The 144179-nt window shown below is 46.2% G+C and overlaps 2 protein-coding genes, 3 long non-coding RNA genes and 2 other non-coding genes across 7 annotated transcripts in view; 4 read left to right on the top strand and 3 right to left on the bottom strand.

Annotated features, from left to right (window-relative positions):
* Nucleotides 1–4501, top strand: part of LOC135391438 (uncharacterized protein K02A2.6-like) — a 4715-nt gene extending 214 nt beyond the window's left edge. Inside the window, exons 2-3 of the mRNA XM_064621695.1 lie at nt 1762–3714; nt 4117–4501. Of these exons, the coding sequence (XP_064477765.1) occupies nt 1762–3714; nt 4117–4501 (2338 nt within the window). The remainder of the gene's footprint in view (nt 1–1761; nt 3715–4116) is intronic.
* A 15460-nt stretch (nt 4502–19961) lies between these two features.
* On the top strand, nt 19962–21337 carry LOC135392829 (uncharacterized). Its single transcript, XR_010422244.1, has 3 exons — nt 19962–20285; nt 20760–20850; nt 21270–21337. It is a non-coding gene; the product is annotated as an uncharacterized LOC135392829 (long non-coding RNA).
* A 21399-nt stretch (nt 21338–42736) lies between these two features.
* On the bottom strand, nt 42737–111232 carry LOC135392828 (Bardet-Biedl syndrome 2 protein homolog). The gene is made up of 17 exons (XM_064623530.1): nt 111027–111232; nt 110099–110329; nt 106707–106832; nt 93562–93624; nt 91885–92067; nt 90599–90685; nt 90411–90546; nt 63471–63568; nt 58874–58975; nt 58275–58331; nt 57945–58042; nt 57229–57336; nt 53734–53863; nt 52644–52772; nt 49821–49958; nt 49362–49474; nt 42737–43365 (listed from the first exon to the last, which is right to left on the bottom strand). The coding sequence occupies exons 1-17, from the start codon at nt 111162–111164 to the stop codon at nt 43104–43106; spliced, it is 2199 nt and encodes a 732-aa protein (XP_064479600.1). The 5' UTR covers nt 111165–111232; the 3' UTR covers nt 42737–43103.
* On the top strand, nt 69022–69185 carry LOC135393584 (U1 spliceosomal RNA). The gene has a single exon (XR_010422684.1). It is a non-coding gene; the product is annotated as a U1 spliceosomal RNA (small nuclear RNA).
* On the top strand, nt 89672–89835 carry LOC135393595 (U1 spliceosomal RNA). The gene has a single exon (XR_010422695.1). It is a non-coding gene; the product is annotated as a U1 spliceosomal RNA (small nuclear RNA).
* Nucleotides 111233–129980: 18748 nt separating the features above from the next.
* On the bottom strand, nt 129981–130796 carry LOC135392827 (uncharacterized). The gene is made up of 3 exons (XR_010422243.1): nt 130505–130796; nt 130217–130312; nt 129981–130093 (listed from the first exon to the last, which is right to left on the bottom strand). It is a non-coding gene; the product is annotated as an uncharacterized LOC135392827 (long non-coding RNA).
* A 4466-nt stretch (nt 130797–135262) lies between these two features.
* LOC135392826 (uncharacterized) overlaps nt 135263–144179 on the bottom strand; it is a 14053-nt gene continuing 5136 nt past the window's right edge. The window contains exons 2-3 of the long non-coding RNA XR_010422242.1: nt 135439–137996; nt 135263–135361 (exon numbers count right to left, since the gene is read on the bottom strand). This is a non-coding gene — a long non-coding RNA (uncharacterized LOC135392826). The remainder of the gene's footprint in view (nt 135362–135438; nt 137997–144179) is intronic.

Genomic DNA, 144179 nt, shown 5'->3' with positions numbered 1-144179 from the left:
CCATGCATTTGTCTCGCTGTGACGCGGACCTCAGTCGCCTGGATGGCATTCTCTGGATCAATTCCAGAACGCATGCTGAGAAAAAGAGCTCTTGCGAACGCTACGGAAAGGTCAATTAGTCTGACGCCACCTTGAGTAAATGAGGCCTGAGCGCTAGTCGCCATCACGTAGGTTTCCCAAAATAGGAGTCGACCAATCAGCTGTGACCGTAGCTATGACGAACCGCATGGGTAACACCTAGTAGCCAGATTAAAAGTATGCCTTTGAAATCGTCTGCGGCGATTGAGTGAAGGGGCATCCTGACTTGTCTCAGTATATATAGTGATGTGGGAGGCATTACTGCGCTAAAGTTGCGTATATCCTGCAGGTGTGTCGTCGTTCTTACGCCTAAGACAATATTCGACTGCAATGCAAGCAGGGGCAAGTGAAGCCAAAATCTCTAGTTATTTTTTTCCCTTAAAACCAAACCAAACCAAAGGGGCGCTAAAGTGCAAAAAGTTATCTTCGTGAAATGAAAGATGTCGTTACCTTGACAGTAAAGCAAAAGCAGTGTGGTTCATCCCTTGCGTCGTTCGTGATTCATGAATGAAAGAAAGCGCTATTTAATCTCTGCCTCTTTCTCAAGAACGTCGAAAATTGCGTAGCGGGCTCTCACTGGTGTCCTCGAACAATGTTGCCCAACTATCGCGGGAGGTCGTTTGAGGGGACCAATCCGAGGCCTTTCCCCACTGCAGCGTCTCTGGAGAAAAAGTGGGAGAGCGTAAATTGCGGTTCCTTTTGCTCGTAGATCACGAACGGCACAACGTATGAACCACGTTCTTTTTGTACCACTGTCAAGGTAACTGACTGTTTCAAGGAGAAAATACGAGAGACTATTTATTGGAGGCAGCCCGGTCCACAAGCATATTCGAAGGGTTTCGACCTACCCGCGCAAAAAATATGGCAAAGCGGACTGTTATACCGTACTCTTTCCACTGTTATTCCTAATCGAAAGAGTAATTCCCCTGCCGCACGAGCTGGAATAATGACTTTAAGTGTTTAAAGCCAATAATGTCACGCGCTCGGCACCACGCCACACGGAGTTTCTGTTTACGGAGATCGCAAGACCCATTCGCCGATTAATTGCCTACTCTCGCGAGTAACAATTTTATCCCCGCATAGAACCACTTTGTGCAGCGTGGGCAGAGCCGTAGCCATTCGGGAGGGGGGGGGGGGGAGGGGGGGAGGCAGCCGGCCTGGTCGCCCTCGCCAGAGAAGGCGCGAACGGCATGTCCTGGCAGGATGCTTGGACAGTATAATGCGGCAATGGAGAGAATTAGAATTTACGGCCTCGGCAGTGCAAATAAGCGTTTTGTTTTCTTTGTTTACAGAGCGTCTGACAGCAGGGAGGGAGGCGCGGGGGGTTACGTTTATCCTGCCCTGCGCGCAACCTCGCTACGCGACTGTAGTGAAGTACTGTAATCGGCGCAACTGAAAGAGGCGGTCTGGCAACAGGGCGTCTAAAAAAGAGGGAGAGGAGAAAAAGAACATGGCGGAGGCGGCCATGCTACAGAAACGTGCTACGAAGAAAATCCATGTAATCCGCGTAATTGTAATGCTTTATTGAGTTACTAAATAAACAGAAGGTAATGTCCAAAGAAGTCACCACAACTGGCGACGAGGATTTCACACCCAGGGCAAGAGAAGACAGCACAATGCAGCCATTTGTCACACCCATCGCTGTATTCGACCACATGGTGAGCCCTCATCCATTGCCCAAAGATGGGAGAAGTGGTTGAATCGCCTAGAAAACTTCATTGTGGCGTCGAACGTCAAAGACAAGAAACAGCAAAAAGCAGTGCTACTGCACTTCGCGGGAGAGCAAGTTTTCGACATTTACGAGGCGCTTGGTGGCACCGCCGAAGACGACTTTGAGAAGACAAAGAAACTCCTCACAGATCACTTCAAGCCTAAGAAGAACATAGTCTTCGAGCAACGTGTCTTTCGGCAAGCGGTACAACAGCAAGGAGAAACTATCTCTGAGTACTTCGTTCGACTCAAGAAGCTAGCATCAACCTGTGAGTTCGCGAACGAGGACCAAGCGTTGCTGGCGCAAATGATAGAAGGCATCACGTCCACTAAGTTGAGAAGACAAGCGCTAAGAGACCCCAGTATCACCCTAGAAAAATTAAAAGAACTTGGGCAAGCACACGAGCAAGCAGAACTGCAAGCCGACAAGATGGAAGGAACTCCAGAAAACACACAAAAAGTAAACGCGGTGAAAGGAAAGCACTACAAACTCAAAAAGAAACAACCCAGTGGCAACAAAAGTGGAAAAAAATGTTGGGGATGCGGAGGCACATGGCCCCACAAGGATGGAAAAACGTCTTGTCCAGCGTGGGAAGTAACATGTACAAACTGTCAGAAATTACATCACTTCGCGAAACACTGCCGAAACAACACTGGAAAGGGGAAGCCATCCGTGAAAACAATAACGTCAAAAGAACAAGAAGACAGCTCCGATGACAACTCGATATACAATGTAAGGACAGCGAACAAAACCTTACCAAAGGTCAGAGTCAACATTGGACCTGTGAGCACGCAAGCACTCATTGACACTGGCTCGTCGGTGAACCTTGTGGACGCCGAGACCTTCCAAAAGATCCAGTTAAAAAGCGACCTGGAACTTACTCCAACCAGCACACAGTACTTTGCCTATGGGAGCCACGCCAAGTTGCCCATCATAGGAAAATTCAAAACAGAGATTCACGTTGGAGACAAGAGACAGCCGGCAGAAGTGGCAGTGGTGAACAAAGTGGCTGAAAACATCATTGGTTACGAGACTGCAGATGCTTTAGGTATCATAAAAATAACCTTCAACATAAATGCAGAGCAGACACTAGACCCACAAGAAGAATTCCCTCAACTATTTCAAGGGATGGGAAAGCTCAAAGATCTGCAAGTTCATCTGCATGTAGACCCCTCGGTTATACCAGTTGCCCAACCACACACAAGGATACCGCTTCACATTAGAAAAGCTGTGGAGGAGAAACTGAAAGAACTAGAAGACGGTGACATCATCGAGAGAGTGTCTGGGCCAACACCTTGGATGTCCCCCCTAGTAATTGTGCCTAAGCCAGGGAAGGAGGAGATAAGACTGTGCTTGGACATGCGTGAACCAAACAAGGCCATCAAACGTGAACGACATGTAATGCCCACAATAGATGACATCATCTGCACCGTGAGCGGAGCAAAGATGTTCTCCAAACTTGACTTGAGAGATGGGTATCATCAGCTGGAACTAGCAGAGGATTCCCGACACATAACCACATTTTCTGCCCACTGTGGAATATACCGTTACAAGCGGTTAAATTTTGGCATATCCTCTGCCGCTGAGGTTTTCCAAGAAGTGATCCGGCAAGTCATCAATGGTGTAGAGGGAGTTATAAACGCAAGTGACGATATTATTGTGTCAGGAAAGACAATAGAGGAACATAATCAACGACTCCATCTAGTGCTCCAGCGACTGTCAAAAGCAGGACTAGTGCTAAATGCCAAGAAATGTGTGTTCAGAAGGACCTCCCTGAAATTCTTTTTACTGCTCTTTACATCAGAAGGCATAAAACCAGATCCAGAAAAGGTGAAATCAATATGCAGACTTTCTCAGCCAAAGGATGTGCGTGAGATCCGAAGCTTCTTGGGAATGGTAACATACTGTGCCCGATTCCTCCCAAGGTTAGCACAAGTAGTGGAGCCACTGCGACAACTCACCAAAAAAGGGGTGGAATTTTCTGGACAGCAAGACACAGCGATGCTTTCAATTAAGCTAAAAAGCTGATGTCCGAAGAACGAAAGCTAGCCTACTTTGACCCCTCACACAAGACAGAGCTCACTGTGGATGCAGGACCGAAAGGAGTGGGAGCTATTTTGAGTCAAGTAACAAGAAAAAAACAAATCTCGGGTGATTGCCTACCACAGTAGACCACTCTCTCCAGTCGAACAAAGATATTCACAAATAGAGAGAGAGCTTCTAGCCATCCTGTCAGCCATCACACACTTTCATCTGTATCTGTATGGTGCTCCGTTCTCAGTACAGACAGACCATAAACCACTTGTGAGTATCCTTCAAAACTCAAGGTGCATGGTATCAGCTAGAATGGAAAGAATGCTGCTGAAGCTACAACAATACACATTCCAAGTGCGACACATTGTAGGGTCAAGCAACCCTGCTGACTTCTTATCACGAAACGTGGTGGAAGACAAGGAACTGAAAGAAACTGCAGTGGAGGAGTATGTCAACCACATAGCCCAGCAAGCATGTCCAAAAGCTCTAACTCTGGAACTGATAGAAGAAGCAACAAAGAACGATGCAATCCTGAGCAAACTGTCAGAAGTATTACAGACCAAACCTTGCAGTAACAGCTCATGGACACAAGAAATAAGTCCATTCAAGGCCATCGCAAATGAACTCTCAGTGACAGCGAAAGGAGCTATACTCAGGAAATCGACTGGTCATCCCTGAATCCCTGCAGAAAAAAGTAATTCAACTAGCCCATCGAGGACACATGGGGATTCGCAAAACAAAGCAGCTTCTCCGTGAGAAGGTGTGGTTTAAAGGAATCGATAGAGCAGTAGAAAATGCTGTGAAGACCTGCATACCCTGCCAAGCCGTCGTGCAAGAAAACATACGTACACCTATAATAATGACTAAACTGCCTGAAGGACCGTGGCAAAATCTTGCGTTAGATTTTGCAGGACCATTTCCCGATGGACAGTACCTGTTAGTGCTCGTCGATGAATACTCAAGATTTCCTGTAATACGGACTCTAAAGTCTTTGGACACTGACAGAGTAACCAAAGCTCTACGAGACATTTTTACCCTTTTCGATATGCCTGTCAAGGTGAAAACAGATAACGGACCCCCCTTCTCAGGATACAAATTCAAATACTTCATGGCAGACTTGGGGATCCACCACCACTTAATTACTCCCTTGTGGCCGGAGGCAAATGGGGAAGTGGAGAGACTCATGCGTACCATAAACAAGACTGCCCGAGCAGCCAACACTGAAGGAAGAGATTGGAAAATCGAACTCGAGCACTTCCTACTTAAAAGGCGGAATCAACCCAATGTATTCTCTAGGGGCATTGCTTTGGGAAGTTCATCTCGAAAACTACTGCAGTAATGGAGCAGTACGCCGAGCTGGTAATACATGGGCAAATTGTGCACGTCCTGACATATTTTTTATCTGAATACAGCAAATAGGCGAATTTAGACGATTTTTTGTTTCTGTGAATGCGAATACATGGAGTCCTATGGGAGCAGCAGAAATTACTTCCTCTGACCTTTCAGCGACGAAATAAACGCCTGAAAAATATGTCAGGACGTGCATCTGTGTCCCCTGCTGACAGTACAAGCTAAGTTGCAACGTTAACATTCGTATTATTCAAGATGAATGGGACAAATGTGTGGACATTTGTCGTCTGCTAGCATAGGCTGCATTGTGCTGCCCCCAGTGGGCTTCCGCTCCGGGAGAGGGGATACATCGAGATGGGAGGTGCGAGAGCGAGAGGGAAGGCAAACGGCTACGTGGCTACGTGCTACGTGCACTGCGTGAGGTTGTTGTTTCAACCTGCCTTGGCGACGGGCCAGAACGGCGCGTGTCTTATCATGGTGAATGACTTTGCCTGCTCTATCCGGCGTCAGCGTCGTGCATCGATATTCCTCACGCATGGCCTGTTACTGCGACCTCGGCTGCAATCAGTAGGACATAAATTGGCGTAATCGTGGCGTAATGCACGATACAAATAGGTGTTGAAGAGAAGGTACGACTTGTACTTTCTGTGTGTCAGTTGCGTGATGTTTTCGGGAGTGCGCTTGTTTTATTACAGTGGTTCACGACCCAGTGTATGCTTCAGCCCAAATATGGAGCGATATATTTTTCAGTATTCATACCTGAATCTGGCATGGTCAAGATGTGCTGACATGTCATGCAACCAACACAAGTCGATGCGCGGGTGATGAGGTGTCGAGGATGTAACTGAGCGGCCGCTACGGGAAGGATCGCCGTGAAATGTGGCTTGAGAACGAGAAGACGTGCCTTGATTTTGAACAAGTGTGTCGGAAAGACGCGTGAATTGTGTACCATTATTATTGTGTAGCATTCCACTCATGAGGACTTTTCGAACGCCGTGTGCGGCTGTGTTATATACAACAGCAGGTTCTGTTCGTCATAAATCAGACCATCTGTTTATGGAATTTTATCGTGCATGTGCTTCTCTTCGTTCCTAAGTCCACTTCTATGTACTCTGGGTCGTACTCTGGGTCTGGGTCATTCCTAAGTGTCGGTGCGATCTGTACTAGTTGTCAGAGGACAAAATTAAAGCCAATCAAATGGACTGTTCATCTGCATAGACAAGTGTTATTCATTTCTGCTTAGTTGCACCACGTACACGCAGGTGAGCGCAAATAACATGCATGCGGGTGACCGTAAGTACAAGAGGTACAAAAAAATCCAGCTAAAGTTGTTGACACTGGGCATATAAGGCGACGGTTGATCTTGCTTGCGCCTTGCTCGTTATGGATGTCCGTTGAGTTTTTCCGGGTCTAGCTACAGGATTTGTGTGAGACCAACCACACGGCTTCATCCACAGTTATTCGCGTGCTTGCACCGATGGTGCAGCACATCATATTTTCGGCCGTGAACTTATGTTGAATTGTGCGATTATGATACGTGAAATAACAGACGCAGGCAAGTCATGGGGATATTCCTGCCGTCACCCTATCTCCATGGTATGATTTGCACAACATTTCGATTGGGGGATGGGTGAGGGCGGATATATTTATTGCAAAAAGAATGAAAGGGAAGCGCCAGCCACGCACAGTCCGATTGCTCCGGCAATGCGCTCACCAACAGGAGCGTATGAAGTTGTGCATGCATTAGATTCATAGGTGGGGAAGTTACTTTTATTTTGTAGTGCACTACCGTTACTCACTACTTTTTCGAAAAGTAACGCGTTAGGTTATTCGTTACTGTTGCGGTAGTAGGTAACGCGTTACTAACGCCGTTACTTCTGATAAGTAATGCCGTTACTTTTGCATTACTTCACCAGCTGTCCTTATAATATGTACCATTTTTGGTTGAGTCACATAAGTGCATTCCGCAAATCAATACAAGCAATGTTGGGCACAAACAAGGGTCACGCATGAACACAACTTATATGTACGATTTATTGCAACGCAGAAGTAGTTGATGTTCAAAATTTTCATCGGTGAGCTTCGCCCGTTGGGCTGAGAGGACGCCTAATGACCAGTGAGTGCTCCTTGTCAAGGTTGATAGAGACGGTGACCTTTTATCTCATACAGTACAAATCCAAACAGCCAATTCCTTGGTACTTTGTTACTTGTTCAGAGGGTAGAGGCTATTTTTCTGCCGCTTTTGCCCCATTCGTCCGAAAAATACCAGAGGGAGTGAAAAACAGAGGTGGTAAACAAAGGTGACACCTCAACCAGCGTAGGTCAACAACCCTTCTTTTTTGTTCTTCGTGGGTGTAGATGTGACCTTCTTGTCATTGTTGAAGATGAATAGAAAAAATCGGGGATTTTCCCGGATTCTGCAGGCACGGTCCTCGCTCAAGCTTTCAAGTTCCCGAACACGCAGTAACGCATAACGCCGTTACGCGTTAGTAGTTAAAAATGTAATGACGTTACGTTACTCATTACTTTTCTCCCAAATGTAATGCGTTACCATATTTCACTACTCGAATGGAACGCGTTACCGGTAACGCACTACTTTGTAACGCGTTACTCCCCACCTATGATTAGATTGCATTGCATGCAGACTGAGTCAGACGTGTACAAGGTACTCGAAAATGTATTTAAGTAAATACAATAAATACTAACGTTAGATTGTAATTAAGATAGAGTATAAGTACACGAAAATCGAAGTAATTAAGATAGAGTAAAATACTTCGAATGGTATTTGAAATACAATTAAGATACTATTTATCCTTGAACGCAAAAAGTCACTGGTCAATGCGGCAAGTCGCTGCTATGTGACATGAATCACCTAAACCCCGCGCAATACCCTAGCCGCCGCTGTGTGATAGAACTCGTTTAAAGACAAGTCCCAAAAAGATGACAAAGAGGTACCACATAACTCCACTAAGTATATGTGACCAAAACAAAGCAAACTTCTAGCAGGTCCCTGCCCGGCGAGGTCAGAATTCGGCGTCAGGGCACACATAATTGAACCCTCACCCGCCAAGGATTAGTACACACAGGGCAAGATCTCTAAATGGAGGCTTCCAGGAAGGGCCAATGTCCGGGTCAAGCCCTAGGGACTCAGGAAATTTCCACTGAACAAGCAAGATAATGAAAGACGAGACACAGAAAGTTTCAGAGGGAGATCCAAAATATGTAATTAGGTTATTGAGTACAAAATACCATGAAATCCATTTTAAATAGCGTACAAATACACAAAACAAAACGTATCAAGTAGAGTGCCAAAATACCGCTAATTGTATTTAAAAGACAGTATTTTAAGTACAGTACACCAAATACGTATAGGTCTAGACTGACTGTATACACACACGATATCTACACTCGCTGCACGCGAATAACATTATTATGCAGCTTGCCAGGATGATGAAGTTGCCACGGAATTAAAAAAGTTCGTCCAGTTCGCTTGTGTCCACTGCTTTATCCCGTAGTTCCATGTGTCTCGTGACTCGTGGATCAACTAGCTCAGGAATCATATATCCTACATAAAAGTTCTTAATGTTAGGCAATATTTTTTGCCAGAACGCAAGGTTCCTCTCGATGGTTACAACTTGCAGGTCCGTCGGCGACCACACTGCGAGTTTGCAGTAGCTCCTCTTCGCAATGTTTAGCTGAGCTTGTATTTGATAGAAGTACTTGTGTGATTCTGGAAGATATAAGCTGCCGTCTTTCGATATTTTTACGCCGATGGAATGGTTGCGAGCGGTTTCTGCGATGGTCATGTAATTCTGTGCTGTTGCAGGGCATTTTATTTCGAGGATTCCGTCGTTGTCGATAAGGCAGTCAGGAGCGGTGCATACGTAAGGTATATCAGGGTCGACGAAAAGGCCACATCTTTTCACTTCAACGTTCGGGTATCTGGCTTGGAATGCTGATGCTGCGTCTTCCTCGTGGTCGATGCCGTACTGACAATCTTTGCTGCGGAACGACTTGGGATACATTATGGCCTTCACTAAAGAAGAGTGCTTGAATGTTTTTCTATGTGGGCGACATATACTATGTATTGAGGTTGATGGTATCCTCATCTTTCTTTGTGAGTGCCATAGATCAGACTTGTTCTGTTCTAGTGTAGACTTCTGCAGACTGTCAGCTTCCTGGCTGGTCATCTGTATGCCACGCACAAAGTCTTTGGCTTTCTCAATAAAAATTGTCCTGTCCACATCTGGCTTTTGAGATTGTCCTCCATAGTCCTTGTCCCCAACGGTGCTTGCGAATTTGGGTGTTCTCGATATTGGAGCCCTGTCGAACCGCAACGCTCTTTTGCATTTTCGTTCGTTGCGCTTTTGTCTTGATGTTATTAGTTTCTTCAGAGCGGATGATGGACTTTTCGCGACGAACTTGCGCAGATAGAAGTCGTGCCATATCGCACCTCTCATGTTGTATGCAAGAGCTGCGACGCGACATCTGTTACCGTAACTTTTACCCTTTGCATAGTCAACGCGTTTGCCACCGACTGTACGCGCCACCATGCTCATGTAGGTCTCAGCGGCATTACTTGTTGCGTCGAGGAGCAGCATATCGGATCTGTCTGCGAATACGTCTACTGCTTTCTGGATTTCAGTCATCATGTTGGATCTCAGAAGAAGATTGCCCTTTTCCGTTCTGCTTTCAAGTTCCACAGCATCGCTTCTCTTGACGGAGCAGTGCTCGCTTGGACAGCCGCTGTGGATACCAAATACGTGGTATGGGCCGTTCTTCAGTTGATGGCGCAGGCTACTGACCGCAGCAGGCGATACTGCAGTGTTCTCTTGTGCATGACGTCTTATTGTGGATCTGGCAAGACCTTTTAGGGCTTTGATGTTAGCAGTAGACAATAGCTTCCTGGCGTCTTTGCCTTCAGCTGTGGCGAATGTTTTAGTATCCTTTGCTAGGTTATACAGCCGTTTGGTATAGTTTTTTACCATGTGATTGACGCATTCTACCTTTCTCACTGAACGGCCGTACGGAACCTGTTCCTGGACTGCAACGAAAACACTGCTATTTCCGTCTCCAATCAATGTAGTGTACCTAAGGCCATACATTTCTTCACTTTCTTTGAATCCCTGGACAATAATGTCTCGCTCCATGGACGTTGAAGACGATTTCCAGTTGCAAGAACACGAGTGGGGTAGAGGCTCCTTATGCTCCGACTCAGCACGTCGACAAGTTGTGCAGAACTTGTTGCGTACTCCGATGTAGAGAATCTTGCGCGTGTAACGACCGACAATGACAGCCACCCCGCTATTCGCATTGTACCCATGGCCGAAGGATCGCTTGCTCCATACTCCATCTACAATGACTGGGATGTTCCAAAAGCCGTCGGGATCGCGACACTCTTTCCGTTGTTTGGCAAGCTCAACCTCTTCGGCCGCGGCTCTCTTCATAGAGTCTAATGTCGCTGATTGAAGGTTTTCCCCAACTTTGTTCTCACATTTCTGGTAGAGCTTATGCGAAAGGAATGGGAGGCCGACTGACGCTGTTAGCTCTTGCGCCTGCGTGTACCCGATCCCGATGGAAAGGCACCCTCTAACAAAATCAAGATTTATGCTGTCGTTTGTGACGGTCATTTTTTCCGTCCGCACGAAGTGAGTGAAACTGCACAGAGGTGACTTCGAACAACGATACTCCAGAGTGGCGATAAGTCCAACTCTGACTTCTTTGTATAACTGTATCTCACCACAAAATAGACAGTTTTGCTGGTGGGTCAAGGCTACATCTCCGTATTCTTTCAGCATCAGTGGCAGATCAACAACCAAGGCTGCTCTCTTGGTTCCCTTCGTTCTTTCAATCTCAATGTGGCTGGTGTTCGCCTTATGTGTTGATGTGGATGTGCGAACACCTTCCGGGGTATCGACTTTTCCGGACGTCGATGCCTCGTCCTGCTGCTGACTGTGTTGCCGTACGTTAGTAGTGCCAGATAGGGAGGGTGAAAGGACCCGGCCGCCTGCACCTCTCCCCTGCATCTCAGATTGCTCTGAGCTCATGGGGCCACTTCTGTCGTCAGGGCCGGTTTGAGGATCGACAGGCATCCCCTGTCCTGGTTTCGCGGAGCCGCCTTCATCCGATGATGTAGAAGCGGGTGCTGCATCCTGACCAGGTTCACTGCATGGGACGAAAGCACAAAAGAATCAGCAAAGGATGCACGACTAGAACATCTTTTAAAAATGACTATGACCTGCGGTTTGTGATATACGCAATGGAGTACACTCTAAGATTCTGAACACCCTTCTCGGTGCACAAGGGTGTAATTTGGGTGTAAATAGTTTTGGACACCCCTGTTACATCCTTCTGGACAAAACAAAAGCTTGCATGGGGGTGTTATGTGGGCGTAATTGTTACAGAGCCTGATTCGAGGGTGTAACTATGGCTACTGACCTGGAGCTGGTTTGAAAATCAAACAAAATAATGATCTTGAAAAATAGTGGTCAACAAAAGTTGCGGGCTTAAGCTCGACGGATTTAGCAAAATAAACAGGGTTATTCGTTTTCGGGTTTTATGATTTTTTTAATTCGGGAAGGAAACATTGGGTGCTACTACTGCGACAGGTTAGGGAAAATTCGGGGGGTATGCTGTTTGATGTGTCACCGGGGAATTTTCCCGTGAAACAAAAGACATATGAAACGAGCCACTGCTGCGACATTTTGACGAGAAATCAGACCTCAAACAACAACAGCTTTATGTTCCAGCTCTGAGCTGCACTAAACCTCGTCTTTGACTCCTGCAGGAGGGATCATAAAAGGAGCACAAATAGGTTGTCACAAATAGCTCTCCGCTGATATTAGGATTCACTTCTCCGACGGCTTACAGAGACGGACAAGTTGAAGGACCGCAAGGACCTCGAGTAGATATGGGGTTTTACCCGAATACTTGAAAACTAGTTCGGTTGGGGGAGGGGGGACTGTTGTGAAAAACCCGGTTTAACCAGAAAACGAAGAGTCCTAAAAATAAACACATAAACGATAAAAAAAAACAGAAAAGAAGTTGTTCTTGCAGAAATTGGTTCTTATAATGTAACAGTTCCGGAAAACATGGTCTCAGCCGCAGGGTGCAAGTAAGATGGTCTCGTGAGTTGTGCCAGCCAGTATTGGCGGAAAACCGTCCTGGACTCATGGTGTTCTCAGGCTTTGGTCAGGTGTTGACCAACTTCTGTGGCTGAGTGGCCTAACGCGCTAGCGCCCCAGCCCGCTATGTGGAGACTGCCGGGTAGTGGCTCCGACTCTAGGGTCGTCTGCTGTTACTTTTCTTGGTGTTCTTCTGACAAATGTGGACACAAAAGTCGGCCCAGGACGCACTATCCCCCTATGGCGTGACGAGGCCCACTAACGCGAGATGAAGATTGTAACACCTACCTCAGCTCCTCCCGCTTTCAGGCGTACTGCATGCGACAACTTGTCTGAAATCACAATCTCGAAGTTCCTGATTTATGAAATCATTAGTTGAGGCAATATCGCGTACCTTGAGTGATATACAGTGAACTCTCGTTATTATGACCATGGTCGTTCCCGAAAATTTTGGTCATAATGCGGAATTGTCATATTAAAGGGGGAGATTTGCAGAGGTTTCACTGCATTGTTCCCCAGGAGTATGGTCGTAAAGCGCGTATGTCAGATTATCGGGGGTCATATTAACGAGGGTTCACTGTAGTGGCATACAGCCTAGCATTTTTCAAAATAATCTTGGTACAACACTTTGGATGGCCACAATTCAGACACGGGCTGCTGAACCACGAACCGACGATTTCAGACAAGTATGTCGCATGCAAAATGTGGCACGCACTGATAATCGCACAAATGACAAGAAATTTGGCAACACCCCGTTCTTTCTTTTTACGTACATGTACGTTTTCGGTATTCTAAATTTATTTTCGCGATATTTATTTAAAACCCAAATTCCATTCCAATAATTTAAAAGGATTTCAGGCTACCTGCCGTCGAGCTAGACCGGGTCAACAGAAAGCATTTTCTCAGGGAGCTTGTCAAAGCAAGGCCAGAAAAGCAAGTTTGGGGGCCGGTGTACCTTGGGCGCCCAGCTGGTTGAACTTTGCCAAGCGAAATAATTTTGGTTTCCAGGTCTCCTGTTCCATTCCTACTGACATGGCTCTATCTGCTTAGGGCACACTTCTCTCCACAGACACTATTTTCACGTGATGCCACTCCAGGGCAAACGACAAGCACTTCCGGGTGTACCTCATCGATACTTCCTGTCGATAAATTTAATGCGATTCTGCCGCATTAAATCCACGAATTTCCTGCATAATCTCATGACCAGGGATCGGAACCGGAACTGAACCCGAACGGAAAACCGGAAGAAACCGTTATTTTCTGACTAACCAGAACCGAACCGAAACCGAACAATTTTTTTGCATGTCCTGAACCGAACCGGAACTGAACCGAAAAAAAATTCATACGGTTACCGGTTCGGGAATCGGTTCAGAGGTGAAATAATTGTACTAGTGACCGACCTTTTTTTGTTTGTTTGTTTATTTTTTTGTACGATGCCAGATGCGAGTACAAGTTCGTGACTGTAGCGCCAGTTTTTTACCGCAGCAAAATAAGGCGCTGACCGGGTTCTGCCAAAAAGATTCCAGCACTTCGCTTTTCGTTTTCAGGAGACGACCACGAGAGTACAATACAGTAAAATATCAGGTAAATAATAAATGCGTTTATTACTTGTCTTCTGTCTTCACATGCTTTCCTGAAAGCTTTTTCACCTGAAACAGTTATCTCACACCTTTGTCTTGCAACCGTGTCGGTGAGCGTAAGCTCGCTTTCATGTAGCAAAATATACTGCCCATGAAACGAGTAAACCGGGACCGAAAAGGTAACGGTACTATATCCCTGTAAATGTCCCGACCGCTGACCGATTTTTTTTTGTCTGTGTGTGTGTGTGTTGTGGGGGGGTCTCCCTAAGCAAACCCGAACCGAACCGATATACCTGAACCGGCTCAAGCTGATAATTTCGGTTCAGCGGAGCTAAACCCGACAACAACAACAATAAATGAAGAAGTGATGATGACATGGGATGTTTCCCCGTGGTAGCCACAGGACACTACCCCATTTCACAGTGGTTAATATGAGAGGATGAATTATGGTGAGAATGAAGCAACGACAGGTCGGAGTTCTGTTTAGAGCTCTTCAAGGAGTCCAGTGGCCTGCATGAAAACAAAAAGGGAGCGAAGAGCCCGGCACTGATGTTCAGGGGAGCTCCATGGGCCAAGTACTTTGGACAAGCTGAATGGTCTATGGTCGAGGAGTTCAAGTTGGCGTCGAAGTACCCGGCGTTCACACGTGTACCGCTCACAGTCCTCGATGATATGGGGGATCGTAGCTGGGGTGCGGCAAGCTAGGCACAGCGCCGTGTTACTGTAACCCAGCTTAGCACGGAACGCAGGGGTGAAGGCGACGTTGAGTCGTAGACGCCGCAGGAGTGTCGTAAAGCTGCGAGGGAAGCCACCTGGCATCCTAAATGATAATGACGGGTCCACTGCATGGAGGAGCGACCATTGAGTGATGTCATGCAGCCATTGCTGGCGGGCCAAGGGTGACACCAACGCAGACAAGTAGGAGCGCCTATCCCCGTTGGAGAGGATAATGGGCAGGGCTCTGGAGATACGGTGGGCCGCAGCAGCCGCCAAATCTGCCTCTTCGTTGCCCTGAATGCCGGTGTGGCCGGGGACCCACTGTAGCGTCACCCGGTGTCCCTGTTCGCCGAGAACCCTGAGCGCCGTCAGGATACTAACAACCACCGCACCCCGAACCGCACCAATATCCCAAGCAGAACAATGTACAGGGTGTATGCTATAAAAGGTGAGTGACATTTTCGCGCGTGACACTATATCTATTTGAGAGACGGACTTGTGCTGCCATACAGTGAATGACTTATGCCAGAGAAACCTACGAAAAAATTGTGGTTGCCATTCACAGCGTAATAAAGTAAACACGGCCACGGAAACTTTCGTCTTCATGTGTTTCCTATGCGCAATACCGATGGATGGAGGTGAAAGTTTGCATGGTCATATTTATTTTGTTACACAATGCTAGGTAACCACAATCGTTTCGTAGGTTCCTCTAGCATAAATGATTCACTTTGAGGCAGAGAAAGTCTTTTCGTGATAGAGGTATAGCATCAAGGAGGTATCACTTTTTGCACGAAAATGTGACTGACCTTTTATCGCATACACCCTGTAACATGAAAAACGGTTAGGAGCAACTAATATTTATTCGAACAAGAACTTTCGTGCAAGAGACTGCACTTCTTCAGGTTACACAACTAGGTTCAGGTTGTGTAACCTGAAGAAGTGCAGTCTCTTGCACGAAAGTTCTTGTTCGAATAAATATTAGTTGCTCCTAACCGTTTTTCATGTTACGTGTGTGATTCCCTCTTCGCGGGCTCCTTGACAGTGTTTTATTTTTTTCCCCTTTTCGACATACACGCTGTACTAAAAGTCGAGTGCAACAGGGGTGGACGGTATGTGTCTTATCAATGGTCTTTAGTTTCGAGAGTCTGTTCAGGGCCTTTCACCTACCCATCCACCCCTATTGCACTCGACTTTCAGTACATTGTGCTGCTTGGGATGCCTTAACCCGAACCCGAACCCGACCGAAAACAATACCGGTTCTGATCCCTGCTCATAACAAGGACCTCTGTGCCTGCCTAACCCCTCCAGGGGTGTACTGCAATACTCTTCCAGAACTAACATTACCATACTGACCAAAACTAACCTTATTTAGGTTGCTCTGGCATGATCGCTTAGCTAGGCCTAACCACCAACAAATACGCGACATTCATTCAATCAAAATCACTGTTGCTTGAGTGTACAGTTGACGAACAAGACAACATGATATTATCAGGAACGTTGCAATTAATAACCATTGCTCTCTGTGCAAAGTGGTTTCGTATCTCGCACACTGAGTAAACAGAGGATTTACAGGGGATTTGCGGCTGGCAAATTGTCTTCAGAAACTCAATGAAAAGTCATGTAATTTGCACTAGAGCAGTCTGTTCATGCGCGCGGAAACACGTAAAAATGACGATTCGTCGACGCGGTTTTTTCCTCACAATATTTTTCGCTGAAGGTCCCGATGCGTAAAACACAGGTCCCGCACGCGTGCGAAGTAAAATTTAAAAGGATGTTTACCGAATTAGTGAGTGTATGCAAATGAGTCGCTCTCTACTCAGATCATGGCCGATGTCCCAAGGATCTTTACCAAAAAGATGTTTCTTCGATGACGCCACCTGTTCATGAATTATTCATCTGAAGGATTTTCGTGAGCTACAGTATACAGGGTGTCCCAGGAAACGTGTCATATAATTATAATTAAAAAACTACGCCACCTAGAATCATGCGGTCAAGGGCATTTGTTGTTACTAGGTTTTTGCCACCTCCTGATGTGCATGTTATGTAACCCAAGCTTAATTATGTAAATTTTTGCGAACTCAACTCTGAAATTTGCCAAGTAAAGGTTACTTTTTTACCCCACCAATGTGAAGAGCATGCCGAATTTACTGAAATTAATGATAATTGACAGGAATATTGAGGAGCTATAGTACCGGAAGAAATAGCCGAAAATCATGCTCTACGGATCCTGCACAGGATAGCGCGCGACAAATCGTTCAGCGAATTCATTGTCAGCCCGACGAAAGGAGGTTGGAAACCCAGCCCACACCGGGGTAGCACCCCGATTCGTCCAAATGTTTATTTCGTCCAAGTACTCACAACGTCCAAGTACTCAGTACGTCCGAAAAAAATTGGACGTAGTGGGCATTGGACGAACTGAACCAAAGGGGGAAACTTGCCCAACCCGTCCAAATAACCGTACCGTCCAAACGCTTGTTTCGTCCGAAAAGGGAGAGGGATCTCCGAATGGCGAGTGAACAATTGCTTCGTTTTTCGATTGAAGGTAGGATTTAAACATTCACACCGAAAGATGCTATGCATTACACCAAGTAATGCGCAGCCTGCTCTGTTTATCTATTTTTCTTTTTTTCATTCCAACAACTGACGTTGAAGGTAAGATTTAAACATTCCCATTGAAAGATGTTATACACCGAGTAAAACGAGAAGAAACGCTCAGCCTGCTCCGTTTATTCGTTTTTTTTTTGTTTCTTTTTTCAATTGAACACCTAACTTATTAGTTAGCATGGTTCAGCAAGTGGAACATGCGCTGCAGGTATGCATTGATCACGTGAGCAAACTGCTCTGTTAGGTCGCTGAAGGGTGCTTTGTTTCCCAACATCATTTGACCCGAGCTGTATCTTCCGTACGCCCATGGGAAGGAAGAGCGAGCCTCTTGTGTCGCCGCGTTGTTCTCGGCGAAATTGCGTCGTCTACTGTTTGGCGAAGCCCCGTTCAGCAGCTGCCGAATGCGTGCCTGCAAATGGCGGTAAGAAGCATGAATACAAAGAGAGCAAGCGAGGAAGTATATATGCTATATTCTATTAATTATAATGATGTTGTTCCCTCATTATTCGAATTTGTTGCTTACCTGGTTGTACTTACATGGTGTATGGTTGACTGAAATTCGACGAGGAACTTCGAAAACATCATGTGGGGGTTGGCTCTTGAATTTCATGCGCAGCGAGTTATGCGTCCTTCGGCGTGATTGTTTGTGCGGAGATCGTCCTCATCCACAAAATAATTCCAGAGATGAACATTGGTAAGCCACTGTTACTCGAAGTAGTCTACGTAAAGGCAAAGTGCCGCCAAGTTTCCTTTCAGATCCCTAGATGTTTCCAAGAAAGATCACTGACATTGGGAAACGCGGTACGTAGCGAGAACACAGTTATAGAAAACAACACATCGTTAACTGGACGGTCACTGTAGGTCAGCGGTCCTGTGAACGGGTTTGTGTTTTCTGTGATTCCCCGTTTGATCGATAATCCATTTGCTTTCATGAATACAGTCACCTGCCATTCACCCAGTGTCAAAATGGCCTGAGCTTTCATGACTGCAGCCAGGCAGTCGCCTGCCGAAAGGAGCAGAGCCTTTGGGAATGGTAACATCTCATTACGGCCCGAGTCTCATTACGGCCGAAGTCTCATTACGGCCGAAAGTCTCATTACGGCCGAAAATCCTTTAATCCCCAAGCGTCTCGTTACGGCCAAGGTCTCAATACGGCCGAAGGTAGTCTCATTACGGCCGAAGATGTCTCATAACGGCCAAAAAGAAAAAAGAAGCATCCACCATAGTAGCTCTGTATATACTGTGTTTTATGCTTCCCAAAATGTGTCCGAGGCGGTGTGCCCCCACGGCTTGTGTCACACACAATGGTTCATGCACACAATATTGCGACAGTGTTTCATGCATCCCTCGTGAAAAATGTTTTTATTGTCATATGTGTCACACGATATTTGTATGTGTTACGCCATTTTCTCTCAGAATTCAAGCAACATCCTACTCGTTGGTTCTGTGAGCAAACTGTGTGTGTGTGTGTTCTGAAAAGTACTCCACAAGGGAGCCCACTGGGAGCTCCAGGAGTCACATGACCTATGACCATGATCTTCTCCCCCACTAGCTGCCTTCTACAATTTACGTCCACCTGAAATTTACAAAAAAGTACATAAGCCACTGAACAAAATGACATATGCTCTTGTTTGATGATGACTATAAGACATATGCTGTCAAGCAGACTTTTTTTTTCATATATTCGAAACATATTCAAGAATTATGGACAACAATGGCAATTACGTCATAATAATGCAGCTGCATAGCCAGGAAACTATTTCAGGAGGTGTTTTATGAGGCTTGACATGGGGTGGAGGAGTCCCCCTCGTCAGTGCTTTATCCAGACCCCCCCTAACTTTTTTGCCTGTGCACCCCCTACAGGGGGTGCCCTTGCGATTTCAGCTTCAGATACGTCTGTAATGATATGTTAAGCTGTAATGACGTAACTATTCCAACAATTTTTCCAACACCCTTCTCGTGCTTGGGATTCTGGATAAACCACTACCCCTTGTTCATTTTCGTGGGGCACTACATTAGAGCTTATGCCACTGCACAATGTTAAAAGTGTGTGTCACTCTGGGCATTCGGAATTCCTCTAAGCTACAATATGTAAATTCAGAATATCCGAAGGGTAAACATCAGATGTTACCGGCAGGCTTCATGCTGAAACGCGTGTACGCAAAACACTTCCGCCGTGGTGGGCGACGCCGTTAGTGTAATCATACACGCAAGACAATTGCGGGCACATGGAGTAGTGGCAGCAACCTGAAAACGATACATTTTCTTGTTACATATGAGTAATCAAAAATATACATTCCCACATGTTTCGTTTTGTCGTTTGTAGGAAACGCTAGTAAGGGAACAGCACTTGGTTGGTCACATGCAAGCCATAATGCGAGAGGTGCCGATATTTCGATTACGCGATCAAAAATTAAAAGTCTAGAACCATGCACACTTCCCCATGCAACTACTTCCCCAGCATCGTGAGACATGACACCCATGACATGACACCATGTATTCACGTATAGTGTAATGATATGCAGGAATGAAAAAGATGCCAACATACCTGTAATCCAGTGTCCCATAAGTTTGATTCGATTTTTTGGCAGCTACCATGAAGAGCAAATGCACGATTCACAAGTTTCGTTTCGCCATTTTCATTGTTGATTTCGCAAACGTCGAGCAATCCCACGTGACCTCCTTTGGATCAGTGAAAAGTGAAAATTACTCGCGTCATGAACATATATGTTCATCTCAGCGCAAATCACGTTTTGCATGCTATAGAAGGAGGGGGGATCAATACTCTTCCTTTCGTGTTTTGATATCTTGTTGTTTTGCTACTCTCACTTCGGAGTTCGGATGGTGTCTAGCAACGTTGGGTACCTCGTTTCTTGTGTGTGTGAGCGAGTGGTTGCTGTTTACGATGTGTTCATATATCGCTTTGTAGTGCTGTAATGTGCAAATTAGCGGACTTTATAGCGGCTCTCTATTTTCCGTCGTTGTCTTTCGAGCAGCGCCTGTTGTTCCGGTAAAAATCGAGTTGAATGAATCGCCACAGCCCCAACGTATATCGCGCAGTGTTGACCAAGTCAAGCAGGAATTCTGGTGAGTAATGCTTTCGTAGATTGCCTGTCTTAGTAGTGTGCTGTCCACACATAGTTGGATTCTCATAAGAGTAATTTAAATTAATCAAAACAGCTGAAGTGCCTGTAATAGATGTAACTCGGTATCCGTTCGTAGGTTTGCGCCGTTTCTAGTTGGTTGCGCGTTTAGGAACAACAAATTTATTCGAAGACGATAAGATACCGATAATGCATCACCGTACAGCAGCATTTACTCGTATCATTGTGAGCCATATTTCATTTGTTAAAATTTGTCGTCGTATTTCTTCAAAAATAAAAGCGCAAGTCGGCGTACTTGAATTGATCTCCAAGAACTGCTTACGTCGAACGTCTGCAAATGTTGTACTTATGTGCCTTCGCGCACCATAGTAGGCACAAAGCATATCTGATTAGAATAAATACTTCAAGAGGAAGTCATTCAAATACATTGTTATTTATAGCTGGTTTTCCATTCCAGGCATGGTATGTGGCTGCACGAAGGATTCCGAAAAAGAAAAACAACAACATGGCTAATAGGATGTTGCTGCCCAGGGAGTCCTGGCGAAGAGGTGAGCTGTTGAGATCATCATAAGGTTCTGTTGTGAAGTGAGAAATTTTGTAGTAGTGCACGAATATTAATTCGTGCACTACTTTTATAAAAAAGAAACCAGAAATGGAAAGTTATGCATGCATCATTTCATGAATTGTAATGTATTACTATTTGATATTCACATGTTTCCATTAAGGGAATGAACTACCGAACCTATATTCATATCATAGTCATGCTCTGTGTTTACCTGGAAGTCACATTTTTAAGGCTTGTCATTCTTTTGTCTAAATGAATATTTATGTTAACCTTGCATGAAATAGCAGACACGTATCAACACATGTGCAGCTTGTGCACATTAAAACGAGCCATGTAGAGACAAATGCTTGTTTTTTTTTTTAATATTCTAGCCTATTCATGGTTGCTCATCGCTTCTTGCAGGTTTACTCATTCCAGAAGCAAGAATTGTATCATTGTAAGGCGAATGGAAATAAACTGACATCGACTGAGATAGGTGCTCTGTCATGGCCAATGACTGTAGGATGGCTCCAAAAGCGTCACAACAAAGCCAATATTCATCTAGCTCTCTACAAGTAGCTAACTCCACATAGTAGCCTGCTTCACAGCCTACACTACCTTGAGGGAGTACACATTACACAATATGTTGCATTGTGCTGTGGTATGATAACATACCGTTTGTCTCGCAATATGTGTATATAAATATGATAAGGGCCCTAAGGGCACAGTGCATGCCTTATACCCTGCTGAATATATATCCATACCTGGCTGCGACATTGCATATCAATGCAGGTTACAATACACATTTTGACATTTGGCCGTTATGAGACATCTTGGGCCGTAATGAGACTGCCTTCGGCCGTATTGAGACTTTGGCCGTAATGAGACACTTGGGGATTAAAGGATTATCGGCCGTATTGAGACTTTCGGCCGTATTGAGACATCGGCCGTAATGAGACTTCGGCCGTAATGAGATACAATCTTGGGAATTCCCCCATTTGGACGAAACGGGCTATTGGACGGTACGGGTATTGGACGCGCTGGGCAAGTTTCTCCTCGCCTGTTCATTTCGTCCAAGTGTTCAGTACGTCCGATTTTTTTCGGGCGAATTAAATATTTGGACGTTGTGAGCACTTGGACGAAATAAACGTTTGGACGAAATGGGGCGTAACCCACACCGGCACGGCAGAGAGAGATAACACAGACAGCTTGAGAGAACTGATGTTCTGAGGCTGGAACAATCTCTTTGTACTCCTCCGGTGTCTAAACACTCGGCTCAGCGAACACAAGAGAAATGCGGAGTCGTTGTCTGGGAATTCCGAACCTGTCGCCCATCTTAGACTTTGTAATAATTGTTCCCCGGCCTTCGACGAGACAAGTGTCCTAGATTATGTTCGGGACCCTGTGGCCAGACTGTTAAAGGAGTACAAAGAGATTGTCACGAGGGGAAATTGTGTAAGTGTGGCGTCGGTTGCTCCCTCGCCACCAATTCGGAAGTTGTTGGGTACGTAGGTGTTGCTGTTATTAAAGGGTTTGCTGTGTTCGAGAACGTGTCGTGTCGTCCCTCCTCTGTCCTTTTCTCGGGTTCCAAATTTTTTCACCTAACAAATGCCGTTGACCGCATGAATCTAGGTGGCGTAGTTTTTTAATTATAATCAAATGACACGTTTTCTGGGACACCCTGTATATATGAGGAGTTTTGCGAGAATATGTCACAAAATTTTTTATGTCCGGCATAGTATAACATTGAAACCACTGTCGTCGCTTTTATCAACGTAGCAGCTATGTTTACGATATTCATTTTTGCTCTGAAGGATGTGGCACAAAAATACACCGTAGCATTTAGAATGGAAATAAATTCAGATACAAAAATAACATAATGTATAGCGAAATGAAATATGGGAACCAGTGCATCATTTGTTATCTCATACAGTACAGATTTGTATAGATTTGTACGCTTGCCCATGGCACTCCTATTTCTTGTCATAAAGCGGTTTGCTGAAGACGCTCTCTTGTCCACAGGTCCCCCCAAAAGAGCTCTTTTACTGCAAGAGCACCCTATCCAACCGAGTTTTTACGATACTCGAAACACGATACATTGGAAACAGCCGCCAGGGAACACGATACAGTTTTCCCTTGATGCTGCGGGGTACAGCTCTGTCTGAGACCACATTTTCATTTTTTTTTTTTTTCGGAACTGGTATACGACTTTGGCAAACACGATGCAGTATTCAGCTGGCAATGGCAGACCGTTTCTTTAGTGTGAACGAGCGCTGCTCTCATCACCGCGTTTTCGACCAACATTCACGCGCACAAGTGTTGTCTTTTTCTGTCCTTCGAAGAGAAATTAATGCGAAATCGATTGGGAGCAAGGGGATCAAAGTCCTCATGGCTTGGAGCAGCCAGAGTTGCAAAGTTGAAGAAAGATGGGCTGACAATGGTGGCAGCAGGGATGGGCAGTATTTAAATACATTGTAGCTAAAATACTATTTAAAATATAAATACACGTATGTCTATGCTGTATTGAAATACAGCCTAAAAAATGTATTTAGAATTATATTTAAATACCAATTTCCGGGTATTTATTCTTGTAAATACTCCTAAATACCGAATATACTGACTCTGTCCTAAAATCCCCCCGTGCACTTCTCCGAATAACTCACAACTCAACTAACTCACTAACTCACAACCACAACTCAAGAATATGAAGGTGGGACAGGGGAATGACGGTATAGCAGACGAACAAGTGGATGCAGCAGACTTGTGCCCGTTACCAAAAAATAGGAACTAAATACCGTTACCCGTTACTTCAGAAAAAAAGTAACTAAATACGTTACCCGTTACCAACATACAAACGTAACGAGTTCTCGTTACTCACAGGTAACGAGTTACTTTTTCGTTACCGCCGCATAGTTAAAGGAGCCAACAAACATGCCGTCACTTGCCTTCAACTCATTATTAATGAGAAATTGCACTTCACAAGAAGCTGATACTCGAAATTTACATCAGTAATCTTCGTTCTCTTTCGTGTGATGACATCTGCTGCCGAAGTGGGGGTGATCGGAGGTTATGAAAAGACACCGGTTTTCGTGCCACCGATCACCAACGGCTCCCAAAAACAGACGAGGGGCTGCGTCATAATTTAGGGCTCTCAGAAGCTTAGCAAAGACAAGAAAAGGCTAGAAGTCGAAACGCGTTTTTTATAGCCATAGCACAATTGGTACCCATCACTGGGAAGGAGTGATGGTCGGAGATTACGGAAACAAGAGAAAAGACAAGGGCCTTCGTTTAAGACGATTCAGCACGTCAACAACACATCCAACGAGGGACTGCAATAATACTTTGAGTCACACGTGGTCGTGTGGGTCACGCAGGTCCACGCATTGCGCCACACGGAGTGCCGAAATGTGCTCCCCCGCGCTGAAGAAAAGGAACGAGTAACGTCAGTAACGAGTTACCAATTTTTGTAACTGATTCCGTTACTATTACCACTTTTTAAAAAGTAACTGAATCGTTACTTCGTTACCAAAAAAAGTAACCGTTACCAAGTAACGAGTTACTTGTAACGAGTTAGGCACAACTCTGGGATGCAGCTTATTTCCCAAGTTTAGAAGTTGAAGTCCCGCCGCCTGCTACGTCACATGTCTAATTTGGTTCAAATCACGTTTCCTCGCCAACACACGGTTTTCTGTCGCAGTTCGAACATATTGTTCAATATTCATATTCGCACATATTGTTTACATATTGTTCTGAAAGTTCAATTTTTAGGTGCGTGAAAAATATAAATACCAAAACTCCGTACCTGTCTGAGGTGGGAACGAGCCTCTTCCTTTTACTTGCTTCGGCGATGTTTCGCGCCCTCTTGGTCCGCTTGCGCTTCTTGGAGAGACGAGGTTTAGCTTTCGGCATGATGACACTTCGTATGGCTAACCAAGAACTCACTTTGGACTGACATACCGAATCCATATATATTGTCGCCCGAGGAAGGGTCAACCAGAAAGGGAAAACGTGGGAAGGCCAAAGCAAGACATTGAAGGGGATTACTGGAGCGGCTCCCCAGAGCCCGACCTTGGGTATTGGCGCCTGGGTTCGGGTGGGAACGGGGGCGGCGCCTCAGTGCTTCTGCCACAGCCTTGCCTGTGTAACTGATTACCACAACGCTTGACCGCCATATTCGTCAGGGAGCGTGGGAGACATGGGTGGCCTTCACGATTTCGTCAAACCGACGAAAAAATAAATAAATAAAAGACCTTGTTCTAACAATCTCAAGTCTTTCATCGGCCGTCTTTGTACCTGTCCCAACGTAACCCCCTTTGTGTCGTCAGATACCCTCTGAATCGCAGCTAGCTCCAATGTACAGCTGTATGCAGGTTGTCATCTTTCTATATTATTTTATGGAAGAACATTTTTAATTCAAAATGTTTCGAAAAGACGCTGATAAAGAAGTTGATAAGGAACCTTCGTTAATCAATGATTAGACAGGATCGTACTCTCGGTGGTTGGATTTCTGCTGTGCCGTCCGCATTGTGTAAAATATATTGTTGTGTGTGTATTGTGTGTATATATATACACATATATATATGGTTCTGGAAGGAAAAAGACGCGGACAACGTATTTTAGGAAAGTTAGGAACACTAGTTTATTTGTTGGCGAGGGGGCAGAAATTAAAAGTTAAATGAAAAAGGGTCAACGTTTCGACTTTGGCGCTGTCCTCGTCAGGAGAAAAGATGAGCAGAACATAATACATACACACACACACACATATATATATATATATAGTTGTGGAAGGAAAAAGACGCGGACAACAGATTTTAGGGAAGTTAGAAACACTAGTTCATTTAATGGGCAGAAATTAAAAGTTGAATGAAAGAAAGGGGTCGACGTTTCGACAGTGGCACTGTCTTCGTCAGGGCAAAAGATGGGCAGGCGGTTACAGATTGCTTAAATAGGTTTGGAATGTGACGTCATCATCGGTACAAGGCACGGGAACCGGAGAAAAGGTCCCCGGAGAAAACGCCCCTGGAGAAAACGTCCCCAGCAGAAAGGTCCCCGGAGAAAATGTCCCCTCAGGAGTCTCTCCCGTGGAGTTATACTTTATCGCTCGTAACTCGAATCAGTGACCATTAGAGCGCGAATTTTCACGTCATTTTTGTATTGTTGACATGGGACTGATTTGAAGAGCTCCGCAGAGATGTAGCAAGTGATTAAAGAAGAAACAGAGAGAGAAGAAAAAAAGAGCAGAGTGGCTAACTTTCAGCTACCGAGCATCTAAAGAGTCTCTCGACACAATGTATATTTTCATGATTTTGATTTTAAAGTGCATTTTTATCTTTGGAGTCTTATAATTTTTCGATGCCTTATTTTATTTATTACTATTTACTACTTTACTTTTTTATTATTTATTTCAGCGTTATCTCTCGGGTCGGACATATGTTCACTTCTGGCTGTTAGCTCTATCCGCTGATCCAGATCCCAACGGCAGGACACTGCCCCGTCAGGTGTGTTGGCCATAGGGTTGTTGGGCTGGGCCAGAGGGCGCTCTTGATTACGGCAGTCAGCGCCACTTGTGGCGATAGTGCTAAGTTTTCCAAAGTAGCGTGTTCTCTGATCGCGCACATGGTATGTGCTGTGTCAAAATGGCCAAGCTGTGTTGCGATTTTTACAAGGCAAAAGAGACCGGGGATTGTTTCCCCGTCAAGTCGTAAGAAGGAAAACCGTCAATAGGGGCGCGTTTTTGGCGCATGGCAGAATATTATCGGACACGCTCGAAATACGACTAAAATGCCGGTGCTCCCCAGGTGCCGTAGATCTACTAGCTCTGAGCGAAACCTGACTGAAGAATAAAGCATGAATGCATACAGTTGGATATCTCTGGTTTCAAATTTTTTACTCGGGTTTACGAAGAAGGTGTGAGAGCCGGTGGAGAAATGATTTATAAAATGAACGGAGCGAGCAGTATGCATACTTGTCAGTAGCCAGTAGTTGGGTCTTTTTATGAGCGTTACATTCCCTCTTTGCTTACTCGAAACCATGCTACCACTTATCACATATCCGTGACTGTTTTGAAAGAGAAGAATATGGGATTCAGATCAGAACAGTCATCAGAACAAAAATTTAAATGTCTTTGTGGCTGAGATTATTGGCTTTGAGGCACTAACTTAATGGTGGCGTCGCTCATGATCTCAGTTGTCTCGCGACGTAAACACCCAATTATTATTATTATTATTACTAACTTAATGAGAAACATGTCTTTTACAATGCAATACAACTTTCATAATCCAATGACCAATTGCAATGACTCCCGGTGGATCCTGCACAGGTCTGATCATTTTGGGGGTTACATGCGCTCGTGACATCTCATACTTCCCCTATGCTTGCCATGCACTCGCTGCCTAGGAGTTTGTTCCATCTATAGCCGTAGAATATGTAAGTAAGAATTTAAAAAAAAATGGATGCGTAATCCATGTTACTCATGATTCTCACATAGTACTACGCAGCCCCAGACATAGGTATAAGCACGGGTCTACGTCTACGACAGAATGGCGTACACGCAGACCAGCTGATGGACAAAATTCATTACATAAAAAAAAAAAAGAACTGAGCGTGGAGCACGAAGCAGATACAAAAGACCGAACAGCTCAAGTTTATAAGCTTGCAGAATCACACAGCTATCAGCTTGAGTTTGAATGCAAAAAAATAATAGAAAGACAGGTACGCTCCGGTGTTCTTTGTGCAGTTCGTGCATTTTATAACAGTAACGTGGTCCAGGCTTTTATTTTTCCCGTTCCACGGGATGTACATTCTCAGATATTGCACGGAAGCCGGTGGAAGGTCGTGCACAGCGCATGTAAACACATTCGTCGCCCGACGAGTCTACTTTGAAACTTTGCTTCTCCGTACCACCAGGGGAGAAACGCGGCGCTAGTGTCGCGCTGCCAAACTCCAGGCCAACGTCCCTATTGCCACAAAGAGCATCATCAGTCACCCTGAAATTAGTGGACCAGCTTTGACATGTGTCATCCGAAACCTATGACCAGGCCATATTATCGAAAGCAGAATATACATCTTTTTCCTATATTTGTATGAATAGCGTGTCCGCCCATTTCATCGAACGTCGTTTCATCGACGCCGTTTTATCGAACGCCATTTCATCGACGCCTGACCATAAGGTTAGGTCAGCAGAGCCTTTTACGTATTTCACACGTTGGGGAGACTAACCAAGGTTAGGTTAGGAGAGCCTTATACGTATTTCACACGTTGCCGCAAGAAAAACCGGCGGCCACTGATTCGATGAAACGGCGTTCGGTGAATCGGTGACCTTTTTTCCGGGGACGTTTTGTCCGGGGACCTTTTCGCTGGGGACGTTTTCTCCGGGGGCGTTTTTTCCGGGGACCTTTTCTCCGGGGACCTTTTTTCCTACACCCACAAGGCACGCCACAGGCGGTTGTCGGTGAGTCAGGTACGGGAATATTCCAGAAGGTCAAGTCCGGGTGGTGAGGTCATTCTCCTTTGGACCCTGTCCGTTTTGGGGGAAATTCCAGGGCAGGGCAAGTGCTGCTTCAGATTCAGATATATATATATATATACATATAAAGCTAATCAGAGCAGTTCAGAAAGAAAGCGACGACCTGAAACCTGGGGCTATCTTTGTGGTACTTGTACTGCTACTTTTGACGTAGCGTCTATTTGTAACAAGTAGCACAAAGCTAGTCTCAGATTTCCAGTTGTCGCTGCTTTGTGAACCGCTTTGTTCCGCTGTTCTTGGGACAGTCTGGTGTGCTTTGTGCAGGCCCCCACAGCTCCCCCTCTTCGCGGCTCTAAAAAAATGTTTGACGTCATAAACACGTGGTATTACTCCGTCAGGCATCATAGTTGATACCCATTGGCCGAAGGACATTGCGCGCTCCGCTATTGGTTGGCAACGTTTCAAAAGAGCATTCTTTCGCGGGCTGCCTGTCTGGCGGGCAGTTACGAGAAGGGAAGGGAGAGAAGTGGCAGCGGTGTCTCGCGTCTCAACGATGTCAGTTGACACCACGGTATGATGGCATTGTTCAAAGAGAAGTCCCAGATTTGTTTGTTTGTCAAAGTGACTCAGGGCGTGTTGTGATGTTTCCCCGACACAAGTATCCTACGTACGAACATTCTCTCGAGCTCAGAACTGGAATTGAGTGCTGAGCTGACGCCTGAGGAACACTTGTGAGCGCCGTCGCATTTTCAAATTCAGTCACAACGGAGACAGGATTCGGTGTCCGTGCGACAAGTATTGCCCGCTTCGTTGAAACCTTCGCACTGCAACCAACGAAAGGAGATGCTCACCGTGAAATCGTGTGAGCGTCGCTCACTTCTGGGACTAGAGTGTGTGTGTGTTTTTCGAGTTCGAACTTGGTCAACGAGCGCAACGATTTGGACTCTGTAGGCACGGTGAATATTCGTGTCAAACTATTGAATCAGTACGATGTTTCAAATAAATGTGTATTTTGTCAAAAATTTGCCTAGTTGTTCTGGAATACGGAATAACAAGCGTCGGGCATGAAAACCAGTAAAAGTAAAAGCCGATGGTAGCCAGTACTGGCCAGTACCGGGCTGAAAGGCGAGCCAAACTGAGAGACTCCTGATTGGCCGAAAGGTAGGCATCATAGTTCATTTTCATTGGTTGCATGTACAATGTTGCCTGAATTATCTCAAACTATTGGCTCTATGGGGAGCTGTGGGAGCCTGCTTTGTGTGCAAAAACAGAATTTGTATTCAGAATATACTTGTAACGCTTCATAACCTGTTCTGAATAAACGAAAACGATTTGGAAAGAAAGTGTCTTTTATGTTTTTTTTTTCCTTTGCCTTTGGTATATACGGAAGGACGGACATCCAGCAAATAATATTGCTCCCCCGCCTTCATGTAATTAACAATAATTCGTTAATAAACCTTGTAATTGGCAGCTTTTCAAAAGATCTGACACATCAGAAACCCTCATTTATTGCGCTCAAAATGGCAACTTAAATGCGCACACGCTCCAGTATGGCCGTATAAGGCGCATCGTTGACCCGCATAGAGCACTGCAAGGGCCGAATTTTCAGGCCCGTGCCCGGCCCAGTCCCAGCTGCTACGGCCCGTACTCGGCCCGAGCCTGACGTCTTCTATATATTTTCAGCCCGGGCCCGACCCGAGCCCGACTCCGCCGGCCCGGTTGTTTCCATGCTGAGGCCCGGTTCCAGCCCGCCCCTGCTCTATCTGTTCTCGAGGTTCGGAGGTGTACTAGATTTACTAAAGAGCACAGCGCAGCAAGGAAAAGGACGTAGCTAATTGGTGGAGAGCCAGGAGGTACACTCGAACGCAGCGGCGGCTGTGTTTCTCTGCCGGCAAGCCGCTCTGTGCTTGGTGCTGGCTTGCTTGGGAACGCAGCACGCAGCGTACGCGCGTGGGCGTAAGTACATTGCGGTTCAAAAGAGACTCTATGGCACATGCTTCGGTGTTAGTTCCTGTTTCTTGAACCCTCACGGCAACGAAATATATGTCAGAACACCTAACCTATCCGACCCTCGTGCCGGACCCTCACGAGAACGAAATATGTCTCAACACCTAACCTAACTGACACTCGTGCAGGACCCCACACCAATCGTCCTCAAATGTGTGTGAGTGCACGCGTGAAATCAAGAACAATTCACGAAATCAGCATGATCACATGTAAGAAAGTGATAGTTCTCAGATGCGAATACCTGATATCCTATAGCCAATGGGGAAAAAAAGTAATGTCAAAATTCAGGTGTCCAGTCTCGTGAAATAAGTTCGCGTACACGTCCGACCATGTCTGGCGTTGTCAAGCCCGTACCGGGCCCGAGCCCGGCCCGCATAAAAAACACCAAGCGCGGACCGGACCGGCCCACGGGCCGGGCTTTCGGGTAAGCCCGGGCCCGTGCAGTGCTCTAGACCCGCATCGGAGCATCTTATACCCCTGTCACACGGGCGTTTTGATCCTTCTCGAATCCGATCTGCATCGAACTTCCCGAGCACGCTCGAGTTTTGACGCTGCTACACGGCCACTTTCAATGCGCATTGAATGGTTGACCTGTGGCGCGAGAGGCGGCGCAACCGTCGCCGTCTGAATACGTATCCGATTAGCTGTTCCGGCTGTTGTCGCGCAGTGTCGATAATATAGGCAAATGAATAAACGGAACTCATTAATTTCGCGTTTCCTATATAACAGCGATATTAGTAGTAATTTATTGTATACCGATGTAAGCATCATTTGTAGCTTCGCGCGCATGTCCGTCTTAAGTTATGACAGTTCACCGGGGTCGAGGATGCAAATGGCGTCCGTCGAGCCGTCTTGAAATTCTCAATCCTGTTATGGGAACTGTCTTGAGTCAAGCAGGATCAAAGTTCGATCCTGCTTGGAAGCGGCCGTGTAGCACCATCCGATCTGCATTGGGTTCAAGCAGGTTCGGTCGAGCAGGATCGAAAATGCCCGTGTGACAGGGGTATTACACTATAATCAAGTTCCTGAAGCCTGGCTGCAATCGACTATGTCGCATTATTACAAACGAAAAAAAAAAAAAACAACGAAGAAACAGAGAACGCTACTCAGAAAGGTAATTAACGAACTGTGCTTACGTGCTCGCCCTGTGTCATGTCTTCCGCGGTGGCGTGTGCACCCCAAGTAAAAAAAATCGCTTAGTATTAGTTAATAATATAAAAATATGTATGGAATAAAAGAGGTCACCCTGTACATTGTTCCAAAATGCATTGTCGAAAGCAGAGGCTGTCCGCGGGAACAGGACAAATCTCTCGCAGGCGCCTGTTGTTCTTCCATTCTGACCTTTGTGGTTACATATGCGAAGTGGGCTTACTTTTTCCAACCTCTTCAACCTCGTTAATGAACCATTGATGCGTTTCATTAGTGCAAAAACAGTACGGAAGAACAAGATTACTTCGTGTTCACTCATTTTCCAGTGCACTTGAAAACGGTCACACATTCCGTGAACTTCGCATTCCATCGTCATTCCATTATTACGTGTATGCGTGAGTGTATGTGTCAATGTGTGTGTGTGCGTATTTTATTTTTTATTTATTTGTTTTGTGTTCCACTATTCTTAAACAGGCACGCACACTCAGAATGAGGTGAGGCGCATGGCACGTGAAATCATAGCGATAATGCGCCGCTGTGCAGCATGTACTGTGTGCCCAGCCATAGTCAGAATGTGGTGGTTGTTTGGTTCCCCGAATTCGCTATCTCCAACTCGTGGGCAGTTGAAGAGAAAGCCGGATACCAACATAGACAGGAGACATGGCTAGCGACTATGTCCCTTCCTACCTTTATCGCTGCTCACCAACTGGGACTGCAGCAGACAGGTAGAGAATCCTGGGCTTTCTCTGTAATACGCCACGCAAAGCTACTTGATAGATTTGTACCGCCTAATCCGCATGCTGTAAATGTACACAATGTTATCACCCAAATTGCGAAGAACGAAAAATCAGACACAAGTTGGTCGCTCGGTTTTGCTCAGTTCCGCCTTCCCAATTAGCGTCCCTCATTCTGTAAGCAAGTCCAAATGGATTATCACTTCAAGCCATTCGCGAAAGTGTCAGCAAATCTACGAAGCGATGACAAACCAGCCGAGACGATCGAAGCAGCTGAGCCACACGCCACATCTCAAACACGCGCCGCCGCTAAACACAATAAAGCATGGACAAATATAGCAGCAAACCATACGTGATTCATAGCTCAAGGTCAGGCCGAAGCCCGCGTGCTCTCGACGGCTCCGCCCTTACGAGAAGGAAACCGTCACTTACGTAAAGGAGAGCAAGGAGGGTAAAAAAAAAGCAAAGCATAAAAATTTCTCCCGCGCGCCATCTAGTGAAAGAAGAAGACGTCACCAAGCCGGAGCATTCCCCCTTAACTGTTGTGCTCGTCAACAACTCGTGACAAACGTCAGTTGTTTATCAATCAATCAATTATCAATTCAGCGTCAATTGTTTATCAGCTCCTCACGCGTCGTCCATAATACAGCAACTGTTTACAAGAAAACTTTCTTTCTCTTGTCTACATATCATAGCTTTCCAATAAAAGCTATACAAGAGTTGCCACCATGATTCATCCTTGTTATCACGATGATAGCGGCGCGCTCCCTGTCTCAACAATCGTTGAATCACGTGTTGTTGGCGAGCACAACAGTAAAATCCAACTCACTTCGCGTGCACATGCAACAGTAATCATACCGAAACTACCGCTGTGTGTCGCAAAGAGCGCAGTCGTCCACCCCTCTGAGGCAGTGAACTGGCCCGATTTCGCCAGCTTCCGCTTGCCGCTAGGGTGTCGTACCGAGCAGAGCCGTATATAGAGAGAGTTTGGCCATCTTTTGATCTTTTGCCGCTTCACGGGCGGAGCCTGTTTTGACGTCAGAGTCGGTGTTGCACCGCCCAAAAAGCCTGAATCCAAGCGAAATCCGCTTATCAGCCAGCAGGTAAGCGCCATCTTGATGCAGTTCACCGGCTGGTCGGCATGTACTTTTGTCGCGCTCAATGTAATCTACCAGAATCGCCAGCTTATGGCCCCACAGGCGCCTGTGAAATGGGGGCTTTGTTACCAAACTGAAAGGTTTCAAGGACGAAGGGGTCTCGAAGGACGCGGTACGCACGTGTCTTCCCCCTTGCATCGTGACCAACGCTTTGCATCAACATGGCGTCGGCGACCGGTTGATGACTGGACAACAATTGAGCGCGGCGAGGGAGGTCGTTCAGCCGTGACGTCGCATGACGCGGTTCAAGTTAGGCCTCTCCTAATGGCCAAACTCTCTCTATAAACGGCTCTGGTACCGAGGAGAAAATACACCGCTCACGTGTTCCGTAAACTGTTGTCGGGACCTGTACATGAGTCTGTGCCTGGCATTGCTAACAAAAACAGCATCATTGGTTTGCCACCACCTCCCAGTCTTCGAAAGGGGTACAAGCCTTACCCACGGAACAAACACACGCGGTGAGTGCGGGAATCAGAGCTATCTTATCAAAAATGAGGTCACCCAACGGCTTGTAACCCTCCCCCCCCCCCTCGTCTGGCGTGTCAATGTAACCTCCTTTCTTCGCAGCTTTGCGCTCAACTACGAGCAGTCAAAAGAGAGGCGGAGCCAAGGGCTCATTTCCACGGATTTTCGGAGAATTTATTTCGGCAATTGCCATTGCTTTACGAGTTGGATTATGTGCTCTACTGGGTAAAATGACCACGGGGAACCCATTTCCGCAAAAAAAATAATAAATAAAAAAATAAAACGTTAGGCTGCCTTCGGAAATTTCGGAGTTCAATTCAAGAAATTAACTTTCCGTCAATTGAAATGAAATAAAAATGTTACCAATATATGTGGCAAAAGTTATTGGCAGAAAAAAAATCCTCAACCGCATGTCTCTTCGGGGCTTACGTTTTTTACTATGAATTTATATCATGGTTGGTGGACTACCCTGTATGCTTCCATGGACGCAGAACGAACTTCCCACATGTGTGGAGTGAAGTATCGGCCCTGGAGAAGAACTTCCCGATTAGCATCATAAAGTAAAGTTGTTTTTCCGTACGTGGGCCGTACGGCGGATATGTATAACCCGTGTCGGAACCTGATTTGATACCTAAAGCACACGTGTGCGGTCCTCTTCTTGTGCGGAACGACTTTCAAAAACTCGCGGCCTCGTGCGCTTTCTCCAAGCAACGGGCCTAGCGGAGAGACCACTCTAGTGCACCTCTCACCTACAGTGTGCTTCCGTCCCATCAGTACCGGTCATCCTGCTTCTACATCACTTTGAAGTCCTCAACTCCCCTTTCTCCCCCCTTCTTTTCCTTTTTTTTTTTTGGCTATAGTCGTGACGATGCCCACTTGAGTGCGGCCAACAACGGCAAGCTACCTCGACACCCCCCCCCCCCCCCTCTATGCCATGCACAGGGGTGGCATCCAATGTATTGCTCCGTAGACGAAAGCGTGCTGGGCGAACGCAATGCATCCTGGACAGGTCCTGGTCGCACGTCACAGCAAACGTCAAGGCACACGTGACCTTAAAGATGGCGGCGCCCGTGATCGGCGGCCAAACCGTTTGTAAACAATGCGGTTGTTGTTTCTGGACGACGTTTTGAATGTTTTTCGATCACGGTAATTATTTTTATCCGATAATCTCGCAGTAAAACGCGCAATTTTACACATAAAGCCTCGTATTGTTGACAACTTCCAAAGATGTGATGACGACCGCGCCGAGCCGATGCGATGTACTTAAACTAAGGTGAAATGGGCTACCATGTTGCGGAAGAAGCACCGCATAGTTTACGCTGGCAAAATACGGTCATCTCTTGGTGTTATGACGGCGAAAATATGTCGGTAAGTGGCAAAACGACATGTAAACAAAGTCACATGACCTCAAAAGGACGTTTTCTATGACGTGCGACCAGGACAAGACGGCAGTTTTGCCAAAAGCACCCGCTTGAGGGTAGTTACAACAATGGCGGGTTTGTGTCACCCCTGTGGTACCATGGATCGAGAAGTTACTCGTCAAAAAGAACTCGTTACGAGTTAAGTTACAGTGTGAAAAATGTAACTAAGTTAATAACGAAGCCTGAAATATAACTCGCACTTACGGAGTTACTTAAAACAAGAACGAGTTACTCCCAAGTTACTTCGGACACAAAATAGCACTACACATGTGCAGCGCGCGTGAGCAGTTGAGTTAGAGATTGAGTTGCCTGCGAAGGAGTGCAAGACGCTTAGATCGTTTTCGTTTAGGTCCAACAATTCGAACGATTTGCATCTTACTCCCTGTGTGCGCACGATGGTTCATCTTCATTTCAATGGCAGCGGTTCTTACTTCCTCAATAGAATACTGTCATGGATTGAATATCACGCTTTATGACGTAAAATGTCATGAAGGAACCAGAGAAAAAGCAAGAAGATATGTTGACTTCAGCGAAAAGCGAATTAAAAGTAACTTGTAGCTTCTAGCTTAAGTGTCTTTGGCAAAGTTACTTGAAAAAGAAACGAGTTCCTCTGAAAGTTGCCACGGCGCAAAAAGCACCGAGTTGCGTTACAAGTTACCAAAAAAAGTAACTTAGTTGCAGTAACGAGTTACCTCGAACTCTGCTCTGTAACACCCTCTGTTTACAACTTGGTGGCGTCACGAGAAGGCCGGTTCGAGGTTATATTTTGCTGTAGTTGGCAAGAAGCGGGAAAAACGTGTCGGTTGATTGGCTGATAAAGCTGATAGAGCCCACCGCGTTTGCGCGGTGGCGTTACGTAATCAATGGCGTAGGGGGGCAAGTCGTCCATTATGATTCGAAGCAAGAACGTGGGGAATGAATACGGCTTTGTTGTTCCTGATGATGGCTGAAGCTGAGCTGGAGTGTAGAGGTAACTGAATGTCCCTATTTTCCAACACAGGACACCACCTGTAGGTGGCGACAAGGAAGTTGATGAATTCAGGAAGGGAATTGGCGGGGATAGGACACGGGGAGGCATCCCCTCCTAAGCCTTAATCCCTGCGTATAGCACGTATTTTACTCGTGCTTCTTGTGTCGCGTGCTTACCGTCCCCGACAGTGATTTATCCAGAATTCCAAGCATGTGAGAGTGTTGCAAAAATTGGGGGATAGCAAGGTCCATACTTTCTATAGGTAGAGCACAGGTAAAAAGTTAGGGGCTGTCGCCAAACATTTTCGGGGTGTTGGGGGTGTAAGGTACGTGGTCTGGACAAATTACTGGCCTTCGACTTCGCATACTTTATGGTCAAAACAGCCATTCTTTGGTAAGTTGCTCGTGCGCCAATAAAACTTAATCCACCATCATTATTATTCTGAGGTAACACAAATTTATGGGAAACAGCCTTCGTGTTCGTAGCGTCAGCACGAGCCTCATTATAGCCATCATAGGAAACGGTCGAAGGCAGTGTCTGAATGAACCCAGAGGTTCCCTTACAGTGACACTTATTTTCTTGCTCAAGTGTATCATCCTAGGTCCCTCTTTCTCATTCATTTTACTTTTAGAGCACGTTCAGCTCCTCGCTACGACCAATACAACAAGCCCCATCCAAAATAATAGCTGATCACTGTTGCAATATAAGAGCGGCTGTTAGTAGACCGCTACCGGAGGCGGTAAGCTACCGCATCTACCGCACCCTATCAATAGATAAGATTAGGATAAGTTTCCGAAACGTTAAGAGAAGTTAATGGCGACCTTATCAGCGGTCTACTACGAGCAATCGCATATTATCGGAGGAACCTCGCGGCGGACAGCTGGAAAAGGACCCTGGGGGCGCGGACATATGCTCACCGGACAAGAGCTCAGCGCTTTCCTTTTGCAACTGCTTTATTAATTGCATTCTTGGGCAGTAATAAAAATCATTGGGACAGGTCCATCAGTCTCATTCTTTAAGTTGACTCAGGAGGAAAATGGACTTCTGGCACATCTCGAGACTGACCAATGTTAGGTAAGGGGAGCCTTTTACGCATTCCACACTTTGGGGAGTGGGTCAGTTCATGTACAATATGCACCCGTCGAGACTGACCAAGCTTAGGTCAGAAGAGCACACATGATTTTGAGGATTTTTATGACCATGGAAATAAATGTTCCATTTTAAAAAGAGGCGGGCGGAGCGGTGAGCTTTTGTCCAGTGAGCCCTTTAACTGAAATGCTTTCAGTCGTCCAAGCACGTCGTTGGCACATTTTTAGCTTTCCGTATGGGGAGAATACTCTGCTCCATCATTCCGAGGCAGACGAGCAGACTAGGATAAGCGCGGACGCGCGACTGAAGGTGGGCCTTGACAGCGCTTCACTTTTCTTGTTATTTTCGTTTGTTCATTGATCATCCCTCTCATCTCGAAGCCAATCAAATCTTCCTTACCTCCCAAAGAGAAAATCTGACGTGGGGCTTTGAGATAAGTATTCGGACAGACCTACAAACACGACGACAACGAGAAGCCCTATGCTTACCGGTATAATGCACAACGCACAAAGAGGGCTTCCAATAATTAAATACCTACCGTTAACATAATATGGATTCCTGGAGCGGCGCGGGCCACGACCAACGCCTCCATCTGTTCGAAGGTGAACTGTTCGGTGTTGGTTACAGGGTACGACATGATTCGCTATATAGTTCTTGCCTCCTGCACTGACTTTGTGCTTTCAACTGGTTGAAACTGAAACCGGTGCGCCACGCAGGCCGTTAGCTATATAACTGCTCTGTGGTATTCCAGAACTTTCTGTTGCAAGAACAATAGCAGAAAGTGATGATATCTTTCTCCGACGGTACACGTCAGCCATTTTCCATTCTGTGACGGCTAAACTGCGCAGTTTCTCGAACGCCGCATGGTTGGAATCATAAACATGCTAAGGTGCATTCAACGTTGGAAATATTTGTGGGGCTGCCCTTATCAAATTAATTCGTGCAGTGGAACAAAACGGAACGCTCGAAATTATATCCCTCCATACAAGAGAGAGATAGGTTATCGCTATCCCGAAATATAGGTGCTGAAAAGACTCCAAAATAAAGTTTAAAATATTGCTGACAGAACAGACCGCACCTGAGCTGTAACTCGCAACATGAAACGCTTTTGCACAAAATCGCAAAGTAATTTTCATAGCTTCGGAGATATTGAAAGCCACCGGGTGGCGATATCGAAATGCCGGTAAAATTACATTAGCTCAAAATTCATTTGCGAGTGAACCAAGGAGCATCGTCTCGATTACGTATAGTCATGGTAGGTATATGGGTTTCCACTAAAGAGAGCAACTTTGTTTTGAGGGCAAACCAGTTATCTTCAACAGTGCGACTCACACATTCCACCGAGAATCTATCAAAAAAGTGGCGTAGTTCGTTCCGCATCGCATCAAAGTCACCTCTGGAATATAGGAGAATGCGTTTAACAGAGGTTGACCTATTGGTTCCCGGTATGGTCATCCTAGCGGTGATGATGCAGTGATCGCTAAGGACATCGTCTATCGACAGGTTATTAAGAATTTCGGGTGGTGACGTCAGCAGAAGGTCTAGAGTGTGAGGCGCAAATGGTGGATTCCTTGTTGGGGAAAGGATCATCTGTGTTCAGTTCAAGGTAAGGCACAGTTCGACGAAATTCTTATCATCGATGCTAGTACCGTGTGGTTCACTTGACGTCCAGTCAATGTTAGGATAGTTGAAATCCCCGAGTATGAGAAGGTGGTGACGTGGGAACGATTAATGAGCGAAGCGGTTTCGTTGTGGAAGATGGTGGCAAATTCACGCTTACCTTGGGGGGGGGGGGGGTGTTTAGAGGACTAGGCAAGGGCATCGACAAAGACATTTTCTAGCTGATCCACAGAAAGCAAAGGGTGGGCTCTGTCTCCACATGCTGTACGAAACGAACGCAAGTTTGTCAGTTTGTTAATTTCGCCGTTCTACATCCCGCTCTCGTTGAATATCCGTCATACGTGATGTATTTGGGCACGTGGTCGCTTCCTCTGCCATCAAGGTCCGTGTGCCAAACTAACTTCCGATAAATACCTCTTGAGCAGAAAGAGACTTCCAGAACGTCCGTAGAGAAAGACCTCCGCAAAAACGTATGTGATCCGTCATTTAGGATGCAGGATCTAGGCTCTCGATCAGCTCCATCGATATTTTCCCCCGACGATCAGTTTTGGTGCTCCCCCATGCAGGGTGGTGAGCGTTAATATCACCGACCACTAGATAAGGAGACTCTAAATCGTCCAACACAGTCTTCAGATCGGTCTTGGACACCTTAGCTGACGGCGGCACGTATAAGTTCACCACAGTGATGACAGTTTTATCCATTTTACACCGGATACAGTCTAAACAAGCCACTTTCGGCGTTGGAAGGGCGGCTGCATTGAAATCACGTGGAACAAGCTGAACCGTCTTTGAGATATCTGAATCCTCTTGCGTGACCAAACTATAACGGCTGAGTCTGAAGTAGTTCTTAACATAAGCTTCACTAATAGCCAACATGAGAATTTGATGCCGAAGCAGAAATCTGGCAGAAGATCTGGCAGCTTGTTGCGCAGACTGCGCGCGTTCCGCTGCATCAAGACAACATTGCTATGGATTTGCTCCATGACCGAGGAAAAGGCTGTCAATCTCTAGAAGAGCCTTGACTTCGGGCAACCGCGCAGCCTCAGGGCAACAAGCAACAACGGCCTTCATAGCAGTAAGAACTAAGGAGATGATGACACAGAAATCATTTGTAGACTGCGGGGGGATTGCCACTTCAGCCGTTGAGGTGCTGCTGGCAGGGACTCGTCGGTCTTCCTTGGACCTCGCACTGTGGCCGCGAAAGTTGCACGGAGGGGAGTGGTAGCATTAGGGATGCCATGCTGACTATCTAGCTGCTGCACGTGCCTACTCGGTTGAGGCTTAAATGCTTGTGGTTTGGGGCTTTTGACTACCAGGATGCTACCATGCAGGGGCTACCATGCAGGGGCTACCAGGATGCTTGTGGTTTTGAGACCTGCGGAGGTGCCCGTTGGGAACTCGCAGTAGTTTGTGGTCGACCATCACTCTTGGCCGCCTGGAGACCTGAAATTGAATCTCCGTCCGTTTGTGCACTACGTCATGCCTTCCTGATCCCAGGGGAAGGGGTGTTGGTAAAAACACGAGCCTGAAAGCTCCTTGTAGCTGTCCTCTTCCGGGGACATAAAGAATGCACAGCAGCATGCGGTCCCCCGCAGTTTGCACATTTCGGTTGGCGCCGCGCTGTACATTCCTTAAGTGTGTGCGACTGAGAGCAAAACTTGCACCGTAGGGGTCATCGACAGCTTCGAGCAAAATGACCGAACCTCTAGCAGGGATAGCACTGCACTGGACCTTCCACATACTCATGCACCTTATGCGTTGAAAAACCAAACTTAACTTCCTCAGGTATCCTTCTGTTGGACTTGAAGGCCAATATGACATTTCGAAGAGATATGTGCTGATCCGACCCATCTTCATGAAAGACATGATGCACTTGACGCCTAGCCGCTATGACACCATCCTCTCCCAGATAGAAAGCGAGTTCCTCGTCGGTATACTCCAGTGGGACGTCATATATTTTCCCCATCTTTTTAACGAATGAGGAGGGAATGGTGACCGTAACTGCCACCCCAGCCACTTCACAAAGGGTCATGAGATTAGACGCCGCCCCTTCCGTCTGGACGAAGATGCACATAGAGTCATCAGCGTTGACACGATGACGGAGAATTGATTCCTGAGCCGCAGAGGGAATAGTTTTCGCTACCACGTTGGGATTAACCTTCCAAAACGACTTTCCAGAATCAACTGCTTTAAACAATACAGGGATGCCTTGAGGCCTATTCTTCTTGTACGTCACCAGCGTGAAAGGGTCCCCCATATCTTGGTCCAGCGATTCATCGCCATTCATTGGGTCACTGGTCTGACTTACGTCATACACTTCTGTGCCTGATGTTCACGAAGCGATGTTCTGTGCCTGATGTTAGGGTGTTGAAGCGAAAGGAGTGTCCGTTCGCAAGGGGCGGAGGTCGACCGGTTTCTCCGTACCGGGAAGCGACTACGGCCTCGGAGAACTGCGTCGTGTGTTCCGGGGAGACCCGAACGGCGACCGAGGCCACCATCACCGTTCTTGGCCATCGGCCTGAAGGTGAGGGGTTATATCGCGTTTAGGATAGCTAGGTTACCTTAGGGCTAACGAAGAGCAGAACAATCCACGCCCGTGCTGCACAGGCGCGAGTTGGAACTAACTTTATCTCGAAAAATTATATATATAGATAGATACTGATGGAACGATGCGGCAGCACCAGAGGACACGTGTTTCGCCGTGTTTGCGGCTCGTCGGCCCTGGGTAGCTGCGCATCGTTCCCAATTGGCAAACCAGGGGTCACTCAGCGAGCGATATACACCTGGGAGGGTGACTGAGCACTCCTCAATGCCACAGTGCAAGCCAGTGAATTATAATGCAGGAAAAAAAGCCATTAAAGAAACAAATAAATGATACTAGACGTGTTTGAAATTCAAACTTACAGATTAACATGGCTTCTATGGCTGCACGCAGAGAAACAGATACTGATGCGCATCGTTCCCCGCGTTCACAGATACCCGCATCGTTCCATCAGTATCTGTTTCTCTGCGTGCAGCCATAGAAGCCATGTTAATCTGTAAGTTTGAATTTCAAACACGTCTAGTATCATTTATTTGTTTCTTTAATGGCTTTTTTTCCTGCATTATATATATATATATATATATGTTTTTGTTTGTTTTTAATCTGTTCGCATTTAGCTGGGACACCCTGAATAAGAAGACGCACTCCTCAAGATACTTCTAAAGGAATCGCCATGATAAATAACGGATAAATGCTATTGTTCCTTGCTGACTTGTTGTTATGACCCTTATTATTTCTGAAATTCCAGATAGCATCTTCCTCACCGTATTTCCCAAACTTCAATCAGCTTTCTAGACGTCTCTGTTTCTCTTGAGTCGAGTAAACTTGTCACAGATCTTTATAAGAAGCCGAATGACAAACGGCACTACTCATTTCAATAGCTATCACCCTAATATCCAAAAGCGAAACATTCCTTCCGGCCAAGTAACACGCCTGAAACGCATATGTTCCAATACACAGGATTTTGTTAACCATATAAAGGATATGTGTAATTACTTCAAAGAACGTCAATATCCCGACGAACTCATCAACAATGCCCTAGCTAGAGCCACCTCCCTAGACAGGGCAATATTGCTTTCTCGTGAACCGAATAAGGCATCAAACCACAATTTTTCATTACACCTTACACCTTTCTTGAAACGCCACCTAAACATACTCCATGCCTATGAAAGATATTTTGATAATGCTCCGGCTGTTACATTTCGGAGATGACGTAACGTACTCGACTTACTCACTTCCTCCCGCTGTAATCAACACAGTTCCGGTTGCAGTCCTTGCAACAATAACGCTGCCAAACTTGCTTATTTATTGCACCATCTACCTCCACCTCTAGCACTGTTAATGGCTTCAGCTTCCCTATAACTGCCGTCATGCATTCCCGTATCACATCCGCCCTGCCGTGTAGCCCGCCCGCAATAATGGCATCAGTGCTGCCCTCACAGTTTTTTTTTATTTAAGAAAGTGTATGTAACGGATAAAAACACTCTGAATATCTCATAATCTAATATCCCATAACCATTTCTGTTACCATTACTGTTCTAAGCGTACCCACAATGGTTCAGCGCTTATGTACCGAGCTTCCACCGTCGAGTCATTGGACTTCATGTGCGGTGTCATTGGTGAAGAAAGTCCTGCTCTTCATGACGAGGGGCGCTCTTCCCCTATGGCTATGGCCTTTATTAGAGCATGTACGTTGCGGTTCTGTACGGCTGCACGAGAGGTAGTGATAACACGTGATTTTGCTCTGCCCACGCGAAGCCTTGCTGCTCGCTGGATGATCTGGTTCACCTGACGTAGGCTGGACATGAGCTCTTCGTGACTGTTGCTGCGAATTTTGTAGTCGCTGATCAGTTGTCGGTTGCAGGACTGCAGTTCCTGGTACCATTTCCGCATGGAGTCACTGCCATGGTGAAAACTGGTATTTATCGAGCAGCACTCTGCAAAAATTCTCGTTGGTGTTTCTTTATGACATTTACAGGAACACAGGTCTTGGGAACAGGGAGTACCTACCACCGTATAAAAGCTGAATATTTGGTCACATCGAAAAAATGTACGACTGGCGTACCGGGGGGCCTGTTGATTATGATCGGACTCGAGGGTATAGGGTAAGGTAGGACAAGATGAGACACCGGGTAAGACGCGACATTTTGGGTTCCACGCCATAATGTAATGTAAGTTTAATGTCACTTAAATGTAATGTAGTTTAGAAACTGATAAGTCACTGTTACGTATAGTTACGCTTGTTCCTCAAATATTTCTTGTTTGCATATTGCCTGGTATTTTTCACCAAATTTTCCTGTTTCTTGGGATATTTCCAGCAAAGCAGAAGCGCACTCAAAAGCAAGCGACCAGCGACACATCAGACTGTCGGTGCCTTGTTTGCAAAGGACGGTGGAGGGAAAGGGTACTGGGTTCTGTGTGGTTTTATTGCACATCATGTGAGCGGTGTGCTCAAGGGGGCTGTGAATGTGCTTGGATTTCAAAAACTAATTTGTATATTTTATTACTAAGCGTGTCCCATCTTGCCCCACCTGATGTCTCGTTTTGCCCTGAGGGTTGGTGCAAGATGAGACGCTCTACATTTTTGAATATTTTGTTCCGTGTTTATTTTAGAACCGGCTGCATCCGTTCTAATTTACAGATAAGAAGCTTTAGACATCTCGGAATGTGCCTATAGCTAGTTTTCTTTTGAAAACGCGGAAAATTAAAATTCAAGATTAAATTGCGAATTTCTGTCTCATCTTGTCCCACATTCCCCTACATGGCTCGCGTGATATAAGTTTGAGGAATCCATTTTGAGGTTCACATGCACCGCCCACTAGCGTTTTGTTTCGATGCCAGAGCCTTCTCCCCCCAAAGGTGGAATACGCCGTAAATGAGTGGTACCAGCGAGGAGCTGCAAGCAGTGCCGTGTCGATGCTCGTGTCCCGTTGCAATTCTACCTTGTCGTCACAAATTGAGTTCTTTTAGGCAAGCGACTAACAGCTCCAGCGTATGTTGCTTGGAACTTTGGAAGACACCGGAGCACTGGATCCGCCACCGCTCAGCACGCTGGCATACACCTATCGTACAACGTCGTGATGGCGCACAGCCGTCAAAATCGCACTTGCTTTTAAAGTAACATGGTATCAAACGCGAAGAAGCACGGACGGGCAGAGGTCGTGTTTTACTAGCAACCAATCTTCGCGTTTGTTACCATGTTACTCAACCAACACGCACTAAATCTTCTCGCACTTATCCCTTTAAAGGTACACTCTTAAAAATGAACTTCACCGCATAGCACGCTCCTAGCCAACCATTATCTCGAATGATATCGTTATCTGCCCTGGGGGCTTAATCGCTTCATCGTCGTTACGGTCGTTACAAGCTAACGAATGGCGGGAAATTCAAAAGGGTGGGCACGTGACACATTGCGCGTGACGTGTACCACGGCCTTCACGTATCGCGCGAAGAGCGGCGTGCACGCGTTTTGTCACGTGCCCACCTTTTTAAATTTCCCGCAAGCCTTTTTGAATTTCCCGCCACTCGTTAGCTTGTAACGACCGTAACGACGATGAAGCGATTAAGCCCCCTGATTTGTTGAAAACGGGGGGCGTACGCCATTTCTGTGACACTTATGCTGTTCATAATTGTCACAGAAAAGGCGTACGCCCCCTGTTTTCAACAAATCAGGGCAGATAACGATATCATTCGAGATAATGGTTGGCTAGGAGCGTGCTATGCGGTGAAGTTCATTTTTAAGAGTGTACCGTAAAGCAACAGGCAGGCACAAGACACAAGTTTAACAGCTAGTTGCTTGTAAAGTTATACATGTGAGAGTCAGAGGAAACGCTGAATATTTTTAATTTGCTAGTAAAGTTGAGATAGAACGGCTCGGGACGACGTCCAGTGGGAAATAATCCCCAATTTGTCAAGCAACAGTGATCTATGTTCCCAACTGGCTTGCTGCTCTTGACGGCTACGTAGCCAACATATTTTCCTTTAGATTGGAGATGGGACGAATCCAATTTTTTTTAAATCCGAATCCGAATGCAGGGAAGGTTCTACGAATCCACGAATCTTACGAATCTCGAATCTTTCGAATGGTTTCTTTAAACAGAGTTTAAAACGCCAGGAAAAAAACACTTTTAGTGAAAAGTGTTTTGAAGCAGAATATGATGCCTAACAAATTAAATAATGCTTTAGTTTCAGGAGAAAATATACCTATGTAGTTCTTCTTAAACGTAATTATTTAACATGTTGTTCATCGGCTACAAGAAATGCATGACTTCTCGAGTCTGAATTATCTCCAGCAGGACATCTTGGCTTTTTCAAGACCTACGAGAGGATCCGTCGCAAGTTTTTTTGGCCGGGCATGTACAGGAACATCCATCGCTATGTGTCGTCATGCCAACTGTGTCAACAACGCAAGTCTACCGCCACATCCGTTGGTCGCCTACATCCTCTACCACCCCCACTCCATCCCTTCGAACGAGTCGGAGTTGACCTCTTCGGCCCCCTCCCCCTGTCCACTTCTGGAAACCGCTGGGTTGTAACGGCAATTGACCATTCCACCAGATACGTCGTTGCTTCCGCCCTGCCTTCCGCAACAGCTGCTGATATTGCCCAGTTTTTTATTCAACGTATCCTCCTCCAGCACGGCGCTCCCAGAGTCCTGTTGAGCGACAGAGGCTGCCAGTTTGTGGCTGAGATTGTCAAGGAGGTCCTCTCCAGCTGCTCTGTCACTCACCACTTTACGTCTCCTTACCATCCACAAACAAACGCAATGGAATTCTGCCTCATGGTTCAGGAACCAAGTCTTGGCGACCCCGGACAGATAGAAGGCGACGTTATTGAGCTTGCTGTTGTCATCCCACCTGTTGTGACGGCAGACGCGGTCGAATTCGTCGAGCCAATCATCAACATCCTGGCCGTCGATGCCGTTGAATGTGGGCGGGTCACGTTGCCGCAGTACTGGTGCGGGGTTAGTCGACGCGGTCGCTTGTCCTCCCGAGGCAGAACCGTTGCCGGCTGCGGATGGGGGTGTATTAGCCATAAGTACAATGCGACGGCTTCGGAGTTCCAGATTTACTGGCTTAGGAGGAAGGAAATCCAGCGCACCTCCACCAAATTGTTGCGGTTCGAAAAAACGAGCCTTTATTATGATGACGATGAGGATGGGAACGATGGGTCTGAAATCCTTCTCACACGTGACGTGAAAAACCTCCACGCGAGAATAGCGCTAAGTGTGCCGTAAAGCAGGAGACATGCAATCTAAGAAAGTTTATCTATTCGATAGCCTGAGCCTTCCGACTGCTCTGATGTCACAATTCTTTTTTCCCAGTTGAAAACTACGGCCACACTACATGTGCTGAAGTTCCCACTAACTTCTCATTGCTCGTCAAGCACAGCGGCAAAACTACATTGCATACGCATAATGCTGAGTATATAAAACGAAGAGAAGGCGGCTATCTAGCCGCCAAATTATTCTAGAGGACATAGATCAGTGTTGCTTGACGGGTTGGGGATTATTTTCCAATGACGTTGCCAAGATCCATTTTGCCACAGTTTCGCTAGAAATTAAAAATCTTAAAAGTGATCTGTCAGAGATACCAAAACTTGTTGCGTTGGGTTTACAAGCAATAAACTGCTAAATTACGCCACCGATGTGAATGCCTTTCTGCTGTTTTTCGGCACCTTTGAAAAAAAAATGTAAAAGAAACATCACTTTCTGACGGTTAAGTAGCGTCATGTACGTAAACGTTAAGTTCTGACGGTGAAGGTGGTCAAAAAAAAAAAAAAAATTAAGGTCGAAAAGATGTCACCAGATAGCGACGAATGAGAGTGAAGTGAAATAATATTACGAAGAAATACACAATGTGACGCATAGACTGCATCTCGGTAATACGCTGAAGACATTCATGTCTTCAGCGTATTAACCCAAACCGTACCAAACGCCATTGCGGAATATGTCTCATGAGACATATTCCGCAATGGCGTTTGGATTGAAGCAGCCAAACTTGCATACACTTATCGACAACGAAGCCTGTGCACTCTAAATCGTTTTACACCTTAAAGGGTGTAAATCAAAATGTTCACGGCGCACACCTTTTAAGGTGTATTTTAACACCCTCATGGCAATTGGGGTGTAAAGGGTGTAACGCTGAATAAAACTGCTGGGTTCGTGGCAATATGCTGGTAACTGTGTATTCACAATTACCAGCATATTGCATATAATCACATTGAGGTCCATATATCTATGCACATCAAGGTGATTAAATGTGTGTAAACATGCACAGCCGACAATCATGTATAGCATGGCAGCTGTGCATGGCAATGAAGCATGGCAGCTGTATATAGCTTTTCGTGAAATTGTATACCTTCTCATGAGCAGGCACCTCCCCCATGTGCATGTTAATTGCATTTATTAGTTTCTTCAAGGATTTGCAGTGTGGTACCCACAAATATCTAACCCCTGTAAAATGCATTACATTGTTCATTAACCGCGACTCATCAGGATGTTTGGTCCTCTCCTAGCTCTATGGTGTATGCGTTTCGAAGGGAAACACTAGCATTTTAAAGATGTTGCTAGAAAAAATCGAAATTTTAAGAACGTAACCCTTTCATTAGCAAGAAGACATACATCTTATCAAATGTATTTGTGGTCGCAACCCTTCATCAGAAATGCCACATCTACTGATGGTTCCAAGGAGATACTACTTCAACATGCGCCAGAAGCAATTCAGAGTTACATCCATGACCGTGATATTCACGCAGAATCTATAGTCTATGTGAAAAGTGCAGTTGGTAATGATAACGTATTTGCTGTTGGCTGTGTTGTTGCAAAAGAACCTTCCGAGGAGGACTTACCCGTGTTCGTTGAGATTGCAGGCATATATGTCATTAACTCTGATACCATTTTTCTCATACAAACATTAACTGCAGTTGAGTACGATGAGCGCTGTCATGTATTTGTTCTGTCTTGCAATGAGGAGCAACGTGTTTTAAGAAATTTAAGCACTATCTCAACAGATCTTCTAAATCTGCATATATTATCTGATGGTAGACGTGTTGTAAGTCCACGCCATGCACTTTTGTAACGTAATTTCCCGTTCCCTGTTGTTGTATATATTTACTTTTGTTCATGTGAACGAAAATAAACATACTCCCTTTATACACCCAGGCGACACACTTATGACCATATTTCACCTGAGGGTGTAGTACACCATTGCTACACCCTCAGGAACTTCCAAAACAAAGTTGTAAGGTGTGAAAGGGGTGTGATCTTTGTTAATACACCTATTTTACACCTTTAAAGGTGTGAAACGATTTAGAGTGTGTGAAGCTGCCTATGCTGTGCTGTGGTACCGTCAATTTCGCGTTGTGCGAGACACATAAGCTGTTTAAAGAAATTGCAATCGCAGCACAAGCATACCACAATCCTACCATAATCCTTTCTCTAATTTTAATTTCCCTTTGTGTAAACATGCATTTCCCACTAACCGACTTCTCTATAGCAAAACAAAGCCCCCCAAGGACGAAGGTTGTTTAGCCTGGACCGACAGGTTAACCGTTGGTACTTTCCCGTCGCCCACTTGCGACGTGAGGCTTTGCTTCAATCTAATCGGTGGATTCTCCACTTTTTTGACATGATCCAACCGTAAGCATCACAAATTTTAATTTGGTATCGTTGCGCTGTCGTTTACCGACCAGAGAAAGTATTCTAAGTGTGACGAACCTTGTCAGATATGACGAAATTAGCTAGGTCTTAGCTTAGGTTTTCACTTCTATCTCTATCTCGCTTTAGTCTAGCGATGTAGCCATTGCCATTGGCAGGCCATTACTACACTCATAAATATTGGGGAAGATAGAATGACTGGAAGGGTGCACACCCTTCCTTAATTTTTGTGCACTTACTAGTCTTGCATTAGACGGGCGTCTTCCGCTCTGACGACGAAGTTTCTGATTGCCGACGCAGTGTTGGCCATGTTGGCTGACAGTTGCATTCGCGTTGATTGGTATTCCTCCACCTGCATAATACGGGGAAGGTCAACAGACATCAAGTGGCGCTAAGAACATTCTCTCGATACATTCAGATACATATAGCATTTACGTTCGCTCAGAGGAGGGACCCACGAGTAATGCGTGTCGCTTAAAGGGACGGTTCCGTCAGGAAACCCACGTTATGAAACCATACCACTGTGCACGGCATCGGCCGACAATCCATGCGGCTATTTTTTTTTCGTCCCAAAAGTGCTTAGATATTAAACAAATGCGTATTAAAGATCAGCGTTTGATTGCTAGCGTTGCTTGATCAGCGTACTGTCTGATGCTCTGACACTCCCTAATGTTCCGCACACTTGTCATCAAGCTTACCTTGGCCATAAGGATCTCGAGAGTATTGCTTTCTTCGGGGAAATCCGCGCGGCTTTCCAAATCCTCCACGTTCAGGTACGACGCAAGAGACTGGATCACCTCTGCCGCGAGGTCCATCTGATCAGTAGTGATCACTGCCTATGGGTAGAAAGTGCCAAACATATATTTTGCTGTCGGGCCGTATTCTAAACGCATCTTTTCGCGTCGCACAACTTCTGTTGCGGAGTAAAACCAAATGTCGTTTCCATCAGCAGGAACGACATAGGTCGCTGCTGTTTCCAAAAGGTAGCTCGGACGATACAAGCGAGCACGTACTATGATTTAGAAGGTCGCAGCAATGTGGACTGGAGATACTTTTAATGTCTTTGGAGAAACATTATTCATTTTCCCGGGAACTTGAAGATTACGCTATGCTCGTCAGCTTTTCGCGCAGCCCCTCAGCATTTTTCCTTTCCCCTTGTGCATGTTGGAACGGTCTCAACGCTCTCAAATAAAGTACGGGAACAACTACACGTGAGGTCCACGTGGCTTCATCTTTTTCAGCGTTGTGTTGTGACCCGTCGGCGGATGCAGGCTTATTGCTGCTTTCTAATGTTGAATTCCAATGGCAGATTCGGAGCGCCTCCGGAGCAAGTTTTGTTGCTCTGCCGAGAGCAAGTCTGTTTGATTGTCAGATTGGGAACAGTTCTGGAGTATTCCAATGGCAGCTTTGGAGCGGCATTCGAGCCAAGGTCGCTCCAGGGAACAACCGAGACTGCTCCGCCAAAATAGGCAGATTCAACTGGAACACTACGTGACGTGCCACTTGTCGCTCGTGCTTCCTATTTCCTGTCTCTACTTCGCCAACATGGCCGCTTCGCAACGCGTCTTCGCCGTGACTACTATTTCGCGTCGTACGTTAGCGATTTTGTTTCATGAAGGAAGCGATAAGTCAGACATTACCAGGGCAACGTTAGGAGGACCTTGATGTTGCGAAACATGGCGTTATAATGGAACATGAGCATCTTCTTCTTTCTCTTCCTCCGTCTCTGCACTGTTAGAAAAAAAGGTATAAAGAAGGTATAATAATGGGCTATTGTACCTTTTTTATACCTTCTGTTGCAGATATATACCTTTCGAGGGTATAGAAAAGGGACAAAGTGCCGATTTATACCTCCAATCGTGCGCAGGGGTATAAAAGAGGTATGAAGCAGGGATAACAAAACATATTTATACCTCATTATCACGTGTTTATACCTTGTGTATAACATACAACCGAGGCTATACTTCCTAAGGTATAACTGCAGGCTGTTTGTACCTTCATCGTTTTTATACCTTTACTTGCACCACGTGTTGAATCACATAATTTTCTTTTGTTGAAGCGGTGTCATTTAAGATAAACAGTAATTTGTTTAAGAAACACAGACTTTGTTAGAGTTGCATCTACAATCTATAGGTTGAGTTGAGACTGCGTCATATGTGTACCTGAAATAATTAAATCTTGCCGTTCTCACCCGTATGGTTGTCCGCCAGGCGAAGGATGCTCTACAGTTTGCCAAGTCGCCAGCCGTATATCAGTATTTGCTGTCCTTTAGATGTCGATCAAAACTGCCAAACACGCGGAACGGGTATTCCTCTTTGAACCTTTTCTTTCTTATATTATTTTATTTTATTTTTATATGGGGAACTCTTATGGCGTACTCCAGCGTGGTAAAGAAAAAAAAAAGTACGCTTTTCTTCTCATCAAATGTTATTTCAACTCCCTGTATTAAAATTTTGTCGCAAACTGGATTGATGATGATGATGATGATTGAAAGAAAAAACTGGGATTAGAATATACCTTTGCAGAGGTACAGTTTATGTGAAGAAAATGTATAAATTCTATACCTCCCCTAGGGTATAAACTACATATACCTTTCCGGAGGGTATAAATTTATACCCTAAAAGGTACGAGTTATTGCACGGGCGATTTATACCCTAAAAGGTATAAATTTTTCTAACAGTGTGGCCGCCATCCACGAAGGGAGATTACCCAGGGTTAAACTCCAAGTTGTGCGGAAGTGTTCCAGTCGCAGATTCGGATCACTTGCTCTAGGCCAGATCAAGCCGCTCCACTGCGGAGCCTGCCCCTTGCTCCCACTCTGCCATTGGAATTCAACATAAGTCCACAGACGCTTTGTCTCGTGCTTTCTCCAACTGTGCTTCCTCTCATGCGCCCCAAGACACACTTGCTTAGCATAATATAAGCGTTACTCAAACGGCGCTCAATTGTATTTCATTTGAATAACAGGTTCTATACACTTCCAATGCGGAATATGAAAAGCTCCTTTCCTGCGAACGGAGGCTCGGGCATGCGCCACGTGACATGTATTCCAACGGCTCTGTACTTGAGCTTGAACGTGACGACGTAATTCGCGCGAAAGTGGATGTTGTTTCGCGGTATCCACCATTGTCAACAACGCAGTCATTAGCTAGTTTGACTGGAAATGATATATAATGAAAGAGCTGTCATATGGAAGCTCAGCAATAACTTCTAAGAAATGACGGGCTCACCATGCTTTAAGAACCCTCGTCGTAAACACCTTCAGATCTATCAAAACTCGCTGTTGCCGTAGCCTCCGTCATCGGACCGTAAGGAACAAGGAGTCTTGAACTTTGCGCGCTTATTAGAAACTACAGATTTGAAGGCGGACCGATATGAGTCATATATAGAGAGGTCCTATGTCCTAACTTGCTGTGCGTACAGCGCTTTGGCAGCGAACAGCAGCGAAAACTCGTAAAATCGGTTCAGTGGGGGTCACTTTGTGCCGTTTTCGTCGTTACAACCGTATGTTCAGTTGTTACCTCTCCGTTGAGTTCCATGGTGAAGCTAAATGGCATGGAGTTCCTGGCAGATAGTAGGTTCAGTTGAAGACGATCGTAGACTTGCACGTCTTCGGGTAAAAGAAAGTTCTGGTTGAACCACGTGGCTACCTGAAAGGACAGTGGCGCATGCACACAATGGGAACATGATGAGAAATTGATTTCTGAGGCTGGAACACCTATAGAAAGGACAAATACATACAAAGCTTCATGTGCCTAAGAAATTAATAATGATAATAATGTCCTTTCTAGGTGTTTCTGCCTCAGAACATCAATTCCCATCGCTTCTGATTCGAAGAGACAGGGAGGCGTACGCCTTTTTGTGTCAGTTCGAATATATGATAATAACCACAACGAAGGCTCAAGTTACACGCCAATATCAGTGGTCATGAGAGAGAGAGGAGGAGGAGTCCACTCTTTAAAATGAACTTCACCGCATAGCATGGTCCTAGCCAACCATCATCTCAAATTATACCGTACTCTGCCCTGATGTGTTGAAAATCGGAGGCGTACGCCTTTTTTGTGACACTTCTGCTGTTCATAATTGTCACAAAAAAGGCGTACGCCTTCCGTTTTCAACAAATCAGAGCAGATAACGGTATCCATTTGAGGTTACGGTTGGCTAGGAGCGTGCTATGCGGTGAAGTTCATTTCTAAGAGTCTGGAAAACTGGGGTTGGAGGAAGGTACAGTACACTCTTAAAAAAGACCTTCACCTCATAGCATGCTCCTAGCCAAACAATATCTCGAATGATATCGTTATCTGCCCTGATTTGTTAAAAACGGGAGGCGTACGCCTTTTTTTGACACCTATGCATCAGCCCCATCTCATCATCGTATCTCTATTTGTGTGTGTGTGTGTGTTGACACTTATGCGGTTCATAATTGTCACAAAAAAGGCGTACACCTCCCGTTTTCAACGAACCGGTGCTTAATCGCAGATAACGATATCATTTGAGATTATGGTTGGCTAGGAGCGTGCTATGCGGTGAAATTCATTTTTAAGAGTGTACGGCATGTCCTTAAGGAACCTTCAAACCTTTGTGTGACGAATGAATCCAAACAAAACTCACCCGTTGTGGCCGTTCGTTGAGCTTCAGTTCGACTCTACCAGTTACAGCATCGACTGGGATCTCTTCAGACGGAAGATACATGGAGAACCGAGGCAGCTGTCTTGAGACCTCAAACACATGAAAGTGGTGACTGTGGATAGAGACAAAATCTATCTCATATACTTGAATCGTATTACCATCTACAACGCTAAAGAAAACACAACGTTATCTGCTCCGTCGTTACGTTTAAAGCGTTACGTTGAACTTGGAACTCCAGCGGTCTATTGTGATGGTTTCTCACATGCCCCATGAATTCACTCACACAAAAGCGGCCCGCTACTTGGCCCGCTATGCTGCTGTCCGTTGCGCTACACTGGTGACGTCAGCAGTGGTGCGCGTGCTGCTTTTCTGTAGGCCACGTGCGCCATGCTTTTGACATGGGGGGGATATGTTTAGTGATGATAAAAAAGGAGGGGTTCACTTCCTTGAGAATGGGGGCATAAATCTGGGACAAACAGTGCACAACTACATTAGACTATTTATCCATCTACAGAGTGTTGCACGAGAGTGACCCCTAATTACTAAAAAAAAACTTTTACGTGACATGAAAGTTGGAAACCTTGTGCACGACACTTGCGAAGGTTTTTGCCACCCAAACAGGTGTTTTCTATGAGTGCACCCCGTTAAGTAGTCTAATTAGCTTAATTGAACTCAAGAATTTGCCAAGGAAAGGTAAATTTTTTGCGTTAAATACAGAGCCCATGGCCACAACACACCATTGCAATCACCAATACAGGATCTTTCACAATGTTTCCACAAAAATTTGACACTCGAAAACACATAGCAGCTGCCAGGAAAGCCGTCGCTCATCAAGGCGCGCTCCTCCAGGTTGCCCCGCATAAGTGAGGAGGAGGAAAGGACGACACAGAAAACAGCACAGGACATCCAAGGTCGGTGATTATCAGTAACTGGTGGCTGCGAACAGATAAGTTTGGGAAGACAAAATGTGTGATTGGAGTATTGGACTGGTCCCCGCCCTCTCTCTCTTTTTCTCATGTTGTTTCCATGTGCAGTGGGGGTGTCTTCGCGCCTACACTCTTAAAAATGAACTTCACCACATAGCACGCTCCTAGCCAACCATCAGCCCGAATGACAACGTTCTCGCCCCTGATTTGTTGAAAACGGGAGGAGGAGCCTATTTTGTGGCCATTATGCACGGCACAAAATAGGCTCCTCCTCCCGTTTTCAACAAATCAGGGGCGAGAACGTTGTCATTCGGGCTGATGGTTGGCTAGGAGCGTGCTATGTGGTGAAGTTCATTTTTAAGAGTGTAGCCGATAGTGGCCGGCTCTGATGAAATCCGAAAACGCGCTTGCAGAGGTGGCAAGTTTTCCGGTGTCAAAAAATTCGGGAATACCATATTTTCTGGTGTATAACGCGCGCGTTATACGGTAAAAAAGTGATACGAAGAGGTCCTGCGCGTTATCAAACGGTGCGCGTTATACGCGGAAATGTTTTCCTGCAGGGGTGACATACAAATTCTAGCCTCTTCCATGGTGTGCTCTGGCTTTCTCTTGCCAGTTGGCAAAACCGGCGAAAGAACGCTGGTCTTCACAAAAAGGTAATGAGCTGTTGAGGAGTCAATAATCCTGAATTCATTTTAGAAGGTTGGCGTGCTTGAGAAGGGACGCGAAACCGAAAGCGGAGAGGAGACTGAAGTATATGATGACACCGACTCTCTTGCATCGCAGTTTAACGGATTTGACTAAATGTGTTTCAAATAGAGCATATCCATATGTTATACATCCCGTTGGCTTATTGTGTATACTGGTGGCAGTACAGAAGCTTGTAGCAACATTGTGGTGCGCGTTATGTACCGGTGCGCGTTATACATATAACTTTTTTTTTCAAATTCAGCCCGTTTTCAAGGGCGCGCGTTATACACCGGAAAATACGGTACGTGTTCTTGAGCTTACTTCGCAACGGAAAGTGCTAAAAAAGAAGTTTGGGCCAGTGCTGTGCTAGTGGAAAGCATGTGATATCAAGGTACTATGTGATTAACTTTGTTTCGTCCGCGCGATCATAACAGAGAAAGGGCGCAGTCAAAAATCAGATCAGTCAGCAAAGCGGGGTGAGGGACTGGCGGAGCCTGTTTGACAATGTTACTTTTCTTCAGCACTCCCAGTTGCGAAGTTAGGTCAAGGACACGTACTTCATTGGTGGAATGGAAGAGCGTCCTTTTGCGCTTCACCGCGACCAGCCGCAAAAAAAAAGTGTAAACTGAAACCTATTAATTACAGCAGCAAAGGACCCTCTTCGGTGGCAGATTTTTCAGTAAAAGGTGTCCACTAGAGGTCCCAAAAGGGGTAGTTTAGTCTAGGCAATTGGTCTAGGTTACACCGCTGGCTTACATAGTGCTTCCGTCTGCTATACTTTTGACGTTACTGGGGATATCCACGAATGAAGTGTGTCTGTCTGTTTTGTTTCCTTTTTAGTAGATGCATCACCTATCCAAACTGTAAGACGCATCAGCAGTTATATTTACAAGGACAGGCAAAAGAAAACAGGAAACCTCGGGTGTCCAGTCCACGCTGCGCTATAGAACAATTCCAGGTTGACTTCACGCTTCCATACGAATGCACTCTGCGATAATAACTATTATTTGAACAATAATTCGCAACTCAGCAGCTACGTAAAGCTAAAACGATATACCAATCAGTAAGGTTTGTACATCAATCAGAGAACATTATACACAGAATTAGTATACTATATCAATGCACAGCGGCACATTGTCGATAAAAGAGATCAGGGATTTACAGAAAAAAGACCAAAATGTAGGTTGTTACACCTCTATACCCATATACCCTCAAGTCGTTATGGAATGCAAGGCAAGGTGTCCTAGACAACTATCTCATGAGGAAGGCTGTTCCAGTCATGCTAAAATGAAAAATGAATGTGTGAAACAGTTGGATTTGGACAGGTAGTGGATGAAAGTTTTGTTGCCCTTATTGCGTGTGCTTCCGCTAACGCAGTATGGACAGTATGTACTTAGCTGCACATTAGTCAACTTGTGAATTATCTCCCAAAAAAGTTTTGTGACGATAGGTTTTAAACCTTGTATACATTGAGGACAATCCGGATCTTTGGACCATTTAGACGAATCTTATCGCCTTTCTTTGGAAGATTTCGAGCTTATGTCAACTTGCTTGGGTTTTTGGGTACCACACTATACTGAAGCGTATACTCGTGATAACAGAACGTACCAGCGCCTTATTTGCAGTCAACTTTGTTGTACTACGAGACTGTCTTAACACCCTTCGTAAATAATTTAATCTTCTTCCCGCCTTTGTGACGACTTCGTCATTATGGGTGTTCGAATTCAAGTCATCGGTGATGGTCACGCCCATGTAAGTTTTGTAATGTGATGCGGTCAAACATTGCGACTTGTTTCATCCCCCAGTTAGCAATACAGGCAAAGCCAAAGAGGAAGAAATGCAAAAGCGAACACTGCTTTACCTATTCTTGTAACCCACAAAGGCCTTGAGGTGAATGTCCACAGCCAGGTCACGTGAAGGACGCAGAGGGATACGGATAGACGAGTGCACGTCTTCCTCTCTTGGAAGGCTGGCCATGATTTTCATGCATGTATTGGAACACAATTACCGTCACAGAGGTATATCACCGCAGGCGGAGAAAGTAGTCCACATGCGAGAAGGCGCGCGCCGATTCACATGTTTTGGTAAAGCGAATATTCTAGGCATTTACTTTAAAAGCATGTCAATGTGCTCCATGTACGTCGTCTCCGACCACTATTTTGGCCACATGATCAGCGTACAAGCAACAGTTCGAAGCATGCAAGCGCGCCAAAAACCGCTTCGCGTCCGTTGTCTGTGAGCGAAAGCTGCAGTTGAGCAGCATGCAGTTGTGCAAGAATTTTTGACCCGTAAAGCCCTCTCTGAATGTGGCTCCGATAAAATGTCAGCGTATCGTTTTGGCTAACACTCATGCTCTGAGATCGGAAGACGTCCGGTAGCGCGACTAGGGAAACTGTTAGAGGGACATCGCGTCGATGTCTATATTTTTATGAGACGTGAGGGCGCAGTTTGGAAACCACTGACATAGCGTATTCCTCTGAACGAGTGCCCCTTCGCCGCTCCGGAGAAAATGACCGCCTTCCCGTGTTCGGGGTACTTTTGTCCGCATCTGTACAAAAAAATTGTTCAGATACTTACAAGACGAGACTTTCCCCTTGAAATATCCCTTCTGCGAAAACGATCACCGCTCGAATGATGGTGTCGTTGTTCGTCTGCAGCGCGATTTCAACGTGAGGCTGTAAATAGAAACGCTTAATGAACATCGGCTCCAGTGGTTTGCCCAGAATTGCCCAGGGGAGGGGGCTCTGCAACGGGGTGCATTTACATGCTTAATTTTAACGACAGATTGTGCAATCTCACAAAATTTTAGGGGGTATCCTCTAGATTTTGGGGGTGTTATGGGGTGTAGGGGGTCTGGATAAATCACTGATCGGCACGGTTTTCTAAAACAGTGTGAATGCATCTCACCTTTACTTTTGACGATCCGGGGTTGATTGCAAGGGCTGTCCTTAATTGCGTGTTTGCCTGTATTCGTCACAGAGAAAGTCTTGTAAGGCAAGTTTCAAAACATCCGCGTCATAGTTCAGGAACATGCACCACCTCTGCAAAGTTGCGAATACGACAAATGGAAATGAAGTAAGGTTTCGGTATATTCACTGGATGATGTCTTCCGTCGTATAATGTCGCAGTAAGTGGTACATGTTGTCCTGTTATTCGCATAACCGACGATATAATACAGAGAACTGTTGTGCACACAGCGTGTACTTTAGACAAACAAACAAAGTAACAACAGGCCACAAATATGGACGACACAAACACGTAAACACCCAACGCCCAGAAATTAACGAATTCAGCGAACTTTCCCTAAGTTACTCGAATTCTAGTTTCTATTTATCCTTCCTAATTTTGAAAGAACGGGTACTGCATGCACACATGTGTCTGACAACGTTACATATCAATTAACCAATGCTCTTTGCTACCGCAAGGACTTCGTTCCACGTAGAATGGAGGAGGACGGTGCCTTAAGAGGACTGACACGGGCTGTGCAGGTGACAGCACGCTCTCACCGGAATATAGCCATATTGTTCCGCCGTCTTTTTGCCTGCTTTCTGGTGTGCGCTTCCAAGACGTGCGTTGGCTTCGTAGTTTTTCATCTCCAGCAAGAGATCCTGCAAAAATCGAGTAACATGGACCTCATGACAGCCAAGATGTTTCTTTTAGCATTAATCATACTGAAGGTGCACGGACTGAATGGAATCGTGAGGACAAAAGGACGTGCACGAGTAACCGCCTCGTACACGAGCCTTGTGCAGTAAATTTACCATAGGAAAAAGGGAGATGGCGCAGACAAGCTGGTATGCACTTACAGTGAAGGGCACCGAGAGACACGGTCGAACAAGGACGGAAAATATAAATAATATATATATATATATATAGAAGTTCAAAAAAGACGCGGAAACAGATTTTAGGGAAGTTACAAACACTAGTTTATTACATGGGGAGACGTTAAAAAGTAAAATGGGCAAGGGGTCGACGTTTCGGCAGTGGCACTGTCTTTGTCAGGAAGGTTGTCCTGACGAAGACAGTGCCACTGTCGAAACGTCGACCCCTTGCCCATTTTACTTTTTAACGTCTCCCCATGTAATAAACTAGTGTTTGTAACTTCCCTAAAATCTGTTTCCGCGTCTTTTTTGAACTTCTGTAAAACTTCGTGGCCGTTTGACAATCCTTTTACCTCACCCTGTATATATATATATATAATAAATATAAATATTCTTTTTGTTGCCCGTCCTTGTTTGACCGTGTCTCTCTGTGGCCTTCACCATGAGTTATACTATGTGTAGAAGGGATGGCTCTCAGTAACCGCTCGTTGTTGTGCGTTAGACTCCGTAGAGGAACAAGAGCCCGGGTCGAGCTGCTGCTGTATGAGAGCTGTTTATTGTACGCGTACCAAGTGCGGACTGCCCGCCAGGAAAGGTAAACAAGGCAGGGCACATGAGAAGCGAAAGCTTTCAACTCGCCGTGCGAAGACGCGGTGTGAAGATTAGTCAACCAGGTGGGCTCGAATGCCAGATACCTCACACTGGTAACGTGCCACCTAGTCTATGTCTTACGCGGTAAATAGAGCGTCTTCCGTTGTTGTGTAGAACCTAGCGACTGCGACATTTATTCTTGCGCACAGAAACTTTAGCAGGTCCTTTGCCTTCTGTGCAAGTCTTTGGTAACTTTATTTACCCGTTGCTTAGTTTCTAGCTCCCCCTACCCCAGTGTCGTTTAATTGTCCAGACAGCCTTTGACGAGAATATCTCGTCAAATCAAGCGTCGCTCCTGGTGGACTCTTGCTATGTAGCAGGAACTCGAGAAATCGTAAGTGTCATATCATTGTTCCTTTAAATTCTATATCGCAGTCTTAAAGGGACACTACAGTGCAAAAACTTATCCTCGTGAAATTATGAAAGATACCGTGACCTCGACATCAAGACAAAAGGAACGGGACTCATCGGTCGCGTTGTTCGTGATTTATGAACGAAGGAAACCGCAACGTATATGTGTTCCCTCTCCTTCTCAAGGAGAGCGACAGTGCCGAGAGGCCTCGGATTGGTCTCCTCAAACGAGCTCCCGCGGTGATTGGACAAATCGTACGCAGGGACCAATGCGACCCCGCTCCGCATTGTCGGCACTCTTAAGAAGACCGCTGTACCTTACAAGATTTCCTGTACGGTATAACATTCTTGCAAAATAATTGCACCTCTTAAAATGGTTTCTTTATGAGGTACCGCGTTTAGAGTGTAGGAACAACTACCGACAAGGGCTGCTTTATTACCAAGACCTTACTAGTGAAACATTCATCAGTCGTGCAATTTTCTTAAAGGTACCGTAAAGCTTAAAGGGTACAATCCCAGAATTTGTTTTCTATTGGACAGCCTGGGCTCTCAGTACTTTTAAAAGTACTGAGTCACTTTTACTTTACTTTACTTTTTTACTTTCAGTACCTTAAAAGTACTTTACAGTACTTTTACGTGACAATTTTCGTCCCGAATGCGCTTGCAGTTTTTAGAAAATTAAAGGTACTGTAAAGCAGTAGACAAGCATGATATGCCGGTGATGTGACTGGAGACTTTGTTGCTTCTAAATACCATATGCGGAACCATACGACCGACAACGCGCTATAAATATTTTTTAATTTGCCATGAAAGATGCGGCGTAGTGGAGTGGTGCGACGCCTGGTGTCAAACAACCCCCTGTACAGCGGGCAACACTGAAAATTGGTATTACACACCATGACATCGGAACTTCGTTATTTTAGTAACCATATTATTAGTTTTCCTGTTTACCTATGCATTCTGAAACCCGCGTTAACAGTTTAACCTGTTAACCCCTGTTTTTGCGAAGTAACCCAGTGCTGGCCGTTGTTCGATGGGGGCTCTCCCTACTTCTCTGCTGCGCCTGCGCGCTCCTTTTGTTCGCGGCCTCTTTCAAACGAACAAACTCTCTCTGTGAACCTCTGTGAACAAACAAGTCCCGACGCTGTCTGGCTTCTTGAACGTCTGACACATTTTTTTCAACGGCTCAGCATTTCATTTCAGTTCGCTTATCCGTTTATCCTCAGATGTGGATCGTTGTGTGGATTGCAGGGGCGGATTTTATGGTGGATTGTGGTGGATTGTTATGTCAGGCCCAGTGTTATACGCATGCAATGTGGTTGCCGCCGTATGTGTCAGAAGTACGGAATCATTTCGAATACCTAGTTCAGTGTTGCCCGTAATCTTTAATTGTAATTTTCTAATTGACTGCACCGTTGATTGGAATGAAACTTGCACAGTTTTTGTCCTGGTGGCTTGGACTACCGAATAGCCACACTAAATGCCATTTGATCGGTGCTGCTTTACAGTACCTTTAAATTTAAAAACTACGGGCGACACTGTGTCGAAGACCCCACTAACTGCGCATTGCTCGACAAACATATTGCATGTACATTGCGAGCGCATAACACTCGGTCTTTGAGCTACGCGTCGGCTAACAACAACTTTATTGCCAGATGATGAATGGGGAGTTTCATCGCCAGGGGCAACGTACGTCGGCTACGTACGGCGAGCCCTTTCATCAGCACCACCATTACCTCTATCACGTCGGCTACGTAGTCATATCACTAGCAGCAAGCAAGTCTGGACAATGCATCACTGTCTCTTGACAAATTTGTAATTATTTCTCACCAGACGTCGTCCCCACCCGTTTTGACGCAATTTTATGGCTAATGAAAAATATTTAGCTTCTTCTGTGACATAGACAGGGTGGCCCAGAAATTGCATGACGAACTAGCACTGGGAACGGGACAGAGAGAGTAGACGACAGGACAGGTGCTAGACTTCCAACAAAAGAGATTCAGGCTTCAGAGTGAGTCAGGCTTCTATCACTCTGCTTGATAATGAAGTCAAATTCCTAAAAACGTGGGACAAGAAAAAGGATGACGAGTGTGTGGATGACACATTAACCTTCTGAGGGTCATATTTAAAGTCATTAACCTTCTGAGTGTCATATTTAAAGACGGTACTATGTTGCCAATAAATTATTTTGTTGGAAGTCTAGCACCTGTCCTGTCGTCTCCTCTCTCTGTCCCCTTCCCAGTGCTAGTTCGTCATGCAAGATCAACACCAACACGCCCGGTTTTTCACCTTGATGGCCCAAAAAACGTGTCATTGAATTATAATTTTAAAAAAAATACTACGCCACCTAGAGTCATGCGGTCAACGACATTTATTTTTACTAGGGTTTTGCCACCTTCTTATGTGAATGTCATCTAACTTGAGTTTTATTATAGAGCGTGAAGAAAAACAATGTACAAGTTTCTCACGATGCAGAATCAAAAATAACAATGACGGTTAAGAGCAACAACTATTTACTATATACATTAAAAACAAGACTTTCGTGCAGTAGGCTGTACTTCTTCAGGTTTGAGGACCTGTTACAAATGGTGAAGCATATATATATATAAAAAGTCACATGGTACAAGCGAAAAGGGTAAGGGTGAAGAGAACTACAAACGCAATACAAATATAAACAAAAATAAAAACAAAACGCAATCAATAGGAGGTGGCTGGACAAGGTCAGACAGACATACGACGATAGTCTTAGTTGTACGTGGAGGAAACCAATGAACACCACATGAATAGGCACAGCAGCCAGGTGGTACAAAGAGCATCAGCATGCGTATGGGGAATTAGGGCTCAAGGGCGAAGGATTGAGGACACGCAGCACCTTTGTGGCTAAGAGCTTTGCTAAGAGCTATGGCTAAAAGCTGGCTAAGAGCTAAGACTCTGGGAAAGTAACGCGGAGTTCGTGGCTTACTGATTGTGTATCATCGTGTATGATGTGAAAAATGCAGACAATTGATAATACAATAAATAGACTCATAGTATAAAGGACTGTAATGGGCCGCCGTACACGTTGATGCCGTGCGGCTGTAACGTTGCAAATTTCGAAATTAAATAGAATGAAATTTCGAAATTCATTTCGAAATTTGCAACGTTACAGTCGCACGGCATCAACGTGTACGGCGGCCCATTACAGTCCTTTATACTATGAGTCTATTTATACCTTTAACATTACTGGAGCGCGCCATCATTATAACTGTTCGTCAACAATGTACGCTGTGTCGTGCAGTACCTGCTTCCTCTGGCTCAGCTCCCGAATGGTCTCCTGCTCAAATGCTGCGTCCAGGGCCTGCTGTCTAAGCTCCGTGGTAGTCGGTCCGTACCCTCGCACTGAAATATATTGATGCCTGAACATTCTCTCCGATGCTGTCGCATTGCATCAAACCAAAGCGCAACAGGCATCACGTTACCTACCCTTCAGCCAGCGCCAACACACTGGAAATCGGACTTGACTACATGAAATGCCGAAGGCCAGCCCATTGCACCGAATGATACCGTGATACTTACTTGAGGTGTGAGCAGGGCGTACGCCCGTCTCGCCCAAAATTTCACAGGAACGGGTACGCTCCAGTTTTAATCACATTACGAGAAGAACCTTCGGAGCAGTGGTTGGCTAGAAGGGTGCTACGCATTGAAGTTTTGTTTTCTGAGTGAACTATAGCTGCGATATTTCAAAGTAAATTCGAATACTTGATAGGGCGACCCCATACGATAGACCACAGACAATAGGACAATGTCTTCATTTGAGATTAGTGCTTGAGGCAACTCAGTATGCCGAGTGCCTTTGTAACCACGTGTAGAACCACATTGCCACCGTTTCATCGCATCAACAAGTCTGACGCGGAAGACCGAGCCGGAGGCTGTAATGGGGCATTTGTAGCAGCACAGCAAGGGAAGTCAAAGCTTGCCAAGCTCAATGAGGACTACGACATTGCATAGAGATAAGGGGAACATAAAGAGATCGGCAGGCCCGTGCAGAGGCACAGGCCAACTTTACAGTGTCCTGTGCCGACATTTCCATTATAGCAGGCTTGTACAGTAACTTAAGCAGAGTATTAAGTTAACCGGTATCTTAAATACTTTTGCGAGTATCGTGGTATCTTGCAAATGCCTCCAAAACTCAGTATTTAGTTACGTAACTAAAATACGTTTTTCAATAACTTGTATACTAATTGTCCATGTAACTTTGAAGATATTTCTCTGTGCGTGACACAGAGGTTGAGCGAAAGATTCTGTTCTGTGTTTCTTTTGTTGCCTTCGTGCTGTATACATGTGCTTCAGCGTCTGAGATATGCACGGAGTAGTTCCCGAAGTGTGGTCCGCGGAGCCCCCCGGGGGTCCCGAGAGTGTTCGCGGGAGTCCGCGATGATCGGAGACAGCCCGAATATCGTCTTGGCGAGTACTAGAAGGGAGCTCTGAGGAGGACGTTATCGATATGACGAAATATGATACTAAAGAAGGCAGAAATGGCTGTAATTCCGTATTGGGACAAATCGGATTTAAAACTTTTTTAAAGCGTTTGGAAGGTAAATGTTGCACAGAAGTGAAAGAAGGTCATATACGAAATCTAAAAAATATAAGAATTATATAATTGTGTGGCCTAGAACCTCTTTTATATGCACTTGAACAACACTAAAACCCTTCTAGCGCAGGAGAAACACGGCAATGCTAAGCCTTACAGATTCGGAAGTTGCCATCTTGCAACAGGTGGGTCGTTGAGTTGGAGTATTTCAGCTCACTTTAGTAAGGTCTGGTCAGTTTGGGTTTGACAAATTGGAGGGTCTGCGGGCGCCCCCCACCCCACCCCCGCCTCCACCCTAGGCACGCACTAGGCGGGCATGAGTCTGCGCCGCCGGTTTTACACTGGAAACCTCAGTAAACATGGTGGATCATTTTTAAGACACCGGCGATAAAATTTAATTTTTATACGTTTCGCACTATATACGACGCTCATTCTTGTTTAATTTCATACCTTATTTGCTCCTGTTTGAGGTCAAAACCTATCTTCTTTGCGTTAATCTTCTATCATTAAAAAAACCGAGTGGTCCCGATACGGAGCTACATCAGGCAGAAATATACTACCTTCTCATTTCTTGCATGGCGGTGCCTTTTTCGTTCTTTTGGTTTACCTTTTCTTTCTTCACGTCCCTCATTCATCATTAATCGTACTTAACGGGGGCCCTCGAATGGATTCTCAGTGGTTTGGGGGGTCCGACACCACGAGAAGTTTGGGAAACGCTGCACTAATGCACTGCACGGGCCTGAATTTGCTGGCCCAGCCCGTACCCGACGCCACAGGGGCCTACCCGGCCCGAGCCCGACCCGGTTGCCGAAAACTCAGCCCGGCCCGGCCAGTACCCGACGCAACGTAGACTTACCCGACCCAAACCCGACCCGGCTGCCGAAAGTCCCGATCGAAGCTCGGCTCGCAGCTGCATATGCGGATATGTAATGCGATCCGTCCAACAGGTTCTATCTACACTGCACACAGCAAACAACGTAAACTACATTTAGAACGCGCAAGCGCAGCCTTTGATGCGGTTTCTGCTGTACAGCTTGGGACAAAAGTTTACGAAACACGCGAGCGACGTACTTTTTCTTCGGTGCGACACCCTAGCGGGGCTGCCGGAAGAGGGCGAGTTCACTATTTCGGAGGGGTGGACGGATGTGCTGTTAGCGACACATAGTGGTAGTTCCAGTGTCGCACGAGTGTGCCTGAGAAGTACAAGTTACCGCTGTGTGTCGCCAACAGCGCACCCTTCCACCCCTCCGAAACAGCTTCCGGCAGCCGCTAAGGTGTCGCACCGAAGAAAAAGTACGTCGCTCGCGTGTTCCGTAAACTTTTGTCCCAACCTGTAGCAACACTTGGGCGTTGAGCCTAGCGCTCCAGTCTACGGTGCACGCCGCAGCGCGGGCGAGATCTTCAACATGGCGAAACGCTAGCGCTATGTTGTACTGCTTTAGTAGAAAGACGGATGGAGCATCCACGAATATGGTTGCTTTGTTCTAAAACGAATGTTGAGGATTAAATAATGCGAAAGAATGGCTCACAAAATCTCGGCCCGACTGAGGCCCCATACCATAACTCTCGGATTGAGCCCGAGCGCGGCTCGAGCCCGCAGTCAAAAACGACTTTGAAGCCCGATTTCGGCCCGCGGGCCGTGCCAGGCTCGTGCTTTCAGGCCAGCCCGGCCCTTCGCAGTGCTCTAATATGCACGTTCTCTTGGGAAGGGGTAGCGTACAGCGCCTCAGGTTTGGGAGCATATATGAGGCACTGTGTTGTCCTGAAGGGTATGCGGGTAAACCACCGTAGCGAGAGAGGGCAAGTAAAATATTAATAGCTCTTTACGAGGTTAAAGGAACGGTAAGGTGAAAAACGACAGTAAATCCTGTCGTTTCCGTAGAACGTTCGTTCGCATGTGTAGAGCGCCTGTTCAGTATTGGGGGTAATGTATTCAAAATAAAATATAGAAACTAAAAACCAGGGCAGGCTATCGGGTAGTAACTTTGAAAATCAGTTGTTGCTGCGAGCTAATAAAGCCATTGGTAATGCCATTTTCTACTTTGCGCTCTTCGTATTCCTTTGATAGCGAATTCCAACTATGACATCAACGTAAATGAACGTAGCGAGTTACTTTTTAGAGTGTTTAATATGCTATCTTAAAGGAGCAGTCTAAGACCGAGAGAAAAAAAAAATTTTGATCGTGATGGAATGTCCGATCACTAAATAACGTTTTCACGCAAGAAATATGAGCGTAGCAGAAAAATATCACGCGCAGCAGTCGATTGATTCTCACGAGTGCGGAGAGCTCTCTCCTACTCTTGTGGAAACGTGAGAAATGACGGGCACCTCCGTCACGATGTGACGTTGTACGTTGCGTCCACTCCTAAAGTGACCTCGGCTGCGATCTGACACCGACAATATACCTCTACCTGTTTGTAAACAAATGACGTCATAATGTTCGACAGCGCCACGAGTTTGGTAGAGTTTAACTACGTTCAATGCTAGTGACGAACAAGGTCGCACCCGAAAGCCACGGTCTTGAGGGGATTACGATGGTCTCTGAAAAGGACGCGACCTTCGGTCCTACTTTTCGTTCAATAGGAGGCAGCGAACAATTGCCCATTCGTGGAACCCAGCTCTCCCCTTCCGATCTGTTTTGGTTTCGGTGTGTCTACCAACGTCATGATGACGTTTCTCGGGTAGAGGTTTATTGTCAAGGTGACGGCGGGCTCCTTTCGCGCGCGTTCTTCTGTCAAGAGACGCGTGCGCATCAGAAACGGCTGCCTTTCGTTTTTCTTTTTTTTTTTTTTTTTACAGAACATGGCGTCGGAAACATTGGTCATCTGATCAGTCTGCCGCCAGTGAACTTTCTTCTATTCTTTTCGGTTGCACGGCGAAGACATGCAGTGCAACGAAATCGGGAACCCGCGTGTGGATTGAGGTCAGCACTCCTCCAAAAGGGAATGGGGACGTGCAGGTGCAGTGCCAGTGGAAGTTGCGATCGGTGAACTAGCTCTATAAGTTGTAAACAGTAAGAACACACTTTGTTTGTCTTGTTTTCCAGGAACGAATACGAGGTGAGCCGCGTCATGTTGCATCGCTTCGCGAACAGCACGAACCGCCACTCTGCGTATCGCCTCATGTGAGACGCTAGCACTTTTCGTTAGTTGGAGACGTATATAATCAGTGGCGTATCTAGAGCTACCTGCGCCCATGGCAACATGGTTAACATGATGTCCTTGGGGATGCGTTTTCGTGTGGTCCGCACTAGGTTTCACACTACAACCTCCCTAATGGCGGGTGCTTTAGATCATTTATGAATGCGCCAGGCTGAGTCCCCGACCTGGCACATTCACACCCGACCACATAATGGCGCCCCTGTTCACCTGGCGCCCATGGCACCTGTCCACACCTGCCACACCCTAGTTACGCCACTGTATATAATAAACAAAAAGAATGACTATAAGACACACGATCGCGTTACCATTATGAGCATAATGTTTTATTGTTCGTTTGCACCTCTGTTTTATGCCTCAAACCAACAGAACATAATGATCCGCTGTCAACAAGGGGCATGCCGTGTCCGAAGCAGACGAATTTTCCGTAGCGAATGGGAGCACGTTTAACGTTTGACGTCACAGTCAATGGGGAGTGGCTTGTGGCTGGAGCGCGCGAGCCTCCCGCCACGAAAGCGATTTTATAAATCGAATTGCGCTGTAACAAAACACTGTTCAGCCGAAATATTTTACGAGAATGATTTTTACACACTGCTTGACAAATTAAAAACGGTTTTCAGCCATTCAAATTTCCTTTCCATGCTCCTTTAAATACTTTTCAAGCTTGGGTATTTAGTACTCTACTGTGCTACTTTTTGTCGGGTACTCAGTAACTGAACCTTACAAGCTTGCCCACAGAAAGCCCAGGAAAAACGCCCAGACATGCACAACCAGTCCCGGATTCGAGCAGGGGTCACCTCCCGAAGTGAAAGGCGACCACTAAGCCGCGAAAGTAATAGGACACAAACATTGTGTCATAGTATTTTTTCATGGGCTGTCACTACCATCGACGCTGTCATAATGGGCGTTACATTATTAGGCTCTCGAAAACCCACGAATTTAAATAGGAAACAGATCAATTACAACAGGGGACATCTTTACGTGTAGCAGTCATTAAGAGTGTAGCATTGTAACTACTTAGTTATTCCCCTGTCGCTACACCAAACACCGTTTGCTTTGTATGCATTGCCTCCTTGGGGGCAGCTCGCGAAGCAAACACCAGCATACTTACCTGGTGTCGGGAAGCCTGTGATCATTCAGGCAGGCTCCCCGGGTGGAGGCCAAGGCATTGCACTGCGTTTTGGTTGAATCCCGCCACTTCCCCAAATCGGGGTAGCTGGGACATGCAATTTTTGGTAGTGGGGGCTTGCGTACGCGCTCGCCCCCGTTTTTCTCGAACTCAAAAACAGATTATAGGATCGTGTGCCTTGCACAATGTACTTGGTCGATAGCACGTGGGTGAATCTACCATGATCCAGTTGTTAAAGCAGCTATAAAACGATTTATTCGCGTCACTGTTTTACAGATGGCCCTGCTTTAGGTTCGCCCAGGTAACACTTTTCTCACTAGAGAAATTAACCGAAATACCGAAGTTATACGACGCTGATACACCTGGGGAGGCGAGCAGCATGAGGGAAACGTGCCACTTCTTCGCCGTGCACGATTGACATGATAAACATGACATGAACTCGACATGATACTCCCGTGATTTACCGACGATGCTTTCTGTGAGCCGTGCTCAAAACCCAACGTAATGCTACGTTACCAAACGAGCGAGTTTTACAGCGAGAATGGGAAAGCCAAGGGAGCGCGAGAACTCCCTGTCTCTCGTATTTGTATCCAGCAAGTCTTGTAAAACCGTAGATATTGATCAGTAATATTTCGCTAAATTCTCGTCAGGAGTATCTGAGAGGTCCCACAGTGACGCCAGATAACAATCGGTGAGAGAGGCGCGATTGTCACGTGGTCGAGGAGAGAGTGATTAGAAGACGTGCAGGGCCATGGTGCGGGGCGAAGCAGTAGCAGTTTATTATCACCGAATGTCCATAGCCTTCAACCACCCATAACCTCAGAATGCTGATATGCACCGAAAAAAATTGGAGGTTTTCATCCCTTTATGCTAATGGGAGGAGGTTGAGAACGTTCTCATAGCCACCGAAAGCCCATGAGCATTGTAGAGGAGGTGGTGTTCCTCTACATGAGTCCTGACCGGCGATGATGGAATGTCCCAGCTGGCGGATGTACATGGCCTCACGCTAGGACGGTGCAGGTAGAACTGGCTGGCAAGCGCAGTGGTGCGCGCCAGCAGAGGCACGTCTTCATCGTCTCCCGCAGGCCGCCACATCACTCCTCCCCTCAGACGCGGAGCGGTGTTGAGCTAGCGGTTGAGGTCCGCGTCGATACGTGAAGAGGAGAAAGAGGGCGGCACGTGGAACAGGGACGGCTGGACTTGCGTTTTGTGCTGAGTGGGCACAAGTAGCCGAGGAGAGTGCCGGGGAGGACCATCGCGAAGCACGGGGAGACCGGGAGTAGAACTCAGTGGCCTCCGTGCGGGTCCCCGGTGGAACGTTGGCCCAGTGCCTCCTGATCGCAATTGGATGGGCTGCCAGCATTGCCTATGGAAGTCTGGTGGGAAGGAGACGCGGGCAGGGTTCTTAGACCGCTAGGGTAGCAGATGCGGTGGTGCGGTCGACAGTGGCGTACCGCGACCGGTACAGGAGCGTGTGGCTCGGGAACGTGCCGCTGGTGAATGCCCGAGGAGGACTGTCGCGAAGCGTGAGGCGCAGTGAGAGTGACCATGGCGTGTTGAGAGTGGTGCGGTGCGGGAGCGGCGTCGTGATATGCCAGGTCGTTGAATGCTGAGCGAGGAGCGTCACCGCCTAGCGAGTCCTCGGAGGAACTGTACGACTACATCTCAATCAGTATGAGACTCGCCAGTCGCCACGGTCATTGCTCTACTGAATACATAACGTGGCTTCATTCGTAAATGGCTAAGGGTAATGGTTAGATTGTTTGGATGTTATTTCTAAGCGATCTGCCTGCCCCTGTGGCGGCATGTTGTTGGGTATCATGAGTCCTGGACTATCTTCGCAGGAAACCCTATGGAAAACGTCCAGACAAACACAATCGGTGTCCGGATTCGAACCTGGGTCACCTTCCAGTCTCGACGTGTACACTGGGAGAATAGGACCCTCCCACGGTACAGCTTTGTATAGATAGCACAGTGATAAATTCTCGTCTTGACTCCGGGGCCGACGTAGGTAATCCGTAAGGATGTGGTTCCCGATAAATGGCGCGAAAAAGGGTGTCAAGAAGTGAAATTGAGAGGCGCCTTTGGTCATGTCGGCAGAAGCTGAGCTAATGGAAGTTCCGTTAGGTTTAGAATCGGAAAGCGAATGCACTCAGCAGGTTCTCACGGTGTGCGCGGTAACAAACGAACTGTCTGCCGGTGTTGATGTACTGCTAACGCCGGAGGATTACGAAGAAATAAGGCGAGTCAAGCAGGCTCTTGCGGAGGTAGCCGAAGCTATGATGTCGGACTTCGTGGAAAGTGGAAAGGATCCTGAGGTCTTTAAGGATTGTAACGTGAAACAATGTCAGTTTGAGGAAGGGCCAGGTGAGGGAGAGCAGACTAATGACGCCCACATTGAACTAAATGTAGTGGAAGTAATCGCGGAAGACCAAATTGGGAGTAACGTAGAATCGCGCAAGTTTGCTTCTGAACAAAGAGCTGACGAGTCACTCAATGATTTGTGGGAACAGGCTAAGGAAGGGACCCAGGGCATGGTGGTAGCTGACGACCTGTTGTTTCATGAGGAGAAAACCGATTCAGGGTTGTGCAGGCAGCTAGTGTTGCCTGTAGGACGCCGAAAAGAGGTGCTCACCTTGGCGCATGACTCGCCCTGGGGAGGCCACTTTTCAATGAAAAAGACTAAGCAACGCGTGAAGAGCGCTTTTTATTAGCCGTCTGTTGTGACTGACAAAGAAATACTGCCAATCCTGCCACAGTTGCCAGGTCTTCTCCCGAAGCGACCGCGTTCCCATTACTCCGCTCACTCGACCGGAGAGGCCTTTTAAAGTCATATACATTGACTGCATCGGACCGCTGGATCCACCATCCACTCGCGGGCATAAGTATGCGCTGAGCGTTGTAGATCTATACTCCTGTCAGACGTACTAATTTAGTGTCACTTTCAGCGAGTACACTTGCAGTAAGTGTCATTCTTTACGAGTCACACGGCATCTTTTAGTGACACTAAATGCAAAGTACACTTACGATAAGTGAGTTCGCCAAACTCACTTCACTTTGCCTGCGACAATCAAGTACGTAGCCTCCACGGCAGGGATTGCGTAACAAAAAGCTTATTTTTGGAAAAGGAAAGAAACAACCCAATCGGAATTTATTTTTGGACAAATTTGTTAAGACAGCGCTGATTTGTATACGAAAGACGTAAGTATTTTTGGCATGATTTACCGGTACTCTCGTTCACAGGCTGCCCAGTAGAGTTCGTAATCCACTTCGCGGCAGCCATATTTGTTGACATTGCACGGTGGTTAAGTGTTACCGGCGAAATCGCGAAATACTCGCAGTGAAGCACTGAATAATGGAAGACAAAAAAGACAGGGCGTCGTGGTCTGAGATAGAAACCTATGCTATCAGAACATGGGAGGACCAAGCAAAACGCGAAAGTGTATGCTGACATCGTGGGCCAGTTGAACGCGCAAGACATAGTAAAGACCACCAAAGAGGTGAAGAAGAAGATTGAAGATTTTTCAAATAAATATACTTGTGTTGGTTCGCAACAATTATATTTATGACGTTCAATCGACTTCAACTGCGAAGAAAATCTTTATGAAACGTCTCTGGACGTTAGAAAAATGATTTTACCTAGAAAGTATGGCGCACTCCCCGATGTTAGGTAGGAGTTCAAGCTCGCTCATCGTCATCACCATGACTGTTTAGTGACACTTACTTATGCCGTGTAGCAGGAGCGTAGTGAAAGTGACATTACAGAACGGAGTGCACTTCAAATAAGTGACAAATAAGTACGTCTGACAGGGGTATTAGGCACGAGATGGCACAGCTAAGGCCACGTGCCAAGCCCTGATAGAGCTATTTGCGCGTTACGGGACACCTGAAGTGATCTGTCCTGATCAGGGCACAAATTTCACGAGTAAGCTCACCCAGGAATTGACAGCGAGAATGGGCGTAAAAGTGCTGTTTTCTACGCCCGACCATCCCCAAAGTAACGGCCTGGTCGAGCGATGGAATGGGACATTTAAAGCTATGCTAAAGCACGTAATCGACACGGAGGGCAGAGTATGGGACAGGTATGTACCATGCCTGCTATGGGCGTATGTACCATGCCTGCTAACGAAATCTCGCGAGCCTCTCCCTCTCCCTTCGAGTTGATGTTTGGTCGAGTGCCAAATGGCCCACTGTCCAACTTGAAGCAGACGTGGACGGGTGACTGGACCCCGCCCATTGGCTTAAACAAATCTGCTGGTAGATACCTGGCCCACTTGAGGGAACGTATGGCGTCCATGACTAAGGATGTTAGCGAACGAATATTGCTGTCAAACAAAGGGGGCACGTGTCCCGGTATAATCTAAGAGCTAGGACAAAAGGACAGGAGATGCTGTTTTGATATTGGAGACAGACAGCACGAGCAAGCTTAAATCCAAGTGGAAAGGGCCGGCGACAATAAACGACAAAAAGCATCCTGATTGTTATGTTGTAACTTTGGAAGATGGGACGGAACGCTGGATCCATGCTGATAATTTACGACCTTACGTAACTAGAGTAAATGCCGTTGGTGTAATCTTTGAGGATGGCGAAGAATTTGGTGATGTTAACACAGTCCCTCAACTGGCGGAATTGAGACGACAAAAAGGAGTTAGCATCTTCCCTAGCATATCTTCATCTTAGCATCATCTTAGCATATTGGCGGAGATTATCTCTAGATTCCAGGCCGTGTTTGATGACAAGCCGGGAATATGTAAAGTAGGCTGCCATCGTATTCAACTAATGGATGACGCGAAACTGAGTAAGTCATTCCCGTATAAGGTACCCGTGGCACTACAACAGGAAGTAGACCGGCAAATTGACGAACTTTTAAAATGGGGGCTTATCTATACCCAGTCGAGAGCGAGGTGGCACACCTCGTCGTGTGCGTTTCCATACGAGACGGCACCATGCGAATGTGTGTAGATTTCCGAAAACTAAATTCCGTAAGTCTGCCAGGCGAACCGGTCCACTCGTCACAATCCCATTCGTCTCCGGAAGACTGGTCACAGGATAATTGGTCGCACCGGCCCTCTGGTACGAAGTCCTTTTGTCACCGGAACACTTGTCAAGGAGAGCGGTTCGTCACCGGAACACTGGTTGCAAGGTTGACCCCGTTCCAAAGGGAATGCGTTTCACCGTGTTTTACCAAAGGGGATTAGTCCAGTGCCCGACCCGCACTTCCGCGAACCCGGATTCCGAAGACCGCTTGCACAACCAGTACTTGCTTGACCGTACAAATTGCACGTCTGTGCTAAGGGCACGGAGAGCATGGAAGTGACGAAAACTCTCGTGGGGCTCCGTTGTTGGGGCGCGGACAAAAGCTCACCGGACAGGGTCAGTTCAAGTAATATGCACCCGTCGAGACTGACCAACGTTAGGTCAGTAGAGCCTTTTACGTATGTCAGACGTTGGGGAGTGGGTCAGTTCATGTAGAATATGCACCCGTCGAGACTGACCAAGGTTAGGTCAAAAGAGCCTTTTACTATTTCGCACGTTGGGGAGTGGGTCAGTTCATGTAGAATATGCACCCGTCGAGACTGACCAAGGTTAGGTCAAAAGAGCCTTTTACTATTTCGCACGTTGGGGAGTGGGTCAGTTCATGTAGAATATGCACCCGTCGAGACTGACCAAGGTTAGGTCAGGAGAGCCTTTTACGTATTTCGCACGTTGGGGAGTGGGTCAGTTCATGTAGAATATGCACCCGTCGAGACTTACCAAGGTTAGGTCAGGAGAGCCTTTTACTATTTCACACGTTGGGGAGTGGGTCAGTTCATGTAGAATATGCACCCGTCGAGACTGACCAAGGTTAGGTCAGGAGAGCCCTTTACGTATGTCAGACGTTGGGGAGTGGGTCAGTTCATGTAGAATATGCACCCGTCGAGACTGACCAACGTTAGGTCAGTAGAGCCTTTTACGTATGTCAGACGTTGGGGAGTGGGTCAGTTCATGTAGAATATGCACCCGTCGAGACTGACCAAGGTTAGGTCAAAAGAGCCTTTTACTATTTCGCACGTTGGGGAGTGGGTCAGTTCATGTAGAATATGCACCCGTCGAGACTTACCAAGGTTAGGTCAGGAGAGCCTTTTACTATTTCACACGTTGGGGAGTGGGTCAGTTCATGTAGAATATGCACCCGTCGAGACTGACCAAGGTTAGGTCAGGAGAGCCTTTTAAGTATTTCGCACGTTGGGGAGTGGGTCAGTTCATGTAGAATATGCACCCGTCGAGACTGACCAAGGTTAGGTCAGGAGAGCCTTTTACGTATTTCACACGTTGGGGAGTGGGTCAGTTCATGTAGAATATGGACCCGTCCAGACTGACCAAGGTTAGGTCAGGAGGGCCTTTTACGTATTTCACACGTTCGGGAGTACGGTGCGGTGAGCAGGTGCCAGGTTCACTGTGACGATTATTCCGGCGTGACGGCAGTTCCTCGTACGAGATGCCCTGTGGCGAGTTGGCTTCCTTGACGAATTCACCTATGACCAGTTGGCCTGTGACGACCGGGCTTGTGACGAGTTCTCCTAAACCCGTCTGGCAGACCAGTTTCCTACGGAGAATGTCTCCGAATTGATCTACAAGGTTTCTATATCAAGATATATTTCAGTTCTCGACACGACCAGGGATACTGGCAAATCCCTATGGAGTCGGAATCGAAAGAGTACACCGCCTTTGCGACCCCCCGGGGATTATACGCATGAATGGTATGCCGTATGGGCTGAAAAAATCGCATTTTGAGTGCACACAAAGAATACTCTTGTGTGTATATCGACGATGTGGCGGTCCATTCGGACACGTGGGAGGACCATGTGAGACACCTAGAGGCGGTGCTCTCTGCACTGAAGCAGAGCCGTATATTAAAAGGGAGTCTGGCCATTAATGGGTCATGCCTATACCTGAAGCTCCGCCCACTTTTTCAGCTTTCCGACCAATGAAGTTGTAGAGGAGGTGGTGTTCCTCTACATGAGTCCTGACCGGCGCTGATGGTATGTCTCAGCGGGCAGATGGTCGTGGCCTCACGCTAGGACGGTGCCGGTATAACTGGCTGGCAGGCGCGGTGGCGCGCGCCAGCGGAGGCACGTCTTCGTCGCACACGGGCCGCCACATCATTCCCCCCTCAGACGCGGAGCGGTGTAGAGCTAGCGGTTGAGGTCCGCGTCGATACATGAAGAGGAGGAAGACGGGCGACACGAGGAAGAGGCACGGCTGGTCTTGCGTCTTGTGCTGAGTGGGCAGAAGTGGCGGGATGAACGGTGCGGACAAGAGCTGGCCGGGAGGGTTCCAGGGGCGGGCCGAAGCGGAGAGCAGAGTAGGCAGGTAGGCAGAACGTAGTGCAGGATGGGGCGACAGAACCGCGACCAGCTCGTGAGCGGTGAGTTCGGAGTGTAGCCAAGAAGAGTGCCGGGGAGGACCATCGCGAACCACGGGGAGACCGGGAGTAGAAATCGGTGGCCTCCGTGCGTGTCCCCGGTGGAACGTTGGTCCCGGTGCCTCTTGAGCGCCATTGGATGGGCTGCCAGCACCCTGTATCGAAGCCTGGTGTGAAGGCAAGGCGGGCAGGGTTCTTGGGACTGGCATGACGATGAGGATGGGGCCATGCAGCCGCAGCGGCGTACCGCGACCGGTATGGGAGCGTGATGCTCGTGAAGGTGCCGCTGGTGAAAGCCCGAGGAGTGCCATCGCGAAGCATGTGGCCACGTGACGCATAGTGAGAGACCATGTCGATGCGAGCTGAGTAGATGAGCGAGCTGGGTAGAACCACGGTGTTGCGCGGCCGGGCGTTGCGATGAGTGGAGCCGCGGTGAATTGACGTCGTCGCCTAGCGGTTCCTCGGTAGAACGATGCACCGTACCTTCGGAGGTGGGCTTGCAGAAATTTGGGATGGTGGTTGGCCGAATTATGCCGAACATGGTGTTCGTTGTTCGGGCCACCAAATGTAGAGGAGGTGGTGTTCCTCTACATGAGTCCTGACCGGCGATGATGGTATGTCCCAGCGGGCAGATGGTCGTGGCCTCACGCTAGGACGGTGCCGGCAGAACTGGCTGGCAGGCGCGGCGGCGCGCGCCTGCGGAGGCACGTCTTCGTCATCGCACACGGGCCGCCACAAAGTCTTGAAATACGGGGCGCCGTAATCAATCAGCCTATCCTCATTATTTGCCCCCTTGTCCGACAAGGGCAGCGCCATTTTGGGTGGCAAGTGGATTGGATGGGATTGAAATGGATAGCTCTCGCAATCTGCAAAATTGGTGGATTTTAGATGCAAATTTGATGAACGCCACCTAGGGAGCGTATGGCACGTCGGGAATTGTCGTCTGCTTCCGTCGTTGTACCGCTGCCGGCAGAACCACCTGCTGGGACACACTCTGTTGTCGGTGTGATTTTTAATCAAATCTACATGAATAGTTGGAATATAAGAGGCAAGAATGTTTATATCCATGAAATCCAGCAATTAAATATAAGATTGTACAGCACAGCGCCGTTTTTATTATGATTTCGTTGTGATGTTGTGATCGCCGTGTTCACTAGGCCTAACACCGGCGACAAAACGTATTATTTTCAGTTATTATTTTCAGTGAGCATAAGTAGAAACTGATTTCCGAGAAACTTATATTAGGATGTACATTTGCAGCATAAAGTCAGGGTAGTCTGTGAAAAATTTTTGTCACGAAATCCTCGCTTCACTGCGTTTGTGGCAGTATAGTGTCATGGTGACCCCCTTGGTCAAAAGCGAACCAATCAGAGGAGCGAAACTGTGATTGACAGGTCGAGCCTCTATTTGTGACTCCTCCTAATGGCCACACTCCCTTTTAATATACGGCTCTGCACTGAAGGAATCTTGCCTGACAGCCAATGTAAAGAAATGCAGACTTGGAGAAGGGAACGTGAAGTACCTAGGCCACTGGGTAGGCTCTGGCAGACACTCGCCAGACCCGGAAAAGGTCGCGGCCATCACTGAGCTAAGGAGACCTGCTGATAAAACGCAGCTTAGAAGTGCCCTTGGTATGTTTAATTACTACAGAGACTACATACCAAACTACGCCGAAATGGTATTGCCTTTGACGGCACTAACTAACATTAGGGTTCCTAACAAACTACCATGGAGTAGCGGGGCGGACGCCGCCTTTGAAATGGTCAAAAGGGAGTTGGCGAAACTTCCAGAGCTGACTCCACCGGATCCGACACGAGGTTTCATCCTCACAACTGATGCATCTGAAAACGTTATTGGGGCATGCTTGTCTCAGAACGTTGACGGAAAGGAAATGCCCATCGCCTTCCTTAGCAAAAAGCTAACTAGTGTTCAGTCGAAGTGGTCCGCCGTAGAACGTGAAGCATTTGCCATTATTTGGGCTTTAGGCCGACTCGACACCTGGCTCTTCGGAGCAAAGATAAAAGTCAGGACTGATCACAACCCCCCGACGTACGTTTCTCGCTCTGCGTCTACAAGTGCTCGGTTGACCAGGTGGTCTTTGGGCCTGCAAAACTATGACCTCGAAGTGGTGCATATTACAGGGACACTTAACAAATGCGCAGATGCCCTATCGCGACTAGTTTAGTATTCGTTTGTAAGCTTGGTGTGGTGAGCCATCGATTCGATGACAAAGGGACTCATATGTTGTTGAACTGTAGAGAAAGTGTTAGAGTGATTATGACAATTTTGAATTTGGTGCTGTGTACGCTTTCCAGAACTTGTTCAGTGATTCCCAGTCCATTTACTTTTTGTTTGCTATGTTGTGCTTGGTTGAAGCCCGCACAACATAGTTAAGGGGGGAGGCGTTAAGTTTCTACTAGTTTCTACGATCATCGAGAACACCCCTCTGCTGTTTGTATTTTATCTTGTTTGCCAGAACCCGGTTTCCTCGGTGGTTGTGCCTCATATGCACCAAATGCTCATAACCTCCAAACGCTCATATGCACCGAAAAAAAAGTTGGTGGTTTTGAGCGTTTGGTGGAAATGAGCAGGAGGGGAGAACCTGCTCATAAGCACCAAACGTCCAGAACATCCGAATGCTCATATGCACCGAAAGGCGGGCGACCACAAAGGCCGGGTCTTCCTCTCCCGCATTTGGAACAAGGTCATAGGGTGAGAAAGGTGGAATGAATAGCGATTACCAAAGCCGCTTAATGTGTCAGTTTGAAGTTTATGTAACAGCTTGGTCCTGCTTGTATGTAGCCAGAACGAATAGCGCCTTCTCGTTTATGGATTTCAATTTGAGCTTTATTTTCATAGACATGGAGGCAGCCTAGGACAAATGACTTGACTCTAGCTCGAAAGGCACTTGGCTCCTAGGGCTGTAGCAACAAAGAGCGTGGTCGAACCCTCCGAACATATGTCCGGGTTCACTTACAGTGCAGAAGCTGGAATACGATATTTATATAGGGTTTACATTATGCATACATAGGCCTGCAGTGAACATTTGCGCAAAACCATTCTTTCGAGCCTCGTTCTTCGCAAGTTGGTTAATCAATGCGTCATAGTCCAGAGATATGATAATCATGTTTTCGGTTGCTCAGAAAGCCTCAGAAAGCCTGACATCTCTTATGGTTAATTGAGCGCAGGATATTCTTGATCGGTCAGTTTCATTGTGCTGAGACTTCTTCAGCATCAGCGACAGTAGCTGGTGTGGTCAGAAAATAGAATGCTGACGCAAATGCAAGGATTCAGATATATCTCCTGGAGGCTGTCTTGTATGTGTACGTTAAAAATTGTTTGGCGTCTTCTCTTTTTCTCAATGACACAAAAGGATATTCCATTATAAGTTCGCTGGCACTTTTACTTCAAAATTTTTGCTGCGATTCTCCAGTACAAGTTTCTATTGACACTGCCCCAAGTTGTTAGCGTTTCACAGAAATCCAAACAACTTTTACTACTCCACGAGTTGGTCGACAAAACAGAAGATATGGCTTGATCAGTGAGAATAAGAGAGAACTGAGATTTGAATTTTCGTTCTGCAGAAAGACGACTCTTCCTTTTTATTTACTTATTTATTTTTTTCACTTTTAGGAGAAGGTAGCAGACATTGCAGAACTGCTTCATGATCTTGTCGCGTTGTCTGTACTCCGCAAAATAAAGAGAGGAACAGAAAGAACAGACGCAATTTGTACAATACAAGCGGTGCAGCAAATGGAACCGCTTTTATGTTCCTCATTAAATGGCGTGCAGCATTTATTGTTCATTAAGATTAATGTTAATTTAAAAAAGCATGTCTTCCAATTTCGAACAAATGAGGAGTGCGAATGATAGCACTTGATTGGCTATGATTCGGTTCATCAGATGTCCACAACGACGCTCCTGTATTTTTGGGCGCACGGAACCGCGCGGGACCGGAAGAAATGGTCCCGCGCGGTTCCGTGCGACCAGGGACCAATTTTTCCGGGACGAACTTTTCCGGGAGTATTTTTTTCCGAAACTCCATCCAACATGCTCTTCACATTCTCGCTCCTATAGTTATTCTACCTTCGGTCTGGAAGATGACTGGCTTGGTTCTTTGGATGATTGGTTTTCAACTCATTTCTGTTTGCCCACCGTTTTAGGCATTCAAGAACAACATTACTTCCTCTTATAAGTACAACTCGGAAATTTACGTGCCAAAACCATGAAAATAGACAGATATTTAGACCCAAAAAATACCTAAACAGGCAAGAACATGCAAAAAAAGACACGTTGTAGCACATGCCAAAACTACTTCTAATGTACGCTTCACGACGCAGACTTTATACTGTGGAACTGTAGCGAATGCTACAGAACCATTCGATGACGCGAGCGCCTGACTGCGACGCTGTGCAGCGTCAATCCTCCTTCCTGCACCGCTAGTTCAAGCTCACTGGGTGTTATCGTTGAACCTCTAACATATATTCAGTTTAATGTTATTTCTTCAGTTTATTTTTACTACTCGTTTTCTCTTGTGTTTACTCGTTTATGTAGCTTAAGGCGCTATGGAGTAGACGGCGTTCCATGTTGATATCCGTTCATCGGCCACATTTTCTCTTACACGTTTTGTCAACCACACTCTACCTCAGGTAGGCGAATTTAATTCACTGTGGTGACGATGAAAGGTCTCACCGTTGTTGGCCTCACAGAGGTGGGCAACGCCACGACTGACGGCCTGGAGGAATGTGCATCCTGGTCGACTTCCATAGGAACTGTGCAGACATATGATTTGGTCGAAAAACATTTCATCGAAGATCGAAACGGCAGCGGTCGTTTGATCGATGTTTTATTGGTTCACTTGGAGTGTTGAACCCCGGAGTTCTAAATGCCGTTATCCTAAGCAACATTTAACTGCGAGTAACCCGCTTGCTCGTAAACGCATTCCTCATGCTCACCCACTTTGTCAAATAATAATTGATTTCAAGTATTAAACATTCTTGGCAAATAAATAAAAAATAAATTAATGACATTTTTCGATTATTTATTCCTGTTGAATGTGGATAAATTTTAACAATGTATTATTGTTTCTGACAATCAACTGACCATTGTATAGGAGCAAGAACAGTTTTAGTTTATTTACTTTTCGCCTATGTGCAGGTGAATCTAAATTTAGTTCTTGCAACAGACATGTAACCGAAGAAGTCCTTCGAAACCTAGACAAGATAAGCAGGGCAGCAGATCTTTGTACTTTCTCTATTTTTTTCGGATAGCGTGCATGTGTAGTGACCCAAATTGCAGATGCATACACTAAACGAGGTTGAACTAAGGTTTTATATGCTGTTAATTTAATATCTTTCGTTGTGCCATGGCGAAATTTCCTTCTTAGCATCGACAGACTTCGAGTGGCTTTCGCGCACATATGGCTATATCGTTTCAGGCAGTTCCCTTTAAATATGTCAACAGCAATGAGAAGGGTGCTCAGAAGAAACACAGACTATCGGCTGCTCCCAACCTGGGGCAACTTTCTTCAACATGTGTCCGACTGGTTCGTAAGTTACAAACGTCTGCAAGTAACCAGCGGTCTCCCTGCAAAAAAGAAAAAGAAAAAGAAATAGTAATAATAAAAATGAAAAAATGCAGAGTACCCTCATTGCCAGCTCCGTATGCTCGAGTCAAAAGTTACAGAAAAAGAGGTGCGGATGACGCAGTGCATGCAGTTTTGAACTCCCTTCGAACAAACGTCTTTCGAACAAACGGCGTTGATCAACCGGCTTTCGATCAAACGGTTTTCGACCAAGCGGCGTTCGATCAAACACCTTCGATCAAACGTCATTTGACCAAACGGCGTTCGACCAAATGGGCGGACACTACGGCGTTCAAACACCCATTGACTCACGATAGATAAAAATAAACTTCCATAAAAATTCGTTCTGACTACATACAAACAGGACCAAGCTGTTACATAAACTTCAAACTGACACATTAAGCGGCCTAGGTAGTCGCCATTCATTCCACCTTTCTCATCCTATGACCTTGTCCCAAATGCGGGAGAGGAAGACCCGGCCATTGTGGTCTCCCGCCTTTCGGTGCATATGAGCATTCGGATGTTCTGGACGTTTGGCGCTTATGAGCAGCTTCTCCCCTCCTGCTCATTTCCACCAAACGCTCAAAACCACCAACTTTTTTTCGGTGCATATGAGCGTTTGGAGGTTTTGAGCGTTTGGAGGTTTTGAGCGTTTGGAGGTTATGAGCATTTGGTGCTTATGAGCTACTACCTCCTCGGTTGCCTCTTTCTATCCAGAGGGTTTTGTTTAAAGTCACTTTCATTGATACACTCCTCCGTGAATATAGATGCGGATTATCTCCAGACGTCCGTGTATGAATGGCATTGTGACATGCGGAACACTGGCGTTTGTCTTCCCTCGGGGACTGGAGAAACATGAATTGGGGCCAAACTTGCCATGGTAGTAGCTCATAAGCACCAAATGCTCATAACCTCCAAACGCTCAAAACCTCCAAACGCCCATATGCACCGAAAAAAAAGTTGGTGGTTTTGAGCGTTTGGTGGAAACAGACATGTACAAGATACTCAAAAATATATTTAAGATAAGATAATAAATACATGAAAATTAAAGTAAATAAGATAGAGTCTAAATACATGAAAATTAAAGTAAATAAGATAGAGTATAAATACATGAAAATTAAAGTAAATAAGATAGAGTATAAATACATGAAAATTAAAGTAATTAAGTTAGAGTACAAAATACTTCAAAAAGTATTTGAAATACAATTAAGATACTATTTATCCTTGAACGCAAAAAGTCACCGGTCACTGGTCAATGCGGCACTCGCCGCTATGTCACATGAATCGCCTAAACCTACGGTTGCCACCAGGCCGGTATTATACCGGCACGGCCGGTTATTTGCGTGCTCTGCCGGTTGCCGGTAGGAAGGTGATACCGGCAGCCTTTTGAAGGTACTTGTGGCTCAAGACCTTTCATAAGGGCTTTTACGGGGTTTCCCTTCAATATTTGACTACAGCTTGAATAAATCTGGAGCACAGACCCAACTACGCAACCACCAGTCGTTTTCTTAGTTATTCATTATTACAGTCGACCCGCGTTTATCCGGACTTCATTTATCCGGACCCTGCGCTATCCGGACAAAAAAGCATGGGGACGGATTTCTCCCCATGTATTTCGCCCTCGTTTATCCGGACTTCACCTTCCGGACTCGGACGAGAATTCCAGGGAACAGAAGGGACCCAACAATGGGCTTCAGTTATCCGGTCATTGTCCAGGAAAGACACTTGGCCCACACCTAGTCAAGCGAGGTCGAGGACCCTGGTCGTGGCCTCCTTTTTACTGACACGAAGAAGGTGTTGCTAGGAAGAATTTTCTCCCTTTCCGAGTTTGCACGTTACACAAAAGTAATCCATTGAGCAGTCTGGTCATTTCAGACTGAGAAGGTTCGCAACGAGGACCCCTGCGCTGCAATCATAGATGACGACATCGTCAGTGTCGTCGCTTCCGATAGTGACCAAGAAGAATCTGATGATGAAAGCGGGGATGCACCAGCTGTTACGGTAGAAAATGCGCGGGCGGCACTGAGAACAGCTCTAGTATTTTCCGAGCAGCAAAACAATATTTCGCAAGTTAATGCCATTAGCAAAGGTTTGCAGGAACTGGATGCGTGTATTAGAATGAAACAGACGACGATGGATAGTTTTCTCTGTAATGGTCACTAAAGATGCCCTTTTAGGATCACTCTGGATTTTCGTGTTTCACTTATCCGGATCCCCCGCTATCCGGACATTTTCACAGGAAACGAGGCCGTCCGGATAAACGCGGGTCGACTGTATTATTATCATTGTTATTCACAAAGTCTTGTGTTCGGTGGGAACAAGAGCAGTGGTTATGCAAGGCTGTTGGTGGTTGTGTCGAGCCAGCTAGAACGTTCCTCACCCACTTTCCCTTTCCCACGAGCCTTTCCTCCTTCCCCTCTATTCCACCTCCTCTCCCTCAGCCAGTATCTCTCACTCCGAAAGGTGGCAACCCTACCTAAACCACGCGCACTACGCTAGCCGCCGCTGTGTGCTAGGAGTCATCTAAACACAAGTCCCAAAAAGATGACGAAGAGATACCACATAACTCCACTAAGTATAAGTGACCCAGAACAAAGCAAACTTCTAGCAGGTCCCTGCTCGGCGAGGTCAGAATTCGGCGTCACCGCGTCAGGGCACACATAATAGAACCCTCACTGGCCAATTATTATTACACACGGGGCAAGATCTCTAAATGGAGACTTCCAAGAAGGACCAATGTCCGGGTCAAGTCCAAGGGACTCAGGAAATTCCCACTGAACAAGCAAGATAATGGAAAGACGAGACACAAAGTTTGACAGGGAGATCCAAAATATGTAATTAGAGTATTGAGTAGAAAATACCATAAAATGTACTTTAAATAGAGTACAAATACACAAAACAAAAAGTATTGAGTAGAGTACCAAAATACCGCAAATTGTATTTAAAATACAGTATTTTAAATACAATACTCCAAATACGTACAAGTCTGGGTGGAAATGAGTAGGAGGGGAGAAGCTGCTCATAAGCAACAAACGTCCAGAACATCCGAATGCTCATATGCACCGAAAGGCGGGCGACCACAAAGGCCGGGTCTTCTTCTCCCGCATTTGGAACAAGGTCATTGGGTGAGAAAGGTGGAATGAATGGAGGCTGCCAAGGCCACTTAGTGTGTCAGTTTGGAAGTTTATGAAATTTGAATATGGCTGATTGTGTCCGTTTGAATGGGGTTATCATGACTCAATGGATGCTTGAACGTGACAAACACGTCCGCCGTCACTCTTCTCTTGTCATGCGCATGCAGCATGTTCCTAATTGGTGGATGCCGCAGCTCGCGTGGCTCAGTGGTTAGCGTGCTGGCCATGTCACGTCGAGAGTGAGAGGTACCCGGGTTCGAATCCCGGTGTCGGCTATGCTGTCTGGGGTTTTTCCTGGGTTTTCCACAGACGCTTTCAGACATATGTTGGCACAGTTCCTTTAGAAGTCGGCCCAGGATGCACATTCCCCCAGGCCGTCAGTCGTGACGTTGCCCACCTCTGTGAGGCCGACAACGGTGAGACCTTTCATCATCACCGCAGTGGATTAAATTCGCCTACCTGAGGTAGAGTGTGGCTGACATAACGTCTAATAGAAAATGTGGCCGACGGACGGATATCAACATGGGACGCCGTGTACTCCATAGCGGCTAAAGCTACATAAACGAGGAAAGTAAAAAAGTAAAGTAAAGAAAGTAAAACGAGGTAGTAAAAATAAACTGAAATGAAATTAAACTGAATACAGCCAACCCTCGATTTATGAACCTTCGATTTATGAATTCCCTCGTTTTATGAACAGTAGCACGAGGAACCAAACTTCTTACATGCATTTTTCCCTCGTTTTATGAACCTCGATATTCAAATAATGAATGGAATTTCTGGGAACCAACTAGGGGTTGCCCAGCGTTTTTGCCCTCAATTTATGAACGGGTCGTTCCGAGGCCAACAAAAACCTTCAAAGGGATTATTCGTGGTCTTATGAATGACGCCTGAACAGACAAAACGTTTTCCAGGTATTGCACCCTCGGTTCTTAACCCCTCGAAATCCGAACAACAAACGGGTTTTTGCAGAAGTGTTCCTGACCTCAATTCATGAATAAGGTGTCCGCTGTCACCCTGAGATTAATAAACGTAGGTTTAAAACCCCAGAGGAAATTCGAGACCAGTTGAGTGCGAATGTGCTGACATCTCGTCTTTCTAAGATTGACACATTGATGATAGATAGCAGAAGGCATGGTCCAAAGCAAAATTAAACTATTTAGTATTGCATAATAAACAGAGTGTGAATGCGCTAACATCTGTGCTTTGTGAGATTGATACAGCAGAAGGCATGGTCGAAAGCAAAATTACATAATATATTGCATTATAAACACAATACCAACTCGGAAATACTGTTCCATTTGTTCGATAGTACTCACTTAACGGAATTTTCGATTTATGAATCCCTCGATTTATGAACGATTTTTCGGGGAACCGAGGGTGTTCATAAATCGAGGGTTGACTGTATATGTTAGAGAATCAACGATAACACCTAGTGAGCTTGAACCAGCGGTGCAGGAAGGAGGCTTGGCGCTGCACAGCGTCGCAGCAGGCACTGGCGTCATCGAATTGTTCTGTCGCTACAGTTCCACAATATAAAGTCTGCGTCGTGCGCGTAGCAGTTTTGGCATGTGTTACAACGTGTCTGTTTCTGCATGTTCTTGTCTATTTCGGTGTTTTTGAGGGTCTAAATACCTGTCTATTTGCATGGTTTTAGCACGTAAATTTCCGAGTTCTGCTTATAAGAGGAAGTAGCGTTGCTCTTGAATGCCTAAAACGGTGGACAAACAGAAATGAGTTGAAAACCAATCATCCAAAGAACCAAGCCGGTCATCTTCCAGACCGAAGATTGAAGAACTATAGGAGCGAGAATGTGTACCTCTACACTGTAGAGCATGTTGGATGGAGTTCCGGAAAAAAATAGTCCCGGAAGAGTTGGTCCCGGAAAAATTAGTCCCTGGTTGCGTGGTGGAGGAAATGGTCCCACGCGTTTCCGTGCGCCCAAAAATACAGGAGCGTCGTTGTGGACATCTGATGAATCGGATCTTAGCCAATCAAGTGCTATCATTCGCACTCCTAATTTGTTCGAAATTGGAAAACATGCTTTTTAACATTAATCTTAATGAACAATATATGCTCCACGCCATTTAATGAGGAACATAAAAGCGGTTCCATTTGCTGCACCGCTTGTATTGTGCAAATTGCGTTCTTTCTGTTCCTCTCTTTATTTTGCGGAGTACAGACAACGCGAGAAGATCAAGAAGCAATCCTGCAATGTCTGCACCTTCTCCTAAAAGTGACAACAACAAAAAAAAGTAAGCGTTGTCTTTCTGCAGAACGAAAATTCAAATCGCAGTTCTTTCTTATTCTTACTGATCAGGCCATATCATCTGTTTCGTCGACCAACTCGCGGTGTGGTAAAAAGTTGTCTGGATTTCTCTGAAACGCTAACAGCTTGGAGCAGTGTGAATGAGAACTTGAACTGGAGAGTCGCAGCAAAAAAATTTAAGTAAAAATGATAGACATTGATGCCAACTAACTCATAATGGGATATCCTTTTGTGTCATTGAGAAAAAGAGAGGACGCCAAACAAAGAGACGCCAAACAATTTTTACGTACACATACAAGAAAGCCTCCAGGATTTATATCAGAATCCTTGCATTTGCGTCAGGCTTCTATTTTCTGACCACACCAGTTACTGTCGCTGATGCTGAAAGAAGCTTCAGCACAATGAAACTGATCGATCAAGAATATCATGCGCTCAACCATTAGAGATGTCAGGCCATCTGAGTTCGTAGCCAACCGAAAGCAAGATTATCATATCTCTAGACTGCTGTCATGATTTGCACCATGACGCATTGATTAACCAACTTGCGAAGAACAGGCTCGAAAGAATGGTTTTGCGTAAATGTTCACTGTATGCCTATGTATGCATAATTATAAACCCTACATAAATATCATATTCCAGCTTCTGCATTTTAAGTGAGCCCGGACACATGTTCGGAAGAGGCCACGTTCTTTGTTATTACAGCCCTGGAAGTCGAGTGCCTTTCGAGCTAGAATCAAGTCTTTTTCCTAGGCTGCCTCCATGTCTCTGAAAATAAAGCTCAAATTGAATTCCACAAACCAGAAGGCGCTATTCGTTCTGGCTACATACAAGCAGGACCAAGCTGTTACATAAACTTCAAACTGACACATTCAGCGGCCTTGGTACTCTCCATTCATTCCCCCTTTCTCACCCTAATACCTTGTTACAAATGCGGGAGAGGAAGACCCGTCGTTTGTGGTCTCCCGCCTTTCGATGCATATGAGCATTCGGGTGTTCTGGACGTTTGGTGCTTATGAGCAGCTTCTCCCCTCCTGCTCATTTCCACCAAACGCTCAAACCCACCAACTTTTTTTCGGTGCATATGGGCGTTTGGAGCTTTTGAGCGTTTGGAGGTTATGAGCATTTGGTGCATATGAGGCACAACCACTTGCCATATGTAGGGAACTCGTTTCGTGCTGCCCTTTCATGTATTTGTATACATTTCGCTTTGAGTCACTAATGGGTTTTGGATTTGTAACATTGTTTATTTGTGACAATTATCTAATTTTGGGAACTATCCTTTGTAATTTACTCGCTTTAGGATTGGAGCATTTTGGAGGCCTTTGGTAACGGACCAATCCTGGGGCTGAGAAATGAGAAATTTGCATCTTTGGTTTTGTTTGCGTAATTTGTGGGCGGCGCCCTGATTTTAAACAAAAAGGCCCGTCGTCCATGTGGAGATGTCTTTGATCTGATATTTTTGGGACTTTCTTGTCAGGAGTCGTCTTGCTGTACATATATGTAAATAAACTTCTTCCGCTGTGACCTGGACTGGCCTGGCTCTTTCCGCGGACCGGACTCGCGTCGTCCCACCACCACCGTTCACGACAACTCTCTTCCCCTACTTAAGTGAAACTTCTTAATTTCTGTGTGGTCATCATGATGCCCTTCAGTCTGGAATTGTGTAAACCTGTGATAACTCGATGTATTTCGAATTGATATGTTTAATTAAATCTATTGTGATTTATTTTTCTGTATTCTCGTCTGGTGTTGTTGCTTGGGTGAGCGAAAGGATGTACAACGCAAACAAAGTGCGTGAATGTAAACGTGCCATGGCTAATTATGCACTACTTATTATTCATGGTGCTGATGTCATCCCTGACGTCATTTATTTACAATCGTAGTAATCCGCTCAACGGATGGATGACGCTGACCGTCTCTATCATGGCGTCACTCTGAAGACACAGGGGCCTGTGGGAGTTGCGATACCTGTTCAGATATACCTTGGCTAATATTTTTCGACGAGCTGGCGTCTACCTACGAGGCTGTCATAGTGGCCATCACAACATTACGCTCCTGAAAATTTGCACCATTTAAATAGGAAACATATCAATTACAACAAGTAATATATTTGTCTATAACAATTATTAAGAGTGCGGCATTATAACAATATAGTATCCCCCGTCGCTACACCAAACACCTTTTTGCTTTGCATGCAGCGGTGCCTTGGGGGCAGCTCGCGATGTAAACACCGGCATACTTACCTGGTGTCGGGAAGCGTGTGATCAATGAGGCAGGCTCCCCGGGTGGAGGCCAAGGCATTGCACTGCGTTTTGGTTGAATCCCGCCACTTCCCCAAATCGGGGTAGCTGGGACATGCAATTTTTGGTAGTGGGGGCTTGCGTCCGCGCTCGCCCCCGTTTTTCTCGAAGTGAATAGCAGAATACTAAGTGCTGCATGCACCACAGGGTGGGCCCCAGCGAGCGGCAACCTAAGTGCCCTGAGCGGAAACTTGGGCTTTCGCCGCCCTGCACGCCCGTGATTGGTCGACGCTCCTTTCTGCGAGCCACGTGCAAATGTAATTTTCTCGAAAGCGAAGTCAGTGCAAGGACTCCGTGTCCCTCGTATTTGTTTTCGTGCAATCGCGCAACAATATTTCTTTAAATTCTCGTCGGGAGTACCTAAGAGCTCTCGTGGTTAGGCAAGATAATATTCCCTGCGAGAGAGGCGCAATTGTCACGTGGTCCAGGGGAGAGCGATTGGAAGAGAGGCGTATCGCATGGCGAAGCGCACAGCATTTGGGAGAGAGGAGGTCGCGGATGTAACGGGACAAACCCTGAAGAAACGTGTTCTATAGTGTCGTATGCACGAACAAGAGACGCCCACATCCGAACCCTTTCTTTCCTTGCTGTCAGTTGCATTCTTCCTCCAACTTATTGAACAAACAGCCTACAAGCCAGATTTGGTGTTCGCGATACACATTTGTTTGCCTCACCTTCTCCGTTGACGGAGCACACCACCAGCGCATCCCTGCCTTCTTGGCAGTAATCCGCTTGTACGATTCCCGCAATGCAATGGCCGAAGCTGTCTTTGAGCACAACTTCTCCGGTATCGATGTTCCGAGCGTCCACCTGGATTCACACGTGATAAGTTCCTTGCCGACGGAAGTGACGAACAACTCACCTTGCCGTTACTCCATCCTGTGATGAGTTCCAGAGTTCCATCACCGTCAATGTCGTAACCATGTAGGCAGATAGCCTGATTCTTGGACTGTAATGGTAGTTACGCACTTTAGTTTTCGTTGAAGTCAAGTTACAATTACGTGGCTACCGAAGTAACTTCCGTGCTGTGAAACATTGGAACTAGGTCTCCTGGATAAACAGTGTTTTCTTGCGTTTACGTTTCCTTCGTTTACTCCATGTATACATTGAGACCAAAATACCGTGTATATAAGGATTTGAAGATCCTTAACGCGGGAGGTTTGAAAACAGAGACATTCAAGAAAACGGACTAGATTTAGAATTATAGAGTGCCAACATTAATTAAGATCTGAATGCCTTATATTTATTGCGGGAGGTGCCTCAAGACGAGAGCCGCCGAAATTTCCAATATATATATGTGTTCCTCTTCTGGGCACCGCCCTCATTATTGGTATGATATAGGGTTAGGGAAGACGTGCTTAGGGTTCATGGGTATTGTAGGTCAACAGCTCGGTGGATATAGGGAAAATCCATCCTTGCCATACACTCTTGTGGATATGTAAATTGATCATACATTCTTTGAGGACAGTTGCGAGCAGCCTAGTTTTTAACCCAACCTACGCCCTCCTAGTTTCCGGTCAGACATGCTACCGTTACACCACTACAACAGGACCCTTCCCTGAGTTATTTTTGGTGTGTCTTAAGTACAACGGGGACGCACAACCGGACACGTTCTTCGTATTCTCTCTTGCATCATTTTTTCATTCACTAACTCGTTCAGACACGAGGCAGGGCGACCTCTTGTGAATACAACGTCAACAACGGGAACTGGCCGACAGGCCACATTTATGGACAAACACAAACACGTAAGCCTCCAACGCCCAAGAATCAATTAAATCAAATAACACAGGAAAAAGGTGCTGACGCTAGGAATCGAACCTGAACCTTTCGTGAATTACTTGTTGACTTATTACTGCATTGTTTCCAGAATAAATTTCGTTTGATTTCTGTAATATTCTATAATATGGACGACTCGCTTTATGGACAGTTTTTGTCGGGGACAAAAGTGTCCATATATCTCACTCTACTTGGTGGGCACTCTACAGTGCCCACCAAGACAGTAGAAGTAGCACTATGTCTATCGCATTATGTCTACATAGGAGTTCGCAGCATACAAGTACTTTGCTGGTTTTGGCATGATTCAAAGAATATTGTATTTACCAGATACGGTTCTATGAAGAGTATATCATAATTTACGCTATTGTATACCTTAATCCTCCATGCCCGCTCTCCTGCCTTGTAGACACCGATCGTACCATTGGCCAGTGCGTACGCGAAGCTCGCTTCTCCCAAAGGACATAACGCCGTAATGGCTTCCGTCTCCGTCAGTTCAGTCAAGATAACGTCCTCACGAAATACTCGAATGTCGAAGTCCTCCGAGCCAACCAGCAACTGCAATTACAGGGAAAGGAAAAAGCCATAAACACATGGGCATTTATTCCCAACAACTGCCAATGAAAAGTCAGCCATTTGTGGGGTGGTTAAGGCAGGTACGGTATATGCGCCTGCCTACCAAATCGTCCTCTCAATTGAGAACAACATATTAGTGAGTTTTAGTATATCGTATCGTCTGTCGCTTTTGCGTGCGTACGTAAGGGATAGCGTGGTGGCTCTCTGCAATGCGCAAAGCTCTGTTTATGTTTTGCGCGTGCGCAGAACCACCAACGCTATCCCTTGCGGACGCAAAGGCGATAGCGTACGATATACTAAAAGTCACTATTGTGACAGTTTGCCCGTACGTTACATTAAGACAGATGGAGAGGAGAATTATTCGCATCAATGTAGACTTGCGGACTAAGTTTTACAGCAAAGAAGGTGTTTGTTATGGAAGAATTCGAACCATCTCGAAATCCACATCGAAACCGATCTCCTGACGTACCGACGAAACGGAGCACCTGATCATCGCAGGTTCCATAATTGGTGACTACTGCAGGCTGCGTGCAACGCCACCTATACTAAGGAAGGCCTGACTGCTTGTCAGGTAAGTGGAGTAGATTTACAAGTAATTTTGTATTGTGTTGTTGTTTTATTTCCACTCAGATGGTACACAATAATTGTGTCCACCTATTTGTGTGGTGACATGCCGCACGTGCCGCAAGGTGAGACTGCGGAATATTTCGTCCACCTGGGGTTCTTTTGAGGCCAACCGGAAATCGCTGACACACAGTGCTGGAAGCAATCTCTATTGGCTGACGTCTCTCAACACTTAAAAACAACAACAGCAACGTCTACCTTCTACACATTGCTGCTGTCCTCGACAAGGTTCGAAGCCGCTCGACGGCGCGACGTATTCATTAGTTATCCCTCCATTAAGTGTAATGCTTTCTGCCGCTGTTGCCATGGGAACCAGCCGTCATCGGCCGCAATGGCCTATCTATGTAATGTCACCCTTGCTGAAGTGAACTACAAAGCGACTCCTCACATTCACGAAACGAAGGAGAGAAAGGGAACAGGATCGACTTCTAGTCTAGAAGCCGTTAGCGTGTGGGAATGTACGTGCTTGTGATGAACCGCAGTGGATTAAGGGAGTCTTGCTCCTGCGATATCGTCACTCGGTGTGGTAGTGTCTATATCGCGAGAGCTACAACGTAGAGTACAATAGCTTTTTTCTACAATATTCTGGCATGAAGCAATGCGTACATACATCATGTAAACAGAAATATAGAAGCATCACAGGCCATTTACCCATGAAAATATCCGATGGCCTTCCCGGAACGAAATCCGGACCTTCAGGATGAATGTCGGTGAATTATTGTTATACGTCATTGAAAATTAGACGTCAAGACACGCTAAGACTTAGCAACAGGGATGTGAAGAATCGAATGCGAATGGCTGAGAACGCAGGTGTGTGCGGACGTACGATTATAGTACTTCGTTACGACTTACCTCGTTCAGTCCGTCTTTGTTGTAGTCCAGTAACGTCATTGCACTAACGTTATCACCGGTAACCTGCGTAAAAGGGATGCTTTGAACATCCAAAGAGCAAAGGTTGTTGTTTCTCTCTTTCCTTGCCCCATCCTATGTTTCTCCTTTTTTTCTATTTATTTTTCATTGTATTGTTATTTGTATCTATGATTTTGTTTCAATGTTATTTTATTTATACTTGTTTATTTTTGTGTCATCGGTACGATACGGGGAACTAAGCGGGTCCACCTCGTTGTCCTTGGTCGTCCAAAACATTCCAGAGTTCCTCGCTTAGTGGTTGACTTTCTGGAACTTTCTGGACTTGATATTTCTGGGTCCGGGTATTAGCACGTGTATGTTGCCTGATGCATTTGTATGCTCTATGGTAATTGTATTTCTCAGTGCTTTTCCTTAATACTTCATTGTAACGCAACTTTTAGTTTTCACGTTCTCCTGTATTCCGCTCTTGTATTCCTGTCGCTATTTTCATTTATTCTGTTTATTTACGATGTAAGGAAACGGAGGCCTAGTCAACCTCCTTTTAGCTTTTCCACCTCATGCCTCCTCCACGTTTACAGTGGGAAATAAACGTACGAAGGGTGTTCAAGTCAAACCGCGAATTTCTGCCTCCTGAGTGTACAAATGGTTCGCGCTACTTCTTTTTCGTCATATTCAGACGCGACGCATCCGCGTTCACCACGTGGTCAGAGATTTTCCCAGGATTTTCTTCTAAAGGGGGTGTTGGAAATCTGTGGGGGTGTGTGACATAATACGTGACGGTGTCACATGATGTCACAACCACGTGACCATGACCCACTATATGTGACCCAGTGGCTTTTCCCAGGATTTCCGTTTTGGGGGAATCGGGATTTGAAGGAGTGGAATGGGGGGGTACAAACGCGCTTTAGAAGACTTGCAAATTAATAACTGTGTTTTGGCTAAATAAAGCGACATTCAATTTTCGAACAGTAACGCTTTCTTACGGTGAACATTGTTTTGCTGCTCTCAAAATACCACCGAGATAGTTTAGAGTTGCGAGTATCTTCATTTCTAGTAAAAATATTGTGTGACATTAAAAACAGAAAACGAGGACAGATCAAGAGAAACGAAAAAAAAAAAAAAGCGCAAGCATACACGACGCAGAGCAGTTCTCAACATGTGAAGCGGTATGTTTCCCCTTCATAGCCTCCTTGGTTTCCGTACGCATTTTTCAAAAGCTTTATCACCCGTGGTACTTGTCAGCGTTGCTATCAGGCGTCACCTCGTAAACCTCATCACCTTGTCACATCGTTAATATCAAGGTTTGATTTGAATACTCGGCAGGGCCAGGCGACACTCCCCTGGGGGGGGGGGGGGGGAGGTCGTGAGTAATTCCTGGAGGGTGTTCGACTAATTTTAGGGGGTGTTAGGGGTGTGTGGAGGGGTGCTGCGAAAATCACTGCACGTGGTAGTCCAAAGCCTGTGCAAAACAGAAGACACGTGCTGGACAAAATGGCCGACAACGAGGTGATCGCGCACAGCGAATTGTCATGTAGTTTCTCGTGAATGAAGGCGTAAAGTCATCTGAAATTCACAGAAGACTCCAGGCTTAGTATGGGGACGATACACTTAGCCGCAGCAAAGCGTTTGAGTGGTGCAAACGGTTCCGAGACGGCCGTACATCAGTGCAGGACGATCCCGGCCGTCTCAGAGCCCATTGTCAGAGTTCCTGAGAGCATCCAACCTGCGGAGCGCCTGGTCCTCGAGTACCGACGGATAACATGCCTCGAACTGGATCGAAAAACGGACCTTTCTGTGGGAACGTTGAACACTATCATTCGTGAACACCTCCAGTTTCGGAAGGTTAGCGCCCGTTGGGTCCCGAGGTAGCTCTCCGTGTTTGACCGGCAGAGAAGACTGGAAATCTCCCAAGAGGTAAGGTACCGTTTCGACGCTGAAGGACATCTGTTCCTTGATCGGATCATCACCTGTGATGAAACGTGGGTGCACCATTTCACTCCTGAGTCTAAACGCGCATCAAAACAGTGGAAGCATCCGGGCCCGCCAGCTCCCAAGAAGTTCCGAAGCACCCCGTCTGCGGGTAAAGTCATGGTCAAGGTTTTCTGGGACAAGGCTGGCGTTGTTCATGTTGAGTTTCTGCCCAGTGGTACCACCATCAATAGTGCATATTACTGCCAGGTTCTCAGGGATGTGCATAAGGCGCTAAATCAAAAGCGGCCGGGCCTCATCACCAAAGGAGTCCTCCTTCTACAGGACAACGCATACGCCTCACGTCTCACGACGCGCACCTTACAGGAACTTGGCTGGGAGTTCCTGCCACGTCCTCCTTACAGTCCTGACCTCGCCCCCAGCGATTTCTACTCTTCGGGCTACTGAAGGCGTTCCTTGGGGGCCGCCACTTCAGCTGCGACGATGAGGTCAAGAATGCTGTCCGATATCATGGCTGCTGCGCGCCGGTCAGGACTTCTTGTGGAACTCTCATAATAACTAGAAACCAAGCTAGCGAAGAGGAGCATCTCAACATGGGAGCCGCCATGATCGATACGGTAGACCTAGCGTGTTACGAACGGTGGCACTTACGAGTTCCCTGCGTTGCAGCACAAGGTTTAAACCGTACGATACTCGTTCGCTAGAGAATTCAAGTGCATAGGTTATGGCAGAGACATACACAGACAAACACACTTCGCACACGGCATGGCACGCGGAGCAAAGCTGAAGCGGAAGCGACTTGCGTTGGATTGGATACCATTGCGCCGAACGTGCCTGGTCTTTACACGTGGAAAGGCTATCGCCCGCCATAGAAAGGCTGTGGCAGAATCCGGCCCAATCCAAAATATCGATCATGGCGCCTCTCGGACTTGGGCATTGGGAGAGGGTCTTGAGTCCTGAGTACAGCTCCTTTGCTGTCCCCCGTTACTCTCTCTCCCAGCTTTTCTTCTAGCCTTGCTACTTATGATTTCTACGGGATTTCTACGCTACTGGCATCCAAGCCCTCGTGAAATGCTGGAACAAGTGCACTACTGCCAGCTGGAGATTACGTTGAAAAATAAAACTAATTTCTCGCCTGTAAGTTCACTTTACTTTTTCGAAAAATGAAAAGTCCCGGTTTGACTTGAACACCCCTCGTACTAGTGCTTTCCCGGGGAAAATCGAAGAAACTAAGAGCAAAGACACCCGTGATCTCATGCGTCTCCTGCAGGTACATCCTCATTCTACCATGCAGCCCTGTTGGAAAAAACCATGGAGCCATCTGTATGAGCAATCCGCAATCCGTTCGCGGGAGTCACCGCACTAACAATTAATTGGCGAAGAAGAAGAAGTAATCAAGCCCGGACGTGTTCTGCAACTGCTCCTGTTAAGACTATTTCTTTTGTCCATACCGGGGTTCTGAGCCTTGCGATGTCGCCGGGCACGCGGTTGCCCGGCGAGCCGCCTCCTAGGGAGTTGACGTTCAGCATTCAGCTTCCCGACGATGCCAACGTTGACCAGTTCATCGACGGCGTCGTCGAATTAGTTGGTGAGGACCAGTTCTACGGTGTCCAACATCAAGGCGGTAACGTCTTTCAAGCCTCTGTAGAAACGCGAGGAGCCCTCGACATGATCCGTCAGTTGGGAGGCGTTCGTGTCAACGGTCACATTGTCCCGGTGCAGCCCCTTGGGCCGAGCACTGTCATCGTTACCTGTCTGAGAATGCCACTGTTCTTCAAGAACGAGCTTCTCGGGCACGCGTTGGCCAAGCACGGCAAAATCATTGATATCCAAGACGTCATCTATCCTGGTAGGAAGAAGGCCAAGACTGGCACCCGGGTGGTGAAAATGGAGATGTCAACTGACAACCCTGTTCCAAATTTCGTGAGGGTAAGGGAGTTCCTTATCACCTGTGACTACCCTGGCGTTGTCCACGTGTGTCGGAGGTGCAAGAAGGCCGGTCATTTTCGAGCGGAGTGTACTACCCCTTTCTGTGAGCGCTGTTCCATGTTTGGACACCCGCAGAGTGACTGCTCATCTGCGTGCCGACGCTGCAAAGGCAACCATGCCACGGTTGATTGTGTGAGGAGCCGCAGTTATGCCGAAGCGATACTTGGAGGGCGCAAAGTACGCTCTGGAGCCAACCAGTCTGTCCCAATCCGCACGGAGGAAGCCTTTCCTCCCCTCGCGCCGGGGCCTGCAGTGGCCACAAGCCCAGCCTCCGAGGGCGCGGCCGCCGTGACAGTGACCGCAGCAGGAGACATCGTCGGGGTGCAAGTGGAAAGAGTGATGCCCTCCGGGTCAGCACTTACAGAGAAGAATGCTGAGGCTGAGGGGGCGGCCAGGGATCCTGGGCCTCACCCGGTGCCTGCGCCCATTCTCGGTGCCCCCGCAGTGACGACCGAACTACCTTCCGCAGAAGAAGCCCAGGTAGCCTGCAGCGAGACTGGTGTCGTGCGGCAGCCGCGTGAAATCGACACCGGGCCTCCGGAGGACCCGGTGCTGGGCAGCTCATCCACGGAATCCTATACGTCGCCGCCCGCGGCTGACGACGAGCAAATGTCGTGCAATGAACGCAATGGCAAGCGCGAATTCCAGCAAACATCTGGATCCAGCGGCTGTGCCTCGAATAAGAGGAAGAAGAAGAAGAGGAGGCCTAGAGTCGTTTCGCCTCTACTGGATCAGCAGCTGTCCGTCTCTGGCTCTAGTTCTGATCTTAGTAGCACACTCATTTTTTGATCTGCTACTATGGAGCTTCGTTTAGTGACACTGAATGTTCAGGGTTTTAAGAACCCCCAAAAACAGGCGGAGGTAGTGAACATGGGATATCAGCTACGTTGTGACTTGCTTCTGCTTCAGGAAGTGCACTTCACGAACAAGCTAGAGGTTGCTGCTTTCAAGCGGAATTTTGGTTTGCCATGCTTCTTCAGCTTTTGCGTCGGCAGAGATGCCGGGGTTGGCATCATCATCTATAACCGCCGCCTCCTTCGAGACAGCTACGTGTCATATGACAGTGACGGCCGAGTTATCTGTTTGGACTTTTTCGTTGGCAGTGCTAAACATCGAATAGTCAACGTCTACGCTCCTGCTGCGGTGTCTCTCACAAACCGTTTTTTCGCCGAGCTAGAAGTAAGCGTACGGGTCAACCGTCCGGTACTGGTGGCGGGCGACTTCAACTGTGTAACGGACTCCACCCGTGACGTCCGCGGCCCCGGTCAGGGTCGGCCGACCTGGAATGCCCGAAGCCTCAGACGACTCCTGTCCATTTTTCAACTTGTCGACGCTTGGACACTGCTGCACGGGGATACTTTCGTGGCCACCTGGTCGCGGGGCTCTTCTGCAAGCCGGCTTGACCGCTTTTACGTGCCTCCGTCTTTGCAACCTCACGTAAAGACCTGCTCCGTCTCTCTTGTGTCCGCCGCCACATATGTTAGCGACCACAAGGCTGTCTCCCTGGTTCTCGACATTTCCCGCGTGCAGAGACGTAGTGTTGCCACGTGGCGGCTGAGTCCGTCCCTGCTCTTTGACCACGTCGTAGTCTCCGACGTTACCGATCGCATAAGGGACTATCTTTCCGGCCGAGAACCCACAGTGCAGGAGTGGGAATCCTTCAAGCGGTGGGTGCGAGGTGTCTTCCAGGGATGGGGACGAAGACGGGCCCGGGACAGGACGCATGAGCTCAACATTATTTCCGCAAAAATACGCTTTGTCCGTCGTGGGCGCCCGACTACCCCGCTGATGCTTGAATATCTGGAGTCGCTGCTGCAACGTCGTCTCGTCCTTCTCAGATGCCCGCTACCCGCGGCGCGGCGCGAACGCCACATGTCCGCTTCTGTTGCCGGCCCTGAGGTGCTCTACTATTTGCACGAGTCGTCCACACGAAGTGATAAAGCCACCGTTCAGAGTTTCCTGCGGCCAGATGGAACCGTTACGGACAGGCCCTCCGAGGTGGCAGCCGGATACGTGAATTTCTTCAGGGACCTGTATTCTGCCCCCCAGGAGGCGTCTGGGATTTCACTTCGGACCCTCCCGCTCAAGACGCTCTCCTCCGATGAGAGCAGGGGGTTCGAAGACTTCATTAGCGTCCGAGTTCTTGATGCCGCCATCCGCAAGGCAAAGCATGGGAAAAGCCCTGGGCCGGACGGGTTGCCAGCAGAATTTTACTCTACATTCTGGCCGGTTTTGCGTGTCTTCTTTGCGGAAGTGGTACGCCGTGGCTTCGCGGCTGGCATTCTACCCTCTTCCTTCGGCTTGGGGACCATCATACTTGTGCCGAAGACGGCCGGCCGTCTGTCTAACCCGGAATCTTGGCGCCCCATTACACTCCTTAACAGCGACTATAAACTCGTGACAGCAGCTATCGCGCTCCAGGTGAGCGGCGCGCTTCCACTGCTCCTGCACCCAAGTCAGACGTGTGGCGTGCCTGGTTGTACTTTGTACGATAACCTAAGTGGGATTCGGGACCTCCTACAGTACACCCAGCGGAGGGCAGCGTCAGGATGCCTGGTGTCGCTGGATCAAGCGAAAGCTTTTGACAGAGTACTCCACGGATACCTGTTCGGACTTCTGTCGGCGTATGGCTTCCCAGAGACCTTTGTTTCTGGGATTCGCTTGTTATACCAGAACCACCGCAGCATAATGAGCGTTGCTGGCGTGACATCTCCCAGCTTCCCGGTGCTCCGCGGCGTGCGGCAAGGGTGCCCATTGTCCCCTGCTCTTTACGTCCTGGCTTTGGACCCGTTCCTGCAGAGTGTCGAGGCGTCCCGCTACGTGGTTGGTCTTCCTCTCCCAGGCTCCGGCACCTGGAAAGTCTCCGCCTACGCTGACGATGTTACCCTCTTCATCGGTGACCCACACTCTCTGTCGTCTGCACTGCGTATTTATGATGATTATGCTGCGGTGTCCGGAGGCAGACTCAACTTGGAAAAATCTAAGATACTCCCTCTTGGCGCCTTTCCCGTCCCAGCAGATCTGCCGTTACGGCGGTGCTCAGGCCTGCGAGTGCTTGGAGTTTTCTTCGACCAAGCCGGCCCGAGCCCCCTGAACTGGTCGAACGCTGTCCAGCGAATTGAGGATGCATGTCACCGCGCGCAGCAGTACAGCTTCTCGTATCGGGAGCGTGCATATCTCATACGATGTGTGTTCCTGGCTCATCTCTGGTTCCTCGCCCACGTTCTTCTGCCCCCTCAGTCAGTGGCGGCCAGGATTAATACGGCGGTTCTGGGTTTCTTCTGGAAGCGGAAAACGGCTTTGCTCTCCCAGGAAATGCTACGGTTGCCTCCCAGCGAGGGTGGGTGGGGGCTGCCTGACATCGCCATTGCCTGTCGCTCCTTCGCTTTGCGTACGACGATGCGGATTCTGCGTTCAGAGCTTACCCCTGCAAAAGCGCTCTCACAGTATTGGCTTGGCCCTCTCCGACGTCATCTCGCCCCCGACAGCCCCTTGAACAGCGGCCCTAGTGCAGAGGCTCCCAGTCGGTTCCACGCCGCAGTCGTCCGTTTCTTTCTGCAAGTGTGCAGCTACGTCCCTGCCATCGACCCTGCATCGTCGCCACCGTTGACACTTGCTACACACATGTCCCGTGCAACAAGGACTTCCCAGTCTTCCCGCCGTGCAGCTCACGCCGCGGCAATCAGCTGGTCGACATTCGTGCCATCCTGGCTCCCCGGCGCACTCCAAGACACGCAGTGGAATTTTGCTTGGCGTGTCCTGCCGACGCGCGACCGCCTTGGCCGCTGGGGTATTGTTGCATTTTCCACGTGTCCCTTTTGCCGCCTTTCGGAGTCTAACGACCATGTACTCTACGACTGCCGCGTTGCCAGAGCCTTCTGGCAAGTTCTCCGCAGGGCAACTCGCGTCCGGTGCCCGGTGGACTACCGTGCCGCTCAGACCGGCCTTCGTTCGGCGGATGGCCGTATCCGCATGCTTCTGACCTCCTGCGGAGCCACGGTGCTGTGGACGGCAAGGTGCCGCGCTGTCACGCGAAATCTTCGCAATGTCCCCATTCTGCCGCTTGTGCAGCGTGCCAGATGTCTTCTTGTGGCAGTGCTCCAGGAGGAGTTGATTTCGAGTGCTGAAGAGCGCTTCGGTGCACGATGGGGAGGTCTGTCCTACCTTGACACTTGGGGAGGCCTTGTTTTCTTCCGCGACTTCCGGCCGTGAACGTTATTGTGAGCATCATGTACATACCACTGTTCATACCACATAGCATTGTAGATATCTGTCACCTGTCACCTCCTCTCGCCTGTATATGAACATTTGGAAGTGAGCCTAGGTCACCCATGAATAAATTTTTCCCCACACATAATGTCCCATCCTACAGTTGGCAATACGAATACAGAAGAGGAGCAGTCACATGAGGCAGCATGGCATTACAGTCGCTTGTGGTTTTTAGCGTCTGTTTCATCCCCACCAGCGGAAATACAAGCTGCTGTCACACCACACGCGTTCCGCTTTCTATGGGGCAGATCCGTTGAATGGGTCTGTAGGTCTCAACTCCACGGAAGCCGTGATCTGGGTCGCTTGAGAGTACCGGCTGTGCCAGAAAGGTGCTTGGCGCTTCAATCGCGTATTCTCTTTGAGGCGCCCCGTGCGTCCGAGCACCCGGCCTGCGCATTAGTGCAGTATTTCCTAGGATACGCCACCAAGTGGTTCCTCTAAAGTCCCGAGCTTCGCCCCAGGGCGGAAGTACTCCCTGCTTATTTTTGTGCTTGTGTTGCTGTCGTGCGGTGCTTGCGTGTCGAATGCTCAGATGAAGACATTTCCTTGTGGAGCGTCCGTGATTTCTACGCCGCCTACAGGGAAATACGACCGGGTCCCGCAAGGCCAGCAGTGCCAACGAAATTCGCCTGGCGGCGTATCACTGCTGGCTGGCTTGATGCACGGCGCGCTAGTCTCCAGTGGAAGCTGGCCCATGGTGTCCTCCCACTGCGTGAACGTTTGCACCGTTTTCGGATATGTCGCACGGACGGTTGTCCGTCTTGTGGCATGTCTGAGACAGCAGAACATTGTTTTTTGAGATGCCATATTTCAGTTTTACTGTGGAGTATGGCGGCGCAAATATTTGGGCTCCCAGCAGTTGATTAGGCCACCGTAAGGTACCTGGAGCCGTTGCCGCTTGCACGCGCAGAGAGGAAGCAACTAGCATTGCTGATTTCGGAGATTAACTTCCAAATTTGGATTCGCCGGTGCCGGCTGTCCTTTGGTGGCCCAGATGTTGGGAGCATGGCTATTTTTCAGGCAGTGAGAGCCGGGCTGCGTGCACATATCATCCGTGAGCAGTCATTATTTGAGTTTGTGGAGTGCTGTCACCGCTGGCTTACAGCGACTCGGCTCTTTGATCATGATCAAGGTGAGTGGCATATCAAGTTCTAGTAAGTCCACTAGGACTGTACTGCTCCCCCGTAGTGACTCTTCCGGAGTTTCAGGATTGTTCGCAGGGTATAGCACGTACAAAAAGCAATCTCCCTTTGGGGCGTTGTTATCTGGTATGTAAGATAGAGTGTGTGTAAAAGAGGCTACCTCCATAAATAGTTATCTTGTTTGATGACAATACACAGGAGGGGTACGGTGATTGAGGAGAATGCACGAATCAACAGAGAAAAAAGCGCTGCGCTGTTCATTAATGTCACTCCCTCCTGTCCGTCTCCATTCTGGATCCCTGTTAGGAATGAGGTGCGGATTCTCGGTATTCACTATAACAGGACTGGGGTCTCTTCTGTTTCTTGGTTGCGTGTTCACGAGCGCAGCGTCTCGGTTCTCACGGATTTAAGGGGCCTAGTGCTCCTTATCACCTGTACAGCTCGCCTGGCTGCGTCGTGGTTCCTGAGCAAATACTGGTATCACGGGACAGTTTGCCTTCCTCCTCGTCAGGTTTTCCTTGCAGCAACTCGTACGGCCTTTCGGTTCATCTCGGGCAACGGAGCTGAGTGGGTATCCCGTGCACGTATACCAGCCGAGAGAGGTTGGCGGTTTGCGGGTTCCGCACGTAAAAATCAAGTGTCTTGCGCTCGGGATAAAGGCAATTTTCGACGGCCTTAGTGACCCTGGCCACCCCGCCCACGATCTCCTGCAATACTGCTTAGGTCCAGACGTACGTCTGTTACGCCCGCTTGTGTAGAATAGACTGCGCTCTGAGTTTGTGGCCTCGCACTTGAGAGAGTACGTTTTGAACGTCCGTCGCCTACGCGCATCATTCCTGTCGGAGGATTTCTTTGTCTGGTCCGTCAAGCAGTTTTATGCCGCTCTTCTGGAGCTCCTTCCGACGGCCAGCTCGGCTGTGCCTCGCCCGATCGCGTGGTTGCATATTACGGCCGGCTAGTTGGATGCGCGCCGTGCAATTAAGCTTGCAGTGGCGTCTTGCGCACAACGTGTTACCTCTCAGGGACAGGTTGTCCCGCTTCGGTTTGACCAGGCCTTTTTGTCCTTTCTGCCCTACCTTTGAAACGTCGTAGCACCCTTTTCGCAACTGTCTACTCCCGCATTTTTTTTGTGGCACAAGGCTGAGGTGCTTTACGGCATTCCGTTCATTCGGTGGGGCACGGTCCAGCTACTGAGCTCGCTCCCAGTTCCGGTCTGCGATAGACGCCAGTTTGTACTCCTGGCGGTAGAAATAAACTACCAGGTCTGGGTAGCACGCTGCATAGCTGTGCACGGTGGCCGTGCACGCACCGCCGTTGAGGTACTGAACAGGGTCAGAGCGGGCATCCGTAGAGTGCTATGTAGGGAGAGAGCAGTCCTTGGGGCCGTCCTGTTTGGTAGGCGGTGGCAGACATCAGCGACCCTCTTCGAAGAAAGCAATGGTAGATATGCCATCCGCTTCTAATGTCCTTCGTGCTGCTGTCCCACGAGCAACTCTCCGTGAGTTTCGGTTTATTGCGAGGTGGCATCTAGCACGTACATCAATCCCAGACCTGCCGTTAGCTCGTCTTCGGGTGTTGGCGTTGCGATGGTTGTAGACTAGTGCGTTTGTTGCGTTAAAGGGAGCCAGCCAATATGGATGGTCTTCCACGACGATGCCAATACATATATGAGGGTCGTATATGTGTTTATTGTATGAGCAACCATATGAGCTTCTATGAGCATGTATGAGCTATATGAGCACTCTCATATAGCCTGTGACCCATATGAGCATTCTCATACAGCGTATTCATGTACATGAATGCACATGAACCGTCTGAGCAAACGCGCAACATGGCGTGATTAAGCTAAAATGACAACACGTGATTACAAAATACCGGTTTATTCAGGTACTGGCGCCACTTAGGTCCCTCAGAAAGCTTGCCAAATGCTTTTTGATGAGCTTTTTCCGTTTCTGTACAGGCACCTTTCATGTCGATAGTTTACGTTTTTCTGCATATTTGACGAAGATATCTGTTGAAAAGAAAGAACAAAATTGGAACTTCGCTAAATTTCTGCGCCTAGAAGTATTTCAGTTCCCACAACTTATACAACCGTATGGGTTCATGCTGAAATGGACATGATTGCGGCCTGTTTCTCATCCCAACGCGTAGATCACACCTTCAGAGCATTAAGTTGTAAACCTTCCTCTAATGCTGGTGATGTCCAATGAACGTGGTCCTGAACATCTAAGTATGCTTGCGTAGTGCTTGCAAAACTGAGTGCATGTACTTGTTCGCTGCGACAACGGGCTGCTGGCACAGAGTGTTTGTGGCTTCCTTCACTTTGGGGCATCCAAATACACATTTTTTGTAGCATGCTAACGTGCTATTTCGGTGCGCCCTGGTGCACGACTTTATTTTAAACACTCTATACATACATGTAAAGGCTATCAGCGAACGCTTTCCACAAAAAGTCACAAAAAGCCACGAATGTGGTAGTTGCAGACAGCTAACCCGACAGACATAACGAGCGATAACGGAAAAACGGGACTGCAACGTACCTGTAATGCTCACACGCCTGCCACGGCTTCCGTAGGCTGATTCTAAGGTACACACACAAAACACCTTCAGTGATCACTGAAACGGCACAAAGACACTGTCACAGCATGGAGACTATGAGTCCCACGAAATACGTCCAGACGGCTCCGAGAAGCAGGGTAGAATAAGCAAGTAAGCATCCAAGCACTGAGATGGCACTCGCAACGGCTTGGATGAGAATCCAGGAGCCAAATAGAATGTTGTAGGACACGGAACGGGAAACATACACCTAAAATTTGAACAGAATCGGACGAAGGGGAATGGAGCTCCGGCCGTTGCGGCTCGCCGACTGTGACGAGCGTCTTTTGAAAGGCCATCACCAGACGCTGTGGCGCCAGCACTTCTAGGTGGTTAACGAAACGGTCAGCCTTCCTCATACTGCTCATACCTTCCTCATACTGCTCGAAATGCAGCTCATACTGCGCATGACGTTGCTCATACTGCCCATAACGTCGCTCATACTGCTCATTGCTTTTCTCGTATTGCTTATATCTGCGCACATAGCGCGTCGTTGGCCTTGCCGTGCGGCTCATAACATTGCTCATACTGCTCGTTACCTTTCGCATATTGCTCATTGCCTTTCTCATATTGCTCATTTCTTTGCACATAGAAAGTTCTATGAGTTTTTTCAACAGGGAAATGAGCCGTTTATCGAGTGAGTTCGGCAATTTTCGAAATGTGACGTGGGCAAGCTTTCGCTTGTCCTATCCTACAGTTGACAATACGATCCTGTTTTGAGACTGATTCCTAATTCTGTGACTCATCTAATCAGTCAACAATACAAACTTGTTTTGAGTACCAGCTGTGCCAGAAAAGTGTTTGGCACTTCAATCGCGAGTTCTCTTTGAGGCCCTGCGTGCGTGAGAAAACCCGGTCTATGCCCGGTCTTATTGTTGGCACAACATTTTCTAGGATACGCCGCCAGGTGTTTCCTAAGAAGTTCCGAGCTTCGTCCGAGGGCCCACGTGCTCAATAGCCAAGTCCACAAAACGCGGAAGGAGGAAGTAGCTGCAGGAGCGAAATAAATATTTTGGTTGTAAGTTGTAATTAAGAGAAGCAAAGGAAGAGCTAAAAAGACGAGTCACTCCAAGTCCTGCAGGCTTTTCACCAAGTTGGTAAATTTGCGTTGAGTGGAGACAAGAGACCCATATGTAGTGCTTTAGTGTGCCGGCGCAGAGAACTGCACCCTGTATAGAATGGCAACAAGGCGGAGAAACGCACCGTCCAGAAGACATCTTGTCCCTCGTGGTCGAAGCCCTGAATGGAACAGTTGCCTCCTACCAGAGCGACCGGATTCCTCAGAGTACCTAAATGACCGACAACAACGGTGTTTGACCCATCTGGAACCTGGAATTCAGGAACATCGCTGTTTGAATGGCCATTGTGCAGCATCTAACATGCAGAGTGCACGTAGAGATACTACTTACAGTTCTCCATGCGCTTCGAATCAGTAGTTATTAGTTATTTAAGATAGAGTCGATGTAGTCGGAGTTAGTTGGTAGTTACATCATAACAGTGGTACACAGGAAAAAAAATTGGGGGTGTTGCCAAACATTGGGGGTGTTTGGGAGATATGGATAAATCACTGCTTCGAATGATTAAATTATCGCTTCTGATTTCAGGAGAGATGAGGGGCGTATGCCCCAATTTTGCCACAAAAACCACCAGTGAGGAAAGAGAAAGGCATCATTCGAAGCGGCATTTGGTTCTCAATGTCTTATGTGCGCCGATGTTTTCTTTTTGTTATCCTCCTTCTCCTCCGGGAACGAAAGATGCCGTTACGTTAACGCCAATACAAAAGGAATGCTATTCCTCCGATGCGTCGTTCGCGATTAATGAGCTGAAGAAACTCAAAATTTAAGGCTTCCCTCTCCTTCTCAAGAAGGCCGACGTCCCGGAGAAGCCTCGGAGTGGTCTCCTCGCACGATCTCCCACGGTGATTGGACAAATCGTTTGCGGTGCCCAATGAGAGTCCGCACCGCGCAGTCGGCGTTGTTGTGTTAAGAAGGAGAGGGAAAGGGTACCTTGCAGGTTCTTTCCCTCATAAATCACGAACCACGCGACGGAGGAGTCCCGTTCCTTTTGCGTTAGCGTCAAGGTAACGGCACCTTGCGTACCGCGAGGATAAATTTTGCACTCTAGTGCCCTTTTAAACTTTACGTGCACGCATACAAACGTGTTCGTCTGTTTTAAGATTGTACCGCACAGTAAATCATTTTACACCTTTATTTGCTCAAACAAAGTGTATTCTTATAAAAACACCCTTTTCTATTCCACAAAGAGTGCAAAAAAATTACTAAAGGTGTAATATCGACATACACCACGTCTTATCCAATGTGGATCATTAAGGCTGTAAAGTGGGGTGTTGAAACAGGTGTTTTCCGTCGAATGCACCTTTTTTACACCCATTTGAATTGGGAGTATGGTGTTAAAAACGGTGTTTTATTTCGTGAGAGAAAAATTATGCTGGTTTTACAGCTCCGCTCAGCAAGCAATCACATTATAGACGATAACCTGAGTTAAAAACACAGTATTTGAGAGGGAGGGATGTTAGAAATTTAGCTTATACCTTTGACTCGTTGCAAGCGTGGGTGTTAATTGCAAAAACACATTCGCGCCACCGTTACAAACGTTTCCCGCCACACCACATGTAACGAACGTGCCCCAACAAATTTTATTTCAGTATATGATACATCCGACACGCCAATATAGGCTACTGAGGGTGCCCCAGGTCTCTTTATGCCTCTGCACTCACGTTGGTCCCACAGTGTAAACAAGCTAACGAGGCGTGCCTGCGACGCATTGCACTCCGGTTTAGGTTCTACGATGGAACCACGGCTGGAAGTCTACCCCGTTCGCTGTGCTGCTTGCCATAGAAGCCAGAACGTCGAACTGTATGTCTCGGCCGGTGGTGTCGGTATGCTGCCGCGGAAGCTCCTATTACACTATTTGCGAGGGAATATTCGCTAGCAAATAATTCCATCATAAAAGGTGTTTTCAATAGAAAGCCCATTTTAAGGGTGTTTTTGTTTTTAAACACCCATTATAACAGTGTTTTATTAGGAATACACTTAACTGAAGGGTGCATTAGAAAACACCCATCATTTGAGTGTAAAGGCAACACCAAAACGGTGTGCGCCATGGGATAAGCCATTTACACCAAAAAAGTGTAAAAAAGTTTACTGTGCCTACGTTCTCACGGTGAAAGAGTCGTTTTCTGGTTGAATTTCAGTGCGACAGAGGGTCACCGCTATGCTGATACCTGTTAAAGCAATCGCGACAAGTCTAAAGGCTGGTTCACACTGTCACGTTTACGCTTGCGTCTACGGGTTACGGGCGCTTACGGTGGAGGTTGCCATGATGACGAAGAGACGGCGCCCGCAAGATCGTTTCCGCAAGGAGTTGAAGCAACTTCAACTTTTCTCCCGCAAGCTCCGTAACCGTAAGCGCACTGGCCAATAGGATGGCAGAAAAGTTCGAATGCCGCGCAAGCGTTTTGTCTCGCGCGTCCCCTTTCAAGGATGGCGGAAACATTGGATGTCTTAGAAGCTCTATTCGCCTAGTTGAGAAGTTTCCCTGGCTATACAATAGCAAAAGAAGCGACTACAGGGATGCCACGAAAAAAGAAAACTCATGGATGATAATTAGCATAGCAGTGGGTCTGTCATGTGATATCTTTACTCAATAAATCAGTCCGAAGTAATGAGTTGTACGTTGCACTGTCAACGATGGCGTTAAGTTAAGAACATTAACAGTTAAGAACATCGTCAAGGAATGTCTGATTGTCTTCCAAAGCAGCCGGCACCGGGGTACTCGACACTGGACGCCATGCTACTCTGTGGCTCTATTTCACTTTTCTTCCGAAGGATGGCGCTCTAGGAGGCCGCTCCTCATTGGAGGAATGGAGCGCCGAAACGTAGTAATGTGAACGATGGAGGAACGGGAGGGGGGGGGTAGCCGGCAACGAGATGGGTACTACGTAACCGCAACCCGTAGCCCGTAAGCGCGAACGTGGCAGTGTGAACCCCGAGCTACACGTTCCGCACCCTTAAAACAGAGCTTCACCGCATAGCAGTCTCTACGCCAACCATCGTACCCGTATGGCATCGTGTCGCTTTTCTGGCACTTATGAGTCGTCATGTGTCACCAAAGGTGTATGCCTAGCGCTTTTCACAAATTAGGCGTTACAGTGCAGAACTTACGTCTTTGAGGTCGTTTATGTTCATGTAACGTTTGGGCGTTACGGTTTAGTGTAGGATTAAATCAATGTGATTAACGTAAATTTTACTTATTAGTCATTTAATATATTTATTTAATAAATTAATGGGGTAAATTAAATTAAAAGTCAGTAAGCTCCTCGCACAGGACCCCGCGGACCACTCCGGACGGAGACACCTCCCCTAAATTTTTTGTAACGGGAACCGTAAGACCTCCAGCACTGGGGAACTGCAGTGTTTAAAGCAGAAAACTTGTCATTTGTCAAAGTTTTGCCGCCGTCAAGTCCGCAAAGATTGCAGGAAACAATTGTAAGGCTTACCCTTTGCAACCTTATAGAGCTTGTGACATAAGGGACCGCATGCATTGAGGAACGTTCATTCGGGTACAACTCTCACCTCTTTGAAAAAAAGATCACTATTGTTCTCCACGTCGTAAGCCAAGACGGCAGTCGGTGTCCCAATGACGAGGGCGTCTTCCTTGGCACCAGGTTTCAAGGGCCCGGCAGCCAACGAAGTCACGGCTTGATTCACATTTAACACAGAGACGTCCGACAACGCTCCAGTGGGAGTTCCTTGCCATCTGTCACCCGTGCGAGGGCCTCTACTCTGAGCATTGTGCACCAAGACCTACGAGAGTCACGGACATCAATCGAGTTGACAGACAGCAATTCAATAACGAGAAAAATCGACGAGAGAACGCTGTTTTTGTTGCCGGTCTAACGCCCAAGCACATATAGCATGTTTTGCGTCTCGAACTTACCCAGAAGTAGTCCGTTGTTAGCCAGTTACTGTTTGGAAAATTAACGGAACTCATAGTGCACGGTTCGCTTCAAATGTGTCTCTAACGCGCGCAGTTAAGTTTTGCTAAAATTCCTTATTGCGAACCCGGCCGAGGACGCCAACAACTTGGTGGCAGGGAACAAGTTGCTTAGACACGCCGTCTTCCGCGAGGGACGCTAAATACGGGGTGCCGTATGATGAGCTTTCATCGCACGTTAGAGAACCCTCAGGTGGGCAAAAGAAATCCACAGACCGACCGCTGCGGCGTCGCTCATGATCTCAGTTGCCTCGCGTCGTAAACCCCCAATTATTATTATTATCATTTTTGCGACAGCGCAAATGCTAACAGGCACTCGGGGCAAAAGCGTCTAACGTTTAGAATTTCCTCTAGCTGTACACTGTTACTGATCTCCTCAGTTCTTTTCACTTCTTTTTTTATCAGCATTAAACATATCCCCCCCCCCTCAGTTGGCACCCCGAAAACTGTTATAACTACCCTCGCTTGGTCTTTACATCTAAGCTCAAACAACGACGTCCCACTTACCTTATCAGATGCCGTGACAGCTGTGAGACACGGATGGACACCGTCATATTTTCCTACTGTCACTCTTTTTTGCAATATGTTTTGATTGAGGTGAAAGGTAAAAAGCGGCGTTAAATTATCCCTCAACTTTACGGACATGTTTCGTATTATGTTCCCATCGATTGTACCGGTGGTTTCGAGGTATGGACGCGGCGCTCACCGTCTGCTTCACGCGATACACATTCCGTTGCCCTTAGCAACGAGGGGACTGTTGCCAGACGCGCTCGCACTTTTTCCGCAGCTTCGGTGCAAGTCAGGTTTAAAAAAGCAAAATATAGAGGCATTTGCCCAATTCTAAATTACTCTAAATTAATTTTAAACTAAACAACTCTAAATTAAGACCGGCTACTCCAGCACACTAAGGATAGCCAGATCTCGCACCAGATTTCTCAAAGGGTTAACGTTCCACGAGAGGTCTAGGGAAAGAAATCACAGGGTGTAAATGACTTCCGATAGACGGCTGACTGACACCGCGTGTGCTTTCTTGATGTCGAGAGGACCGTTGGTGTATTTGTCCAATGCACTCCGTAGTTTTTTATTTTCTGAGAATCGTTCGCAGCTGAGCAGTATGATCTGTGTATTCTGGAACTCTACATTACATTACGGACAGCTCCTTCACCAGCAAAAACTTGGAACGTTCCTTGGTGTACATAACAATTGTGTACTTCCTTTCGCACTTTTTGTGCCTTCGATGTGGGTCTCAACGCCTCCGTGTACCAGCCACTTACTTGCAGAGTAGGCATAATCCGATGGCAGTTGCTTGTGTCTTCAGATTTCCAGTTTGGATGTCGAGTGCTGTGCCTCAATAACGGAAATCGGTAGTCGTGTAGATTTTCGTCGTTTTCTGTAGAATATCACATACGGATATATATATATGCTCGTGAACTGCATGTAACCGTTGTGCTACTGTGTATTTTCTTCTTTCTTCCCTCTTCCTCTTTCCCTCTTTTCCCCTTTTTCTTTTTCCTTCCTTTTCTTTTCGATTCGCCCTTTTCCTTCTTTTTCTTTTTCGTTTCTCCCCTTTTTTTCCAGAATAACAAGGCGGCTCTTTGCCTGGCTAACCTTTCCTTTCTTTTTTTTTTCTTTTGTTAAAGGGACCGAAAAGTGAAAAATAACCCCCATATTTTTGCCCACTGTCGTGCACAACATCGTTGTTTGATAAGACACAGAAAGCATTACTTGTCAATTCGGCATATTTTTTACGTATAAATATTTTGAAGATTGCCGGAACATGGGCGGTGCTGCTAGCGAACGGCGAAAAAGAGCAACTTGGGTTTCGGGTCCAGGGCTCCCAGGGATTGGTCCACCCTTACCACGTGAGAGTTAATTTTGTAGAGAACAAAGCTGACGCACATTATCTTACAGCTAAACGCCATTTTAAAAATTACGCTCACTTCCATAGCTTTTACGTTAATAAAGCATTCAGCTACTTCGCCGCTACGAGCTACGATCCGCCGCGCCATCTGCAAGGCCATCTGTGTCATCTGTGTTATCGCGTTTATTGTTTACGTCGTGGCTGGTCATGTTGATGTTGCTCGCGCGAAGCAGAAAGTATAAGTGAATAACATGTTCGTGGCTGTTGGCTGTTATGTCAATTATTCGAGAGACCTACATATGCCTGGTGTAGTTTAGATGTTGGGGGATGCAAAAATCATGTTCGTTCACCATCGGCGGCGGGCGTTTTCTACCACAAGATTAAACAGGAGAGTGCGCGAAAACGAATGTGGTTCGAAACACTCGGTTATTAGATGTAGCAGTCGTGTCGTGTGTGCTGAGCTCATTTTGCTGCCGATGACTACGAATAAGCCGTAGAAGGCGAATTGCGAAGACGTAACGAAGCACACTGATGTATGTGTACCCAATGATTTTGGTTCACCGAGGTGACGAGTTCAACACAACGTCTAAGGTACGTATAGGCGTCACACATGTATAAATTATAATATAGCGATGACGTATTCCATTTAACATATGTTATCCTACTTGTCCCGTACTCAACATTGTCAACATCAACAAATTTAATTTTAGGGGCCTTCCAGTGTTGAAGTGGCGCAAGACTGCTTCGTGTGTGTGTGATCCAGGTACTCAAGATGACATGACAGAAATAGCTGAAAGCAGGTATGCAAAGTCCACAGATGGAAGCACTAGATTTGTTACGTGTTGCAGGCTTTGTGACATTTTTTGGAGTCTTTGGACAGGTGCAGAACATTAGTATGACGTCAACAATAGGAGAATAAACCGATGAGTACTACTAGCTTGTTTGAAGGGTACAAGAATACTTCCTGTTGAGGTGTAGGTATGACTTTATGACTAAGGAACGCTAATTAATTTTCTAGAGATCCATCCTCTACACTTGAATGCCCAATGAAACAGCGAACGTTCATTGTCTTTGAGGCCCCGCTACTCGAATTGTTCAATGTGTGTCAAAGCTGTAGTGAGCCAGGCAAGCTTACCACATCATATTGGTCCTAAATTTGCAGAGCTCCCCTATCTCGGACGCAACTGTCATTTCTCTTTATTGCTCTTCCGATCCTACCTTCTCAGAGATTAGTGTGGTCCACCACACACTGCATGGGCACTGCCTTTCTCTACTCATGCATTCGGTTTCTTGTTCTGTTGAATATATCTTCACTTGAGTTTGCCCCTCATCTATGTGCTATAACGGTATAGCACATCAACATGCCAAAGACCTACCAACAACTACCAAACAACCTTGACTAGTCCTACTTTTGTATGGAAACTACACGATGTGGTAACATCCACATATATAAAGTTTTAGTCGACGGAGATTTGCTGTTTTTGTACAACCTTCATTGTACATATCTTTTGTCTCACTTAGCATGCCTGAAGAAATGTTCTCATCTTCATCTGACAGGTCATTGTTTGATCTGTCAGCATTATTGTTCCTGTAATCTTTTCACCAACAGAGAATACAAAAATGAACAAATGGTAAAATATAACTACCTTGTTAAATTCAAAAGCAAAAGGCAAAACTGTTTATACATCTCTTGTTTATTTTGTTGCAGGTTTTACAACTCTATCAAGTACGTCAAAACATCAGAGGGCAGGGAGTCCTACTCTGTTTCCTAAATCCCTGGACAATAAAAAAGAAAGATATAGTTTGAGTTGTGACAAAGCGTTGCTTCTGCTCTTATATTATATTTCAATCAAATGTTACGATGCATTTGTAGTGTACACTGAAGCTAGTTTCAATTTGCAGGGCTGTCAAAAGTACTTTACAAAAGTACATCTCAATTACAGTAACAGAGAACCTATGCTATCAATTATTTAGCCATTTTGGAGTACTATGCACACCAATGGTGCATGGTTAACTTTGAACCCAGATCAAGGGTTAATAATAATTGAAGTCCGCCCTCAAGTCCTTCTTTACAAATGTTAGTTTTTGACGTGATAATGAATCAGTTACAAGTACTCCGTTTAGCAAAACAGAGTTAATTAAATGTTAAATCCCAATCTTGGTTCAAATATTAGTTGACATTTGGGAACGTGGTCACTAAAAAGTATACTAAAAAGTCATGAACAAAGTTCAGCTGAATGACAGTGATGAAAATTATCTTACTTACTCCTCACATATACAATTGAGACATGAGTATAACCTACAAATACATCTATGCCCACAGGTTACTTAACCCTCCAGGAACAAACTAGTAATTATAATATGCTGACATCAACATTTCTACAAGTCTGCGAACTGATAGGAAAGCACCCCTAATTGCATGCATGACGCAGATCGAGGTCCAGTGGAGTACTTTCTATTGTATTTCCTCGGAGCACCCCATATGCTTCTTGTGAATGGAAGACAGGTGGTATAACGGAATTTCCTGCAGAAATAAGGGTTTTCCGTCCAGTTTGCTCTTCGGTTTCTCGGATGTATGTAAAAGACACTTGCAGTACTTTGGTGTCAAGGCATAGTATTTCGAAATATTCGGTAATTCTGATGCAATTCTCTGTCTGCCTTCCACACGCATTCTCTACCTCTCGGCAGCAAAAACCGTAGTATCCATCCGTAGTATCCGTCGGTTTGCATTTCACACATGAACACCTGCAGGACGAAAAAACAGCGCTTGTTTCGGCTTACACAAGTGCTTCTCCCTGATACATGGAAATTTCACAAAGCAGTCCATATTCACGGCACGGTGAGCTACTGCTGAGGACGAATGTGACTCCGACTAATCTCTGGACGAGGAATCTTCTGCTGCGAAGAACACACTTTCCACCACCCTAACGCACGAACAACAGTTATGTGTGAGCGATAGTCCTCGAATGCGGAATTCCAGCACACTCATGTTCAAGAGGCTCGACATTCTCGACGTAGAAAGTGGTCACAAATGCCCACTGCCATTTTCGTTTTCGCCGGATTAGCGCACGGAAGTGCGCGTATTACATGCGTCCTCGACAGATGGCGCGGGGTCATGCAATTGTTGACAGACTGCTCGGTTTCCTTCTAGGTCCCTGGACATGCAATCATGAAAAATTCGATTACAGAAAAACTACAGCGATTTCAGCGGAGTTCTTTCATATTTAAACTTTCGAAGGTTCAAGCTTTTCGCTGAACATAAAGTTTCGATAGGTTTATATTCACTTTTCGGTCCCTTTAAGACTGACTCACTCGATCGAGTTACGTTCGCTCCCGCCAAGGAATGGCGGCACCGTCGGAAAACTGTTTTCTTTGTTTTGCTATGGTGGGCTAGAAGGACTGGTGTGCTTACCGCCATATTCAATACATGGAATGCGCGATGCCCCTGTTTTGAAGCCAAGCTCCTGAGCTCCGGCGCTATGCGCTCGCTGCGAACCAAGCGGGTTCTCGTTGAACTAGTCCAACATGTGCCGTGTGTGACGGTGTATGTGTGCTTGACTATTTTTATAGTGAATATATTTGGACCAGCACTACGTTGATTTGCCGCACTGACTGTTTACTAGCATCCGCAGTTCTTTGTAACTAAACCACGTGACATTTGCTACCGTCACGTCTGCCTAGCCGACGATCCCTGCAAGCGAAAGCTTTCGGAATGTTGCGAAGCACGTGACCGCATGTCTTATCTTCGTTGGATGATAACAGACGGGTCTAAAAACAAAATAAAGAGTGGCTACTGCGTCCGAGAGCTCGCCTCCTTGACGGTTTCTTTCTCTTCGCTCTTTCTTTTCAGCCTAGATTATCGAGTTGCTGTGTACAGGAAGCTGGGAACACTTTGTCACGGAACATAGGTCGATGGTTCAACTAAATTGTCATTTAGCTAAACTATGGCGCTTTCTATACAGTGTACCTCGCCGCACATCTTAGTTGTTATGTAATTCTTTTGCTCCCTATGTAACTATAAAGGAACATGGTATAGGCCATAAAAAACGAAATTGTGGCACCGCAGTAGTATTCTCTCTGCACGCACGGTTTTACTGTTGACCAGTAGAACGACCGAGTCATATATATATATATATATAGCGCGAAAGATATATTCCGTATTTCCTTGCTCCTTATTTTGTTGCAGATATATATATATATATAGAGAGAGAGAGAAGAAAAAATGCCACACTTGTATTATTAACCGAAAATGCTTGAATGGAATTGATGTTATACAAAGGGTTCCTAGAACATCATGTTAAACTCATTTTATCCACTGATTGAGCGGCCTAAGAGCGCTGTTAGCGTGACATTATACAATAACAAAGAATACACTGATGATGATAAATGGGGAAATTCGCCACCTGGGGCCACCGACAGCCTTAATGCCGTCATTATAACAACAACAACTTTATTTTTGACCTTGGAGAGTGGGGAGTTTCATCGCTACAGGCGATACTCTACCCTATTGGTGGTGGGAATGGGGGGAATAAAATAACGAGCCCCTTCACAATAACGATCGAAGTCCGATGGTGTTCAGAAATGTCAGAAGAGCTTTGAGCGCAGAGCGTTGCTGGGCTGGATTGGGCCAGGGACCAAGCAATTTCGACAGGGAGAAAGGACGAGAGTCCAGCTGACGAAGAGACTCGAAGAGTGTGGTTCGGGAAGGTTGGTAGTGAGGGCAATGAAGAAGAATATGCTCCAGATCCTCAAGAGCACCACAGTGGCAGCAGGTGGGAGAGTCAACTTGTCTCAAGCGGTAACGCCACTGAGCTGTAAAGGCCACATCGAGGTGCATTCGGTGGATTAATGCAGCATCTTGACGAAAGGTGTTTCGTGGCATGCGGAAAGCGAGCGTTGGATCAGCTCTGCTCAACATAGAGGGGGGAAGAATGTCGGTTGTCCGTTGGCGGGAAGCCAGGGGTGTCACTAGGCGTCGCAGAATTGAACGGCGGTCTCCTCTCAGCAGAACAATACTGGTCCGTTTCCGATACGAGAGTGCTGCTTCTGCGGCACTGTCGGCCTGCTCGTTCCCCACGACACCACAATGGGCTGGAACCCACTGGAGAACTAGCCCGTGGCCTGCTGCGTAGATAGTGTGGTAAGCCATTAACACATCTGTGACTAGGGGTGCGGATGGGCCTCGTATGCCGGAATTTTCAATTGCTTGAAGTGCAGATTTGGAGTCTGTAAAGACTGCCCATTCCCGGGGTGTAAAATCAGCGATGTGTTGTAGAAAGAAAAGGATGGCATAGAGTTCCGCAGCTGTGGAGGAGGTTGGATGTGAAAGGCGTCTTCCGTGCACTACGCCTTCGGATGGTATGACGAATGCTGAGGCGGACTTGTTGTTTCGGGATGGGCCATCGGTATATGCAGCCATAAACGTAGAAAACTTCTCGTGTACCAGAGCATGAAAATGGGCTCGGAGGACTTGAGGGGGGGACCTGATCTCTTCTTTCCAGAAGGTTTGGGAGTCGTAAAAAAGTGGGCGGTACCGGTAGAGACCAGGGGGCTTCCATGGGTATGGTGTCCTTAGTTATGAAGCCAGTGAGAGACTGGTGTGTCCTCTGCGCTACTCGATAGAAGTCGCTTCCAGGCCGGTATCGAATTTTCCTGAGGAGCGGGTGGCGGGGAATGTGAGCACGCAAACGGAGGTAGTGCCGAGCCGTTTCCCGTTCACGGAGAACCTCAATCGGGAGCTCACCAGCTTCAGCCAGTACTTGCCGTGTTTCAGCCATTCTTGGAACTCCGAGGCATTCGGACGGGTCATTATAGATTATAAAGATCCAAGTTCAAAAGCGTAATATACATGTGCCCTATGACTTGCGAAGTGCGCGCTTGGTGTGCCCCCCCCCCCCCCGCCATATTACTTGTGTCATACTACCCTCACTCGTTCTGAGGCCTTTGTCCTACATTTTGCAGTTGATCCGTTCACCGTATGCGCATCTGTTTGCATTTTCATCGCTTGTAGGCGTCCTGGGGTGGCCCCGACTCTGTCGCGACTCATATCCACATCTTTTTTCTGTTACCTCATCACCGCCATCATCAGGTTATATTAAAAAGGGTGTAACATAGTTACAAATGAAACCTATTGACATTGGACACAGTTAAGGATATAATGTCATGATTGTTGAGTATATGGTCCCATGTTGAAGTGTAAATTAGGAAACCCTAACCGAGGTTTGAGACTTCATAAATGAAAATGCACTACTTGATATTGCATTTTGCTATGAGGTACACTAGAAGTCAAGAGTCTTGTGCTTCAATACTGGATCTGTTCCTGGTGACTAACACCCTTCACTGCCAAGTAACTTGGTTGACGTTCAGATCACAAGATGGTTCTTGAGATGCACCATATAAAATTTGAGCATGCATGACAGACCTTAAATCCAGATATTCCACGATATTCCTTGGGGAGATCCTTGTACAATTTTAATTGGATCTGTAGCATCTCGAGAAATGTTAATATGGCCTGAATTGTTTTCAAGGCCACTGTACACATGTCCACAACAAAGTTCGTGTCCAAGAAGTCTTACGGGGGGGGGGGGTAATATGTTTATTAAGAAAAAAAAGAAGGAAAGGTAGGCAAAGAGCCGGCTTGCTATTCCAAAAAAATGGGAAAAACGAAACAGAGAAAGAAGGAAAGATAAAGAAAAAAACGGGGAAAACGAAAAAGACAAGGTTTACACTCAAAGACCATGGCTGACACGCGAAGCTTAGCATCTTAAACGTCGCATAAACAAAACTAGACGGCGATGGAAACTAACCCTGGTTCCAGGTTTGACGAAGGCACTGAAGGAGGAAATGAGGAAATTAAGTGAGACTAAAAAGAAATATTATAGCTACGTCTTTGTTGTGTACTCCCAGCAAATTTGGCATATGACTACTCAAAGTATCGAGCAAAAGAGGAACAAAATGACGCACAGCAGAGAACAGATTATATAGAAGATGTGGCAAACTCCTAATAGATCTATCACCGTTGTCGCACAACTTAAACTCCCGAATTATTATTAGTATGACATCACTTTAAAGCAGGATTACTTTAACTTGTATCTCTATTTCTTATTATGCCACTGTGGGAGGTAAATATGAAGCAGTCTTCTGCGGGTAGATTGGCAAAGGAAAAAAGGGGATATGCTAGTCCAAAAAGTCTCGGGACTGATTACTCCAGGACGCGATATTGTGGTCTTCTGGGCAAGACAATATTCCGAATGATTTTCTTAGAAGGTACGCCGAGTAAGCTGCGCAATTTCTCAAAATTATTTTCCAGATACCGCTGGGCGAAGGGACTGTCCCGAACGAATGGAAATGTTCTCGTTTAAAACCGATACGTAAGGCAGGAGTCCCGACTTTGGTTTCGAATTTTCTCTTCTTTCCAGCTTTTGTGAATTGCTAAGGCACATCTTTTCCAAACAAGTAACATCATGATCAAGTAACAGCTTTCCTTGCAGCATATCCGTGGCCCTGGCCCTGGCAACATGGCCCCGTTTGATTTCATCCACGACTTCGCATTTGCTTTATGTAATAACCTGCAAATTGAAATATTGGTTTTGCATCTCTCCAAGGCATTTGACCGTGTACGTACCCTATAGAAAGCTGACACCTAATACCAAGATCATGGATTGGCTTCGGGACTGATTCCCTGTCTGATCGAACCCCATACACCTGGGGTATACGACAGGAGTCAGTCTTGAGACTTTTGCTGTTTCTTGTCTATATGCACGATATGTTAAGTAACATTAATTGTAGAGCATGTTTATTCGCTGATGCCTGCGTAACATATCGCGCGATATATTCCGAAAAACATAGGGATGTCTGAACGTGCGTCCTCAATATGCCGATCGTTCTCTCTCTCTCTTTTTCTTTTTTTCGCTTATGGCTCACCTTGCGCGCCTCATATTACGCACCTTTGCAAAGCAGTTTAGAACACATCAACGAGTGGTGTTACAAATTGCAAATCAATTTGAACACCGACAAAACTGTGTATATGCTGTTATATGTAGAACAAAGGCTTTGCCAACATCATAGTATACTTGCAAGGGAGCTTAGTACAAATATCTTGGGGTCGCCGTCCCGTCCGATTTTAGATGGAATTTTCACATGCGCTTAATAGGCATCACAGTCAAGAGAAAGTCTCTTCTATCTCAGAAGAACACTTCATTACGCTACTGCTTGGGTCAGACTACCGGTATATAGAACACTCGTGTTACCGATCGTCACGTTCGCGAAGGTAACTTGGGACCCCTTTGCTGCGTCTCTTTTGCGGGTTTCTTTCGAATTGTCGCCACTATACGAGTGTATTATGTGTATATATTATATAATTAATGTACTTTCCCTACTCCTTCCCAGGTCCCTTCTGGGACCAGTATTCTGAAATAAATGTATAAATCGTTATATTTTCGTGTCGTCCCCTTTGTCTTCCGGATTGCTTCCCTCTACTGACTGCTCATATGCAGACTGTAATCAGCAGTGCTATCGCTTCCGTTGGTTAGCTGCAGTTAACGTATATCTCACGCTTATATAGCCCACCACCGACTTAAACATTTCTATCACAATACCCCGCCCAAGCAGCACAGTGGAGTGGAGTGGACTGAAAGTGGAGTGCAACAGGGGTGGACGGTATGTGTCTTATCAGTGTTCTTTAGTGTCAGGAGTCTGTTCAAAGCCTTCCACCTACCCGTCCACCCCTATTGCACTCGACTTTCAGTACATTGTGCTGCTTGGGCGTCACCGGACCTCGCAACCTGGAAGGTAAAGGTCGCTCAAATGAAGGGAACGATGAGCACATATCACGAATATCACTACCCAAAGGCAGAACCGGCTGCTCGAACACGTCTTTATCGTTATCAAAGTACACGTGTCCCAGACCCGAGGGCTGATAGGGACGCGCCGACGATGTCAGCACTGATATCTGGGTGTGCCATTCGTTTGCTCCTGCAGGTGACACTCAACGGGGATTTTGCATGCAGAGCAAAGAAAAGGCACGCTCTAACGGCAGGTGTGTAATCATGTGACGAGTAGCACTGAAATGAACCGCGAGAGGCGATTAGATCGCATAGCGCCGAGATACGCTTGGCGCCATCTCTCCTCAGGAACATCGGCGGGTACATATGACAACCGCCGAACGGCTCACCAGTCCTTCTAGCCCACCATAGTTTGCCTTCCTCCCGCGCTGCAAGAAAGTGATGCTCCCCGTCTTCGCGGCGTTCAAGAAAATTCATTCCTTCTGTTTCTTTCGCTTCTTGTGCCGTAGGATTGCAAGGCAAAGACGGCTGCCGGTCGCGCATGGAAGTTTCCCCTCCGTGATTCACAAGCTGATGCCCGGTTGAAAGCGCAGCACATACGAGACACACCGCCCTTTCTTTCTTTCTTTCTTTTTTTTCGTACTTCTGAAAATTGCAAATGGGTGCTCGCAAAAATCTCATATTCGAGGAAAGCGTTTTCCTGCACAAACAAAGGGAAGGTGGCAAAGGGAGTTCGTTACATGTTCAGTTGTCGCGGAAAACTATCCATAGTACTATCAATAGTCCACTATCGTAAACTGTCGTAAGATAAGTTGATCAGTAAATTTGAAAGACTATCGTAGGACTATCGGTCTAGTACTGTGATGTTCCTAGGGAGCGAGGTTCCTATAATCACTAAATGGGCTCTCCAGATGTGCCCACATCGAGCCGGCCAGACATGTACTTCTACGAGCATCTTCTTTGTGTGTGTGTGTGTGTGTGTGTGTGTGTGTGTGTGTGTGTGTGTGTGTGTGTGTGTGTGTGTGTGTGTGTGTGTGTGTGTGTGTGTGAGCACCTCTGGAGTGACGGCGGCCGCTTGAAAGAATGGACAGCACGACGTTGTTTGAACACCTCCACCCAGAGCTAAGTCAACTGTTGACGAACCAAAGTCTAACACGAAGATATAGTGCGTAGAAAGCTCTCATTTTAGTAATTTCCCTGTTTTCTCGACTCTTCCCAAAGCAGGGAATAGCCGTTGCCTGGGGAGGCTAGCAGGGTACGTAAACTGAAGCGACAGATGGGAAGAGGGAAGGCGATCACGACCTCACACGAAACCGCCGATTCCAGGAAGCCGTTTCATTACTTTGCCGGCTTTTCCCTAAGCCAGGGATGGGAGTGGGAATGGCGACCGCAGTCCATAAAGGGGGAGCAGCTCCATAACCAGGGAAGAAAGAGAAGTGAGGGCGGACGACCACGACTCGTCACAGAACAGCCGGGAGCAACAAGTCATCGCTCGGACGGGCAACCCTCAACAACTGGTATCGCAAGACCCGACACGGACTTCAGACTGTGCAACCTCTCAATAACCAGCTCGACAGTATCCATCAGCACGGTGCTGTCACAGATTGTGCCCCAAGGACAACGTCCAGTTGTGGTGAGCTGGCAGCCTGTGCACAGATATCTTGTGTTAGACTAAATTGTGTGCCAATTATTTACTGGTGTCGGCCTCGTTCCTTCCACAAACTACCTCAAGGGTACCCCTATCTCGTGTGCTGTCGTTCCTACCGGGAGCGGCCATCACAGTACTATCGATAGTGAAATATCGGAGAACTATATACCGCCTGTTTACGACAGTACCTGTCACAAGCACAATAGCTATTCAACAAAGACAACCCGAGGAAAATATTACAAAATCAATGGCCATTAAGTTGTAAATCGAAATAATTGTAAATGTGTAGTAGCACAATCAGAATTCTAGCGCAAATAATAAAAAGTGACGAAGTGGCCAAACAAAGCATTCAGTCAGGACCCAGTCTCATTGTCGTCCTTATCTAAGTTTCTTCTTTGCACTGTGTTACTACCCATAGCTGACGCGAGAGTGGAAAAATGAAGAGAGGTACAACAACAACAACCTTGTTTAAAGATTATGAAAGTGAAATGATACCGATAGTGAGAACCAAATCTAAGAAAAAACAAACAAAACGAAGAAAATTCGACATTACTATCCAGTGTGAACTTTTTTGTTTAGTGTACCTGTTTTTTTTTTTTTTTGCAGTATCGATATATCGATAATCGATTTAGCGATAGTTTCGCCTCGCTACCATAACAGCGTCCCGTTCAGGTGAGAGCAGTCATCGCGACACTTATGTTCGGAAACATAAAATGAACTGACTCACTGCTGGGCTTAGCACCGTGCCAGTTTGGTGTTCTGCCCGTCGAATAAATTTCTTTAATAAATGGGAGACTCCCAGGTGAAGGAGTATCATTATATGGTATCACGGAAGAAGGCACGTATTGAACTGACCCATCGCAAAATATACATTATTTTTCAGAGTTTTTTTCGACCACGTTGGTATTTACATGATTTATTTTTAAAAGTTTATTTTGGAAGGTGAATTTTTAAGCGATTTATTTTCCAACGTTTTATTTTTCCATGGGTCATATCAGCGTCACCCCCGTCCGGGTATTAACAAAAAAAGGCAATTCGACTGTTCGTCTGCGCCTCCCGACCAGTGAAGTCAGGGAGTTCCGGGACAACAACAACAACAATAGATGATGACGATGAGATGGGGTGTTTCACCGCCGTGGTGCGGTACCCTACCCCATTGCACGTTCCGAGGAGCCAATCAAGAGGAATGGAATAATGTAAAAGGGCGGTTCAGGAAATTCGTTCATCGCACGTCTGGTACAAGAATTCGACAGTGAATCTGGCCCAGTGATTTCCCCAGAAATTCACTGCTGGGGGGGGTGCCGAGCTTTCAAAGGGGGGGGGGGGGGGTAAGCTTGGTGAAGGTTCCACTTAAGGAATTTTTCTTAGACACGAAAAGGATAGTGGCACAACGGTGACACCCCTGCACAGCTTTCCAGTTTCATTTGTACATGTCATTACGTTAGAACACAGTACATTAGAATACAGATTCGTTATGAACGGCATTTCCACATTAAGATGCATAATCACACGACCGACACAGAAAAAAGACTAGCACCTTGTCTCACGAAGCTCAATGAATACCTAGCACACAGATTGGACAAATGCATGGTACGATCATCTGCATGACTGTGGTCCTACAGCCCAAGTTTGACAGTACAGGATGTAATTCGCTGCGCCGGACTCTCTACCAGAACGTGTTGGTGGCCGAGTTGGGTGGGGTCACCTGAGAAATTTCAGGGGGGGGGGGGGGTTGCAAAAATGCCGGGGGTTTGTGTACCCCCCCGGGGGGGGGGGGTGTAGGGAAATCCCTGATCATGCCTCACAGTTCTGATGGCAAAAACTGCTGTGGACATTACTACGTCACACTGACGTGTGTTCGTCCCGCTTGCATATACCACATTGAATATGAAATACTTTGTTAGGCACCTCCCCCATAGGCACCCGAACTGCACCTGAATGTACCTCACTTGTCCGCGCGTATATCTACTTGTTTCTGTATGCGCGTGTTTCATATACATTTTCATGTGTTTAATGCGTGTATGCGCGTATGTTTCTTTCACGTAACCATCGTTCAGCGAACAAAGGCGGACTCTTCTTCTGTGACATGGCATATCATTGTTATGTGTCTTGTACGACTGTTGTGGAGTCCTTCGAACATAAAAGCGGGTCGGAAAAACTGCTAAAAAATACATAATTTAGTAGTCCCTTCGTTGACATGCCAAGCAGAATGCGAATACCTTGTTACGAAACGCTCACCGAGTGTTTTTGCACCGGAGCGATCCAGCAGTGGAAACGGAATTACCCGCCATCCTGGCAGTTTCTTTTTTCTTTTTTTTTCTTTTTGTATGTGCAGCTCTACAGTCGTTTCCTACTTAAAGGTCAGCTATGCCGATATCCCAAATAGTCGAAACGGTTGTGATGTTCTGAAAGCCCACATCCAGCTCTCCCCAAAATGCACCTTCATTCTCTCAGTTCGGTACAGTACCATGTAAAAAAATAGATAATTCATTCCGAAACACACATGGGCGCAGCCATTTTTATGACGTAGATGCACCCGAACGGGCATTCTGACGTGTACGCGCCTTCGTACTTGTCAGTGGATTTCAGCTACGGCTTCTCGCGGATTCACGTATCTGTGCTTGAAGATGGCGGACAGCCGGGTTCCACCGTTCCGCGATAAGTAAACAGTGTAGCAGCTGCGAACTCATTCGCGAACCAACCTCTGTGCGATGTTGTGACTGGAATTCGTCGTTCGTGTTTTGTGAGCACGTACAATTTGTATCAAGTCGCGTCTGCGTTAGCCCCTTTACAGCACTTGCCCCTTGTAGAGACTGACGTTTCGACAGCCGTGTTAGCAAGAAAATGCCGACAGCGTTTTATTCCTGCGGGAAAAAATTGTGCTATGTATTTGAGAAACCGCATACTGCTATGGGACAAGTTTTACCTACGATTTATCAATGTGCAACAGCGTCGACGATGGTATGTAACGACGAGAGACGTAAAACGAAATACAAATCACATTTTAAACTTTTTGTGGGATTCTGTGCATTTTCCAGAAGCTTTCTTTGAATCACACACTCCCATGTCACGCTGCGTTGTGTGGCACGCTACAAACTACTGCATTTTATGTCTAACATCTGGATATTGTTTGTAATGAGCACCGTCGCACAAAAACATGCACACGAAAGCTCCAGTAGCCATGTGGTTGCACACTATGCAGACGCAAAAGAAGTACCAGAGCACATATTGCCACTTAGAAATGGTGTTTTTAGAAATGTGGTGCTGAAGAGTTAGGGCATGGCATAGATCCTAGAAATCAGGTGCACCTTATCCTTCTGTAGAGTGCTCTTTCAATTCACAACTCAGCCCATGGGGTGTAAAAGTGTTAGAGGCAATTATGTGACTTGTCGTCCTGGGTGACATCACTGGCCAGCCTCGGAATTAATTCCGTCCTCAGGAATTATTGTACAAATCACTTTGTATGTAGGACATGATAAGCAATATGTAAGTTGCAACCTTGTCTGCAGCATTCTCGATTGCCTCTTACCTTTACAGTTGGAGACACGTTACCAAACCATTTGCAAAGGGCACTCTTACAGGGGCCATGTAACTTGAGTTTTTAATTTATAAAAATATAAGTATACAATATGTAATATGAAATTTATATAAAATAAAAAATAACATTTATAAAAAGAATTTATAAAAATAAATAAAAAGGCTTCATGGAAGCAATCCGTTAGCATACCCATTGCACATGAAGCACAATTATATATGCTTGGACATCATCTAATTAATCTTCTGAACCATATGTGTGGCTGCATATGACATTTTTTATGCATGTGCTCTACCTTCCTATTCCTACATGTGCACACGAATATATGTGAAGTGGCAAAAAGCAACGCTAGACTCTACCATCATTATGCCCCTTTAACTTTTCCACGTTTATGTCTGGTGAACAGGGAATATCTCACTAGAAAAGAAGACATTTGTGCATTGTTTGGCAAGCAAATAAATATATTTATTTACATTTTCCATCAATCAACAATGTTGTGACCTGGTCCAAATATTAATGTCAACAAGGAAAGTACAAATTATTCCTATGTGCTCAAATCCAGATATGACAATTCTCTTTTTGTACCTCAGCACAGTACCGTTTCAAAATTAATAAAATGCACAGCATCAGCAATCTTAAAGTATCTCAAGAGGGGAATCACATAAAGTTCCAATAATAGACTCTGCAAACAAAGCTCAAAAAAACAAAGTACTTCAAGAAAAATCTGAATAATCGTTGCCGTTGTGATATGTACTACTATGCACAGTTCATGAATGGAACATGTTACCTCATTGCATTGCCTCCATGTGAGCACTAGAACAGGCAGCTTTTTAGGTCGCTCTTTTCGTGTTTTTCTATTGTCTTTTTTTGTTTTCTGTTTTTGCAATAGCAAGCATGGCCATAGTGAAACACAAGCAGCCAAGGACAGGATGAGACATCTACAATACGACTGCTAGCTCTAAAGTGATATATTTATTAGCAGACTCTGGAATATACACATATATGCTGCTAAGCAAATGACAATTTAACCAATAGAATAACAGACAAGAAAAAAAAAGGGTTATATATCTTCCCCTCTCCTCATTCTATTTCACAGGCAGCCCTAGTATCATTCTGAGTGTGTCCGTGCATTCCCTTTGAGATAACGTATCTCGGACAGAAGCAAATCCAACAGCGGACTGCTTACACATGCAACTGTCTTGGATTTCTCTAACCACTTGTTATTTAACCGCTGCCTTGAGCTGTGTGTTCTGGAAATTTAGGTAGCATCCAGAGTCCCTGCAATGTGTTGCCATGTTTCTCGAGGGCATCAAAAGTCTGTCCTTGGCTGCCTGTGTTTCACTATGGCTCTCAGATACAAACTACCCCATTTCAACACAGTAGAAAGCACAGATTTGTAAATAGCATCTGTTGATTGCACTGTACATACCCCCATATAAAGGATCATAGTGGATACTACATCTTGTGCGATAATGTCAGGAACACAAAAAATCTAGATTTGAAACCACTATTATGTCGTAGTAGTACTATTTGTGTGAAGCTACGCAATTCCTGTCCTGCAAATAATACATAATATATATATAATATAATATAATTTAAACCATATGTTTCATCTGCTAGCGTGATGATCCCCTGAAAAGCAATTCACACTTGGCGGGAACTACCGGTTCTGAAACCTATCTCTGACATGTGTAGGCATCAGGGAGGAAACCCAAGGGCTGCGGTGGAAAAGACAAACACACACGGGCTATGTTCTCACTGTGTATCAGCTGCTCTGGCTACTAAGAAGAACACGTTCCAAATTAATATAACATGGCTTGACATGATACGCTGGCAAAAGCTAACCAATAAAATTAGTAGTTAAACGCACAATACGTAAACACTTGCCATAACATGACAGTTTCCTTCCTACATTCATGCGCTACCATTCAACCCACATAAACTGTACTGAATTTTTTTATAGCATTACACGTCGTTTGACAGAACTTGAACAAGATTATATAGCACACGATAAAAGTAGAGTGAACATAATGTGCAGAAATAATGGCTAGGAAGCAAGCGAGCTGGTGAAGATGATGCATATGTAAAACCCCGAGACTAGGGAACACAAAGGGACGTGTTTGTGTCTGTCCCTTCGTGTTCCCTAGTCTTGGAGTTTTACATCATGCATAATGTGCAGCTTTCCATTCACGCTTAATGGCCGTAGCAGTAATGCATGAAGGTCACTGCTAAGTTGTGTTGAGAAACACCACTTTATGTTTGCCATGTCTAAATGAAACGTACCTGACCTGATCCAAATTAACCGTTCTGAGTCTGGAACACACAAAGAGAAAAACGCCACACACGTCACAACATTAACAGATAAGCAAATGAGCTGTGGCGAGCTCCACCTTGGGACAAAGTCAACAAGTAATTCACCAAAAGTCAATGAGCGCCTGAAATGTAACATCTCTGACTGGTAGCAGGACGGTCCAAGTTCAATTCCTGGTGCTAGCACTGACTGGCTTTTTATGAATTATTTGTTGAAGTTTTGATGTGCTTGAGAACCATTCGTCAACCATTGTATCCGCATGAGGTGATGAGGGTTTGTCATCCCAAAGACACTCCCTTTCTGGCATGTGTCCTTATGGATGCTCATCACTGCAGAAAAAAAAAAAAAAGAAAAACCATTTAATGACAAGAAATGGATAATCGTATTTACCGTATAATGATTGTGCACAACAGAAAGAAGACTTTCGCACAGAAGGCTGTACTTCTCGAGATCTAACATCAAGTTACAAAATTCCAGAATATATAAGACATGTTGTAAGGTAGAGAACAAGTAGAGTTATTGAGTTGTCGAGTTGTGTTGAGGGGGGAGTTGTACCCCCTTTTTATTTTATTACATATGATTGTATAATTATTTTTATGTCTGTACCAACCCTCACTCTCTACGTTACAACATGTTTTATATATTCTGGGATTTTGTAACTTCATGTTAGACATTAACAAGAGCAGCCTTGTGCATGAAAGTCTCGTCTCGTTAAAATTTAGATGCTCTCAACAGTCTTCTTTCTGTTGTGAATCTCTATTGCAGCATGCCTGCACATTGCTGTTCTACGTACTTTGACTTTGCACTAAGAGTATGGACTTTGGGTAAAAAGACTACACAGCACTGCTCAGGTATTTTTGCCTATCGAACAGTATGTATGTATGCAGTATGCACACAGTATTTGTGCACCGGACCCACTAAAAATGTAATGAATGTGGCATTGCCCACGGTAATGCACCAAGTTCAACACAATTATTGTAGAATCCAGGTATTTTAGCTTACATGTCAATCCAGTACCACATCCAGTGTGAAGTTGTGACAAATAAATAGTTTCCATTTTTCTTAGCTCTCAAAACACAGACAGTGAATTAATAAGAGTAGACAATGTTAACATGAATTCTGGGCTATTCTTCAATTAAAGATTCACAGATAGTAAAGGCACCTTCCTCAATGGACGTTGATGACACTGAAAATTCTAAAACGTTATCAGAGGCGACATCAGCTTCTGTGTGTCAAAGGATTGTATGTCCAACAGTAATCCAGCTAACAGTAATAAAAATGTGCAAAAGACAAATTAACTGAACTAATGTAATGTACCTTCTATATCAGACAGTGAAGCTTGTAACACCCCATCCACAGGAACCAGTGTCCAGACAGCAAAAGTGCTTGAACTGGGAGATAGCAGCTAATCGGAATGGTGACCTTTGTTTTCCACCCTGAAAGCACAGGTTGTAACTTTGAGGGCAGATTTAAAAGTGGTGTCAAGATGTCTGCATGCGAGTGCACATGAAAAGTTGAACATAGGTGAATACTCAAATTATGACATCACATTGTCATACCTGTTGGTGGAGGTAGACTGCAACTAACGTGTCAGCAATTTCTTCATGCACCAGATGCAAGCCAGATCATGCTTCATTTCCGCCTTCAGCGTGCACCTGTGATAATTCAGAAGTTAGATTATCAATACTATTGTGTTGTTAATCGTGGTTATATCAGAGTAAGCGCAATAGGACAGCTGCACAGTCGATTCATTAAGCTTGCTATTTTTTATATCTGACAAGTTCACACCACCGCAGCAGACTTCCCCAACTTCGGACCCTCAGTTTTATATCTGAACCTCGACTTACCTTTTTTGCTCTCGTTTTTTTGCCTTGATCCTCCGTGGCACGTTCAAAATGTTGTGCGTCGGGCACCTCAGATTTTCATCAGACGATTTCGTGCCGAGATTCCAAATTGCCTCTGAAGTCGCGCGTAACCTATGATAACATTCGTGGACGAAATCCTTGCAGTGGAAATTAGCAGGCACCACTGTCAGCCAAGAGCTTCGCACTGCTTGGTCTTTTGGCAGCTTATAATAGGTAACACTTGAATGCTCCGATGAATTGTTCTAACAGCGTAGCACCGTCGCATCTTCGACAACTTCGCCGTGGCATATCACGCTCCAGCCCATAAAAGGCAAGGTCAGAACAAGGAAGTGCACTTTCCAAACGACGCCGTGCCAAAAAAAAATATTCACATGCTTTGTTTCCGGCTTAGCAACAACATAACAGCTGTTTGCTTATGTACGATGCACAGAGGACGAAACGAAAGAAGCCAAGAGTTCATGCCAAGCCAACGCAAGCCAAAGACAGATAAACCGAGAGCAGTGACGTCGGTGCGCCCGTGCGCAGGGTTTGCCGACGGTCTGACGGCCGGGCGTGGGAACTAAAAAAACTGTTTTCTAAAAAACTACGAACAGTTGGAGCAAGATATTTCGCACACATGTTCAGTGTTCGGTAATGAACACACAGCGCGAGTATCGCTCAGTTCTGCGGCACTTCAAAATCGGCATATCTGACCTTTAAAAGTTGTATACCAGTACAAATGTGACATGTTACTGCATTCCTGATATTTTTTAGTCAAGATCGGATGTGGTGTTTTTGAACAACAGGTTCACGAATACAGTGCATCTTGCCGAACTACACTAACGCATATTCCACCTTTCCAGTAGGGTTAATAAGTAAATAAAATACACCGCCCGAAGGAGAAAAAAATAAAGCTATCCTTTCGATAAAAAATTTTGAATTTCGAGATGTATACTTTATTTGTAAACCGACTTCAAATATTGAGACAAATCACACTAAGTAGCTTTTTGGCGATACCGTGATTTGTAAAACAATGTACGCAAACGTAGTTTTTGCATGCAAAAGTTTTTGCATGCGGTAACAGTCTGTTGTACGTAGAACATGTGTGAAAAAATGTGACTGTGTGGCTTCTTTGCGGGGCGACTGAGGTGCCCTCAAATCAGGGGCGGTCCCAGCGAAGTATGTACTTTGGGGGGAGGGGGGGAGCGACGTCTGCGAGCCTTTAGGCACTCGATATCTATTTGGGTGCGAGGGGGGAGGGGTTCTGGACACGGGCTCAATCTCTTCTCGCACGACATCCTATAACTGGTAATCCATTTTAGGTCCCATTTAGGTCGCTGTCCTTAAGAGTGTCACAGGGAAAGCGATGAAAACTGGACCAGGCTATGCTTTTGGGGGGAGCAACCGCCCCCCCCCCCCTTGGGACCGCCACCAAGGGCCAGAAACTCGCCAGTTCTTTTGCGGGATAAAGTGAGGCGCTTCGTGCGTTTCACGTCATCGGACGTCAGAAAACGTCATAAATTTAACGTCATGGAGACATCTGGTGGCTAGTGATTACTGATTGGTTCCCATGAGGGTGAATTCGTTTTCTGAGCAATGATTGGCCCTTTTCAAATTTGTTCGCGAGCGCTCAAACAGGCGACAGCGCGGCGGCTATGCCGGTTGAAACCAGCCTCCACGGAGTCGCCGGCTCCGTTTCGGGCGGCTCGTGTTGTGTAACGGTTGGGTTGGACTATGCGTTCTGAATTTTCCTGTTTAAAAATGCAAGCTGTATCATGTGAGTGTCCTCGAACAGTCACAGCTGCAAGGGAAGATGCCTGCGCAACATTTCTGCTCTGCTTCTAGGTGTAGAAACTATTCGACCGCCCGACACGTCGTACCCGATACGCGGTCAACGACTGCCGACAGGTAAGCAACTTGTCATTGCTTGTTTCCTTACAACACCGCATTCACTTGGTGTATTGTGAATAATTTGCTTAACAGTTACCGTAAATCGGGACCGGAATACGCTGTGACCGAGACAGACTTTGCAGACAGCTTTGCAGATACGATGGTAGACTATATTTCTATATCGTCTAAACAATATCATCTATATGTTATGATTAAATACCCGCTCACGTCGTACTGTATATGACGCTACTGTAAGTCTGATTCTCGGTGATTTCGCTCGACAAGTTTCGTCCGACGCGTTGACTTAGTAGCTGTTCTGTACGTAGCGCCAAAGCCAAGTTTGTCAGGCTATTCGGCTTGAATATATCATTGTGAAATAGTGCAATAAAAGGTATTTTTTGTACCAAGGTCGCTTATCACACCCCATGGCTGCGAGCTTCTCACAACCCGACCACCGTTCTTATTTTTCGCCTTCAATAGCACCTTTATTCTTTCTATTTACATTGCAACTTTCACATGCATAGCTGTATATCTGATACCAACTTTTTTCATGTTGCAGCCACTGAGCTCCAGTCCCCGGTAGCAGTCCTTGTCAGAGGCAGTCAGACAGCTTCTTCAAGCAAATTCTGGAGCAATATTAATATCATGTTGTTTTCGTTAGCGCAGTCATGCTGTGTACGTCTTGCTTGCATAACCGTATGTCGCACAATAAAATACTTCATGTGACAAAAACAACCAAGGCTCCGTCGTATTCCTGTAACTCCCACTGTAACTCCCACTCCTGTAACTCTGAATGGAAGAAAAAAAAAGGAACAACAAAAGGGAAGACAGGAAGCAGAGCAGAGAGGAGGAAAGTAGTGAGAGAAAGTAGTGATGACACGTAACTTACGTCATTCGCGACATAATCAAAAAAGAAAGAAACTAGGGTGGCTAGTCCTCAGTCATTGGTCCAGCTCCGGAGGTCACGTGAGTTTTCAGCTACAATAGATTTCTACTACAGCCTCGCGCCCCTGGCGCCACCATCAACGTCAAGATGGCGAAATACGCGAACGCGCGGAAATCCTGGTCTATAGCAATAGGAAACAAGCAAAAAGACGTGAATGTCTCGAATCGAACTGCGGACCTTTCGTGGCAAAGACCGGCACTTTACCTCTCGACAAACGGCGCAGAGGGTGCGGGCCACCTTAAACTCGCGAGGTCAACCATGCACAATGGGGATTATTTCGGGAGTCGGAGGCGGACGGCGTGATAAGGACGGCGAGCGTGGCGCCATCTAGAATCGGGAAAATCGTGAATCGGAGTTGCTCCCCGACTGTTATGGCCTCTATGGCCTCTTATGGCCTCTATGGCCTCTTATAAACCTGTCGAAACTTTATGTTCAGCGAAAAGCTTGAACCTTCGAAAGTTTAAATATGAAAGAACTCCGCTGAAATCGCTTTAGTTTTTCTGTAATCGAATTTTCCATAATTCCATGTCCAGGGACCTAGTAGGAAACCGGGCAGTCTGTCAACAATTGCATGACCCCGCGCCATCTGTCGAGGACGCATGTAATACGCGCACTTCCGGGCGCTAATCCGGCGAAAACGAAAATGGCAGTGGACATTTGTGACCAATTTCTACGTCGAGAACGTCGAGCCTATTAAACATGAGTGCGCTGGAATTCCGCATTCGAGAACCGTCGCTCACACAGAACTGTGGTTCGTGCGTTAGCGTGCTGGAAAGTGTGTTCCTCGCAGCAGAAGATTCCTCGTCCAGAGATTAATCGGAGTCACATTCGTCCTCAGCAGTAGCTCACCGTGCCGTGAACATGGACTGCTTTGTGAAATTTCCATGTATCAGGGAGAAGCACTTGTGTAAGCCGCAACAAGCGCTGTTTTTTCGTCGTGCAGGTGTTCATGTGTGCAATGCAAACCGATGAATACTACGGTTTCTGCTGCCGAGAGGTAGAGAATGCGTGTGAAGAGCAGACAGACAATTGCATCAGAACTACCGTATATTTCGAAATACTGTGCCTCGACACCGAAATACTGCAAGTATCTTTTACATACATCCGAGAAACCGAAGAGCATGGCAACATACACGGCAGCGCCGTGTGGTCTTTACGCGCTACTTGAATGGCAAACTGGACGGAAAATCCTTATTTCTGCAGGAAATTCCGTTATACCACCTGTCGGCCATTCACAAGATGGATAGGTGGTGCTCCGAGAAAATACAATAGAAAGTACTCCACTGGATCTCGATCTGCGTCATGCATGCTATTAGGGATGCTTTCCCATCAGTGCGCTGACTTTTCTCATTGCTTTTTCTTTATTGCTATCACAGCATATTATAATTACTAGTTTGTTCCTAGGGTTAAGTAACCTGTGGGCATAGATGTATTTGTAGGTTATACTCATGTCTCAATTGTATATGTGAGGAGTAAGAAAGATAATTTTCATCAGTGTCATTCAGCTGAACTGTGTTCATAACCTTTTAGTATACTTCTTAGTGACTACGTTTCCAAATGTCAATTAATATTTGAACCAAGATTGGGATTTAACACTTAATCAACTCTGTTTTGGTAAACGGAGTAACTGATTCATTATCACGTCACCAACTAACATTTGTAAAGGAGGACTTGAGGGCTGACTTCAAGGATTATTAACCCTTGATCTCGGTTCAAAGTTAACCATGCACCATTGGTGTGCATAGTACTCCAAAATGGCTAAATAATTGATAGCATAGGTTCTCTGTTACTGTAATTGAGATGTACTTTTGTAAAGTACTTTTGACAGCCCTGCAAATTGAAACTGGCTTCAGTGTACACTACAAATGCATCGTAACATTTAATTGAAATATAATATAAGAGCAGAAGCAACATTTTGTCACAACTCAAACTATATATCTCTTTTTTATTGTCCAGGGATTTAGGAAACAGAGTAGGACTTCCTGCCCTCTGATGTTTTGACGTACTTGATAGAGTTATAAAACCTGCAACAAAATAGACAAGAGAAGTATAAACAGTTTCGTCTTTCCCTTTTGAATTTAACAAGCTAGTTATATTTTACCATTTGTGCACTTTTGTATTCTCTGTTGGTGAAAAGAGTACAGGGACAATAATGCTGCAGATCCATCAGTGACCTGTCATCCTGATGAACATGAGAACTTTTCTTCATGCATGCTAAGTGAGACGAAAGAAAAGTACAATGAAGGTTGTACAAAAACAGCCAATCTCCGTCGACTAAAATTTTATATATGTGGATGTTACCACATCGTGTAGTTTCCATCCAAAAGTAGGACTAGGCAACGTTGTTTGGTTGTTGTTGGTAGGTTATTGGCATGTTGATGTGCCATACCGTTATGGCACATCAATATAGATAGAGGCAAACACAGTAGACATGTAGGCACAGTAGGCAAACACAGTAGCGTGATGGCTGCAAACTCTCAAGTTAAGATTTATTCAACAGAACAAGAACCTGAGAGCATGAGTAGAAAAGGCAGTGCCCATGCAATGCATGGAGAACCTCAGGAGATAGGATTGGGAGAGCAATAAAGAAAAATGACGGTTGCGTCTGAGAAAGGGAACTCTACAAATTTAGGACGAATATGATGTAGTAACCCTGCATGGCTCACTACAGCTGTGACACACACTGAACAATTCCAGTAGTGGGGCTTATAAGACAATGAACTTTCACTGTTTCAATGGTCATTCAAGTGTAGAGGATGCATCTCTAGAAAATTAATTCGCGTTCCTTAGTCATATAACTACACCTCTTCACACAGGAAGTATTCTTCTCCAATTCAAACAAGCTAGCAGTTCTCATCGGTTTCTTCTCCTACTGTTGACGTCGTACTAATGTTCTGCACCTGTCCAAAAACTCCATAAATGTCACAAAGTTTGCAACCAGGGGCGCTGTCAAGGGGAGGCAGTTGCCCCCCCCCCCCCGGCTCCAGGCTCCCTGGCCCATCTAACATGGTCGTTTGAACACAATCATGTTTTGTTTATTTCTTTTTTTACGTGGTTAGCTTGGTGCAGTGCGTAACGAACCTTCTGTTCCTCGTTAATTAATTGGCTGGGTTCTCATGTGAGCAGTTACAAAAATTACGAAGCATAGGGTTACTGAGCCAAAACTGATCCAAAACAGCGGGCGCATTCGACACCCAGAGCTAGAGGAATATCCCGCACCTTCAGCACCAGCCCGAACACCTCCGCTCCCGCCCTGCACTCGCGGCACCCATACCTCCACCCCCCCGGCCGGCATTGGTTTGCTTCAAAATAAGCTCAGCACACACGACACGACTGCTGTGTCTATATAGCCCAGTGTTTCGAACCACATTCGTTCTCGCGCTCACTCCTCTTGTGGCAGAAAACGAAGATGAACGAACATGATTTTTGCATCCCCGAACACCAAAACGACACCAGGCAGATGTAGGTATCCTGAATACGTGACACAGCAGCCACGAACATGTCATCCACTTCCACTTACTATTTCGCGAGACCAACATGACCACCCACGACGTAAACAATAAACGCGATAACACAGACGGCCTTGCAGATGGCGCGATGGATCGTAGCCCGTAGCGGCGAAGTAGCTGAATGCTTTATTAACGTAGAAACTATGGAAGTGAGCGTCATTTTTAAAATGTCGTTTAGCTGTAAGATCCTCTGCGTCAACTTTGTTTTCTATAAAATTAGCTCTCACGTCGTAAGGATTGACCAATCCCTGGGAGCCCTGGACCGGAAACCGCCGAAACCCAAGTTTCTCTTTTTCGCCGTTTGTTGGCAGCACCGTCCATGTTCCGGCAATGTTCAAAATATTTATACGTAAAAAATATGCCGAATTGAGAAGTAATGCTTTCTGTGTCTTATCAAACAATGATGTTGTGCACGACAGTGGGTAAAAATATGGGGGTTATTTTTCACTTTTCGGTCCCTTTAAGGGTGGCGACGCCTGTACAGTGATGTCACATCTAGCGTGGCGAGTATTGTGTCCCTGCCAAACGTACGCGTATTGTTTATATGTCTGATTATTCTGAGGAGGTGTGGTGTGTCTTGTACATGGGATGGCAGTGCTGTCGGAATATGTATTAAATAGTGGTCCAGGAATTTCGAGACTCGTTCTGTTGCTGTGTTGTTGTTAGATACAATTGGCCTGCCGGGGATGTCAGCCGTATAGAGCTCGTTGGAGTGTACCTTAGTAGTATATGATCAGCTCAAGTACCCGGAAACTCACACAGAGGCCTGGACGCCAGTAATTGGCAATTAGAGTTAATTGGGACCCCCCACAGTAATTAGGATCATTTAGTGAGTCATTACACTAATTGGGGAGCATCTAAGACGTGTCCACACCACAGTGCGAGTTGCCGGCTACTTGAGCTGATAAAAATAAAAAAATAGGTAGAAAATAAAATAAAAAGATAGAAATAGAGTGGAGAGAAGGAGTTTAGTTGAAGACCAACGACGGCCATCTTGAAGAAAGCGGTCCGGAACCGCCGCTGACCATCGCTGGCCGACTAAGCACAGAGGCAGGTTGGAAAGCATCTTCAGCTGCGACCACCAGTTCCGGACATCCTGTGACGTCAGCTGTGATGTCACCATGACATGTCTGGGCAGGTTAAGACAGCTCTGGATATGCAAGGAGAAAAACACTCATGATACAGAGGCTGGAAAAGCAAGAGTAAATATGCTAACCATCAATAGCTATCAACAAAAAGAATCAGGCACAGAAGCAAAGCAGCCCACCACAACAGCAGTCACCGGGAGCGCAGACCGATGTGACTGCTCCATCCGACAGCCAGGTGCAGAACTGAATAGTAATGCTTTTTTCTCCTCTATAAAGTCACGCATCAGCAGCACCCCTAGCGGTTACTTTCTCAACTAATTTCATGGCAAAATTAATAAGAATCACGACAGCGCTACTCTCGTTCCCAAGGCAGAAAAAGATAGAAAATGGCGGGGATGCCTGGACAACAGCAACCAGCACCTGGAATGCACGGGCATGAATATCGCAAAAGAGGGGGACAAAGTTGGCAAAAGAATTAGTTACACAACAACTCAGCCCACCACAACATTAGTCACAGGGAGCGCAGAACGATACAACCTTTCTATCCAACAGCCAGGCACAGAACTGAATCGTAATGCTTTTTACTCCGCTATAAAGTCATGCATCTGTCCCTCTTGTGGTTACTTTCTGAACTAATTTAATCACAAAATTATTAAGAATTGTTCTAGCACTATTCCCATTCAGGGCAGCACTAGTGTCATCGTCACGACAGGAATGATCAACAAGAATCTTTCTTGTCAAAAAAGAAAAAAAAATACAGAGTGCCAACAAAGGAAAGCATGCAGGTCGGGACATGTCAGGACACGTCAGGACAAATCGCACGAGCGCTGGGCAACAGACTGACCAAAGACACTCACCGTCATTGGACACTTACACTGCATTCCCTCATTGTAAATCCCCTTGACACAAAATCCACCATTCACCAGTGACGAACCACACACCCATACCCCATCAGAGGCAAACGGAACCCTACCGAAGCTACGCTCTTCCACTAACGGCCGACGCAATTGCGAGGAACAGAATTAGTGCGTCCACACCCGCCAGTGTCCAAGAGAGAAGTGAATCCTTGCGCCTGCTGCAGGCTTTGCTCATTGGTCGTGACGTCATCCTATTGTCTCAGGGCTACACTGTTTTTTTCCACTAATGCTCAGCTGGACAGGGTCCACTTGAAACAATAGAGCCGTGCCATGACATCATCACCCATGCATGCATGCACCTGCGTGGCTCAAGGACGCGAACGCGCTAGACAGGGGACCTCTTATTTATTGAATCACTATCCCAAGATTATTTCCTTTATTCTGCTATAACGGTTGCATAGGAAACCTATTGCAGAAGAGCACCATGCATGAAAACTGATCATAGCAAGCATTCTTATCCTAATGACTTAGTAAAGGCGACTCGCAAAAGAACAAAATATCCTAACACCATCAGTGGCTATTAACGTGGACTAGGTACACAAAAGATCAACACAGAGCATGGTTAACAAGGAGCGCAGAACCATGTGTCCGTTCCATCTAAGAGTCAGGCAGAGAACTGAATAATGATGCTTTCTTCCTCCTGAATAAAGTCACACGTCTATCCCCCTTGCGGTTAATTTACGAACTAATTTAATCGAAAAATTATTAAGAATCTGGCAGTGCTACTCACGTCCAGATCAAGGGTGTGGAAGCACTATCGTCATCGTCAAGACAAGAATGATCAACAAGAATCTTTCTTGTCAAAAAAGAAAAAATACAGAGCATCAACAAAGGAAAGCATGCAGGCCTGGGCACGTAAAGGGGTCCTGTCACGAGAGGGAAAATTGCACGACTGCTAGACAGCAAAGGAAAGCAAACACAGAAAAACACTTAAACAAAGTGGCAAACACACACATACACACACTCCACTTATTGATAAAGTCCTCATTGTACATCCGTCCACGGAAGCACACACCATACTCCAGTGATGAACCATACATCCGTACCCCGTCAGAGGTAAACTGAATCCCAACGAGGCTACGCTTTTCCACTAACTGCCACAATAACTAACTGCCATACAATTGCTAGGAACAGAATTAACGCGTCCACACCCGCCAATGTCCACGAGAGAAGTGAATCCTTGCGCCCCCTGCAGGCCTTGCTCATTGGTCGTGACATCAGAACATTGTCCCAGGGCTGCACTGTTTTTTTTTACTAATGCTCAACTGGACAAGGACCACCTGAAAAAATAGAGCTGCAGCATGACCCAAGCATGCAGCTACGTGGCTCAAGGACGTGTGCGCTGTAGACAGGGGACCTGTTACTTATTGAATCACTTTCCCAAGATTATTTTCTTTATTCTACTATAACGATTGCATAGGAAACAGAAAACGTGAGAGGTGATTGTTGGAATTAAGCATTTGATTCCAAAAGTCTTACTAAATGAGACTCGCGAAACAACAAAATATCGTAACACCATCAATGGCTACATACAATGAGCTAATCGAGACATGTCCATCCCATCCGAGAGCCAGGCAGATAACTGAATAATAACGCTTTCTTCCTCTTGAATAAAGCCACAGACGTGATATTCCCCTTGCGGCTACTCTCTTTTCTAAACGAATAGCAAAATTATTAGGAACAGCTCTACTCCCATTCAAGGCAGCACTATCGACAAGACGAGAATGTTCCTAGTAAAAAAGAAAAAACTACATGTAGAAGGAAAGCATGACAGAACAGGTCAGGGCATGTCAGCGCATGTTTGTCAGACAACAAGGAGGAAAAAGGTGAAGAGAGAAACTTGAACAAAGCAGAAAACCAACATCAAACTATTTCTAAGCACACACATTCCTCTTATTCGAAGAACAGTGCTCATCGTAAATCCCTCCAGGACAATGCACACCATCCTCCAATTTTTCTATTGCTACACTTTTTTCCAGTAATGGTCAATGCATTGCTACAGACACCTGAAACACTGCGCGACGTCATCGCATTCTGTCTGAAGAAGGCAGCGGCGAAGACAAAAACTCCTATTATTTATTGAATCGCAAGATTATTTCCTTTGTCCGACTCTTAAAGGGACTCTGACCAGAAACTGTGGGAGCTCTTTCGTACTTGTAGTCGATAAACCACCCAACAAGGACTCTCCATGCAAAAATTTATGCATTAAAACCCCACGGTTTCTCTAAACTCGAATTTTAAACATTCGACTTCATCCGAGTGCAGCACGCCTAGCGTCAAACCGAGAAAACATACGTTGATATAGAATATCCACCCCGGCCACCCCGGCTCACCATCAAGATGACGTCGACACGGGGGCCACTCGCAACACCCACAATTGGCTCAAACGCGTCACGTGGTTATGCAATACCTGTCAATTTCCTTCATGAAATGGCATTTCTACGTTAATATGTTTTTGTTACAGAGCCTCAAATATACCCTGCTTTTATCACCTACAACAGTTTCTACGATTTTCTTTTCAATCTGTACACGGCGTTCCATATGTGCTTCCGTATCCGGTCAGCTGTAATGGATGCCGTATGCCGAGCTTGCGAACTGCAAACTTGTGTGACTCCCGGTTCATCCTCTTTGTTCGGGTCATTGGGTTGGTGTTGGAGTTGGTCGTCAAATTCTGAATGTTTCACCTATCGTTGCGGTGTACTGTTCTTGATCTGCTGCGAAGCGACGCACCGCAACGGCAGTCACTCACCTCAGCGAAATTCTGTCTGCTGCATCTCAAATGAGCATGGGGACCTGATGATACCTTCAGCTAAAGAAACCAAGTGTGCTCTCGTGTGGTCCTGACGGAAAAGTAGTTTCAACAAGGTTAGCACATTTATTTTTCAGTTCCAAGTCTACGTACTGAAAACCATGCAAGTGCAGTCGATCATTCTCGTATCTGTTGTGTAACGCGTATGCTTTCTTACGTATCCCACAGAACTCTCCACTTTTTCAACCAAGTTATCTTTATCATATCCTTCTGATGGCTTCTTACTAGGCTATGCCGCTCCGAAGCGTTGAGATGACGAAGTGTCGTGGTAGCTGCACCTCCGCTTTCGGAAGATGAAACAGTCTTTCCACACTATGCTTACTGGCTTTGTTAAGAGTCTGGCAAATCCGACAGACTTGGACTGCCTTTTTCAAGTTTGAAATGTAAGTATGTGTATATTGGTTTCACATATCCACCACATATTGATTGAGCGTGTGTATATGATTGTACTTTATATGCTACAGCGTATCAGCGTACATTATTATTCAACACGTAGTGTGGCAAACTCGACATCAGTCACACAAAGCCAACAATTGCCTTTTCTTCAATTGCTTACTTTTATCATATCATGTTTTTGTCTATATCTCAATTTACCAACCAACAAAGTATATTATTTTAGTATAATCGTCTGATATTTAACAAGTCACAGTTTTACCATGGTTTTGGCGCACTATAGCCCGAGTTGCTTATGCGCCATTCAATTGAATCATCATCATCATTTTCAACTGCCATTATTCAATTGAAGTGCCAGGTGGATGTAATGATATGGCGAGATATATTTTTTGCCGTCATCCTGGAATTGCTCATTTCAGAAGAATAGTCACCGTGAAGTTTGTTTTCGTTTTAGGAAACATTAAGAGGACTAAAACCAAACACTTCTTTCAGAGCATCCCTTATGCACCTGCATTTCAGTTCCAATCTGTATTACAAGAATGATAGACCACTCAACAGAGATGAACATCTGAAAGTGAAAGAGCTGGAACGAATAAGATACGTTAATCTGTGTGAAAGGAGCTTAGTATGTGTGTGAGTCGAGGACATAGGTCTCAAGCTTATTCCTGTCTTCAGAAGAGGTGACAACTATGCTCCTTCTATCTATTAACCAGCTCCACTTTTTAGGGTTCCCTGTAAACTAATGGAGCACATCATGTACTACCACGTCGGCAACCAAGTTGAGTCTGTCGATTTCTTTTTTTAAATTCCAGCATGGCTTTAGAAAAGGGCATTCAGGCAAAACTAACGTAGTGGAATTCGTTCACAGCATTTTGAACTGTCTTGATTTCTGGGTCCACGTAAATGTAGTATTTTTTATTTTGTAAGGGCTTTTGACACTGTGCTCTATGCTTGCGTGTTGGCCAAAGTAGCCCAATTAAAATTTGATCCTGCTACCTGGATATGCAATTCTCAACTAACCGTAACCGTGGCGACAACTCGTGAGGAGAACCTATCATATTGCCACCATGCAGCATTTGTTATGTTACAATCGCTTCACATTTTAATCTAGTCAAAAGCAAGGCCTTTTGGTGATCGGTCTTGTATGATTACATGCCCCTCCGTTATGTAACCCCACACTGGGTTCATCAACCTATGAAAGATAAATAAATATATTGCCAAGTACATTGTTTACAAGGCTCGTTATTCCATTTCGCCACACTACCACAAGCAATTGTTAGAGTAGTGGCCCAGGGTATGAAGTTCGCCACTAATCATCATTCAAACAAAGTTCATAATGTAAAATCCTTTATTGAGAACACCGGCTTAACACAACAACTAAGAATAAAGAGAGTAAACGTTTCATTGCCTATCCAGGTGGCATCATCCCTACAACAGAGAACAATCAAAAACAACATCAAAGGAGTCAAATCCGTGGTGCGCATACCTTTCATCCAACGTATTTCATACGCTATTTGGAGGGCACTGTGCCCATCAGGCATTTTGACTGTGCATATCAAGTTGAGTGCATAGAATGTGATGCAACCTACATTGGCGAGATAGACAAAAGACGTGGGACAAGACTATAAGAGCACACAAGGGACGTTGCCAGGGCTACTAATGCTTAGCTTAGCTAACCAGGACTGAATTAGTCTACCATTGCTGTCCTAAGGGACATATATTTTGATGGTGCAGTAACCTTTGCACATGACTAGCGATGGGGCCCTAGAAAGTTCTTAGAATCCTGCTTTATCAGCCGTGATGCTGCAGCCTGTAATACAAACCGTGGCCCCCTATCGGATGTGTATGATGCCCTCTTAGATAGGCTGATGTGCTCATCTTTGGCCTCTGTTGTACTGATGATGCCACCCGGATAGGCGACAAAACGTTTACGCTCTGTTTTTAATCGTTGTGTTGAGCGGTGTTTGCAGTAAAGGACGCTACATTATGAGGTCGTCACCCGGCTTTTGGAATATATTTTTAAATACAGTTGTTGTTTTACAAAGCTCAATACATTGCAGAAATCATTCTCATTGCCTATTGTTTAGGGGATACCATTCTTGCAGTCACATGAAGCACTGAAGGGC

This window comes from Ornithodoros turicata, chromosome 4, assembly GCF_037126465.1.
Source record: "Ornithodoros turicata isolate Travis chromosome 4, ASM3712646v1, whole genome shotgun sequence".
Taxonomy (NCBI): Eukaryota; Metazoa; Arthropoda; class Arachnida; order Ixodida; family Argasidae; genus Ornithodoros; species Ornithodoros turicata.
The sequence above is the reverse complement of the archived record's forward strand: the minus strand, read 5'-3'. Positions and strand labels throughout refer to the sequence as shown.

What these genes read in the sequence shown, in the direction of transcription:
- LOC135392828 (XM_064623530.1), bottom strand. Translation starts at nt 111,164, where the DNA reads ATGTCCGTAAAGTTGAGGGATAATTTAACGCCGCTTTTTACCTTTCAC. An exon ending in CTGTCACGGCATCTGATAAG is followed by an intron (nt 110,330 to 111,026) that starts GTAAGTGGGACG and finishes TGACTCTCGTAG; the next exon opens with GTCTTGGTGCACAATGCTCA. An exon ending in AGCTGAGCCAGAGGAAGCAG is followed by an intron (nt 58,976 to 63,470) that starts GTACTGCACGAC and finishes CGATTTTTGCAG; the next exon opens with GATCTCTTGCTGGAGATGAA.